Genomic DNA, 129,073 nt, shown 5'->3' with positions numbered 1-129,073 from the left:
TACTCAAGAGGCACTGTTTTGAAGTCCAAGCTGCACATCAAAATGTAACAAAACCACCCTTTTGGGTACCCCAGTATATGACACAGGATCCGGTACATGTGAGCTCATGTGTACGCCGGGCCACTACGATGAAAGGGCGATTTTGCATTGTAAAAAAATTATTCCCTTCCTGTTTATAAAAAATGGCCAAATACTAAACGGGATTTTGTTTTTACTTGGCCTTATCAGTGCACATGCGCTTTAATCAGAAGGCAATGTAAATGTACATGTTTATTACAGTGTAGGCTACTACTAGTACTACTCCCCCGTACTCATGCACTATATACATTGTGTATGCCTGGTCTAAATTTCCCTGTCCCAATATACAATAATCATGATTGCAAGGCGCGGCACACAGGTGCAATATTATCATGATTATGGGCAAGCAATCTTCAAATAATTTGTACAACTTAAATATTTGCAAACTAAAAATAATATTTGCAACTTTGGTCTCAGTAAAACGACCGCAACTAACCAGCCCCCGTTGATATCTAATGATGGGTCCTTAAATGTGGCATGTCCCACCAAAATTAGGTTTAGTATTTGACACCCGTTTATATAATCGTAATCGTGATTTTCCAAACCTTTTGATATCTACAACAAGGAAGAGAGATCCGGGAGAGAGATGGTCCGCATGATCAGCGAGCAGAGAAAAATCATGCGATTTTGTTTCATTTTTAAGCTTTTTTACATTATAGTAATTAGTATTCCAAAGTTGGGATTTAGTGCATATTTCCTTATACATAAAGGAAGCATGTTGTTATTCTTTCGAATCGAAAGAATACAATTAAATTATTTAAAAGATTCATTTTCAGTTATTGAAAGATTTTGTTTTAACAATTAAACCGCGGGGTCTGATTTTAGCTGCAGGAGGAAAACCGGAACACCCGGTGGAAAAAAATGCGAGGAGGAGCATAGATCGGCAACCAAACTCACATGTGGCAACGCGGGGAATTGAACCCGGGTCGCAGTGCAGTGGTGAGAAGCGAGTAGAACGCCACTATAGACTAACCCGTCCTCCCTTCGGTGTACAGTGTGTATGCATTGATTCAGTTCCATGTTAAAGCCATAACATTTCCATAAAAATAGATTAGTATTTTCTTTTCCACAAAATGTTAACTTTTACTGTCAGATGTGTTGCCATTAAATTTTGAGCCAGTCACGTGTAAAGGTGGCACGGGTATGTGTGCGGTGGTCAAGGCCCAGCAAACACAAAAACGTTTTAAAAACGTTTTAAATAAGTTATATTTTGGCTTTTGGTTTAGGTAAAAACGTTTTAATAACATTAAAATGTCGGGTTATATAAAGGTCATGATAACGTTTTAAAACGTTTTGTATGAAAACACACTACAACAATATTTTAAATGTTTTCAAAAATGTTATTGTAAACTATTTTTGCAAACATTTTGCCAAATATTGTGTCAATACTTAAATAACATTATGTTAAAATGTTTGAACCCAGCAAACACAGAGATGTTTTTAAAATGTTTTTTTCAAAACCTTTTAATAACATTTAAATGTCGGGTTATATAAAGGTTATGAAAATGTTTTTAAAACGTTATTGACAATATTTTGGGCAAACATTTTTCACAAAATATTTTTTCAACTCCCAAAATAACATTCTGTTTAGAATGTTTTGTATCAAGTTTTCAAGAATGTTTTTGGAATGTTATTAAAACGTTTTTATACCCTTTATATAACCCGACATTTAAACGTTTTCTGTAGAACATTTTTGTTTGCTGAGCAGTAGATTATCAAAAAATATTTTTTAAGGTTATGAAAACGTTTTATACTCTTAAGGTTATTTATTATTTTTAACTGTTGTGATTTGGTAGTTCACAGCATCTTACGAATGGTAGTGAGCTTTGGCAAAAACTGCATTGCTCAATTCATAGCGAGTGTGTAGAAGAATTAAAATATCACAAATATACTTTTATAGGTGCTGCGGTTCTTGAGTTATGTTGTAAAGAGGGCTGAAACAACAACACTTTTGTAAAACGTACATAACTCATTAACAACAATAAATTAAGGGGGTACTACACCCCTGTGGTAAATTCGTGACTATTTTTCCATTTTTCTCAAAAACTAAAAACACACTGGTAACAAAAGTTATGTATATTATTGGGGCAAGGAATCCAATTACTACACTGACATTTCAGTGACTCAAGACAAGCGGTTCAGTATATATGATAGGAAATGAGGTACATTCTAGCGGTACCTCTTTTCTTATCATAAATATCGAACAGCTTGTCTTGGGTCACTGAAATTCCAGTGTAGTAATTGGATTCCTTGCCCCTATAATACACATAACTTTAGTTACCATTGTGTTATTAGTTTTTGAGAAAAATGCAAAAATAGACACTAATTTATCGAGGGTGTAGTACCCCTTAAGCAAGTTTGCAAAGTATACGATTTGTAGAATGAACTTTTGCAAAACATCAAGGTGTTATTTTACAATAATATATTGACCTAGATAATGAAAATCGATTTTAGGTTGCTTCGACCAACAATACCTCGTCTACCCTTAATATACCTAGTCTTTGTCAAAGACGACTCACAATCCTTGCCGAGGGGGGGGGAGCGGCGAAGCCGCGACAGCTCGCCGCGAAGCGGCGAGCACCAGGTCGCCGCGGGAGCGGCGACCAGCGATGCCGCGAAGCGGCGACCGGTCACTCAATTTTAACCATGCTATACTCCTACACATGTTGGTAGTTCGCTGGTAGTAATCAGTTTTCCAGTCTGTAACACAGACTAAATATACCCTTTATATAACCCGACATTTAAACGTTTTCTGACAACCTTTTATAACCTTTTGCGAATGATGTCGAAAACGTTTTGTGTTTGCTGGGGCCCCTTTTCACCGGCAGTTCCTTAAAGCCATATTGTAACATTTGCTGACGATGACGCCCTTAATATTTTTCAAAATTCTGTTATTTACACGATTATAATGTACTTTATTAAACTAACATACCCTGCAAAAACAAGACTCTATAGGTGCTGTAGTTTTGTTAAAATCCGAGATTTTGAATAAAACGCAGCAACCGTCGTTATTACGATGGAAATATTAGTCGAATGCGTATTCCGTATGCGATGTTCATACAGTACGTACATGGCGTGCGGAACGGTATACACACATCAAAGGATCGTGCCATGCCGTATATAGCACAACCGACGAAGTGACACGCATTGGCGACATCAGCGCTGGTAGTAAATTCAATTTTCTTTGCTTTACCTCAGTTGTTCGGCTCAAAATTAAAAGGGGACATCATGGAAGGACAGAGGATACCTTAAAACATCCACTGAATGAGTAACCCAGGCAAAAGAAGAAATAAAACAAAACAAACAAGACATATATGACAATGAAAGCTATCATTTCATGGAAAAGAAACACTAATCCATATTTTATGGAAATGTTACAATATGGCCCACATTTGGATCTGCTCCAGTTCTTTGAGGCTCAAACTCTGGCAATTGTAGCTCTTTAATCTCAAATCTAAAATAAAGTGCCCCCCTCGAGGGTAAAGCAAAGATAATTGGAATTTACTATGTCGCCAATGTGTGTCTCTCCATCGGCCGTGCTACGTTACGGTCCTTTGACGTGTGTATGACCGGCGCCATGTACGTATGAACATCGCGTACGGCGTTCGACTAATATTTCCGCGTTTTATTCAAAATCTTGGATTTGAGGAGTAAACCCAAGAATGGGCTGGCGAAACCCGGGTAGCGACCGATTTGTGGCTAAACCCAAGAATGGGCAGCAAAACCACAGTTTTGCTCGATAATGATACACTTGTACCGCTAAACCCGGATCCTTTTCAGTATTAAATAAAACAAGCAATAACTAGATGGTACTTGTTCTAATTCTTTATTGCTGTCTTCTTTTCCGACATAATAAATCATTGGAACTAAAATACCCATATTTGGAAAACAATCTGTAAGAATCAAATATGTAAGGCTATCTTATGTTCTAGAGTAGTTCTGCTCGAAACAGCCTCACAAATTATAGCATTGGCAAACTATAATAACCGAAAAGCTTTACAACTTGTATTTGCAACCAATCGTCTTGCATTGCATTCTACACTCCCAGTGCAATAGATATGCTTTACATTTTTTACAATCTTTCATTGTTTACTACGAAGAAATTACATCGAAATGTCCATTATATCATCCCATTACATGCAATTTCACTTTTTTTTTTCGCCGCCGAAGGCGGCAAAGGGTTTTTTTCGCCGCCAAAGACGGCATTTTTTTTAAATTTCATGCATTTATACAGTTAGGTGGGGAAGGTTTTTTTTTAGTGTTGGTGGGGAAAGTTTTTTTTTTTTTTTGATCATATAGTGGGGAATTTTTTTTCAAAACTTCCTACCCCTTGAAGTCTAATGCTGCGTCCCTAATAAGTATTGTGCTCAAGGAACACTGAATGATGTTGGCGATATCTCAAATTTGTTGAATAGTTTTCTAGGCAGATGCTACGCATTATCACTAGGTAAACAAATTGTACTGACCATAGTAACCCTACTTGCTTTTTACCTAGCCGTTACACGGATAGGTCTTGAAATCCAACTTTTTCTTTCTTCTGGTAATACGTCAACGGCTCCTTCATGCTGAGACCGACTTTTCCAAACTTGGTATCAAGCATCACTGTCCATGAGGACACATGATACGTGACCAGTTCAAATGTCACGCAATGGTCACAGGGGTCAAGAACGTGATTTCAATACTACTCCTTCCACAAATTTCATAGCTCAGAATTTGGACTTACACATTATGCATTGAACTTTGCTGGTACACAAAAGTTAAACTCCGATTTGGGATCAAAGGTCATTTTAATAGGGGTCACTTCCGGTAATTTACGAAATACCTTCAAAATGCTACTTCTGGTACAAATGAAGCAGTACAGAGTTAAGACTTGCACACATGTATTGACCTTAGCTGGTGGACAAAGTTAAACGATTTGGGGTCAAAGTACGTTTAGGGTATTTCGTAAATGACCGGAAGGTAACCCTAAAGAGAGGGTTACTTCCGGTCATTTACGAAATATCTTGAAAATGCTACTTCTCGTGTGATCTATAGTGTGCATAGAAAAAAGTTACACAAATGAAGCTGTGTAAGTATTGAGATACCGCAATATCATATTGTATTTATTGCATAATTTGTTTCCAAGATTTTACAGTACAGAGCAGTTGCTGTGTTTTTAGTTTTGCTGCTTTTACCAGTCAAGAATATGCAAATTTATGCAAATTAGGATGTTTTTCTAACAATGAACACCATTTCCTCAGAAAAAGTACGTTTTCAGAATATATAACTTTTTAGCTACAATATGAGACCAAAATCACATACTTGACTTGATCTTTAAATTTTGACAATTTGGGCGAGGTTGCTTGGAATTGACCATAAACAAGAATATGTTCATTTAGTATTATCCCAATTATCTCTACCCTTACATGTATAACCATCTATAATTTATTGCTTTATTTTATTTATAGGTTAAACTAGTTGATCAGTTAAGTCTAGGCATGGGTTGTGTTATGCAGGCTTGGCGTGTCCACAGATGCATGCCATCAAACCACTAACACAGAGCTCTCGGTCTGTCAGTGGGTCTGTGGATATCTCTGTCTTTACTCTAGGGGAGTGAGTTGGCAGAAATATGGCTAAGTGGGTTATAAGGTCAGGGGAGTGAAAACAATTTATGCAGGACCGTAATGTCTACCCAGAATTCATTGCATGCAGGACCGTAATGTCTACCCAGAATTCATTGCTGCAAATAATTTGATTTCAAACTTTGTCCGAATGGTCTGCAAATGGTACAGATTTGTCATTTGTGTTGTTGGTAAGGGTATGGAAGTGGTTGTGTAAGCCTACCCATAATGCAATGTGAAGTGGTTGTTTATCCATAATGCAATTTGTAAAGTTGCTCCAATCAGGTTGTAACTTGGGGATAGACACTCCGGGAGTATAAAACCGCAAAGGTCATCTAAGGTCAAAGATCAGGTCAAATTTAAAGTTGCTCCAATCGGGCTGTAACTCGGGGAAAATAATCCCTACCAAACTGCAAAGGTCATCCGAGGTCAAAGGTCAGGTCAAATTTGAAGTTGTTCCGATCTGCCTTTAAGTCGGGGAAAATGATCCCTGACACTTGGGGAAACCTCAAAGGTCATCCGAGGTCAAAGATCAGGACAAATTAAAAGCTGCTCCTATTGGGCTGTAACTTGCGGAAAATAATCTCTGACTCCCGGAGAATATAAACCTGCAAAGGTCATCCCAGGTCAAAGGTCAGGTCAAGTTTAAAGTTGATCCGATCAACAAAGCTCATCACCAGGGAACAGTTTGGAACATTTTGCAGGAGTCGTGTCAAAGGTCAAGGGTCCACCTCCCCCAACTTAATTTACGGTCTATTATCAGTAGACTATCACCACCATGTGGCTCTAGTACTATAATAATCATAAGCTCTGTCTGTCTGTCTGTGTGTCCGGCTATGCGTTTCGCCGTGCTTCGACGCATCGCGCTGAAATTTCGCATATAGATAGGTATCGGGAAAAGCATGTTGGCCATGTGGTTTTGAAGGTCATCGGAGGTCAAGGTCAAAGGTCAAAATTTCAAACTTTGTCCGATCGGGCCCAAACTTGGTGGGTGGAATCCTTGATAGGAGGGGACTATAATGCGCGAAATATACTTACTAGTTTGAACTTTCTTTTTAAATGAAACAACTTGTGTTTGTGTTTTAACACTTTTTGTTTTCTTTGATAGTTTGATTTGACTATCTGCCAAATTGATCTTCTTTGAGTCACTGAACTAAATATAATCAATGACACATCTTACATGTATATTAAAGTGCAAAAAGCTATAAAAACAAATGCAAGCATATTCCAACTTTCTTCATGTTCAATAGCCTGCTATACTAAGTATATGCAAGTGGATGTTTTGGAAATAGTCATAATTATAAATTAGTGATTAAGTGTAGCTATCAAGATCACCCATTTGGGCTTGAACTATTTAAGGGTAGACGAGGTATTGTTGGTCGAAGCAACCTAAAAATCGATTTTCATTATCTAGATCAATATATTATTGAAAAATATTTCCGTCCCATGTGCATGGTTTTTCTCGGGAGGGGATAACGCCCAAAGTTTTCGTTTTGATATATTATTAACCTTAACTAAAGAACCGCAAATCATAATGGAAATTTAAATTTCCTATAAGATCAATGTATTAATAGAAAGAAGTACACTGAATATCATGAATACATGGCTCCTGATACATCCCACTCGCCTTAATGAAACTCTCATGCCATCGGATATCCGGGACCGAGTTGGTACGGGAATTTCCCCCACACACCCCACTCTTGTAATGATTCTAAAAATTCAATCCTGGGGTCAATGAGGAAATGTTATGACATCAATCGAAACTTGGCAACCAAACACTGCTTTGAGGTAAACTCTGAGGGGTTGACAATAAAAATAGCACTGTTAACACGTTCATTTTTTCTTTTCTTTTGACATGTTTGAACACGGTTCATATATCTCAGCCCATCTGTGATCTAAAACTATGATTATTGTTTGCTAACTGCGGTACCAAAATACTTTTAATAGCCTTTTAGCTGAGTGCTGGCCCGGGGATGTGCGCTAGTCCAAAAAGTTTGCTAGAACACTAACCCTAAACCTTAAAATAACCTAAACCTAACCCCTAATCCAACACCTTACCCTAACCCTAGCCCTACGATATCTTTCGTATACTAAATAACCTTTTTTACCTGAAATGCGACGCTACATTTCAATGACGAGTAATTTGGTATTATCATCAACAAGATTGGGCCAAATACCCGGGCGTGGGATCTTAGATGGCTCGTAAAAAGTAAAGAAAACATACCATAAGGAATTTGATACCGTAGCAACGTTTGTACAGGATTTTTGTGAGACCTGAGAGCACATTCACATGGGACACGCCAAATTGCATTCTGAATACGAAGAATGTCCTTCTGATATCAAATAATTTTGATTTTTTGAAATTTGCTACAAAATACCAATTATATGGCAAATTATTAAAAATGTACATTTTCTAGTTTTTGATATTTAACATTCCTCTAAACATACTAAGTAAACTTTATAAATCTAATGACAATCATGTAGTATGTACTTAAAGTATATAATGTGACTAGGATGAAAAGACCGTCCATAACAAAATGTTGACCTTTCGCATTGAAGATATACTTTTTGGGGAAAAAATGTAATTTGTGGTAGAAGAGGCAAATCCATCAAACAAAAATGGGGGTAGGTGCGGGTGGAAAAAAGAAAAGAAAGTGTACTTTCAAAGAAAAGTACAATTTCAAATAAAAATAAAAAACAAATAAAATAAGTTTAAATTTGGCAATACAGTTGCCCAAGAGGGAAAATGGTAAACTGGGTTATTACTTTTTCAAAAAAATGCTCGCTCCACGAGAAAAATGTCCTTTTTTTATTACTAATTTGGTCTAATATCTTCTACTTTCCTGATAAAGTGCGCTAAAATTTCCAATTTCAGACAATTTTAGCCCAAAATTAAGGTAAATTTTGCGTAACGGCCAGTGCGCGCGAGAAGCGCGCAAAATTTTACAATGTTACCATATTTCGGTCCAAAACATGGTGTTTTGGGGCCTGGACCCGTACCCATCTGGTCTAATGGTAAATCCGGCCATAAGTTTGAAATAGCTCAATGGTAAATGACTAAATCGGCCAATTTTGTGTCGATACTGAAAATTTTCGGTTGGGGCATGCAATACAAGAAACTCTTGACCACATTTTTTCGACTTTTCTTTTTGGGTTGGCCATTTCATTGTTTTATTTGTTTTAGTCAATATACTGCTCCTATAGGTGCTTTTGTGCAATTAGCATTTCAAAAGATTTCTATTTCTTCGTCTTCAAGAAGTCAAGTATATTGTCGACATATCGTAGGCCTGTGGATTCCCTCTTTCTCTATCCCTTCTCTCCCCCATCTTTTCCTCTCTCTCTCCCTCCTTTCTCTTTTTACCTGCACTAGGGGGCGGGGGCCCAAATAGACAATTTTTGCCAGGCTTATTGATAATAATCATATGGTATTGCATATCGTATGGATTCCCCATCTCTTTTCCCCTCCTCTCCCTCTCTCATTTTTCCTCTATCTCTCTCTCTCACTCTCTCTCTCTCTCTCTCCTTTTCCCTCTTTTTTCCTTGTGCTAGGGGGCGGGGGCCCAAATAGGCAATTTTTGCCAGGGGCCCTGCCCCCCGGCAGCTACGCCACTGTATACATGTATAGTATAAGCAAGCTGGCCTCTGTTAAGAGAGAAGAGAGAAACAGAAACAGCAAGGAAAAGAATGTAACTCTCAACAAATCAAGTGTATAATTTTGCTCTCATCCCTTGGGTCGAGAAATAAGCATTGGAGAAAATAGCCAGGTCTTCTTATTGCATCATGTATGACGTGATCCTGGGGACGTGATTAGGGAATTCCCCATCTGGTAAACGGGTTGAATTTCCCAACTTGTAATGAAAGGGCTGCCACGCCTGCGCGATCAGCCCGGCCGAGCAGGTTTTCATGCTACATGAACCATGTTTTAGACATAAAAAAGAGAGTCGAAACTTGTGATGCAGGATTTCGCAACCTTGCGGAAGTACATTGATATATGCCTTATGTATTATTTTAAATCCAGTTGCCTGCCAGGGTGGCATAATTATATCGATTTTTTGGTTGCCCGGCGACGTCAAATTTGTGTTGTAACGGCCGTCAAGCAGGCCCGAAAGCATCTAATTATGCAAGCCCTGATATTTTCTGGTGACATCACTGACAACTAATCTGATTGGACGAGAAAAAGTTTACCACTTCTTGGCTTTATATGGACCTGTAACCTGCATGTACCGAGGAAAATCATCGAAACCATCATATCTTAAAAGAAAACTACAGAGTACTTTCTGCTTTCTTCTGGCTTTAGTTCAATTTATTTGCTCATGTTTGAGTGCGACGATGTAAGTGAGAGACACGATGTGGCAATTTGGAGAGAACACTTAGGGCTATCAACAAGATCTTCAAGAAGGAAACTAGTGAGCAAATAAGGCACATTAATACAGGTAGGTTAACAACCGTTTTTCTTTCCTTCTCTCGCAGCGGCGCGGCGGTCACTGAGTGCCGCCGAGAGCCATTACGGGCCCGGGGGTAAACAGAACGCACGGGCCCCTTTGATCAGCGATAACGGTGCAGGACTTAATAAGTGTGTGTGGGGGAGGGGGACAATTTCTTTGTGACATGCGGGAGGGAGCTTGGTGTAAATTCCTTGAACACATGTTGAAGCGGAGCGAAAATAGCGTGTTCAGCTGCCAATAATCAAATATTTGAATTTGAATGTGGCATTTTGCTCCCAGATTAAGTTTCTCTGAACAACTTCCACGTGAAGTGCAGAAAATTTGCTAATTTGAAGCTAAAATAATCCAGCATGCATCGTTGAATTGGATAAAAATTGCAATTCGAAAGTAGCGACTTTTGCTCACAGATTGAACTTATTGGAACAATTTCCACGCCAAGTGTGGTAAAATTGGCAATTTGAAGCTAAATTATCAAATAATGAACATCAAAGGGCACCAGGGGCTATTTTAACGTGTCTCACTGTCACGTTCGTGCAATGAGATAAAAGTGTTGATGAAGTAGAGTGCGTTTCAAAAATAAAAGAAATTGACATTTTTACCTGAATGTGACCGTAAGAAAGGCTCTACCATTTTCTACTATTAAAGCATAGCCTATCTACAAGGATTGTTAATTGTACCACTGCACGAATATTTTATCTCGTGTCGAACGTGACAGTGAGACACGTTAAAATAGCCCCTGAAAGGCACAATGCTCGCGAAGCGCGCGAAAATTTGCAATTTGTGTTCCCACGATTAAGCTGTACTCGCCTGATTTCTCGAAGTCTTCAGTACACCGAGGATGATCATTGTTGCAAAAGCAGACAGTAACATAATTCAAGTGAAATATTAGAAAGTGAGCGTCAAAGGCTATCTTGTATTGTTAATGCACGTGCTTTGTTTTTTACGGGCCCGCTACTTTTGTTTGCTTTATATGGGCCGCGTAAAAGAGCAAAGAAAACAGACCTTATAATGGACACGTAAAGGCAAATAAAAGAGACCGTAGTGGTCCCTTAAAAAGAAATGAAAAGATACCATTGACCCGTAAAAGGAAGAATAAGCAAAGAAAGATACCTTAATGGACCCGTAAAAAAGACCTCAAAGGGCTCGTAAAAAGCAAAGAAGAGATACCTTAAGGGGGTACTACACCCATTGATTTTTTTTTTTTTTTTTTTTCATTTTGTGAAGAAATTACAAAAAAATATTGGACAAAGTGGTATGCAAAATGAAGGGGCAAATCTTCTCGTTTTATTGGTGGCATCGGTATCAATGTAGCTTACATGCTTTTAAAGATAGAAGCCAAAAGGAGGTACATCACTGATGATTTAAATTCACTTCATTTTGGAAAGCTTACTATCAACGGATTTCGTTAAAATTTTGGATATGTGTTGCTAACACATTAGGGAAATAAAGTTGATATGTAAAATGGGAATAAGTGGTTCCTGATTTCTTTTATGACTTCATGAACTTGGTGCTCCACAACTATCAAAAAGGAACTGGTTAAAATGCTTCTATTTTCAATGTTGAGCTATATTTTGTATTTTTAACTTGCGACATTATTTCACTGAAACTTAATTAAGCCATAGGTAACAGGTTACCACAACCATACTACAGCAATGTTGAAAAATTTAATTTCTTGTCACCTATACCACCATATTGGGTAGTTTTCCGTAAGCTTACCTTTTGTGATTTTGGTAACTATTTTATATTTATTTGTGAAATCCATCTCAACTAGGCATTCTAAATTGTACTCACCATTTACATCCCAAGGTATATTAGTATATCCACCTTGCACTTCTCGATATATATCCATTTAAAGACAGAATATCAAAATTATGCCTCATTATGATATCACAGACTCTCACATGTGTATTCAAAATTGATGCTTAAATTTGACCTGAACCAATTGACCTATAACCTGACATACGGTGACCTAATAGCCTTTTCTTCTCCTAACAACACATTATAGTATTAAATTGACTAATGACTATGCATCCATTGTATAAGTGTTTATTTAATTTATTCAGTGTTATATTTTGCATGCACCACTATATTTTCTATAGAGAGTATAACAAAGGATTTAATGTATTCTATTCTTGAACATGTTGAATAGAATAAATTATGGTTTGTTATGAAACACAGATCTGAGTTACTAGGATACAGTAAACAAAAAATATATAGGGCTAAAATGACTTACTAAAACGGTTTAAAAGCACTTTGTATGTAGATATATTTTATAAGTTCAGGACATGAGGTGATGAACATATTTATGTACTTCATAAATTTGCAAGAAAAAAAAAGAAGAGGGGTACTGATGAAAATCAGGGTATTATTCCCCCTTAATAGTCAAGAAAAGACACCTTAGTTGGTCCGTATGTGAAGCAAAGAAAATATGTCTTAATTACAAGGTATCTTTTTTTACAACTTGTTTACAGGCCCGTCCCTGAGTTCCCATTCCTTTGTTTTTACGGGCCCATAGTAAAGTATGTTTTCTTTACTTTTTACGGACCACCTAGGACCCCGGACCTTGCCCCCCCCCCCCCCCTCTTGTCGGCGGCACTGGCGGCGGCGGAACGATTTTGAAAGGGGCCAGCCAGTGGCGGTCACTGGCGGATATAATGTAAATAATGGCCGCAGAACGGCCATCGCGGCGCGCATGCGCATGGCAGGGGGGTGTCAAAGAGAAACTTTGCAAAATGAAGGCCCAATTGAAGCTATTTGGTGGACAAGTTTGCTACTATTTATTGCGTACAATTTTAGTTTGAAAATGCCGAAAATTGACGAAATGAAGGACGTATTAAAGCCATTCGTGGAAAACTTCTCTCTATTATGAATTGTATAAATTATTGCTTTAAACATTAAGTGTCGGGTGTCCAAAGCAGAAATGAAAAGGTCGAACGCAGGAGGTGTCTGAGGGGATGTGCCCACCTCAGAATTGAGAAACTTGCAAAATGAAGGCCCGATTAACATGATTAAAGCCATTTGGTGGACCATTTTCGCACTATTATCATGATTATTGCGTACAATTTTAGTTTGAAAAATTAGAAAATGTGTTCAAATGAAGGCCCAAATTGAAGCCATTCATGGACAAGTTTGCACTATAGATTATTACTTCAAACATTATAGTGTTGGGTATATAAAGCAGAAGCAAAAAGGGGGTTTATTTATCCATACACAGGGGGTTGGAAATATTTGTAAAATGTAGGTCCAATTGAAGCCATTTAGTGCATAATTTTTACACTTTTTCAGGGTCTAGAATAGAGATTTGACAAACAAACAAGTCCAAAAATCGTGTACCAAAAACAAAGAACAGGGGCATGTATTATACTTAAAAGATATTGATTATGATGGATCTGTTGAATTGTTTTTATTTATTCGTCACAGCAAGAATGCAGAAAATTTAGCCGAAAACGAGCATGCATATTCATAATTATAAAAGATAACGATCAAAAGCTTACCACTTATCGTCAGCCTGCTTACCCTGCTACGCTAATTGCCTAAGTCATTTTTTGTTATTTTGAGAACCAAGACCAAAATGTGGTTCAAACATGTATCAGTTACGTAATCATCTAATTATTTCGGGTTATTCTCTTTCATTTGTATCATTATCATTTGTTCTTGTGCAAAGATTGGTGAAAAAATATGTTTAAATGCATACTTGAACCATATTTTATACATTGTTCTCAAAATTACAAAAAATGACTTAGGCAATTAGCGTAGCAGGCTGACGTTATTCGAATGAACGAAACAATGGTTTAATGGAATACCCCGTTACCAGCTTATTCAAATACGGTATAAGCAATTATCCAAATATGGTAAACAATTTATTAATACATATTCACGAGATTATGCCTGCTTCTAAAAATGAAAGAAAAAAACTAACAACATCACATCAATATAATTAAGAACAGCCAATCAGTGCAGGCTAGGTTACAAGCTGTCACGTCCACGTGGTGCATATTCATACATAATTCATTATTTATACACACCTATTTGGTTCCTAGGTTTCACTGCGAATGAAATGATCGCGGGTACAACGATATAATAATCAAAATATTTGTAAAAATTAAGCACATTTTGAGTTATTTTGTTTCATGCATAATACTAGTAATCATTAAAGATAACCACAATATCACATGCATGTGTGCTACAACCATACAAGGCCGGCATTGAGCCTGAAGCTAACAAATTACACACACACACCTATTTGGTTCCTAGGTTTCACTGCGAATGAAATGATCGCGGGTACAACGATATAATAATCAAAATATTTGTAAAAATTAAGCACATTTTGAGTTATTTTGTTTCATGCATAATACTAGTAATCATTAAAGATAACCACAATATCACATGCATGTGTGCCAACCATACAAGGCCGGCATTGAGCCTGAAGCTAACAAATTACACACACACAGCATTGTCAAAAACAACAAGGGAAGATCGAGTGTTACTTTTTATCGAGTTTCGAGTTTCGAGTATCGAGTTACGAGTTTCGAGTTACAAATTTCGAGTTTCGAGTTTCGAGTTCGAGTTTCGAGTTTGAAGTTCGAGTTTCGAGTTCGAGTTTCAAGTTCGAGTTTCGAGTCGAGTTTCGAGTTTCAAGTTCGAGTTTCGAGTTCGAGTTTCGAGTTTCGAGTTCGAGTTTCGAGTTCGAGTTTCGAGTTCGAGTTTCGAGTTCGAGTTTCGAGCTCGAGTTTCGAGTTCGAGTTTCGAGTTCGAGTTTCGAGTTCGAGTTTCGAGTTCGAGTTTCGAGTTCGAGTTTCGAGTTCGCGTTTCGAGTTCGAGTTTCGAGTTCGAGTTTCGAATTCGAGTTTCGAGTTGCAGCCTCAGTATCAACATTGGATCATAAATATTATCATTATCATCATTCTCATTATCATCATTCTCATTACAAGAAACAAACCTTCTTTTCTAAGCCTTATTGCTTCATAATAACGTTAATGTTTCATAATAATGGTTCATAAAAAGTACGTCTTATGATAGCTTGATTGTTATAATACAATTTTATTTACTGTGTTTATTTGCATTTCAATGTGCCCAGTCCCGCTTTTGTGACGTTCTTTCTTCCTTTCTTGCTTCTTTTCTCTTTGTTTCTTTCTTTCGCCCCTCCTTTTTCTTTCTTTCTTTCTTTCTTTCTTTCTTTCCCCTCCTTTTTCTTTCTTTCTTTCTTTCTTTCTTTCTTTCTTTCTTTCTTTCTTTCTTTCTTTCTTTCTTTCTTTATTTATTTATTTATTTCATTCTTTCTCTATTTATTCATTTAATTCTTTCATTCTGTTTCCTTCCTACTGTTTCTTTCTTTGATGATTCAATCTTTCTTTTTTTTTTTTTCATCCTTTCTTTGATGATCATTTCACACACTTTCTTTCACAATGTTCAAGAAAGAAGGAAAGAATTTCGAGTTTGACATTGTGAAAGAACGAAAGAAAAAGAAAGAAAGAAAGAAAGAACAAAAGAACGAAAAAAATGGAAGAAGATCTCAATCCTTCTCTTCCGGGAGCACAGGCTGAAAGAAGCTCACAGTTAGGGGTACGGCCCTGAGAGCACTTGAAAACATAAAGCAGAAGTTTAAAAAGAATAATTCGGTTCTGGATTGGAAACCAATGCAATTGAATGAGAAGGTTGGAGGTATCAGTTGAGCGAGGGACAGAGAATATCAAACGCACCTTGAGTGATACCACAGAGGATTGCATTACCATAAGATGTAGCAAGGCGAGATGTTAATAAATAAACATTTGTACATAAATTAACATGGAATAAAGCTAAATGAACTTTGAAATATGATTTTCTCAAAATCAATTGATTTTACAAATGATCTACCACAAACGAAAAAATGTCGAATGATACCAACCTCTTTCGTCACGCCTAATAATGAAACTGCTGTTGAAATATTAATTTAACCATTTTTACACTCAAACCGTACTCATCGTAGGCCTATGCATGGTTATGAATAAAAATATGTAGGTCTAGGCCTAGGTATAATCATTTTCAAATAAACGCAATCTACAGCTGCTATAATAAGTTCTCAAGAAAGTTTTTATATTTTTTGCTTACGTTACTTGAATTCAATGTTGTTTATTACTAATTACCCACAAATTTATTTTAACATATATACGTCAAGTATATTCAAATAATTTACCTTTTTTATTTTGATAATTTCATAATAGTTTAAATCATAACAAACTGACAAAAACAGTTATGTTTTATCTTTTCAAACCTATACACCGTAAATAAGGGCCATGTGGGTTCGCTTTGTAGCGCAAGAAGTCAGGATCTTGTGATCATAAATCCCGACTTCTTGCGTTCCTGACTTTAGCCAGTTTGAAATAAAGAGATAGTAAAGATATAAAAATAAAGAAATAGTTAAGACAACTCAGGATCTCAAGAACTCATGAAATCTGTTCACCTTTCACGGCGTTAGTATTTTAATTGTAAGCCCATCCACTTTAGTTATCTCGAGATCCTATTTTCATGACTTAAAGTCAGGAACTCGTGAACTCAAGCCGCGCTTGAGTTCCTGACTTGACTTCAAGTCAGACTTCATGACTTTAAAGAACATGCTGTTCGAAGAAAATCGAAACTTATTTAGGCCTATATATTTGTTGTTGTTTTTATATAAATATTGAGAACATCCAAAAGTACAAAAAGTTACTACTACAAATTTGGGCAATTTGGGCCCTCACCCAGTGTTGCGATTCTCTTATTTCTTCTTCCCCTCAAAAAAAGGCGTACGTGTAACATCTACACAAACAGGCCTGTAGGCAGGATTTTGGATAATTTGAACAGCTCAAATTAGCACGATGAGCAGTCCTTTGTGAAATCTTCTTTTTACTGGGGATCTTCTTTGATATTTTACCCCCCCCCCCCTCCATCATCCCTTTTTGGTGGATTTTCGCCCAGTATAAAATTAAAGATAGTTTGTTGAGTACAAATTTCACTGTGCATGTGTTTGAATATAGTTGGGGTTTTTGAAAATTTTACCCATTCATATTTTGACAACTAACCATGCAATGCACAGTGTAAATTGAATCTGTCATCACTGCTCAGCAGGTAGGCCTTATTCCTAATTATTTTGAACATGGAGTTTTAACTCGAAATTTGAACAAACTGAATATCGAGTTTAAACTCGAAATTTGAACAAATTGAATATCGAGTTTCGAGTTCGAGTTTCGAGTTCGAGTATCGAGTATCGAGTTCGAGTTCGAGTTTTATACAAAAATACAAATATCAACTTTATCATCGAAATCAACTTTAAATGGACGGGTGTGTGCCTACCGGCGTCGAGAAGTAGGGACCTATCGGTATTAAATTATGTTTTTAAAAAAGGGGGTTATATTGGGTACAACAAAAGAATAAAAAATACATTCATACATAAAGATATTTATAAAGCGTCTTTAATATTTATCAAAGTGCTGAACAACGAGAGAAAAGATGTGAAAAAGAAACACAGAAGAAGCTAACTGAAAAGGTGAGTTTTCAGTTTCTTTCTGAAAACTGGCATTGATGGCGACTCACTAATGGCTTTAGGGAGTTTATTCCATTCCCTCGGGCCAGAGACAGAGAAGGTATACCAGCTGCTCTACGTGCCCTAGGCTGACTAAGCAGAGTCTTATCGGAAGAAGATCTCAATCCTTCTCTTCCGGGAGCACAGGCGGAAGGAAGCTCACAATTGGGGGCACGGCCCTGACCTGGGGGGGGTCAAATTTGGAGGTGACGCGTATGTAGGGCTGTTAAGACCCCCTTTTTCAGCGTCGCTGTCACCCAAAGACCCCATATTTTTTACGATTACATGCTCTGTCACCCGAAGACCTCCTATTTTTCCATTTGATCTGTCACCCAAAGACTCTTACTATAGTTAAATTTGAACAGCAACTTTCATTTATCACTGATTTTGTTACTTATTTTGAAAAAACAAAGAAATATGAAGCCATTTAGAACTAGAAATTCGATTTTCAAGGTTTCTGTGGCGCTTTTTCGGCTCTCACCCAAAGATTCCATTTTAAAAAGGTCATGTTCTCACCCAATGACCCCATATTTTTTACAGTTTGCTCTCACCGAATGCCAAAAATCATGCTCTCACCCAATGACCTCATATTTTTTACATTTTGCTCTCACCGAATGCCCTTTAGTGCAAAAGTGCCAGGCCTACACCTATATCCATTTCATATTGAAGTGCCCCCCCCCCCGCGGCCCTGAGAGCACTTGAAAACATAAAGCAGAAGTTTAAAAGAATTCGGTCCTGGATTGGAAGCCAATGCAATTGAATGAGAAGGTTGGAGGTACCAGTTGAGCGAGGGACAGAGAATATCAAACGCACGAGTGATACCATAGAGGATTGCATTGCCATAAGATGTAGCAAAGCGAGATGTTAATAAATAAACATAAACATTTGTACATAAATTAACATGGAATAAAGCTAAATTAACTTTGAAATGTGATTTTCTCAAAATCAATTGATATTGCAATGATCTACGACAAACGAAAAAATGTCGAATGATACCAGCCTCTTTCGTCACGCCTAATAATGAAACTGCTGTTGAAATATTAATTTAACCATTTTTACACTCAAACGGTAGTCATCGTAGGCCTACTCATGGTTATAAATAAAAATATGTAGGTCTAGGCCTAGGTATAATCATTTTCAAATAAACGCAATCTACAGCTGCTATAACTTTTCTCAAGAAAGTTTTATATTTTTTGCTTACGTTACTTGAATTCAATGTTGTTTATTATTAATTTACCCAAACATTTATTTTAACATACGTCAAGTATATTCGAATAATTTACCTTTTTTATTTTGATAATTTCATAGTAGTTTAAATCATAACAAACTGACATAAACAGTTATGTTTTATCTTTTCAAACCTACACGCCGCGCGCCAGGGGCGGCGCCAGGGTATTTTGATAGGGGGGCGCTGCAATTTCAAAATGTTGAAGATTGTTCATGCGGCGCGACAGCGCCGCCCGTTGCGCTTGCGCGAGCAGGGGGGTGTCTTCGGGGGGATGTGCCCCCCTCAGAATTTGGAAAAAATTTCAAAATGAAAGTACAAATGAAGCCATTTGATGCATCATTTTCACCTCATATTGGTTATTAATTTATTTATTTTGAAAAATGTTGAAGATTGTTCATGCGGCGCGACAGCGCTGCCCGTTCTGCTTGCGCGAGCAGGGTGTCTGAGGGGATGTGCCCCCTGAGAATTTGGAAAAATTTCAAATGAAAGTACAAATGAAGCCATTTGATGCATCATTTTCACCTCATATTGGTTATTTATTTATTTTCCAACCGCATATTTTTATGGATTTCATTAACGGGCCCGATATGCGGACCGCAGGTTTTAGGCATGGACCTACTCAATTAGGCCTATACGTTCAATTTTGGAGTCTTACTTTTTCCCCATGCTTTCCCATCCAATTTCACCTTTGTTGAAATAAAATTTCTTTCCTTTGACAATGTTTACCCCCATTCCTTTCAAATTTTTCTTCTCTCATGTCATCCTTAGGCCTATATATACAAATGATCGGGCATTAAGTACAATTCTTTGAGCGTATTTGCAAAGCCCCGGTTAATTAATATGCAAAGTCGCAACGCGGTGTATGTTTTAAAGTTGCACTGTACATTGTACAATGTATATGCCTTATATTAATTACGTAATAAATAGGCACGATAAAAATGATAGTCGCTCCCCAATCATCGAAAGCCCAGTCGAAAGCCAAAACGGTTCAATTTGCGAGCGTAGCGAGCGGGAAAAAACAGTTTTTTTATGCTTTTTCGGTCAAAAAAGTCAAAATTTTGCCCATTAGCGAGCGAAAAAATTAGGTTCTTTATGCTTTCTTGGTCAAAAGAGTCCACAATTTTAGGAAAAGGTCCAAAACAGGTCCACTTTGTCAAAATCAGCCCCCATAAATCCTGGCTATGCCCCCAGCTGTAAATGAAGCCAATTGCTTTGCTAAATAATTTTGATACTATTTCTGAGAGCGGTAGCATATACAAACAATGTGATAAAAGTAAAAATTGTGTGTTACAAATATCCCCAAATATCAGACTGAAAGTAAACTTTATAATGATTAAATATAGCTGGCATGACACAGACTTGCGTATGTTGCCGCGCCAGGACAGTGACGTAGCCAGGATTTTTCCAAAAGCTTCCAAAGTAGTTGGGAGAAAAGGCAGGAGAGGCCAGGTGACTTTCATGGGGGAAAATGTGCGGAAAATCGGCCCAAAATACAAAAACCAACAACTTTAAAACCGCGTCGGTCAGCATTCCACAGGGGCAAGATGTCCGAAGGGGTGGGGCTTCCCCTTCGCCTAACCATGGCAATGGCTCCTTTTCTTCTTCTTCCCCCTCCTCTCTTTCTCTCCCCTTCCCTTTTTCTCTCTCCTCCCTCTTCTCTTTCTCTTTTCCTTCCTTTTACCTCTTTTTTTGCAAATAATAGGGGGCGGCCGCCCCTGCCCCCCCAATGGCGCCGCCGCTGTACGGAAGTAACTAAGGGCCATGTGGGTTCGCTTTGTAACGCAAGAAGTCCGGATCTTGTGATCACAAATCCCGACTTCTTGTGTTCCTGACTTAGCCAGTTTGAAATAAAGAGATAGTAAAGATATAAAAATTTACTTCGAGGACTGTTATATATCAAAAATTGAAAAATATCAAATTTTTATAATTTGTCATAAAATTTGTATTATATTGTGATTTAAAAAAATGAAAATTATTTGATATCAGAAAGACATGCTTCGTATTCAGAATGCAATTCGATAGGTCTGAGGTGCTCTCATGTGCCACAAAAAATACTGTCGAAACGCAATAAACGCTCATTTTGGATCCCTTAAGACAACTCAGGATCTCAAGAACTCATGAAATCTGTTCAACTTTCACGGCGTTAGTATTGTAATTGCAAGCCCATCGAGATCCTAATTTCATGACTTAAGGTCAGGAACTCGTGAACGCAAGCCGCCCTTGAGTTCCTGACTTCAAGTCAGGAACACAGGATCACGAAATCCTGACTTCATGACTTTAAAGAACATGCTGTTCGAAGAAAATCGAAACTTATTTAGGCCTATATATTTGTTGTTGTTTTTATATAAATATTGAGAACATCCAAAAGTAGAAAAAGTTACTACAAATATACTACAAATTTGGGCAATTTCGACCCTAGCCCCTACCCAGTGTTGCGATTCTCTCATTTCTTCTTCCCCTCAAAAACGGCGTACGTGTAACATCTACACAAACAGGCCTGTAGGCAGGATTTTGGATATTTTGAACAGCTCAAATTAGCATGAAAAGCAGTCCTTTGTGAAATCTTCTTTTTACTTGGGATCTTCTTTGATATTTTACCCCCCCCCCATCACCCCTTTTTGGTGGATTTTCTCCCAGTATAAAATTAAAGAAGATAATTTGTTGAGTGCAAATTTCACTGTGCATGTGTTTGAATTTAGTTGGGGTTTTTTGAAAATTTTACCCATACATATTTTGACAACTAACCATGCAATGCACAGTATAAATTGAATCTGTCATCACTGCTCAGCAGGTAGGCCTTATTCCTAATTATTTTGAACATGGAGTTTTAACTCGAAATTTAAAAAAACTGAATATCGAGTTTAAACTCGAAATTTGAACAAATTGAATATCGAGTTTCGAGTTCGAGTTTCGAGTTCGAGTTTCGAGTTCGAGTTTCGAGTTCGAGTTTCGAGTTCGAGTTTCGAGTTCGAGTTTCGAGTTCGAGTTTCGAGTTCGAGTTTCGAGTTCGAGTTTCGAGTTTTAAACAAAAATACAAATATCAACTTTAGATGATAAACAACTTTATCATCTAAATCAACTTTAAATGGACGGGTGTGTGCCTACCGGCGTCGAGAAGTAGGGACCTATCGGTATTAAAATGGGGGGGGTGATATAAGGGTACAACAAATAAAGAAAAAATACATTCACACATAAAGATATTTATAAAGCGTCTTTAATATTTATCAAAGCGCTGAGAGAAAAGATGTGAAAAAGAAACACAGAAGAAGCTAACTGAAAAGGTGAGTTTTCAGTTTCTTTCTGAAAACTGGCATTGATGGCGACTCACTAATGGCCTTAGGGAGTTTATTCCATTCCCTCGGGCCAGACACAGAGAAGGTATACCAGCTGCTCTACGTGCCCTTGGCTGACTAAGCGGGCAATTCCCACTTGGTCCAATCACATTTGGTCCAATCCCAGTTAGTCCAATCCCATTTGGTCCAAATCCCACTTTGTCCAGACCCAGTTAGTCCAATCTCACTTAGTCCATGTCCCACTTGGGCCATATCCCACTTAGTCCATGTCCCACTTAGCCATATCCCACTTAGGTCATTCCCACTAGGGCCATGTCCCACTTAGGCCATGTCCCACTTAGGCCATGTCCCACTAGGTCCATGTCCCACTAGGGCCATGTCCCACTTAGGCCATGTCCCACTAGGTCCATGTCCCATGTCCCACTAGGCCCATGTCCCACTGTGGTTATAATATTTGTGTTTGGTCATTTTCAGTACTTGGTTTAGTATTCATAGTAGGGCCTATATTAGTTGTAACGGGGGGGGCTAAATGGGTCCTAAATATTTTAATCCGTCTGTAGAGGCTCATTAAAAAATCACCAAAATATTTTCTTGCAGAACATGAGTTTACACTATATTTTCTATGGGGTTGACATACTTTTTTCATGGCCAAAAGGTGGCCCTGAAAATAATTTTAGGTCCCCTAACAAGTGTTTGTGAACGGAAAGATAGTCAATGTCTGTCTTAAGTTCTTCTGGTCTTTGGTATAGGATCAAGTCGTCTAAGTACATCCAATAATTGAAAATGTTTTTAAAAGTTGGTATATAATGTAAGATTGGATAAAGTTGCACTGAGAGTGGGTCCCATGACCATGCCATTTTTTTAAAAAGGTGTTGTATTCAAGAACAAGACTTAAAAGATTTTGTAAATTTCTAAAACTGGAGTTTTCATAGGCTTTGCATGCTATACCTATTGCTTCAGATTAATAATGTTTCAGTATAGCTGTGACAACTATTATTTCTAGTGAGATATATTAGGTGAGACTGGTTTATTTTATTAGCCTCTAGTTTGTATTGTTTATAATGTCAGAAGCATCGTTCACATATGTATATAGATTGTTTTGGGGGTATAAGTTTTAAGAAATAGTCATAACATGAGGAGATTTTGTTATGTAGGTCCATTATGACTAATAATAGGATGTGCATGGAAGAGTAAGTTATCTGGAGGTGGTTAAAGCCTCGTATCCATAGGCTGTTCCCTTGTGGCGTGTGCCCTTGTTCCGTGTTTACTTTTTCCCATGTGACCTGCCACACAGACAACGAACCTTTGTTTTGCTTAGTGGCCGTATCCATAGGTTGTCTGTGTGGCAGGTCACATGGGAAAAAGTAAACACGGAACAAGGGCACACGCCACAAGGGAACAGCCTATGGATACGAGGCCTTATGGACTTCTGGTAAAAAGCATGTGTAGTTTGTTCTAAAATCAGAGTTGATATATTTGGAGTTGTACATATCTACGAGTGTGTTATGTATACATGTTGAGCTTTATCGTGCATTTTTGGGGGGTTTTGATGACTATATCGTGGATGTTATAGAGTTTATTGTAAAGAGCATTTTCTTTCTTTTGTTGCAAGATTTGTTTGTGGTCACGTGAATCTTAGATGACAAATTTCATTTTTATGCCTCCACCGCGAGGCATACTGTTTTTGCAATGTCCGTGCTTCCTTCCGTCCTTCCGTCCGGATGCTGTATCTCGGGCATGGATGGGCCGATTGACTTCATATTTTCAGGATAGGTGGGTCATGGTCAAAAACTCTGGCTACTTTTTTTTGGTGGGGTTCAGGGTCATATACTGAGATCAAAGGTCATTTAAGGTCAAATTACTAAATTTGGTCGTATGGGCTTCAAACATTTAGAGCCAAATTTTTGAGAGGTCATTTTGGGGTCATCCAGGGTCATCTAAGGTCAAATTAATAAAATTGGTCGTATAGGCATGAAACTTGATATACAGTCAACATTTAGAGCCAAATTTTTGGAAGGTCATTTCAGGGTCATCAGAGGTCACCATGGGGTCATCTGTGGTCAAACTACTAATATTGTCTTATGGGCATGAAATTTGGTGTGTACAGTCAACATTTAGTAAATGTCTATGGAATTCCCTATACACTATTTCAACCTCATTTATGTGACTCTTATTTTTGCCCATATTTTTTATGTTTGTTTGTTTACCACTTAGTTGACTTTTAGCGTTATAAGATTTGTACACATTTAAATCGCCCCATGGTGGACCCATTTCGTCACCATTCAAGCACTGGTCAATAGTAAGGCCTAAGTATTTGACTGAGGGAGTAGCATGAATTATTTGCCCTTCACACTCAATGGTATAATTTTGTCAATTCTTCAATTTACGTTTTGTTCCAAAAAGAATGAGTTCTGTTTTACCCATGTGGAGAGGAAGTTCATTATCTATGAGCCATTTGTTACAGCTTTCGAGATTTTTGCTAAGCTGCTGCCCAATTTTCAACGGATCTTTATCAGAAACCAAAAGAGCGCTATTAAATTAAAGCTTGTGAATTAGACTTTCAGGTTTTACACATTTCCCGCCCAATTGGGCGACTTTTTTAATTTTTCATTCTTTTCTCCTTTCTTTCTTTCCTTTACTTTCTTCAAGATTCTTTCTTTCTTTATTATATTCTTTCTTTGTCTTTCTTTCTTTCTTTCTTTCACTTCTTTCTTTCTTTCTTTCTTTCTTTCTTTCTTTCTTTCCACCTTTCTTTCTTTCTTTCTTTCCACCTTTCTTTCTTTCCACCTTTCTTTCAACCTTTCTTTCCACCTTTCTTTCTGTCCACCTTTCTTCCTTCTTTATAGCTTTCACTTTTTCTTTCCTTTCTTTAATTTTCCTTGATAATTCATTCTTTTAATTTCTTTCTTTCGTACTTCGTTTAATTCTTTCTTATTTTCTTGTTCATTCTTTCTTTCTTTCTTTCATTTTCATTCGTTTTTTCACAATGTCATGATCTATGATTTCTTTCTCTCTTCCTTTCTCTGATGATTCTTTCTTGCCTTCTCTCCTTATTTCTTTCTTTTTTCATTTAATTCTCTCATTCTTTTCCTTTCTTTCTTTGATAATTTTTGTTCCTTCTTTCTTTCTTTCTTTCTGCCTTTCTTTTACTTTCTTCAAGTTTCTTTCTTTCTTCATTTATGTGCTCAGAAAGAAATTAAAAACTATCATAAGACGTACATTTTATAAAACCATTATTATGAAACATTAAAATGATATAAGAGAGTAAGACTTAGAAAAGAAGGGTTGTTTCTTGTAATGATAATGTCATAATGAGAATGATAATAATGATAAATTATTATGATCCAATGTTGTTAAGATTGCAACTCGAAACTCGAACTCGAAACTCGAACTCGAACTTATTCGTTGCATTATGTGGACGCGCTGTGATTTTCCTATGGAGCATCAGTCTAACATAACACTTTCATATTCGTCCAAATAACGACTTCAGGTTACACAGTGGATTTTTCAAGGCTTGATTCGAATGATACCAGAGCACACCACTCTTCGCCATACATACATTCTCCCAGCCACATTTCCCTAACATAATATGAAATTTAAAAAAAGAAGGAAATTTAATTAGGCAGAGGCGGGGCTCGAACCCACGCTGCCCTGCGCCGCTATCACGTATACCGTATGACCAGCGCCTTAGACCACTAGTAGGTGGGGCGTCTATGGATCATAATTCCACCATAATCCATCGATTGATTGATTATTTTGCCTAATTCCACCATAATCCATCGATTTATCGATTATTTTGCCTATGTCCAGCATAATTCCAGCACAATCCATTGATTTATTGATTAATTAACCTTTGACCTGTAATTGGCATAATTAGCATAGGGGCATGGGCCACTTGGTATAATGGACATGTCTAAACATGCTTATTTATTTAGTTAGTTATTTGGGATTTCCCATTATGACTCATGTATGGGTATTAAATTGTTACATAATCGTGGTACTGGAGTGTTATACGTTTTTGCAAGGAACTACATGTGTACATAGTACAAGGATGTTAACACGCCCCAACATGCCCTCAGGTTTTGGAAAAACCGATCGAGTTATCCCGTGACGTCACAATAGTTCAATAGGCTCTATTGACCAGTCCAGCTTGTTTACAAACAGGTCAAAATGTAGCATAATCGTCCATAATCATGCATTCTAAAATGTGCCTTTGTAATATGATATTATTTCAAAAGTTATTTATGTAGGTTTGTTTTAACTTTGTATTTATGATAACCGGTGTAAAATTATCATAACTTCTTCCTATATCTCCATGACTGGCAATAATGATACAAGAAAAGCACGCTAAAATTTTTAACGAAATTATTATTTTATTAACAACGTTCTTTTATCATGTTTATATACGATATTATACATACAAGGTACAGTATTAGCAGTACTAATATATTATCATACGTATTTACTACGAAGCTTAGAATACAGTAGAGTACAAGTATGATTTAAAAACTTTAATGAAGTTGGAATTCTTTTCAATAGTTTGTAATTCTTTATAAAAATGAAAACAAAACATTGTGTTTCATCGTGGAATGCGTCGTTTACATTGTGGAAGGCGTCATTGAATGCGGCGAGTGCGTCGCGGAATGCGTCATGGAATGCGTTGAATGCGTCGTGGAATGCGTCATGGAATGCGTTGAATGCGTCGTGGAATGCGTCGAGTGCGTAGTGGAATGCGTCGAATGCGTCGTGGAATGCGTCGAATGCGTCGTTGAATGCGTCAAGTGCGGCATGGAATGCGTCGAATGCGTCGTTGAATGCGTCGAGTGCGTCGTGGAATGCGTCATGGAATGCGTTGAATGCGTCGTGGAATGCGTCGAGTGCGTAGTGGAATGCGTTGAATGCGTCGTGGAATGCGTCGAATGCGTCGTGGAATGCGTCGGTGCGGCATGGAATGCGTCGTTGGATGCTCTAAATCATTCACTGTCTTCATGTTCCATCTCCTCATTTTCCTCTTGTTGGAAGAGTCCGTCAAATTTGGCTTGATATTTAGCCAAAACTCTTTTGATTGCTTTGTGTATGTTCATCCCTTTATCTGTCTTCTCTTCAATGTCAGCCGTGATATCGTGATGTGTGTCATCATCTTTCAGATGTATGTTACGTAACAAAAATGTTGTGTAGTGGTCGAAAAAGATACGTTTAACGGCCCATAAGGTCTTGAAATTGGCCTTTTCTTTAGCCAGGTCTTCATTCATACCTTCGTTTATGTACTTTTCATATTTTTCAGTCCACAGCTCTTGAGTTGCTTCTTTGGCTTGTTCATACCATTCTTGGTATGCAGCATTGTCTTCCAACTCATCACTAGTACTAGTAGAGACCTCTGTGTCTGACATTTCTGATGTTTCATCTTCTACTTCCTCTTCTGAATCATCATGGTCAGAATGTTCAGATTCAGAATCGTCCACCTTGGAATCTTCATCTTCGTCTTTTTCAGATTCCTCTTCAGCGTGTACAATTTGTTCGTGCCTCCTTAGGTCATACTTTCGCCCGAATGATTTATCACACAGGAGACAAGCGTGGGGTTTGAATAGATTCATGTTGACTCTTTCGTGGTTTATGTCCAAATGATGAGAAACAGGTAAAACCAGTTGTATTATATAATGTTGTCTATAGCGTCACCGTTTGTGTACATTTTTTTACAACATGATATTCCACGACGCATTCAACGACGCATTCGACGCATTCCACGACGCATTCCACGACGCACTCGACGCATTCCACGACGCATTCAACGCATTCCACTACGCACTCGACGCATTCCACGACGCATTCAACGCATTCCATGACGCATTCCACGACGCACTCGACGCATTCAACGACGCATTCGACGCATTCCATGCCGCACTTGACGCATTCAACGACGCATTCGACGCATTCCACGACGCATTCGACGCATTCCACTACGCACTCGACGCATTCCACGACGCATTCAACGCATTCCATGACGCATTCAACGACGCATTCAACGCATTCCATGACGCATTCCGCGACGCACTCGCCGCATTCAATGACGCCTTCCACAATGTAAACGACGCATTCCACGATGAAACACAATGTTTTGTTTTCATTTTTATAAAGAATTACAAACTATTGAAAAGAATTCCAACTTCATTAAAGTTTTTAAATCATACTTGTACTCTACTGTATTCTAAGCTTCGTAGTAAATACGTATGATAATATATTAGTACTGCTAATACTGTACCTTGTATGTATAATATCGTATATAAACATGATAAAAGAACGTTGTTAATAAAATAATAATTTCGTTAAAAATTTTAGCGTGCTTTTCTTGTATCATTATTGCCAGTCATGGAGATATAGGAAGAAGTTATGATAATTTTACACCGGTTATCATAAATACAAAGTTAAAACAAACCTACATAAATAACTTTTGAAATAATATCATATTACAAAGGCACATTTTAGAATGCATGATTATGGACGATTATGCTACATTTTGACCTGTTTGTAAACAAGCTGGACTGGTCAATAGAGCCTATTGAACTATTGTGACGTCACGGGATAACTCGATCGGTTTTTCCAAAACCTGAGGGCATGTTGGGGCGTGTTAACATCCTTGTACTATGTACACATGTAGTTCCTTGCAAAAACGTATAACACTCCAGTACCACGATTATGTAACAATTTAATACCCATACATGAGTCATAATGGGAAATCCCAAATAACTAACTAAATAAATAAGCATGTTTAGACATGTCCATTATACCAAGTGGCCCATGCCCCTATGCTAATTATGCCAATTACAGGTCAAAGGTTAATTAATCAATAAATCAATGGATTGTGCTGGAATTATGCTGGACATAGGCAAAATAATCGATAAATCGATGGATTATGGTGGAATTAGGCAAAATAATCAATCAATCGATGGATTATGGTGGAATTATGATCCATAGACGCCCCACCTACTACCACTCGACCACGAAGGACTTGATAGTGTCATCGTGAAAATTGAAACATATATAATATTGGAATTTTATCTGCTTAAAGGAGTATTTCGTGATCCTAACATCATCTTTTTATGACATATTTCAGTAGATATCCACGAAAAAAGCTTATTCCCAAAATTTCAGTTGCTTCCGATCGTGCGTTTGCGAGTTATGCATGATTATGTATATTGTACTGCTCCATAGACAATGTGTTGTAATTTCGTTCTGGTGCACCAGAACGAAATTCAAATTTCACGATATCTTTGCTAAACGAATTATTCTGCAAGAAATATTTTGTACATAAACATTATGTAGCAAGAGGTTTCCAGTGATATAAAAAATCTCAACTTTTTTTGAGAAAAGTGGGGAATGATGCTGTGGATCACGAAATGCCCTTTTAAAACATTAATGTGTATTATAACATGAAAGAAAGAGATTCTTCCATGATTATAATAAAGCTACCATTATTTATATTGTTAAATTCTCAAGCGCATAGAGACAATTAATACGAGGGTGCTATGAATAGGCCTACATACACAATACGATTTTGATATGGCGGCCACGTGCTCTGCTGTGCATGTGGTTTCCCGCAAATAGCGGAAGTTGTATTACGAAGTGCATCCGAACTCCATTTTGAAGCAAATGCTTTTGACAAGGCATTGGATTGTTCCAGTTTGCATCCTAAATCCACATTAGACCCCTAATTTTATTTACGAAATCAAAAGATTAGATTATCATAACAACAAAACGGTAATCTTTTGTTAAGTCTAATGTGAAAACTACAAAAAAAAATTACAGTTTTTACAGAATTAATTTTCACTTAATTCCAAAAAAATATGGCGTATATAAGATTGAAATAAATTCTCTACCTTCTATACTAGATCAATTGTGACGCAAGTTGTTATCAAAAATTGTTATGATAGATGTACAATTAATATTCATATATTACATTACATTACATCTGATGGTACAGTTTTTACACAGAAAATATTTATTTGAAAAACCTGCCACTCGGCTTTTTCCGGAAAGGTCACAGGGTTGCCGTGACATGTGCAATAATTACAATTAAAAATTTTCTTATTCTAACAGCAAGCGTTTCTAAAATGCAGTATGGCGAAATGTGGTGTAATTCCAGAGGGGCATAAGTTAATAATAGAAAAGAAAAGAATCCGGGGGGGCACTTCAATTTGAAATGGATATAGGTGTAGGGCTGGCACTTTCGCACTAAGGGGCATTCGGTGAGAGCAAAATGTAAAAATATGGGGGTCATTGGGTGAGAACATGACCTTTTTTTTAAATGGTATCTTTGGGTGAGAGCCGAAACAGCGCAACAGAAACCTCGAAAATTGAATTTCTAGTTCTAAATGGCTTCAAATTTCTTTGTTTTTTCAAAATAAGTAACAAAATCAGTGATAAATGAAAGTTGAACTGTAGTAAGAGTCTTTGGGTGACAGATCAAATGGAAAAATAGGAGGTATTCGGGTGACAGAGCATGTAATCGTAAAAAATATGGGGTCTTTGGGTGACAGCGACGCTGAAAAGGGGGTCTTAACAGCCCTACATACGCGTCACCTCCAAAGTTGGAGTCCCCCGGGTCAGGGCCGTGCCCCTAATTGTGCACCCTGTTGTCACACTTTAGCACGCTTCTGTAGCGATCAAAAAGGTGTTTTGGGATTCGCTTCGTAGCGTCCATTAGGTACCTGTTTGCCTAATGAAACATGCACAGCGCAGCACAGCACATTTAGGGTTAGGGTTTAGGGTTAGGGGTTAGGGTTAGGGTTATGGTTTAGGGTTAGGGTTAGGGTTAGGGTTTAGGGTTAGGGGTTAGGGTTAGGGTTTAGGGTTAGGTCCATTAGGTACCTATTTGCCTAATGAAACATGCACAGCGCAGCACAGCACATTTAGGGTTAGGGTTTAGGGTTAGGGTTAGGGTTAGGGTTAGGGTTAGGGTTTAGGTTAGGTTAGTTAGGTTAGGGTTAGGGTTAGGGTTAGGGTTTAGGGTTAGGTTTAGGGTTTAGGGTTAGGGTTAGGGTTTAGGGTTAGGGTTCATTATTGATCGTAGATTATATACGTATTCATTGGTAATATATTAATAATAGTATATCGTATATATATGCGCTTTATTCCGTAAACAATAAGTATATGATAAATAGACGGCTTTCTGGCAGGACAACTCGTAGCGTAGTGATAGAGCGTCTGACTGTTGGTTCGAACCCCGGTCGCACCTCGGTAGAATTTTAAATCTAACATGTTTCGTTTCTTTTTATTAAGTAAGACGAAATAGCCTAAGTACCAACGCAACGCTAGTAAGCATTTCGTTAGGTGTGAACAGGCACGCTTCGTAACGCTTGTTAGGTACCTAATCGCCTGTCGTGAAAGTGTGACAGGGTTGGACAAAAGGCTGAATTGTGAGCTTCTTTCAGCCTGTGCTCCCGGAAGAGAAGGATTGAGATCTTCTGCCGATAAGACTTTGCTTAGTCAGCCTAGGGCACGTAGAGCAGCTGGTATACCTTCTCTGTCTCTGGCCCGAGGGAATGGAATAAACTCCCTAAAGCCATTAGTGAGTCGCCATCAATGCCAGTTTTCAGAAAGAAACTGAAAACTCACCTTTTCAGTTAGCTTCTTCTGTGTTTCTTTTTCACATCTTTTCTCTCGTTGTTCAGCGCTTTGATAAATATTAAAAACGCTTTATAAATATCTTTATGTATGAATGTATTTTTTATTCTTTTGTTGTACCCAATATAATCCCCTTTTTTAAAAACATAATTTAATACCGATAGATCCCTACTTCTCGACGCCGGTAGGCACACACCCGTTAATTTAAAGTTGATTTAGATGATAAAGTTGTTTATCATCTAAAGTTGATATTTGTATTTTTGTATATTTTTGTATGAAACTCGAACTCGATACTCGAAACTCGAACTCGAAACTCGAACTCGAAACTCGAACTCGAAACTCGAACTCGAAACTCGAACTCGAAACTCGATATTCAATTTGTTCAAATTTCGAGTTTAAACTCGATATTCAGTTTGTTCAAATTTCGAGTTAAAACTCCATGTTCAAAATAATTAGAATAAGGCCTACCTGCTGAGCAGTGATGACAGATTCAATTTACACTGTGCATTGCATGGTTAGTTGTCAAAATATGTATGGGTAAAATTGTCAAAAACCCCAACTATATTCAAACACATGCACAGTGAAATTTGTACTCAACAAACTATCTTTAATTTTATACTGGGCGAAAATCCACCAAAAAGGGGTGATGGAGGGGGGGTAAAATATCAAAGAAGTTCCCAAGTAAAAAGAAGATTTCACAAAGGACTGCTTTTCGTGCTAATTTTAGCTGTTCAAAATATCCAAAATCCTGCCTACAGCCCGGGCCTACAGGCCTGTTTGTGTAGATGTTACACGTATGCTTTTGCTACGAAAGGATTATTTGAATATACTTGAAGTATGTTAAAATAAATTTGTGGGTAATTAGTAATAAACAACATTGAATTCAAGTAACGTAAGCAAAAAATATAAAAACTTTCTTCAGAACTTATTATAGCAGCTGTAGATTGCGTTTATTTGAAAATGATTATACCTAGGCCTAGACCTACATATTTTTATTTATAACCATGCGTAGGCCTACGATGAGTACCGTTTGAGTGTAAAATGGTTAAATTAATATTTCAACAGCAGTTTCATTATTAGGCGTGACGAAAGAGGTTGGTATCATTCGACATTTTTTCGTTTGTGGTAGATCATTTGTAAAATCAATTGATTTTGAGAAAATCATATTTCAAAGTTAATTTAGCTTTATTCCGTGTTAATTTATGTACAAATGTTTATTTATTAACATCTCGCCTTGCTACATCTTATGGTAATGCAATCTTCTATGGTATCACTCAAGGTGCGTTTGATATTCTCTGTCCCTCGCTCAACTGATACCTCCAATCTTCTCATTCAATTGCATTGGTTTCCAATCCAGAACCGAATTATTCTTTTTAAACTTCTGCTTTATGTTTTCAAGTGCTCTCAGGGCCGTGCCCCTAATTATGAGCTTCTTTCAGCCTGTGTTCCCGAAAGAAAGAAAGAAAGAAAGAAAGAAAGAAAGAAAGAAAGAAAGAAAGAAAGAAAGAAAGAAAGAAAGAAAGAAAGAAAGAAAGAAAAGGAGGGGCGAAAGAATGAAACAAAGAGAAAAGAAGCAAGAAAGGAAGAAAGAACGTCACAAAAGCGGGACTGGGCACATTGAAATGCAAATAAACACAGTAAATAAAATTGTATTATAACAATCAAGCTATCATAAGACGTACTTTTTATGAACCATTATTATGAAACATTAACGTTATTATGAAGCAATAAGGCTTAGAAAAGAAGGTTTGTTTCTTGTAATGAGAATGATGATAATGAGAATGATGATAATGATAATATTTATGATCCAATGTTGATACTGAGGTTGCAACTCGAAACTCGAACTCGAAACTCGAACTCGAAACTCGAACTCGAAACTCGAACTCGAAACTCGAACTCGAAACTCGAACTTGAAACTCGAACTCGAAACTCGAACTCGAAACTCGAAACTCGAACTCGAAACTCGAACTCGAAACTCGAACTTGAAACTCGAAACTCGAACTCGAAACTCGAACTTGAAACTCGAAACTCGAACTCGAAACTCGAACTTGAAACTCGAAACTCGAACTCGAAACTCGAAAATTGTAACTCGAAACTCGAAACTCGATACTCGAAACTCGAAACTCGATAAAAAGTAACACTCGGGAAGATCGAACCCAATAAGCCTTTTTGAAGTATGACGGGAACAAAAGGAGAGTGCGTACTTTGATTTGGGTAATCTTTTGATAGCTGAGAAAGCACACAAAAGATTGTCCAAATCAAAGTACGCACTCTCCAAAAACTAATGTTAATTAAAGTACAAAAATCATATATCATTTATTGATTTCTCCCACCCTTTCTGTATAGATGGCCAATAAACACTTTCGACTGCAATCGGCAACTTATTGCTCTTTCAAACTCTTATACTTCTATCACGTCTATCACCAGTGCAAAGCAGATGGTGATTTTTCCGGCAACTCCTGCGAGCACTTATATTTTACTGATTCACCCCAAAAAATTTCCAAACAGAAAAAAATCAAATATGTTAAAAAGCCCCCACCTCTGCTCCCTTTTTGAAACTTGGATTCATTTCAATTACCTCGTATTCAATAAAATAAAAATGTATCAACTTCAACATTTCTTATTCTGTATCCAGAAATGATATAATTTTTATGTAGGTTTCACGTGACCTCTTTTTTTTGGAGTAACAAAGTTTGTGGCAGCACTTGAGTATGATGCTTTTTATACCTGTGAGCCCCATAGTTCTAGTAAAATAACAGTTTAGCTCACCCATTGTCCTAAAAATGTATTGTTATAACTTTACGCACACAGATCGCGGCAACATCCAGAAGCTTCCATAGTCGTGGGGAATTTCCTTTCTGTACAAATGCTACGGATATAAGGCAGAGGACTTCCCACCACGCCACTGTGTTGACTTGCGGTTAGCACAGCTGTGTGAGTGAACATGACACCACTGCTCGTACATTGCATTGACGGGCATGGTTAAATTTGAATTTGGACTGATATATTTACAATAAAAAGGCATTCACAATGCTAGTCGATTTTACATTTTATGTTACCTACAGAAGGTGTGAATTATCCTTCATACATCACTTTAGATCTGAAATCGACCAAGTAATAATGACACACGCACAATTCTTAAACAACATCTTTTGCACAGAATTCAATGGGATTTGAAAAGTAAAGTGGCAGTTGAAACTCTGGTGATAACACGTTTGCAGTGCATGATGGGGCTTCCTTAAATCATCCTCTGGATACAAGGTATATAATTGATCATGTTTTGAGAAATGAATGGTTACACATGATGAAGTAAACAAACAGCACTTTTCATGATTAATCAATCGTACAAAATTTTTGAAAAGAAGGGAACATAGTGTGAGACCATACGTAAATCCGAGGGAATTGAATGTTCTTTTTAGTTTTTATTCAAGAATGTATTCATTATGAGGCGAACGAATATACAAAATAACTTAAGGGCCAATTTTTCCGATGGGCTAACGGTTAATATCCAAGATGGCGGTGGAATTAAATTTGAAAACCTCAACATGATCCGGTCAAATTGTATTACAGTCACGCGGTAGTTGTGATCAACAAGTTTAAGAAAGTTTAATAAACGACTGATAAAGAAGACTAAGAAGGTGCTCCATCAGACTATACTTATCGGTTTACCATGTTTACATGCAAAATGAAAGTACTTGAGTTCTACAATAATTGTTCCATGATATATTTCGCTGGGTACAAAATTCATCTGAAACCATGCTACTATGTTATTTACTGTCCCAAATTTAATATTTTAAAACTCATTGATTCAAGTTTTTTTTTAAATTTTGAGAACAAAGTACAAAATATGGTTCAAGCATGTATCAATTATGTAATCACCCTAATTATTTCTAACTGTAATTGGTCTCATTATCATTTCGTCAGCCTGCTACGCAATTTCCTAAGTCATGTTTTGTAATTTTGAGAACAAAGAATAAAATGTGGTTCAATCATGCAACAGTTACCTACTCATCCTAATTATTAATTAATTATTATTAATGTCTAAATGCATGCTTGAACCATATTTTGTACTTTGTTCTCATAATTTTTCAAATTTTAATAATTATAAACAATACCAATGTATTTCTCTCGTCATAAAGATTCAGAAAAGTATAGTTTGACCCATCAAACTATAGGCCTACAGTTCTTGAGTTCTTGTAGGCCTACAGTTCTTGAGTTATAGGGAAAAGGTCAAATGTCAAAATTTGAATTCCACAGGGGACAAAAATTGAAAAACTCTCCGATTTTGATAAAATTGGTCTCAGATTACTCCACTTGCAAGAACATTTAAAAATATTAGTTTGCCATATCTTAGGTGGCTTATTGACAAAATAATATATTAAATCTTTAAAAGAAGACCAACTTTGACCAATATTTTAACAAGTTGGTTCAGAAACGTAGTCGGACTTTTTACCCTCCCCCAGGGGCGTCGATATGATTCGGGGATGTACAGCATGTTTTGCCGACGGAAATCAATTTTGCCGCCCCTTCCTCAACAGCCCGAAAAGGTTGACCCATATTTTTTTCGGTGGTTTGAAAAAGTGAAGAACAAAAAAAAAAAAAAAAAAAGGATTATAGGCGCTTGTGCCCTAAAACCCTAAAATAGCTATATTACGTAACAACAGCACAATTTCGTAATACATTAATATTATAGATGACTCTTGCATTTTGCCGCCATTCACACATAGCTTTCGCTCCATTTGCCGACAGTCACATGCTTTTGACGACAATCAGTCAATTTTGCCGACAAATTGGCTAGGGCTTGTCACACCCCCCATATCCCCTCTAGCGTCACCCCTGCCTCCCCGAACGTTCGTTTATAACTTAGACGTCATCGAACTTCTAGTTTGTTCCCTTAAAGAGATGTACGACCTATATTTTTATAACGTCATCGAACTTCTAGTTTGTTCCCTTAAAGAGATGTACGACCTATATTTTTATACTAATATCCTTTTCCAATTATTTGCATTTCAAATTACAGAGTCATACCTCGATAGTGTGCTACCGTATCTACAAAATCAAAATGGAGACACAGACACCAACGAAAAGCATTGCCATTGTGGGCATTGGCTGTCGTTTTGCAGGAGGTGTAGATACTGTAGAGAAATTCTGGCAGGTATTGGAAGAAGGCCGTGATTGCTCGTCACCTCATCCCGAGAGCCGCTTTGATGCCTCTTACTTCCTCTCTCCGGGAGAAAAGCTTCCAGGCAAGATGTACAACCTGAGGGGATGTTATCTCACTCAAGATCCGTACACATTTGACAGGAACTTCTTTAAAATGTCACCAGGTACGTACATTTATATGTACTAGCAGCCTCATCCGGGAGGCTCATACGGTAGCACACCACCGAATTACTCTGCGAAAGGTGTAATGTGCATGAATTCTGGCAAATAAAATAAGAAAAAAGATTTTAAATCATAATGTCAATATGAACTTGACTCGCCAACAAGTCACGTTGGATCGCCTTACAAGTTTCAGTATTCATTATTCGGCAAACCCCTTGTAGATCCTGTCCCATGAAGGTAGCAAAACAACACGCTCGTATCATTAAGTGCAAATCTGTGGAGTAACTTGGCTCTACTTGACTAGTGCTTATCCAGTGGTTACGAAACTCTCGTTGTAATATAAATAAAAGGTCCTGGGTTGCATTTTTGTTTATCCGTAGATCACTTTAAAGTGGTAAGATATTTTATGTTCTGTTGTCTATCTTACATTAAACAATGTTTCTAAATCTTGAGTTGTATTGCTCCATCGGTTTTGATACGAGAAGCAAAAACGTGTGTAGCAATTTTATACTTTTCAGCACAATTCATCACGTGTTTGTTCACATCACCATACAAACGAAACATATTCACCGGGGTAATGAACAAAATGTCGGCTTTCTTCTGATACCAAAATATTATTTTGATGACACAATACACCGACACTGCTATATACCGGTAGTCTCATGCTGTACGTCATTATGTTAATATGAATATTAATGAGTAATATCAGGGCCACTTTCGGGACAGCCAGTGGCATATTAAACCACTCCGACCAGGCATTGCAGTACAGGGTTGCCAAACCCGCGATTTCGGCGCCCAATTGGGCGATTTTCAACTTCCGTCCCGCGACAAAGAAAGTGCTCCCGCGATTTCGCGACATTTGGGCTACTTTGAAAATCTCACCCGCGAAATGTATTAAATGTGGGCGATTTGTGACAAAGCCGACTTCAAAACATATTTTTTGATAGTCATGATTGCCAATTCTTTCAATGGTCATTCAACAAAAGCACCAAACAACTAATTCAATAAGCAACTAGTTACAAAACACTCAGTGGTCAGTTCCATAACAATGGCACAATGGCACGCACCAGGGAGGCGGCTGGTTAATCGCATCACATGTTGTTGCTAAAGACCACTTGAGCTGGAGGATTATCCTTAGAATATTCCCATCTAAATACTCACAAGTGGTTTAAGACGACTAAGAAGCACTAAGAAGTTGCTTCTTAGTGTCAGCGGGGTGCCAAGTTTCTACTTCAACATAAGGTTTATTTTCCGTTGGCGGTTCTTTTGAAATAAAAATGTGTAAACATCACCTAGTACCGCACATTTTCTTTTGAAACGGCATGATGATCAAAAGTACCGGCCGTTTTGAATTTGATTAAAAAAAGTACATGCACATGTTGTTATCACTCAGCTGAAGGAAATTTTATAGGCCCAAACCCCCCCATATTGCAATGAATGGCATGTCTATTAATAAATGTGTTCGTTTTCCTGGCATTTTTTAAAAATAATTTTTGTTCGTTTGTTTATATAAATTTGTTTCAGCATTTCCCCAAAATTAAAAAGATAGTGCAGAACCCCGTCAAAAGTCAACATTTTATTTTCCTTGCAATTTATTTTTTTCTTACATTTTTGAAAATGTTTGTTAGTTTTTCATTATTTCAATTTGCAGTTTAAACATTTTTTTTTCAATTTTGTTAGTTTTTTGTAATTTATTTCAATATTTCCACAAAAATTCACAAATAAATTTTCCTCAATACCTGAGACGATTATATTCGTCTCAGCTTAATACAGTAGGCCTAGGCCTATAACAAAAAATCAGTTTTTGTTAGTTTTTTATAATTTATTTCAGCATTAAAAAAATAGAAAGAAAGGGGTGTAGACCCCCTCCCCCAGCCGTCTTTTATTTTTTATTTTTTTAAAAACTTTTTTCATTTTTTATTAGTTTTTTATAATTTATTTCAGCTTTTCCCAAAACTTTCAAAATAAAGGGGGTGTAGAACCCCCTTAAATCGACTTTAAATTTTTATTCCGCTTTTAATTTTTTTTTTTTTTTTTTTTTTTTCAGTTTTTGTTGTTTTTTAGAATTTATTTCAGCATTTTCCAAAAATTTCAAAATAAAACGGGGGTGTAGAACCCCCCTAAATCGACTTTAAAATTTTGGGCGATTTTTTGGCTATTTGGGAGACATTTCACGGCTAATACCCGCGACTTGGGCTGAAAAGTTTTGGCAACCCTGTTGCAGTATGGCGCGCGATGGCTGGGGTGTCTCCGAGTGGGTTTTTTCTGGTTGGGTATTTTGGTTAGAAATAAAATAATAGTTCATAATATTACAAGGTAATTGGTAGAGACAATTAGAAGAGTTGACACGATATTTTTCTCCCTCACTGCTCGCTTGCACAATGAGCAGTTGGCATGAAGTGCCCATGCAATGGTAGGCCTATCGATATCAGGTATCACACGTGGTATACAGTACTAGGCTACGCTACGCAAAACCCTGGTAAAACCCAGTAAATGTGATCGGGAGGGGCCCAGAAATATTCTTGACATTATCTTACTAATTTTAGGTCAACTGACATGTTTGGTGACAATAGGGCTGTAGTAAAATTTTGGGGAAACAATAAAATTGCAACTGTGGCTCAAATTTTTTTCTATCACTGCAACGAATGCAAGAGAAGACCAATAGGCCTAAGGGACGCACCATAAGATATAAAGGGGGGGGGTTGATAGTTTTATGGTGGGAAAAAATTGTCTCGCCATCTGAGCAAAGAAAAGATTTCATCCCGGATTTCATATAGGCCCTAAGGGTAGAAAAAAATCACAGTTTAATTAAGGAAAATTGACGTCCTATTTGATTAGTTTGGCTTAACTTGCAAATTTTCTCGCGCTTTGTGCGAATTTGTTCCAGCATGTCCAGATAATAGACCTAATCAGGCTGCACTTGTGTCATTTAACCTAAAGATCATGCTTTTTACGGCACGTGAGAATTTAGGTGCTAGGCCTATAGGCCTATAAAACGTTAAAATGGTAAAAATATAGACTTAGGCGGCCTATATTAAAAAACATTATCCAACACAAATTGCTGAATAGAGAACTTAACGATGAAAACAAAAAATTGAGTCTCATGTTGAAAAAATTGCTTCACCAAGGTGTTAAAAAAAACCTAAAATTCCTTCACCGAGGTGTTAAAATAATGCTTTACCGATGTGCTAAACAAAATGCAAATCGACCCAACAACCCTACCCAGTCGACAGTCCCCCATTGATATCTATTGGTGCGTCCCTAACTGTAGTGTAACTTGCATTTCGCGTAGACGTTCAAGGCCGTGTCAGTATGTGGGTGTTGCCACATTGAAGTAGTTAAAATAAATGAAACTAGTTTTCCTCTTTGAAATCGAATTGCTATTAACAGTACCCGGTCAGTTTTCTACGAATGTTATATCATAATCACTCATTATTCTATAAAACTGCCTACCTACCACAAGATTAAACAAACAAATATTTATATAATAGGCCTATTAATAAGAGCTCACAGACTCACTGGTAGTCTCGGGTTGTTTGTGAAGAAGACATTGCTAGGCAGAATAAAAAAGACCAATATGATATCGACTGTCTCATGATAATATTTCATAAATATTGTTTATAAAGAAGCCCCCTCACTATATTTAAAGATATATAAAGAAATACCCCTTTATTTTATTGATAATAAAATGTCAAACTCTCCGGTAGTCTCATGTCTAAATGAATCCCTCTATATATCACGGACATGATAGAAATACCCCCTATATCGCCCGGTAGTCTCATGTTTATGACAAAAATAATATTACGGACATGAGAGAAGACCCCCTATATCACCCGGTCCTCATGTTAATGAAAATAAGAGGTCCAGCTCCAGTAGTCTGATGTCGTTTGGAGAGGAAGACAGTATCTATGCTAGGCAGGGTAAAAAGACCCAGATGTCTCATGATAACATTTCATATTGTTTGTAGAAGCCCCCCCTAACCTGTATTTAAAGATATATCACGGACATGTTAAAAAGACCCCCATCCCGGTAGTCTCATCATGAAAAAAATATACTTACGGACAACCAGAACATCGCCCGGTAGTCTCATATTAATGAATAAATAGAAAGACCCTAATATCACCCGGTAGTCTCATGTTAATGAATAAAATATTACGGACATGATAGGAATACCCCCTATATCAACAGGTAGTCTCAGTCATGTTAATGAAGAAAAAAAAATACTCACGGACATGATAGAAATACCCCTATATCGCCCGGTAGTCTCATGTGAATGAAATAAATATCACGAACATGAAAGGAAGATCCCCTATATCTCCCGGTAGTCTCATGTTAATGAAAAAATATACTCACAGATGATAGAAGACCCCTATATCACCCGGTAGTCTCATGTTAATAAACAAAATACTCACTGACGTGACAGAGAGCCCCCTATATCGACCGGTAGTCTCATGTCAATTAAATAAATATCACGGATATCATGGATATGATAGGAAGACCCCCTATATCGACCGGTAGTCTCATGTCTAGGCACGGATATGATAGGAAGACCCCAAAATCGACCGGTAGTCTCATGTCAATGAAAATATATACTCACGGACATGATAGAAGACCCCCTATATCGCCCGGTAGTCTCATGTTAATAAAAAAATACTCACGGACGTGATAGAAGACCCCCTATATCACCCGGTAGTCTCATGTTAATAAAAAAATATACTCATGGACATGATAGAAGACCCCCTATATCGCCCGGTAATCTCATGTTGATGTAAAAAAAATACTCACGGATATGATCAGATGATAGGAAGATCCCCTATATCGACCGGTAGTATCATGTTAATGTAAAAAAAACAAATACTCACGGGCATGATAGAGAGCCCCCTATATCGACCGGTAGTCTCATATGAATGAAAATAATATAACGGACATGATAGGAAGATCGACCGGTAGTCTCATGTTAATTTTAAAAAAATACTCACGGACATGATAGAGAGCCCCCTATAATGCCTATATCGACCGGTAGTCTCATGTCTATGAAATAAATATCACGGATATGATAGGAAGACCCCCTATGTCGACCGGTAGTCTCATGTTAATGAAAACAATATCACGGACATGATAAAGCCCCCCATATATCGACCGGTAGTTTCATGTTAATGAAAAAATTTACTCACGGACATGATAGAAGACCCCCTATATCGCCCGGTAGTCTCATGTTAATTTAAAAAAATACTCACGGACATGATAGAGAGCCCCCTATATCGACCGGTACAGTGGCGTAACTAGACATTTTCATTTGGTGGGGCAAGCGGGGGCAAGCGGGGGCAAACATAATAAATGAGGTCTTTCAATAATGTCCGTGATATTTTTTTCATTAACATGAGACTACCGGGCGATATCGGGGTCTTTCTATCATGTCCGTGATTTTACCTGGCGATATAGAGGGTCTTTCTATCATGTCCGTGATATATTTGTGTGCATAGATTGACTCACTACACACGACATGAGAGATTTGGACCTCTTATTTTCATTAACAAGAGACTACCGGGTGATATAGGGGGTCTTTCCATCATGTCCGTGATATTTTTTCATTAACATGAGACTCCCGGCAAAATCGGGGTCTTTCTTTCATGTCTGTGATATTTTTTTCATTGACGTGAGACTACCGGACGATATAGGGGCCTTTCTATCATGTCCGTGATATTTTTTTCATTAACCATGTTAACATGAGACTACCGGGCCATGTAGGGGGAGGTCTTTCTATCATGTCCGTGATATTTTTTCATTAACATGAGACTACCGGGCGATATAGGGTGTCTTTCCATCATGTCCGTTATATTTTTTTCATTGACATGAGACTACCGGGCGATATCGGGGGTCTTTCTATCATGTCCGTGATATTGTTTTCATTGACATGAGACTACCGGACGATTATAGGGGGTCTTTCTATCACGTCCGTGATATTTTTTTCATTAACCATTTTAACATTAGGGTACCGGGCCATATAGGGGGTCTTTCTATCATGTCCGTGATATTGTTTTCATTGACATGAGACTACCGGGCGATTATAGGGGGTCTTTCTATCACGTCCGTGATATTTTTTCATTAACCATTTTAACATGAGGGTACCGGGCCATATAGGGGGTCTTTCTATCATGTCCGTGATATTTTTTTCATTAACATGAGACTACCGGGTTATATAGGGGGTCTTTCTATTAACATGAGACTACCGGGCGACATGTCATAGGGGGTCTTTCCATCATGTCCGTTATATTTTTTTCATTGACATGAGACTACCGGGCTATGGGGTCTTTCTATCATATCCGTGATATTTTTTTCATTAACCATGTTAACATGAGACTACCGGGCCATATATATATGTGACTACCGGGCGACATAGGGTGTCTTTCCATCATGTCCGTTATATTTTTTCATTGACATGAGACTACCGGGCGATATAGGGGGTCTCTCTATAATGTCCGTGATATTTTTTTCCATTAACCATGTTAACGTGAGACTACTGGGCCATATAGAGGGTCTTTCCATCATGTCCGTGATATATTTTTTCATTGACATCAGACTACCGGGCGATATAGAGGGTCTTTCTATCATGTCCGTTGTATATTTTTTCATTGACATGAGACTACCGGGCGATATCGGGGGTCTTTCTATCATGTCCGTGATATTGTTTTCATTGACATGAGACTACCGGGCGATTATAGGGGGTCTTTCTATCACGTCCGTGATATTTTTTTCATTAACCATTTTAACATGAGGGTACCGGGCCATATAGGGGTCTTTCTATCATGTCCGTGATATTTTTTCATTAACATGAGACTACCGGGTTATACTATAGGGGTCTTTCTATTAGCATGAGACTACCGGGCGACATAGGGGGTCTTTCCATCATCATGATCATGTCCGTTATATTTTTTCATTGACATGAGACTACCGGGCGATTATAGGGGGTCTTTCTATCACGTCCGTGATATTTTTTTCATTAACCATTTTAACATGAGGGTACCGGGCCATATAGGGGTCTTTCTATCATGTCCGTGATATTTTTTTCATTAACATGAGACTACCGGGTTATAGGGGTCTTTCTATTAGCATGAGACTACCGGGCGACATAGGGGGTCTTTCCATCATGTCGATTATTCATTGACATGAGACTACCGGGCGATTATAGGGGTCTTTCTATCACGTCCGTGATATTTTTTCATTAACCATTTTAACATGAGAGTACCGGGCCATATAGGGGGTCTTTCTATCATGTCCGTGATATTTTTTTCATTAACATGAGACTACCGGGTTATACTATAGGGGGTCTTTCTATTAGCATGAGACTACCGGGCGACATAGGGGGTCTTTCCATCATGTCCGATATATTTTTTCATTGACATGAGACTACCGGGCGATTATAGGGGTCTTTCTATCACGTCCGTGATATTTTTTTCTTTAACCATGTTAACATGAGGCTACCGGGCCATCTTTAGGGGGTTTTTTTATCATGTCCGTGATTTTTTTTTCATTAACATGAGACTACCGGGTTATACTATAGGGGTCTTTCTATTAGCATGAGACTACCGGGCGACATAGGGGTCTTTCCATCATGTCCGTTATATTTTTTTCATTGACATGAGACTACCGGGCGATTATAGGGGGTCTTTCTATCACGTCCGTGATATTTTTTTCATTAACCATTTTAACATGAGGGTACCGGGCCATATAGGGGGTCTTTCTATCATGTCCGTGATATTTTTTTCATTAACATGAGACTACCGGGTTATAGGGGTCTTTCTATTAGCATGAGACTACCGGGCGACATAGGGGGTCTTTCCATCGTGTCCGTTATATTTTTTTCATTGACATGAGACTACCGGGTTATGGGGTCTTTCTATCACATCCGTGATATTTTTTTCATTAACCATGTTAACATGAGACTACCGGGCCATATAGGGGGTCTTTCTGTCAGTGATATATTTTTTCATTGACATGAGACTATCGGGCGATATAGAGGGTCTTTCTCTATCATGTCCGTGATATATTTTTCATTGAAATGAGACTACCGGGCGATATCAGGGGTCTTTCTATCATGTCCGTGATATTTTATTCATTAACCATTTTAACATGAGGGTACCGGGCCATGGGGTCTTTCTATCATGTCCGTGATATTTGTTTCATTAACATGAGACTGCCGGGTTATATAGGGGGGTCTTTCTATCATGTCCGTATAATATTTTTTCATTAACATGAGACTACCGGGCGACATAGGGGGTCTTTCCATCATGTCCGTTAAGTTTTTTTCATTGACATGAGACTACCGGGCGATTATAGGGGGTCTTTCTATCACGTCCGTGATATTTTTTTCATTAACCATTTTAACATGAGGGTACCGGGCCATATAGGGGGTCTTTCTATCATGTCCGTGATATTTTTTTCATTAACATGATACTACCGGGTTATATTATAGGGGTCTTTCTATTAGCATGAGACTACCGGGCGACATAGGGGGTCTTTCCATCATGTCCGTTATATTTTTTTCATTGACATGAGACTACCGGGCGATTATAGGGGGTCTTTCTATCACGTCCGTGATATTTTTTTCATTAACCATTTTAACATGAGGGTACCGGGCCATATAGGGGGTCTTTCTATCATGTCCGTGATATTTTTTTTCATTAACATGAGACTACCGGGTTATAGGGGTCTTTCTATTAGCATGAGACTACCGGGCGACATAGGGGGTCTTTCCATCATGTCCGTTATATTTTTTTCATTGACATGAGACTACCGGGTTATGGGGTCTTTCTATCACATCCGTGATATTTTTTTCATTACATGATGCAGTCATGGTCCATGGCAAAGGCGATTCGACCTTTGTGGCATTAAACCCAGTTAACAGGAAATTAATCCAGTAAATCGATTCAGTAAAGCAAATAAGCTCATGCATTCGATCACTAACGGCAACAAGCTTCGGTCGATTACCCCAGCTGCAGCGTGTGTAAACTCTAATTTGCATAGAGGCTGTACGTGAAATTATTGATTGGCTCCAAACAAAGGATTTGAACCGGTGCACGTAATCATGGCGCAGTGCAGTCCATTCAATCAAATGTTGTCATCAACCTATTTGATCGCAGGGCATTGTTATGTGTGTGAGACGAACTGTCGCGGTTGATTGCAATCAAACAAACGATGTCTTATGTATTACTTTGTTCCGTGATGAAAATCGTGATGTTTTATTCAATCACTCTTGAAAATATATTTCTTTTGTAGGCCTATTACTTTGTTTTGTGATGAAAATCGTGATGTTTTATTTCATCACGCTTTAAAACAAACGATTTCTCATGTATTACTTTGTTTCGTGATGACAATGTTGATGTTTTATTTCGAAAAATTGATTTCTTATGTATTACTTTGTTTCGGGATGAAAATCGTGATGTTTTATTTCATCATCACGCTCTAAAACAAACGATTTCTTATGCATTATATTTGTTTTGTGATGAAAATCGTGATGTTTTATTTCATCACGCTCTAAACAATAATTATAGTTACATGCATTTCAAGAAAAAAATCTTATTAAAACGGTAGGCCCTATGTTGTTTAGAAAAAATGTAGAAAGTGATGATGATGATGATGTCAATGATGATGATGATGATGATGATGATGATGATGATGATGATGATGATGATGATGGTGATGATGATGATGTCTCCAAAAGTGTCCCGGTTTGTTTTTCTTGCCCTAAATCGTGCGTATCTATTAATAAGGCACTTCAATAATCAATAATCAGTCCCGTGACGGCCTCCACTAACTAGCTACTAACTTGGGTTTATGGGCGCTGATATTTCATGTTCACTGTCACTTATTTATCAGAAAAGTGCGACCCTTTGTCAATCACCTACAGTACCCAATTTCGGCATACTATATAAAGAAACTCATCATGATGATTGCCAGAGAATACCTAAAATGTAGCTTGTACCGTTTTTTTGTGGCATCCTTCAGAAGTGAGCGGTCCGATACCAATATTTTCGGTCAAATCTCCATTCAATTAACACGGGGAGTTGGCTAGCTATGCCTTGCCCTCACTCATATTTTACAAAAGTGCGACTATTTCTGAACATCTAACCTAGCTGTAATTTTAGGTCATGTTAGAAAAATATATTTGCTAGAAGTTTGGAGAATACCTTAGATATTGACTGGTTATTTTTCACACAGTGATGTTAACCAGGCAAGTGGCCATTCTTACAACGTACATCATTTGTAGGGGTCACGCGTCAATGGTGAGAGCACTGTGTATTGTGTATAGGAAAACGGACAGTAACTGCAGTATGAACCATGTTAACATGAGACTACCGGGCCATATAGGGGGTCTTTCTGTCAGTGATATATTTTTTCATTGACATGAGACTATCGGGCGATATAGAGGTCTTTCTCTATCATGTCCGTGATATATTTTTCATTGAAATGAGACTACCGGGCGATATCAGGGGTCTTTCTATCATGTCCGTGATATTTTATTCATTAACCATTTTAACATGAGGGTACCGGGCCATGGGGTCTTTCTATCATGTCCGTGATATTTGTTTCATTAACATGAGACTGCCGGGTTATATAGGGGGTCTTTCTATCATGTCCGTATAATATTTTTTCATTAACATGAGACTACCGGGCGACATAGGGGGTCTTTCCATCATGTCCGTTAAGTTTTTTTTCATTGACATGAGACTACCTGGCGATATAGCGGATCAATCCTGAGCGTCCGTGATACATTTTTTCCATTAACATGAGACTACCGGGCGATACAAGGGGTCTCTCTATAATGTCCGTGATATTTTTCCATTAACATGAGACTACCGGGCGATCTAGTGGGTCTTCTATAGTCCGTGATATAATTCTTATATTTTTTCATTAATATGAGATTATACCGGGCGATGGTCAGTGGCGCATACTGCAGTTACTGTCCGTTTTCCTATACACAATACACAGTGCTCTCACCATTGACGCGTGACCTCTACAAATGATGTATGGTGGAAGAATGGACACTTGCCTAATTAACATCACTGTGTGAAAAATAACCAGCCAATATTTAATATATTCTCCAAACTTCTAGCAAATATATTTCTCTAACATGACCTAAAATTACAGCTAGGTTAGATGTTCAGAAATGGTCGCACTTTTGTAAAATATGAGTGAGGGCGATGGCATAGCTGGCCAACTCCTCGTGTTAATTGAATGGAGATTTGACCGAAAATATTGGTATCGGACCGCTCACTTCTGAAGGATGCCACAAAAAAACGGTAAAAGCTACATTTTAACTATTCTCTGGCAATCATCATGATGAGTTTCTTATATAGTATGCCGAAATTGGGTACTGTAGGTGATTGACAAAGGGTCGCACTTTTCTGATAAATAAGTGACAGTGAACATGAAATATCAGCGCCCATAAACCCAAGTTAGTAGCTAGTTAGTGGAGGCCGTCACGGACTGATTATTGATTATTGAAGTGCCTTATTATTTTGGTCAGAGCAGCCCATGATGCCCATCACCCAGGCGGAGCGTAATTAAAACAGGGGAGATAATAATTTCTCGCTTTTAAACATTTTAAATAAAAATCCCTTTAGGGACCGCTCATTATTAATGCGGGAGGGGGGCCGGGAGAATGTTGAACTTTATGGGTGAAAAATACCTAACCCCCCTATTGCGATAAATCAATTTCACGTAACCCCCTATTGAATCAAACAAAATCACATACCCCCCCCCTTGAAAATGCCCTTCAAGCAAACTTAAATATTAATTGGGGGTGATGGGTGGATAACAATATCTTGAAGTCATAGGGAATCCAGCTCTTTTTGGCGACAAAATAAGTGTATCAAAAAAACATCAAAGTATTCCAATATCTCTTTAAGTTATGACAAATTGTGTAAAATGTCTATCCTTTGTCGAAAATAATTTCTGTGTAGCATCGAGAATCATTTACATAGGATTTTGGAGATAAAATGTGATAATTTTTTGGAGATACAGAATGCTAGAACAAACAAAATTATATTTTTTCTGGAAAGTGTACAGCGTACGCTTGGTATTCCTACTGATTTCGATACTGAAATAATTCTTAAGATGATGTTCTTTGAAGATTTATGTTGGCATTTCTAGAGTCTGTCATTATATATACTAGCAAACATGTAGGTTCATTTCGCAATCACACCACCTCAATGCCTTCGGCAAAATATTTCCCTAAGTTCAGGTGTGCCATTTGCGCATGCGCGAAAGTAGTTTGATTGACAGATTTCACCTTTGACCTCGATCAGCTGTTTTTGCGACAGTCATAACACTGACAGAAGTATCCAGTTGCGAAAATCGAATTATTTGCCTCATTTTAGCGACGTGCTTGGACTAGTTTGCAATAGTAATATTAGTATTCAATTCACTGAATATTTAGAGAAGCAAATGACATGATGGATAAGGACAGTTAACAGTTTAAGGCCACGGACATCGAATATACCACGAAAACTAGCTCGTTCACGTAGCGTTTTCGTTGTCCCACTGGCCTACTACACGTAGATTGCCTGGTGATCGGAGTGTTATCGTCAGAGCACCTCGGACTACACGAAAACATGACGAGATTTGTCCCATTCACCACTGCATCACACAGATCTGTTGTTCATGCACTGTCATGACTGTACATTCATGATCATTGCAATACAGTGTATGTCGTGTATGTGTATACCGTTCTCCTGGCTGAGTATGTTGGGTGTGTTGTTTGTACCTCGACTCTGCAAGGTGAGTTTCTTTTTATAACTCATTAATTTTTTTAATGCACAAGTAAAACTAAACGACACAACATTAATTTTAACTGGCAGTGAGGATTCGCTATAGTATAGACGAATCCAACGAGCCAAGTCATGGTCAGGATTTGGTCGGCCATTAGGCCAAGTAAAATAAAAAACATGTTTCACGTCCAGGTTTTCGAAAAAAAGGAGGAAGAGGGTCTTTTTATTTTCTATTTTTATCACAAAATTGGTGTAAATAGCCATACTTAGAGCTCAGTGTTTTAGCGTGATACAATAATGCCTGGAAAAAGGAGGAGAGTTACACCCCTCAAATGATCACAAAACCTTCCTAACGTGTTTCTTGTATCTTAACAAGGCTATAGAAAGCATCCTAACTTCCTAGACATATATTTTGAAAAGTTATAACCGAATTTCAAAAATAAAAATATATTTGAAGAAACCTCAAAAAAGGAAGCGGAGGGGACGTGAAACATGTTTATTTTTTTATTTGGCCTTATTAGGGTCCCTGCATGCACCAAACAGGTGTTGTGAGTGCCCAATTGGGTGGATTAAACCCGCTTAAAATTTGATGTGAGATTCTTTTGTGTTGTAAACTGTCATCATTCTTTTGTCTGCGTGTAACACGGGTGGTAGAATGCAGTTTAAAATATCCTTCAAGGGCGCATCATTTCACATTTTAGGTGAGATAGTTTGGTCCGCGTCGCGGCTGTGGCCGCCATTAAGGTGCAGGAATGCGTGAAATTTGATTCGTCTATAGGAAAATATGATTTTGACTTCATCTTCAGTCTCAATCCCAACCCACAGCAAGTGAGCAAACATAAAGTCTTGATTTTTGCAGAGTATGTAGGCCTACTACATGTATATGTTTACAAAGCAATCGTGTAAAAACAGAATTTTGAAAAATATTCAGGGCTTTCCCCTTAGCAAATGTTACAATGGCTTTAATTACAATGTCATACTGTATTGTCTTTCCAGAAACTGGCACACGAAAGGTCCATTCAGCAAGGCATATCTTCCAAAAATCTGAACTATAAACACACGCTGAAGCAAAGCACCTGCAACCCGAACAGCACAGCTTTCCTTATTGAGGAGGATGTAAGTAATTTCATTTACAAAGTTGTAGCCAAGGGGGTGCAGCACACCACACAAAATGCCAATACCTTATTCCTATGTGTTCCTATATTTAATTCTCAGGCACGACAGGTACATATGAAATGAAAGTGCCCTCTGACAAAAAAAATAAAAGAGAAAATCAGAAGGGCAAAAGAAAAAAAAGGGACAAGGAACCCTTTTCTACCGAAATTAACCTGATCATGACCGAAAATAGTGTAAAATACTGAAATTTTTGCGTGCTACGTCCCAATAAAGCCTTTTTAGAAGCTCAAAGACATACAACCTCTCTATGTATAATTGTATGATGCAACTTTTTTTGCAATGCAGAGTTTTTTTGTGTACCACCTAAGTTTTATTTTGCCCTCCTTACTAAAAAAGATGGCTATGCCCATGAAACTATGCACGACTAGTAGACTTAGTAAATTACAGATTAGTGCTTTAAATCTGTCTCCGCTCTCACAGTTCATAAAAAAAAATTAAAATTGCAAAATGATTGCAAGTGACTACTTTTGACTTTATGACCTTTGACCTCACACCTATTGAAATAGCATATCATGACTCTGCTACAATAATTTATCATTTTGGAAGGAAAATCTAAAATTTAAAAGATAGTACATTAAGGCTTTAAGGAGTACTACACCCTGGGCAATTTTGTGCTTATTTTTGCATTTTCGCAAAAATTATAGCACATTGGTGACAAGTAAGATATGTATAGGGGCAAGGACTCCCAACTACTGTACTGAAAATTCAGCAACTCAAAGCAAGTAGTTATTGATTTTTTGATCAAATATTGGTTTTCCCTCATTTTTGACTGTAACTCCACAACTGTTGTCTGTGCTGATATAAAATTTCCAGTGCAGTAGTTGTAGTCCTTGCCCCTATAATATACATATCTTACTTGTCCCCAATGCCCTATAATTTTTGAGAAAAATGCACAAATAGGCACAAAATTGGGCAGGGAATAGTAATCTTAAAACACACAAACAGCCTAGATACCATAATCCTGATAATAATGTGTAATAATTAATCATTGGCTATTATTTTATTTTATTCCAATTTCCAGGTGCAGCAGTACTACTGAGGATACTGGTTTCGTGAAAGACAAAGAGGATGATGGTTTGGAAGTCAACAGCTGGCATCTGTTATCTGTCGCATCACTCGCTAGCCGTACTATAGGGCTTTTTAAACACACTATATCCGAGAACTGCTAAAACCCACTAACCGCTCCACCCAAAATGGGGAAATTAGCAGTCTGGGTTTAGCAGTTCTCTGGATATAGCCAGGTTTTACGATATAGCATGGTTTTGGACCACCACAGTCAAAAGGCCGTAGTAGGGCTATCACTGCATGCATTGAAAACTTTCCCAACATTATGTCAACAATTAAATTTTTTGAAGAAAATCTTTTCTGGAGGGTGAACATTTGATGAGAACTTAAATACTTGCATAGTAATTTATGTGGTGCATAAACTAACTAGTAAATGTTTGCTCCAATTATTAAAATAATAAGGACCTCAACAAATGACTCTGACATCATGTGATGTAATCGTAATGCATAGTTCCTTACAGGCTGTAAAAGTTGCATGGAATTATTGGAAATGTTCTAGGCACTTTTCTTTGGTTTGCCTCAAATTCAGCAGTGACGTCAATGTCTTTTCATGGCTGCGCCACACGAACCACCCTTTTTTGCTACACAATTAACTATACGCACACGATTCAATACGGCGCCCACTAAAATATGCACCTACGTCACTACTGAACTTGAGGGGAACCAATGTATAGCCAAGGTTCCCTAGTCCAAAAATACGGATCGCTAGTCCGAAAAAAATAGGAAATGGTTCACAAGTCCAAAAATAAATAAGGTTTACAAGACCTTAGCAATGGAAAATCTGCAGCCATTAGGACTAGCGACCATTTTTTTCTTGGACTAGTGACATTTATGACTAGCGCACCTTAGGATTAGCGGATGCAGGATAGAGTAATTGTAGACCAAATTGTTTAGTAGCTGCTACTGGTTTACCTTCATCCCCGTAAATATGATGAGTATCCAGTCCACTAATCAAGGGTTTAGGACCAGAAGGCCTAACTGCAATAGCTGCCCCATAGACATTTTGATAATTTATCTAAAATATGACACTTGGCAGCTATTGCAGATAAGGCCTCGTTAATGTCTGTTATTTATTAAATAAATAAAAGAAGACCCTACATGTAAACCCTTAACATAAAACTAAAATAAAAGAAGGTCCTACATGTAAACCCTTGACTTATAAATGCTTTTAAAGGAGTGTAAGTGTTCATAGTTTATTATTGGCAGACACTGTTTCTTTCATGAAAGCTGTGACTGTGCATCAATGCATTCACACCCAAAGCCTTCAGGAAAGACTAGCCGATGTCAGTCAATGCTACAATGTAGTCTTTTGTGAAGGCACCATATTAACACACAAGCTGGACTCGAATTTCAGTCAGGGCCATTGCCTGCAGTTTTTCAGTTTTGGCCTTTGTGCAGTTGATCTTTGTTAACTTCAAGGTGTTCTTCATTCCTCTTGACAAGTGGTGCCAAATGGCCTTGACAAAGGGTCCCCCCAAATGAAGGTCTGAACAAAAGCCTTCTCAAAAGACTAGTGGCTGCCAATAGACTGTAAATAAGTGGTCTGTTTGCACTCATTATCTCATACTTCATTACTAAATGTATTTTTACACCTATTTCTCTGGTACATAATTATTAGAAAGACAAGAGTTCATGAAATAAACAAAATGCATGGTGAATATGTAGCTTTGATCATTGTTTTAATTTATTTTGAGATCTGTAAGGAAGTGAAAAATAAAAGCACTATTTTTTTCATTTTCATTAAAAAGTATGAAGAAGGAAGTCCAACAAACCAAAACAGTTGAACACACCTACTTAATAGATAATAAATGATGGGGATTTTTTACTACATGTATCCTCTATTGTGTGATGGAAGATATCCAATAAAAAGTCTGCACAAAAAGTAACACAGCTGAAATATGCCTATAAGTTCAGAACTAGTAATCGTTTCCACAATATTTCTACATAGAAAGAAGGATGATTTATTTACGCTCATTTTGATACCCCATTTGTGAAATGTCGTTCAATACTGATAACACAGTACATAGTGCTTTTAAAGAAAAACCACAAATTTAAAAGTTGCCATTTACAGCAATCAATGGTTTCAATCAATGACTTCTTATCAATACAAATAACCGCAACTTTCAATTCGGGTATTTTTCTTTAAAAACACTGCTGTGTTGTTATTATTGAACGAGATTGGACTAATGGGGTATCAAAATGCGCGTAAATAAATCATCCTTCTTTCTATGTTGAAATATTGTGAACACAATTATTAGTTCAAACGCTACAGGCATGTTTATAACAGCTGCGTTACTTTTTGTGCTGTCTTTATTTTTATAATACAATTCAGCATATTCCCTCTAAGTGATTGTCATCTGCGACAAATCCAAAATTGGATCTAATCTATTAGAAATATTCAATCTAGAATTCAATCTTATTTGATTTTTAATCTAAAAAACATTTGGATGGATTTTTAAAAATCTAATTTGAATACATCTAATTTGATTTTAATCTAAGGGGTTAAAAATCAATCTAAGCAATTTTAATCCCATATATTAAAATTGAATTAGATTGAATTCTAATCTATTGGATTGAATATTTCTAATAGATCTTAATAAATTTTCACACATTCTGTTACACCTAATTTATGAGTCCTGACTTTCAACACAAGTATTGTTCTTCAATTAGTGAGATTGAAGTGCGTTTCTGAATCCGGTCATTATTTCAGTCCTTTTAATATTTCATTTGTTCCATGACTTCCATCTGCCTCCGCTGCAAAATGTGACATGAAATGGCTCACAGTGGCATTGGTTAATGGTGTCTGGCAGTTGGTTGTTACTTGTACAGTGTAGCTCTGACCTTTTAGTAGGCCTGAAAAAGAAAAAGAAGATTTTAGAAAATTTGTCAGGGTAAAGCTGGGACAGTGGCACAATCCCCCGCATGGGGCTGTTACAGCGGCTTGGTTTGAAATCCTTGCCCACCCACTTCCCCCAAATGAGCACATGCATCTGTATTCCCCAGCCCCCCCCTTGGCGGTGGTGGCAGATTTACCCCAGCTAGCTGTTCCCTTGATTGCAATGAAAGTGTAGTTTTGCCACTGGTGCCCCAATCCCCCTCCACCATCGGTTGCACACCACCGGGTTCATTTATGTGCCATATTAGGGGGCTGTGCAATAATTATCGGGGGTAATAAAATGTCCGAACGACCCACCAAAAATAGCTTGCCCCCCCTCTCAGCCTGCAAAATAATCGCTTTCCTCCCTCTTTTGGCCTGCCAAACATCTTTCCCCCCAACACATGCCAAATTTTTGGGATCCCAATTTGCAAAACCTTAAAAGGTCTAGATATGTTGCGAGCACAGCGAGCATGAAAATTTGCATATTTCAGCGTTTCCATACTGTTTTCCTAAGCCTTTTAGAGCATTTGATTTAAAAGGCACCCCATGAATGTGTGCCAAAATTGCTTGCCCCCCCTAGGATCGCTTGCTTGCCCCCCAATTTTACCCTCCTTCCAGGGCTCATAATTATTGCACAGCTGAGCCCCTTATAGGTATAAGGGGCTATCATTTTCTTCAGAAGGGGGGGTCATGAATATACTGGGGGTCATAGAATTTTAAGACCAAAAATAGGGGTTATAATTTTGTAGCAATCAAAATAGGGGGTTATAGAATTATTAAGGGCTGGCGACTGGTGTAACTTTTCTTACACGTTTTTTGAACAAAATGTGCACACAATCTTTATACAATGCAAGATTTTTGCGCTCTCCGTGCGCCTTCTTTACGCTTATGGTCAAATTTTTTAATTTGTTTCGTGTACTCCGCTCTAAAATTTTGACAGAAGGGGGTCCTAAAATTTTTGACCCACGATAGGGGGTCGTAAAATTTTAGCCCGCGATCCGCGATGGAGGGGGGTCATAAAAATTGACTTCAGTCACCGACATATTCATGACCCCCTGCCGAAGAAAATAACATCCCTCTGAAAGGTGAATTCAGTCAAATTTTGCCATCAAACACTGCATCATTTTATATCAAATTAAACTCCTTGATTATAAAGAAAGCCAAAACTGAAAATCGTTTTGTCATAGCACTTTCCGTAGCAAAATTACATCTTGTCACAGATTGACTTTCATGATATCATCAAAAACATTCAGCCAACATTAGAAGCTTCGATTGGCAAAACAAATCAGGATCTAGGCTCATGATGGAATTTCCGGCTCATGACAGAGCAGCTTTTCTACGGTGCGGGAACTGCTATCAAAATCCCTCTAAAATTCCATGTGCGATTCTCTCATTACAAAAATAAATCATATATTTGGGTCAAGTGAAGTATTGACAACATATTCATATAGGTTTCCTTGACCGATCTTTTTCTTTACGAGGAAAATTTACAAAATATTGTTGTATTTTAGCCTAGTCGTAAGAGATTCCCATTGAGTTTACATGTACGAACCTGTTATTCCCACCTAGACCATGCCAAAAACATGCCCACATTTCAACTCGATTATCTACCAAACTGGTCATAGATCTCCAACAATTTTTGATATGACATAAATGAAAGTGTTACTTACCTAATGTATCCATTTTCAGTCGAGATCTATGACTGGAATTCCTGTAATTCGTTGCCAAATATTGGTATTTTCCTCATTTTGCACCACACAAACCAATGGAAAAAGTTACTTCCGGGTTGCCGAGAAGGCAGGGAAAGTAGGCGGGGCTTGTGAGAACAACTTCTAGAATCGTTTGAGTCGGGACGGTAGAAACACCGAGTGCATTAAAAGTAACGAACCCAATGTGGTGGTGTGTTTCGCAATGTACAAGAAAAGCCAAGCGCAGTGTTGTAACTGTGCTTGGATTCGTACTATTGTCTGTCCAATTAACTTAGACACCCAGTTTTTATTACTTATTTGAAAAAATATCCACTTACAAAGAAAGTCATGAAAGAAAAGTGTTAACATTCGCCGAGACCTAACGGTATTTTTGTGTTTCCAAAGCATTGAGTGAGAGTTTACCAGAAATTCTATTGAAATTGGAAGGTTTTTCTCAACACTTTAAAAATAATCCGGTAGAAGTTGGGTACCATTATTTTGGAAGGTCTCATTATACAGATTTGTAGGTATGGTGATTTTGGATAGTGAATGGATGAATAGTAAATCAATTATACTCCTCACCAAAAACATTTTATAAAAATGAAAAATATAATTCAGTTCATAAAATGCAGACATGTTTCTGATTGGCATATTTATTCTTAGTGTATTAACTCAGCGATCCCAGCTGTCCCTCAACCAATTACAACAATTCGGCGCGGTATTTGAATCTTCTTCTGTGCATGCTTTTGGCTTGGTCCAATTCTAAGAAAATACAAATTGTATACCCTATGAATGTTCTGATGTTATTGGTGAGGAGTATAATTCACAATACACTCCAGACGCATAGTAACTTGCCCTATCATTTGTTATAATGCACCAACTGTGACATCTTTTGAGTTATAGAGGTTATGCATGAAATTATTGATTGGCTCCAAACAAAGGATTTGAACCGGTGTCCTTCACCGAAATCATGGCACAGTGCAGTCCATTCAATCAAATATTGTCATCAACCTATTTGATCGTAGTGTATTTGTTATGCGTGTGAGACGACCTCTTGCGGTAGATTGCAAACATGCTTTTGTTGAATGCATTTAAGTAGACCGCCATTATTGTGAATTAGTAAAAGGATTAAAGAAAAAAGGGTGGAGTCAATGATCAATATGCATGATTACAATGTTCAAACACCCCTTACTGTAAATAGATTATCCCATCAAAAGTTTCAAGTCATTAGGAATATTCGGCTGGACCCAGATATCTTGCTGTAAATCGGTCAAAATTGAATAAAAGTAGATAAGGAAGAATATTTTTTTTCGCTTTACTAATAATTTCTGTTAGGTCTAACCGTGTTTAGCAACTTTTCTTTCATGACTTTTTGCCAAAGTGAAAACTTTTCGAAATATATCCTAAAAACCGGGTGTCTAAGTTATTTTGACAGACAATAGGGTCTATTGATCAACGTATTATTCATGCTTGCTCCCGGTGCTTGCTCAACTGAGGATAATTTGTAAACCAGCAACTCGCATGGTACAATAGAACAATAGACCCTTCAGTGCGTTGGGACTGCCCGTATCTCTGCCTAACATTGGTTACTAAGTATTTGCTACTCGGTTATTTGCTTTACTGAATCGATTTACTGGATTAATTTCCGGTTGACTGGGATTAATGCCACAAAGGTCGAATCGCCTTTGCCATGGACCGTGACTGCATCATGGTAGATTTCTTTGTGACATTGGGGAGCTGAGGGGGGATCATGGAGTTGGAAAGTTTTTCTTGAAGTATTGTGAATCAGCACCTTTTAGCGACAAAATAAGTTTATGGTACAATTATGGTTTGCGCGCGAAAAAAATTGGCATATTAAAGGTAAACTGATGAAATATGGTACAAAAGTTGAACAAATGCGCGCGAGGCGCGCAAAGATTTTTTCAGGATAAAATAGCCAAATATGAGGTTAATTTGTTCAGAAACCCACTTAGGGACTATTGGCGTCAACATGGGGGGGGGGTTGACTGTATGGACCATCCCCACAAGCGAAATATTGGGGATTCCCATCTACGCCTATGATTATTATCAATAACACGAGTGAGACTAGTGGGGACATAGGGGTTCATCATTTCCGTGATATTATAATCTTTTAAAAAACGCGCGAGACTACCTGAGAGTTTTTGCCCTTTTCATTATCAATAACATAGGCCTACTACCTGAGCGTCTAAACATGTCACACTTATGACATGGGTTGTTCAGTTCCCCAGAATGGAGTCTGATTTAGGTGTGTAAGGTGCGGTTTTAGCGTTTTCCCCCGAATGACCAACAAAAGTGGGGGGGGGGGGACGTGCCGCCCCTGCCCCCCCTTTGCGCACGCCACTGTGACGTGAACAACAGTACTTTATATAGGCCCTACTTTAATACCAAGTATCATTTTAAATATATTCCAGCTCCCTTGCTTGAGCACTTTACCGTGGATGATTTACCTTACTTGGATTTATTTACATTTTGAATTATATATTTAGTTAATATTTATTTATTAATATTTAGGCTGTATAATTTGTTTATTTTATGGATCTCGATACAATTTAAGAAAACAAACTTTCTTTATTTCTTCCTTCTTTTCTTTTCTCCTTCTTTATTTCTTTTATATATTTATTTATTTTAAGATTTATTTATTGAAATAATAATAGCATGCTTATCAAATTAATAAACAAGACGACTTTGGCAAGTCTAATTTCCCACTGCCAAAGTTTAAAGATGCGCGCCGCATATCATTGTTATGGTATTATAACACTAAACTCCTTTACGTTTCAAACGAGAAGTATTTTTCAAGGTAAATATACCTGCATTTCAGTGTGAATGATTATTTAGCGGTGTGTGCCTGTATACTGGTGGCCCTATTTGACTAAGTTGCCAGTTTATTACTAGGTCATATAAACACAATCTTGGTAAAATTCTCATTATTATTCATAAGATGACGCACGACATGAGGATACCGGTATATAGCCAAAGCCCACAATACACAGCGATATTTCCCTACGCAAAAAATAGCGCCATCTCTTGATATATCGGAATGTTTGACGGCGATATTTTGAGGCGTTTCCGAAACATTCCGAGTAACTGAACTATGAAAAACTATCCATACCAAAAATTTCAAAACAAAACCCGGCATGTAGAAGATCATTTCACAACTCTCATATTCCCAAGAATACATACCGTATTGTAGAAAATAAATGGGTTGATATTTGAATAGATTCAAGCCATTTCCGAAGGGCTATTTTGATAAATATTTTATCAAAGGCCAATATGATGATGACATTTTGTATTTCAATTTTACAATATTTTTCGAGTTTTGTTGAAAATTTTGGAAGTGTATGCAAGTACAAAGAACAGATACATGCATATGTCATCATCCGCCTTTTGGCGGATTTTTCCGCCTTCAACCATCAATTTGATCATATCTTCGGATTTTATCGGACCTGCCTTTTACTACATATTCAACGCCTCGGCATGCGATCGGATGTATTACAGCACACAGACATACTTAAACAGGTAGAGGTTTATAAAAGCGAGTTTCAGTTTGCAGTTAAGTACCGAATAATAGCATGGAATGTAACTATACCTCATAGTATCAGTTAAACTCTAAAGTTCCTAGAGCAATTTTTATAAACTCATCACAAAAATACTCTTTTAGCAATATGAACAAAAGAGTTTATCCGAGTATTCATGATACCAGCATGGTAGCCCTCATAATAAATGCCTGGTATTGTCTCTTGAACATGCTTTGGCCGTGCTTGGTACATCCTTGACAAAAGGTACAATGCAGTCTTGGGATCGAGTCCAGTAGAGAAATAATAATTTGGTACGTGGTCAGTAGGTGAAATATCGCTGTGCAATAGGGGATAGGCTGTCGGTCGGGTCACGCCTCTTAAAACAGCATAATATAGATGCTATAAAAAGAAATAATAAGTCAACTTTTTATGTCTGTTTCAGATGAAGCACAGCATCTTGATCCAACCATTCGAATACTTCTTGAGGTCACTTGGGAAGCTCTAGAGGACGCCGGTATTGCTGCATCAGCTGTACGAGGCTCACACACCGGTGTGTATGTAGGGGGCATGAACTTATCAGAATATAGAAGTTTAGTTACATCTACTATCCACAATATTGGACAATATACGAACTCGGGAAATACTTCTTGTATGATGGCAAACAGATTGTCTTATGAGTTTGATTTCCGTGGTCCGAGCATTGCGTTAGACACGGCATGTTCTTCATCTCTGTCTGCTATATTCCTTGCATGTGAAGCTCTGAAAAGTAACCAATGTCCCATGGCAGTTGCTGGAGGTGCCAACATCATGCTCTTGCCAGAAGCTATGGTTGGACTTTGTCAAGCAGGAATGGTGTCCCCAGATGGACGATCCAAGAGTTTTGACAAAACAGCGGATGGGTATGGACGGGGTGAAGGATTTGGTATTGTCGTCCTCAAGACTCTGGAAAAAGCACTAAAAGACAAAGATCGAATTTACGCAGTCATAAGAGGCGGTGCACTAAGTAGTGATGGTCGGACGACAGGGATAACGTCACCAAGCGCAGACGCTCAACATGGTTTACTTGAAGCTGCTTGTTTAAACGCAAATGTGGCTCCCAGAGATGTTACTTACGCGGAAGCTCACGGTACAGGGACTGCTGTTGGAGATAAAACTGAAGCGTCAGTTTTAGGAGAATTTTTTGGACAATGCCGCTCACAAAAGAAGCCACCCTTACACGTCGGTTCTATCAAATCCAATTTAGGCCACACAGAAGGGGCAGCAGGTGTTGCTGGGATCATCAAGACTTCTTTATGTTTAAAGAATCAAGTAATCCCAAAAGTTGCCCATTTCAACACGCCAAATTCTGATCTGGATTTTAACAAGCTCAATCTTCGTGTACCTCAAGACGCAACACCGTGGCCAACCGAGGAACCCCGAGTAGCCATCTGTAGCTCATTTGGATTCGGTGGATCCAATGCATGTATGATTTTAGAAGCTAATACGTTCTCACAGAAGAAGTCAACTGCCATATGTTCTCAGATACCTGTACCATTATTAATATCTGCGGCAACTGAACAATCACTTCTACAGCGAATTCGCGATTGGTTAGCCTTCTTGCAATGTCCTGAAACTCGAAGCAGCGAGAGAAGCTTCCGTGACGCCCTTTACACGGCTGCACAGCGTTCTCATCACCACCCATATCGCATTGGGTTTGTGGTGACAACAGTAGACGAAGCCATACAATTGTTGGAGACCAAGTTAAATGAGGATGGCTCAAAGTTGAGATACGTGGAGGGTTTAGCAAGATCTGTTGGCCTCAATGACCGCATAGTATTCGTTTTCTCTGGCATGGGAACACAATGGTGGGGAATGGCTCGAGAATTGATGAACAAGGAACCCGTCTTTGCAGCAATGATCAAGGTAAATGTGATCGCTTAAATTATACAATTAACAGTATTAAAAAATGGTAGCCGCAATGAATATCTAAATATTGTATTATTCAACAAAATTCAATACATTGTACAGCCTGTGACGTTCCAAATCACGAAACGAAAAAAATCTAAGGTTATGTCAGGACAAAACGTTAAATTCTTAATCTTAGGAAATAACCTTTTTATTTGAAAAATCCTTTTTGAATACCGAAAAGTGAACATATTAAAATCTAAATTACTATTTTAAAATCTTAGAAAATGATCCGAAAAATCATTTTCTTAAGCTATTAAAGGAAGACAATATTATTGTCTACCTTAAGGGAACTGGAATGAGCGTTTTGAGCGTTTCGACAGCATTTTTGTGGGACATGAGAGCACATCAGACCTATCGAATTGCATTCTGAATACGAAGAATGTCTTTCTGATATCAAATAATTTTCATTTTATGAAATTCAGGATATAATACAAATTTTATGACAAATTATTAAAATTTGATATTTTTCACATTTTGGAGATATAACAGTCCTCGAAGTAAATTTAATGATATAGTCTTAAAGTGTATGTAGCTGGGAGGAAAAGCCGACGATCAATTGAAAATTTAGACCTTTCATATTGAAGATATGGATTTTTTCCCAAAAGACCTATTTTTTTTGGTGTTTTGGGAAAAATCCATATCTTCAATACGAAAGGTCAAAATTTTCAATTGATCGTCGGTTTTTCATCCCACCTACATACACTTTAGGTAGAAATCATCAGATTTATAAAGTTTACTTCGAGTACTGTTAAATATGAAAAATATCAATTTTTAATGATTTGCCATAAAATGTGTATTACATTGCGAATTTCAAAAAATCAAAATTATTTGATATCAGAAGGCCATTCTTCGTATCCAGAATGCAATTCGATATGTTTGATGTGCTCTAATGTCCCACAATAAATACTGTCCAAACGTTCATACCCCTTCCGTTAATAGCTTTATCAAAATTTATTTTTCGGATAATTTCCTAAGACTTTAAAATACTCATTTTAATATATGTCGGCGCATTATTAAGGTTCAGAAACAAGGCCCACAAAGTATCTGTATCCATGCCGGTAACTTTGTGACATGAACATTGGCGTGCCAAAAGGGGCCAAGGGCCAGCCCCCATCCCTCACTTTCGTTATGCAGCCAGTTGGGGGAACAATAAGTATGTGGCAACCAATTTAGGCTGTCAGGAGCTACCCGTGTGCATCCCCCTATTTTTGAAAAACCTGTGCACATCACTGATGCTTTATTATTATTATTATTATTATTATTATTATTATTATTATTATTATTATTATTATTATTATTATTATTATTATTGTTATTGTTATTATTATTATCATTGTTATTATTATTGTCATCATTATTTCTTTCACTTATTTTCTTGCTGGTTTGCTGTAGATGATTGCGAAACTTCTCAAATCATGTGGTTCCAAGTGGTCTTTGATCGACATGCTGACCAGTGAAACCGACACAGAAAAAATACATGAAACAGGTAGGTTGATGGTACTTCCAGGAATGTATAAACTAACACATAATTATTGTCCCGACCCCGGTCCCGACCATCAGTGCCATAATGTTCTAGGAGGGTCGGTCCCACGATTATGCACTCCCCCGTACTGTAATTACTACTTATGCAAATCGTCTTATGCAAATCGTCTTATTCGGGTAGCTGCTTCCATCCACTTTTACAATTATTTACCGGACGCGTATATATTTTCTACAGCCAATAATTGACCATAATACGCTAACTTGAACTTTAACCCTAACCCTAACCGTAACTCTTAACCCTAACAATAAAGGTTAAGTGTATTGGGCCCATTATGGCTGCAGCGCCCATTATGGCAGCCCGTATGGCAGAAAGAAATTAAGCTTCCGGAACGCTAAAGTTCTCTTTGCAACCATAATGGACCCCAACACCACTAACCCTTACGGTTAGAGTTAGGTTTTAGTGTTAGGTTTAGCGTTTTTTAGTTATGATGGGTGTGGTAAATGCTCTAAATTTGATGCTAAATTTGACCAATAATAACACATAGCATTAATCAAACTATATATCTGAGACGGCAACTGAATAATAACCCTTTTTATAAATAATTTTTCATTTGAATGTTGTACTGCAGAAATAGCACAACCGTGTATCTGTGCCGTGCAAATCGCCTTGGTAGAGCTATGGCGTTCAAGACATGTCGTTCCAGACGTCATTGTGGGACATAGCGTTGGAGAAGTTGCAGCAGCGTACTGTGCCGGACTCCTCTCCTTACAACACGCAATAGGGCTGATTTATCACCGCGGAAGGCAGCTTAGAAAAACCAGTGGTTCGGGAACGATGATGGCAGTGCTACACCCAACTCAAATTGTTCTTGAGCTCATGCAATCAAACGGGTACGATCAAAAGTTGGATGTCGCTTCCATCAACAGTCCCAGCCAGGTGGTTGTGTCAGGTGACTCAAAAAGCATTAATGAACTCATGTCAGAGTTCAAATCTACCAATATACGTTGTGTACAACTGAAGGTAAGAAATGCATTCCATAGCCGCCAACAAGAGTGCTTGGAAAAGAAATTCAAAACCAAAGTGTCAAAATTACTGAGATCAAAACACAGAGCAGATATTGAGGTACAAAAAACAGTCCCTATGATATCCACGGTGACGGGTCGTTATATGACACGAGAAGAAGCCAACTCTCCTCAGTACTGGTGGAAAAATATACGCCAACCTGTCTTATTCAAGACTGCAGTGGAGAATCTTGTCAAAGATGGATTCCAAGTCTTCGTGGAGATAGGATCTCACCCGGCATTAACACCAGCAATAACGGACACCATCAGTAACCTTCGAACGTCTTCATCGGTGAAACCTGTAACTTGTGGATCAATCATTCGACCACGAGATATTAGCAAACCCGCAGAAGACAGAATCAATCTGCTATTGAGCCACCTGCGACTTCATGTTTCAGGTATAAAAGTCAACTTCAAGAGTTACTTCGAAGGAAATGGTACTAGTGTTATTTCAATACCGAAATATCCATGGCAACGTGAGCCCTGTATAGCCATTTTACCTGATGCGATTGAAAGATACAACAATCCAGCCAAGCATCATCCTCTCCTTGGTGAGCCACAAGCACATTATTCAAATCCGTTGTCACCCTCGTCCATGAACTCCTGGAAGTCAAGGCTAACGAAGTCCTCAGTTCCCTGGCTAAAGGACCACGTCATAGGAGGATCCATAATCTTCCCTGCCGCAGCATATATCGAGATGTCCCTGGCTGTTTCGAGAAAACAAAATGAGGTATCATCAATCGCGCTTCGAAATATCCACTTCCAGAAATTCATGTATGTACCAGAAAGTGAAGGGATGTTGGAAACAACAGCTGAAGAGTTACTACAATCAAAAACTCACGTGACCATACAAAATTTCGATCCAGATCTAAACAAATGGACACAGCATATGGAGGCAGACGTCGTACAGCAAGACTCACCCGTTCGTAGCAATTTTCTAGATGTGGAGTCGATTACCAAACGATGTAACATTTCACTTGCAACACACACATTGTCATCTCTTCAGGAGGCATCGGGAGTGATATATGGCCCAAGTTTTCAAACAACAACTCAAGCATTCGTCAATGACGAATGCTCAGAAATTCTGACCTATTGTGAAGCTTCCGACATGATATATCGAGAGTTTGACAAGTACGTCTTTCATCCTGCTTTTCTTGACGGTTGTTTACAGTCGTATGCATTCCTTGCCGGGTTCAAACATCAAAGAGAGGCCGAAATTAAAGGCACGTTAGTTAATCACGTCAAGCAGGTACCAAGTCAACTAAGGTCATTCACATTGTATAGAAATGTGCCCAAAAAAATTATCGTTCATTTGGCATCATTTCAAGAAGACGGTTATAACGACGAAGATGCATCTTTTTGTAACATCGGAGTTGCCGATGCAGATACAAACGAAATCATAGTTGATGTCCAATACTTGCAGTATCAGAAGTTTGAAGCAGATATTGAATTAGGTCCCCGTGTGTGGAGTACACATTGGGTAGATGTGCCTGCAGCAACCCACACTAAGGAAAAAAGAAGATGTTTGATCATCCCTGACAATGCAGGCATTTGTGACACCGTCGTGGAGCATCTCCAAGCGTCTGGTGTTAGCACCATTGTTGCAAAAGACATCCTCAATCGCAAATGCAATATCCGACAGTATTATGATGATGAGCACTCCCAATCGTTTACTGATATTCTGGTGCTCCAGACCCTTGATATGGCGGATACTCTGAGCCGCATACACTCAAACAGCACCATGACACCCGAGGAGTTCCATTCTATCCAGGAGAAATTTCCATTATTTTGCATATCACTGATTTCAGAGGTTACCGATCTGAACCCTGACATGTGGCCACGTGTGATGTTTGTAACGGCTGGTGCGCATGCAGTCTTCCCCGGGGAAAACGTGAATCCGTTCGTGCTTCAAATACAGTCACTACTAATGACGTTCATGCACGAGGAACCACAACTTCAAGCTACATCTGTCGATCTTCCTCTTGGTATGGATAAAGCAGAAGCAAGTGTTACCATTCACAAGGCATTTTTTGATCTTCCAGAAGATGAAAATATGCTGGCATGCCGAGTTAACAATCATTTGACTCTGGCATCAGATATGGTTCTCCTGGCTCCGCGTTTGCACATCGATTCTCTGGCAAACTATAGAGTCAAAAGCTGCAAGAAGTCATGGGTGATTCAACAAAATGGAAAGAAAGCAAAAGTATCTCTTCAGGCAACAACCAATACGACCACACCATCAATCTCTCATGGGTTAGGTGTCGTTCATACAGAAGCATTTTGCACCATACCTTACCTTGCAGTCGAGCCGGTGTGTGAGAATGGAAATTCCTCAGCTCAATCGGGACTTCTCACGATATACGCAGGTGTAAAGCAGATCAACAACTGTCACAAGAATGCCAGTATCTCCCCACAAGCAAAAATCTTAGGGCTAACAAATCACAAAATTACAATTTCTTCCACCATGAAATTCAAACCCGATGGCGATCACGATTTTGTTGACATACCTGATGATATCAAATGCTCTCAAGCAATTAATATCATCAAAAGATATCTTCCGGCTCAGATATTCTTCCACATGGTTTATCCGCTTACTGTCTCTACCAGAATACTATTCTTGGCAGACAACGAAACATCTGAATCAGTTCTTTCCTTTGCTGAACTTGCTTGCTTTTTAGGATCTCACCTGACAGTGGTATCAGTTGGAAACCAAAATGACGGGAGTAAATTGGAAAACTTCCAGCAAAGTAGCAACTGCAATATCATCAGCATGAAAGACGTCCACGACATCGGGGAGATGTCGTTTGACTTGTTGATCGTACCCATGATTGGTTCAAGCTTGCAAAAACAGGTGCCTGATATCTCGGCAAAGCTGCTGAGGTTGAACACGGTATTGTATCTCTTCGATGGTGACATCAGACGTTCAACAATTACATATGGTAACCCATGTACCAAATTCATGATGTTCAGTACATCCCTACCAAGATCACTATTTGGTCAAACACCACAAACACTTCGAGCAGCCGCCTTGCAGATTTTTACTGTCTTCAAAACGGAAGGTCCCAAGCTTACACAAATGTCAAACGAGTCACGACTTTCCGAAGTTCCACTGGTTAATGGAGCATTACCGGCATTCTCAACCATTGCCATCAACGAAGATCAGACAGAGCTACCCGTAGAGCTGTATGGTGATTTGTGGCACGCTGAGGAAGACGAATCGTATCTCGTCACTGGAGGAAAAAGTGGTTTCGGATTAAGCGTTGTCAAATGGCTTGTCTCCCGAGGGGCAACTAACGTTTTCGTTGTTTCAAGACAAGCACCAAGCGAAGAGGTCTTGGGGTATTTTTCTGGACAAGGGAAGACAAAGATCAAGCATATCAGAGCAGACGTATCGAGGGCCACCGATATCGAAACCGTATTAACTACCATCCAAACTTCTTCATCGCCCCCCTTGGCGGGCATATTTCATCTAGCTACTCAGTACCGAGACGGATATTTATACCAAACAACCCAGGGCAGATGGAATGAAGTTATGGAAGGAAAGGCTTATGGGGCGCTTCTTCTTCATCAAATCACGCAGAAGCTCAAGATACCGCTGAAATATTTTGTCGTCAGTTCATCAGTAGTGTCCATGATCGGGAATGCAGGGCAGGGAAACTACTGCGCAGCAAATATCTTTTTGAACAATCTGTGTCTTTTGCGCCATCATATGAAGCTTCCGGCTACTGCTATTTGCATCGGTTTCATCAACAGTGTTGGTTATGCTGCATCCAACAACCTGGTGAAATTCGGAGAGGAACGTGGAATGATGAGTCTTTCCCCAGAAGAAGTTCTCCTGGGTTTTAACATAGCGTTATCGACAGAAGTTCCCCTCATGGGTTTTGGTGGACCTGTTATCACGAGACGATTCGTCAAAAGAAACAAACCATTAATGACACATCATTTTAGCAAAGAACAGGGAAGATTCTCATTGCTCAAAGATCTGTTAGCAGACACGAAAGATGCCATGAATCAGTCAAGTGGATCTTTGGACCAGGTGGTCATGGAGATGTCAGAAGAAGAAGCAAAGAAACTGATTACTGGAACACTTTGCAAGTTGTTAGCTACACAACTCGGAATACCTGAAAACGTTGACACAGAAGTGAGTTTACTGTCTTTAGGCCTGGATTCTTTGATGGCAACGAACCTGAGCGAAGCAGTTGTCGATCAGTTCAAAATCACAATCAACCCCGTGACACTTATCAACGAGAATATGACAATTCGGCTGTTGCAAGCTGAAATATTCAAGCATTTAGCTACAACCATGAAAACAGGAGAAATGGTTGATGAGAAGGTTGACAGCGACGGTAGCAAAAATCAAGCCAAGCAAGTCGCAAAGAAACCATGGGTAGTTGGCAGCTCTAGCATGTCTAAATCAAGCTCAAGCACTCCTCACTTGAAGATGGTATGCTTTCCTCCGACCGGTGGAGGTGCTTCGTTTTTCGCTGCGTGGTCGACACCTGTCAAACAGTTCAAGATTCAGCTCTTGCAAGTTCAGTACCCAGGATCGGAAGGTCGAGAGAGTGAACCACCTCCCCACTCTCTAAAAGAAATTGTTGACAACGTGACGGAAGCTTTGATTGATCAACTTGATGATCGAAACTTCATCTTCTTCGGTCATAGTATAGGAGGCTTGGTAGCTTTTGAAATAGCCCACAGCCTATTGAAATACAACCTACGACCAATGCACATCTTCGTAAGTGGATTTTATGCTCCAACGATTCCATATCCAGAGAAGTCATTTGCCGATTCGAAGTCATTTGCAGGACTTCGGAGAACACTGGAAGCATCATCAGACCTAGACCTCTTCCAATATGCAATAAAACATCATGAAGTTTCTCTACCATTCTTTGAGGATACAGTGTTGAGCAACAGAGTACTTTTGTTGCGCCTGCTACCAGCAATAGAGGCTTCATCCAACATCATTAGGGCATACAAGTGTGAGACTCGTGATCCTCTTCCGTGTGGAATGACCGTATTTGGTGGAAAGCATGATCCCTACGTTAGTCCTCGTCTGCTTGGAGACTGGAAGTACCAAATAGCCCCTGGCTATCGCTTTAAGATAATCATGCTTGAGGGCAAGCATATGTTCATTTTAAGTCACGTACAAACTGTACTTCAGGAAATTGGTCTAGCTCTTCGCAAATGGAAAGAGTGATTATATAACATGATAAAAGATCATCGCTAATAGCAGTACCAGAATAAAGCGATGTAAGCGGTCAATATTGAAACATTGTACTGATGGAACTCTGTGTTTTTATCTCTTTCAAATCATGATTGTTTATTTCCAAACATACGACGTAGTGAAACGGATGAGATGTTGATTTTAAAAAATTAACTAAGCCGCCATCTTGGATTTGACCCCCTTAACCTTATCAGAAAAAAAATAGTTCATTTGATTCAGTAGTCTGTGTAGATTGGATTTCAAAAAACAAAATTAACATGAAATGCACACGTGAGGTGTTGTTGTGATGTAAGGCCCGAACTAAAAGTCATTTTTAGTTAAAAGGTTAGTCTAAATGAGTCTCGTATTATGTTGTTTGAAATGTTCGTAGCTTACGAGGCTGAAGATGCTAATTAGACAAAAGTCCACTGGAGTTACCGCAACGATATAATGACTATTTGAAAAAGTTGACTAGGCCCACTTTTGTAATTTAAATATTTTTGTAAATAGTATATACAATAGCAGCATTTCCCATTATCAAGATACCAAACCTATAAGGCATTATATGGGTATTATATGAAGAATGAATTGTAAATGTTCAAGTTCATGTACACATGTATCATTTACTATTTTAGTGTATTATTAAGTTGTATGTTTTACATTTTTGTTGTCATTTTGTAGAAGTAAGTTTATTCTATATAAGTGTTTACATACGTATATTTTTTGAAGTTGTATAATGATACAACATCTATGTGATATTTCTATATAGTTTTCATGATCCTAGCATCCTCTTTTTATGACATTTTTCAGTAGATATCCACGAAAAAAGTTTATTTCCAAAATTTCAGTTGATTCCGATTTTGCGTTTGCGAGTTATGCATGATTATGTGTATTACACTGCTCCATAGACAATGTGTTGTAATTTCGTTCTGGTGCAACGAAATTCAAATTTAACGATATTTTTGCTAAACGAATTAATCTGCAAGAAATATTTGGTACATAAACATTATGTAGCCAGAGGTATCCAGTGGTGTAAAAATCTCAACTTTTTTTTTGGGAATAGTGGGCCGATCAGGCTGTGGATCACGAAATGCCCCTTTAATAACGGTTACTCGGGTAAGTCCCGGGGGGTCACTCACTACTTGACTTGCTACGTACCCGCGTCCAAGAAAAACGTCTAAAAGGGTCTGTTTTTCACCACACAGCGTCGACGTCTTTTTGAAAAAGGGGTACTTTTTCAGAAGGCATCGCCATTTAAGGGTCCTTTTTCAGCCAAATCCTTAGACTTTTAGGGTTAGTAATATTATTGTTTGAGTGAGTTTGCACTAATATGATAAAAATCACCACTTTTTAATTGATTCTTGTTACCTTTGTGCATGTTTTCTTTAGTATTTATAGGTCTGCAACATCAAAAAGACACCTTGGGTATCAAATTAGCTCATTTTCCTGTTTACCCCACTTAGGGTATAAATTAGATATTTCTCAGTTGATGCCATTTAGGGTATGGGTTTTGCATGTGCTACGCCATTTAGGGTAGGATTTTGCACGTGTTTCGCCATTAAGGGGTGCAATTTGGTTATGTGAAAATTCACAATTAAGGGTGCACTTCAGAGGTGGTCGGACGCGGGTGGGTAGCACTTTTGTGTGAGAGTGACCCCCGAGGGGTAAGTCAGGTTTTGTTGACTTGTTTTGAAACATCATCTTATACATACGTTCTTTTTAGGAGAGTTGGAATGTTATCGTCTCTTTCAATATTTTGTATTTTCACCAGATTGATCGCCGATAAAATTGGGTTATTCCATATGAAACCCATACTTCCCTTGTAGATGATTTAGCTAAGGTCTTCCACAGAGGTAGTATGGGTTTCAAATATAATAGACAGTCGGGTAGCTTCCATTTGAAATACTCCAGTTGCGAAAGATAGCCAGAATTATACAGCAAGGGAAGTAAGAGTTTAAAAATAATTAACCGTGGCTAAGTCCATTGAAAAACATACTCCCTCTGTGAAAGATAATGCTTAAATCTTCCATCACAGGCGTATTGCCAGTGTGGTACTTAATAAACAAACAAAAACAATGACAAAGGGGGCAGGAGGAGGTTGGAGCTTCATATTCGAGGCTCATTTGGTTAATATCCAATTAAAAAGTTTATTGAACAAGTTTATAAACAAAGCATAACACTATACCTTAAACGTCCGCCTAATGGCGCTATGGGCTGCCTTGACATAACTGGAATTTTAGGCACAATCTAAAGGTGCCCTCCCGTAAAAATCCCACCAGCAAATAAGGGCACGTACCCTTGATTCTTGTGGGGATTTTCAGAGGAGGGAGGGCTCTATTTATACATCAGGCAAAGGAGCCCATGTGCGCCATTAGGCGAACGTTTACGGTAGTTGAATAGAGCAAACATATAACATGCATACGCATATGGGATGGTAAAAGCAAAATAAAAATGCCCTATGTGACGTAAGGATTTCTTTAATACTTAGTACATGAAAACAATTACTCATCAGAAACAATTAGGTTTTAATACCAAACAAACGCACCAACCGAACAAATAAAATATACAAAACAAACAAACAATACATAAACGAAAAATCAATGATAAGTACTGGTATCAAGAGATATCAATTGGGCTATTTCATTTGAAATCCACACGCCACCTGTGGAAGATTTAGCTAACGTCTTCCGCAGAGGGAGCATGAATTTCAAATAGAATAGACCATTGGGACGGTAGCTTCCATTTGAAATACTTACTGCCGTTATGCATTATAGGTAAAGTAATATACATGGCAAGTGTGAGTTTCAAAATTATTAATCCTAGTCAATTCAACTGGAAAAACATAATAGCCCATTGTTAAATTTGACAAAGCATAATTATGCTTTCCTATTGGTAAGGAAGAAAAAGGGAAATACAAACAACTAACAAAATATACAAAACAAATATAACGTAGTATTTCTACTGAAAGTAAAAGGTAGTAGGGCCTATATAAGAAAAAAAAGTGTAATATTCTTTCAACTTATATACATGTATGAAATGTGAAAAAGAGAAATGATATGTTGTATTTTCGATCACAAAATGTATTAGTAGTGATACGCATGGTTAGTTATTAAGATTATTGCTGTGTAAGGGTTATAATACGGCATACATGAGCCGTTGCATCGGAGCTTGAAACTGGAATTCCAGTTAAAAAAACCAAAAACAAAACCGGGTCCTAGGTATTTGTATCTAGTTTTTAAACATAAATGAACAAAAAATTGACCCAATTTGGGCAAAAGAAAAACAAAAACAAACGTTAGCTTAAAAAGTTACCTTTTCAGAGTCTGAGTTGAGCAAAGACGTAGCTTGCGACGCCATCACGGCGTCTTCATTCAGCGTAGTGATTACACTCCTCCGGTCACCTGACCACCCGCTGGGTGGTCAAGTGGCAACAGATCGTCATAGATGGCGGGCAGGTCGTATCCGGCATCCCTGTTGAGTGTAGGTCTTTGGGTCTTGATCTCTAAGGCTTCTCTGATCTTTCGGTTCCAGAAGTGGTCCTCCCTACCGATAACTTCAACATTGTCCAAACTGATGTCGTGCTGGTGATTAGATCTAAAAAAACCAAAAAACAATGCGATTCCCATGTTATCCTTGTAAAGACAGGCTAAAATAGTACAAAATGTTGCACCAAATGGCGTCATTTGCACCTCAAATTAAAAAAAATCGATAGCTTCTGACTCCCCCCGCGAATTCGCAGCCATTGAGTGGCGCATTGCAGTTTTTTTTATATTTCATGTGGCGCTTCAATAAATCTATTTGAGGAAGCCTGGTCTACATGCTGCCAAAAACAAACGTTGTTTTCGAAGGCAACGCGTGCCACCAAAAGCTCTCTTCATATTGGCTGGTTTAACATTACGTAATGGGCCAAATGACTTGCTATAATCGTAACCTAACGGTGTTTGTGCTCAAATACATGTATTAAGAGAAGTAAAAATGTCACTTAAGAGGAAAGGTATTGGTTCTATATAATGGAGAAACCGGGCATGATATAAGGGGTGCCATTTTTGCCCAATGTCCATGATTTTTCTTGGGATAGAGGAAACACCCAAAGCTTTTGTGTTTGGTATATCTGTTTATTTTAAATGAACCACAAAACCTATGCAAATATATATACGATTATTGCTTTCCTTGACTCATTTCTGATCAAATCAATGTATTAGGGTTGGCAACTATTTGGTAGTTCACAGTATCTTTCGAGTAATAGTGAGCTTTGGCAAAAATTGTATTGATCATTTCATAGCGAGTGTGTGGAAGAATTGAAATATCACAGATATTCTTTTGTAGGTCCTGTGATTCTTGAGTTATGTTGTAAAGAGGGCTGAAACAACAACACTTTTGAAAAGAAAACGTACATAACTCATTAACAACAATAAATCAAGCAAGTTTTCAAAGTATATGATTTGAAGAATGAACTTTTTCAAAACATCAAAGTGTTATTTTTCAATAATATATTGATTTAGATAATGAAAATTGTTTTTTTTTTTTGGCTGCTTCGACCAACAATACATCGTGTACCCTTAAGAAATACACTGCAGGTTTTTGGTTAGTACACAGCTATAATATTTTAAACAACTCATGTTGTTTAAGTGTCGATCAGGTTTTAACAACACATCAAGTTGATTATGCTTGGCACTTAAACATCCCGAGTTGTTTAAAAGATTTAAACAGTTATTTAAATATCTTTTGCAGTGTATGAATAAAAAATACTAGTAACATACACTGATATAGACTGATACCATTTCATGGTTCAGCAATAAATGCTATTAATGATGTACCTATATGAAATATATTATTTTGATCATATAGTCAGTAATATTATGAAGTAGATTGAAATTGTACGACATTGTATATTGAATAAGCACATTTTCTGTTATTAAAATCGGTACTTAGAATTATATATATAGCCCGGTAATTTGCTTATTTTGTCGACTAATGTATCAAGGAAGGACGACGCTATTTGGCAGCATGATTTCCACATTAGTTCCGTTTTGCACTTTGCCCTTTTTGAAAATTAAAACAATAATGACAATCTCGTGATTGCCATTATTATTTCCAAATATTCAATATTTGGGGTCAAAGGTCCACTTGCATTAGATACTGCATTACATACTGACCGACCCTCGTAATTACAACCGTCAGATGTAGGGAACGCAGGCCCGTACGCAGGTGGGGGGGGTGGTGCGGGGGTGCGACAGGTTTTTATGCTTTTTGGAAGAAAAAGGTCCAAATTTGGTGAAGAAAGTCCACTTTTCACAAAATCGCCCCCCCCTTGGATAAAAGTCCACTTTTTCAAAATCAGCACCCCCCCCCCAAAAAAAAAATCCTGCGTACGGGCCTGAGGGAACGGGTCGGGCTAATTGGGCCAATAAATGCTTGAGAGATGGACTTACACCCTGTTTGAAAAGGCAACATTCATGGGTGTAAACGGCCATTTCCATGGAAACTGCTCCTGTTTGAATTGTCCTAATAGTTTAAAATTAAAAAAGCCTTGTATGTCAATAATATAAAGTGTAATGCAAGAAAATGGTGAAATAAACCAAATCTGTATCCAATAGCTGATTGACTCTGAATGTGTAAAAAGACTTTCTACAATCCCGGAAAAATGTGTTCGAACACCCACTGTAATTCCCATGTTCTTCTTAGTATAGTGCGCACGCTATGAGTCACTGGCAACTAAGGATTATAGTAGTGTTGTCTCAATGTTCATCTTTTAAAGCATGACCCCTCCCCTTTCCCCACCAAACAATGTTGGGAGAAGATATGGCGAAGATGAGCATATTGGGCATGTCAACATTGTATGGGGTAGAAGGGGGACCATTTCCAATAAGGCCTTAAAATGTTCGAACAATACAATTATTTCTAAGATTGTACATCCGCGCTTTTCAGTGACCGTTCATACAACCAGTTTTGCTAGCTCGCCAAGATTTTTTTACTTGAGGTGGCGCGCTCACTAAACTGTTAGATCCAAAAATATGGCAGATGTCAGTAAGTGAAGTGAGTCCTTAAATCTCTGTTTAGATTTGTTGCATTTTGGAACTGTTACTTGTATTGTGCCTGATTAACCTGGCTAAATATTGGGAGATTTATCCCCCCCCACCATCCCCGGGATCTACGCCTATGTTAAAATTAAATCTGGTCAACCAGACACAGCTATTTTTGATGGACGAACCGACGTCTGCAGCTGGGCTGTGATGCAATGAGTACTGGTAACCTCTGGTGTAGAAGACAAACCGCCCAACCTATTCACAATCGCATGCTACAACATCGTAGAGCCAACTCAAGTCGAAACGACTCGGGAGTTTTCTTACATATGAATGCCAGTGGAAACCATTTTGACACCAAGGTTGCCCGAATTTTGGATTGCGAGCATCAATGGTTTGAGCGTCAATTGTCATTATCTATACCGGAAGTTACCTGCACTCAAGCTCATTTGCATCACAATCCAGCTGGAGACTATACATAGCACCTATTAGTATAACCTACAAGATCTAAGCACTTAACAAGCAAAACAAACTACAATGTGCAGCGACAACTAAAGCTACAACTTCATCCTGCATCTTAAAGGAGTATTTCGTGATCCTAGCATCCTCTACATTATTCATGTCATTTTTCATTAAATATCCACGAAAAAAACCTAGTCCCAAAATTTCAGTTGATTCCGATTTTGCGTTCGCGAGTTATGCATGATTATGTGTATTACACTGCTCCATAGACAATGCGTTGTAATTTCGTTCTGGTGCACCAGAACGAAATTCAAATTTCACGATATCTTTGCTAAACGAATTAATTTGCAAGAAATATTTTGTACATAAACATTATGTAGCCGAGGTTTCCAGTGATGTAAAAATCTCAACTTTTTTTGAGAAAAGTGGGGGGATGAGGCTGTGGATCACGAAATGCCCTTTTAAGTAACAAACATCAGAGTTGAAAGAGTAGGATGAGAACAAACAGATCTGTCTCAAGATGATTTAGTTGCTTTATGGAAACACTCTTTCGCATTCAAATTTACTAATGGTTCATTCTTAAAATGCATTAGCAGTCCGTACCACCAAATTAAACACCCCTTTCTGTAAAATCGATTTAGTGTAGAAGCCGATGGGGAGTAACCTGCTTACCTCTATTTTTGACTTTAAAATTCTATTTTGGAGATATTACCACTCTCCGTAGACTTGCAGGTAAACTATGATGTAAATGCACTTTTTTAACTAAAAATGACAACGAATTAAAAACGAGCGTTTTCTTTTTCATAAAAATTACACTTAACGTTTTAGAGGTATGTCATGCAAACCTTGTCATTTTAAATTATAGAATGTGCGCTGCCTTAAAATATCCATTTAAAACAAAAGTGACGGGACTTGAAAGTCGACATTTCACAATACAATTAAATTGCAGGAAAAAATCACCCATGAAAAGAATTAAAAAATTCTGTCAACCATAACAGATTTTACCCTTATTTCACCATGTTTACACGGTTTTGGTCGTTGAGAGCAAAATACAATGTAAAAGCAATCAAAGTACCGCAGTGTGTATTGTTTTATGAAAAGAATAATGGAGTAAATCAATCTCAATTTCATTTACCGACTCCACTTGCAGCATCTCTCTGATCACAAAGTCACAGATTAACATTATGCTCATTTGTTAAACATTGTAGTGTTTTTAGGCTGTATTGGGTTATTAAATACACACCACACCCCATCATGTCTTTTCTAAATAATAAAAAGTGTGATGAAAATGCTAACTGACAAGGTCAATGAAAACGTGTTCAATATTTATAGATGCGTTTATTTATTGTATACGTGTATTTAATAGGAAATATAATCAATCAATTTTCCTTAATTTAGAAATATTGCCTCATCCCGCTAATACCGACCTTTAAGCACACAAAAACACATGCACATGACATAGGAGATCAAGCAGACATTCGGGATGTTGTGCTAATCGACTCCTGGAGATGCGAGACTTGAAAGTAACGAGTGCACAAAAAATCACCGACAATCAGTACGACAGCAACTTTGTGACCTCTTTTGTTCGACAGAAAATTTATACGGGTTGGTGAACACGGGTTACGTAACACAATGTTAAAATTTTAGCCGGCAAACGCTTTTTATCAAAATAGCTCCAGAAATGGAAGACACGGGTCGTATATTGTAGGCCTATCATTCATGTACCCTGACCTCAGATAAGACATCAAACATTTGTGTAAAGCAACAAATAACGTGTAAAAGTTGAATTAAATGAAAAAAAAAAGCTTGAACATGTCCAAAGTAGCTCGGAAAATGAGAAAAATTGCATGTCACGAACACAAAAATTTTCATATCATCAAGCAAGAAAAAGCGCCGGAATCAAAAATGGGTGTCATGTTATAGAATAACTTAAGTTAGCTTGCCTGAAAATTTCGTGAATTTTGGTTGGGGTATATTCGTAGTCGTATATTGAACATGTTGAAATGTTTATCTTTGTGCGTGACTACTGTCACGCCATGTATATTGTACGGCCGATGTTTTTCCTGCAAAGAAACTTTCATTGTCAATTGTCCATTGTTGGTTATTTAACTTGAAAATAATACTCCCAACGTTCAAACAATTTTAAAAGTCAGCATAAAGGTTTGTGTTACATTATTTGGACGGTGTTAATTCATTCCAGAAATAGAATACACGAGTGAGGCACTGAGTGGGAATAACATTGCTATTATTGTCACCGAATTAATCATATCTCTGGTATGGCTTAGTGGTAAATACATGTATTTGGAAGTTCTATCTTGGTTCGGACCCCGCAAGCACCTCTCTTTGATTTTTGATTTGATTTTAACTCATATTTTTAAATCCTAGTTTTCATATTTTTATTAAAGCCATAATATACGATTTCGGGCAAATTTGAAGTTTTGTTATTCCAAAAATTATAAACAATATTTATAATATTAGTAAATAACTGTCAGGAAGGTTTCACGTTATATTTGAAGCAGAAGTAGCGAGATAAAAATGAAAGAAAACACTTAATATCTTGACCGCTTAACTGTGGTGTTCTATGGGGGATTGGTCTAGACAACGAACTTGGCTGAGTCCAATTATATTAGGTGTAATCCGAGGTGTAAGTTGAACATTGTGTAAAAATTACAAATATGCCAAAATATTAGGTTTGAAATTCGTGCATCTCATGATTTGATATGTATGCATAAAAGTTCATAAAATATGTTGCCGATTATATGGGAGGGGTTCTAGTCCAAGTAAAAAATCGGGAAAATCTGTGTTGACGTTCCTTTATTTGATAGGCCTAGGCCTATATATATTCTTGAACTTTTAAAAATTACTTAAGTTTGACATGCTTTATTTGATTATATCATATTGAAAGCTACTGAACTTAAATGCATTTTTTTTAAAGATATGAACTCGAATGTAGAATTAGGCTTAAACATGAACAAGAAATAAATCATGAAAAAAGTGTGCCTTCAAGCCGACATTCATTAGGCCTATATTATTAAAGACAAAGGGAGAGGAAAAAGAAAAGAAAAACGAACTGAAAAATTCCACATCATCGATAAGATAACATGGGAACTCTCAACCTTCGGCACTGCACACCTTCGCTCTGTCCACTAAGCCATCGCAACTTGTTCGGGCAAAGGGTATTCTTTTGCTATCTTATTTCTCGTTCAACGTGTTCAAGGATCTCACTCAACAACAATCTTTTCAAAACTGCTTGTACTTCAGTTAAATGAGACGATACTACCTTCTTTGACGACTACAATATTTTGTTACACAATAGAGTATTTTGCATTTATAAAATATATAACAATAGACGTTTTTAATTGCTATATTAATCAATATAACATGTACCGGGTGTCCCAAAAGTCCCTTAACATTGTGAATTTGCCATAACTTGCGTTGGGTTAATAGTGTTGTTACAAAAATTGCACAGTATGTAGATAATTCTTTTAAAAATGTTATGATACCAAACATGCCTGTGTGGTCATGACCCTTTGGCATGAAATTAATGGATATCTACCGTACCGTAAAACCCACTTTTATAAACGCAAAATAAGTCTCGTCATTTGAGACGTGAACACGATATAACGTGTTATCATTTTAAAATCTGTTTTGTTTAATTTGGCTGTGTTTGTTTGATTGTTTGTTTGTTTGTTTTCAATGCGTAATCTTCATTTTCTGTTTTATCTGGGTTTTATATGGAAACTACTTAAGATCTTTTCTGAGGATTCGATGAACAGTTGTACGCGGTACGTTGTTCTCCATTGAAAGTCGATGTACTGATCGCCTTGGGCTTTTCGCCACCGCTCTTCGTATGACATCAATGTTTGTAGCCGATCTTCCTGTTCTTCCACGCCCTGCCCAAAGTAAATCATGAACAGATCCAGTTGATAGGAATTTCAGCACTAGTTGCTGGATTGTATTTCGGCTGGGTAGTGCATAATTTACATTAAACTGTTCCTTATACATTGCTTCAGTGAGTTTGTCCGACTTTGTCTCGGCAAATGAACCATACGACCTGAATCCGTTGATCTATAGGAAATTCATCTTCACTTCAACTGTTTTAAAGTAAAGTTTAATATTGTCAATATATCCTAATTATAATCTAAAACAGCAGTCACGCTTTAGCTAAGCCATGTAATCCATGAATGTTCATACCTAAATGTAGCGTGCGCAGTGAGTGAACCAACTCTATTGTTCAGAGAAGCACATCATTCATGTTCTTGAACAAAGAACACATGAGCTTGCTTTTGTGGGTTTGATACACACATATGTACAGTCGCACAGTAAGGTCAAAGGGTCATCAATAATGCTGTTTTTGGTATCAGAATAATTCTCAAAGATCAATCTATATGAATATGTTCTCCATTTTGGTATGAAGTAGGAAATATTTGAGATGGCCAATTCACAATGTTAAGTTACTTTTGGGACACGCTGTATAATAGACAGCGCCGGCTGGGATCCATTTCGTGAAGCATCGTGACACTTTCAACGTGCGCTTCCGGCACGAGGACTCAAAGAACGCAACTTTTCAACCTACGACTAGGTTGTTCCACCGCTCATTTTCGCTGAAATTTTAATACAAGCTGTTAATGTTTATCACAACAGAAAAGCATTAGACCGGCGTTTCCTCAAAGCTGCAGATATAACCATTTTAGTGATCGTGACATGCATTTTCTCTCATTTTTTAGGCTACTTCGCGCACCAAAAGCATTCATTTTTCCACAATAATTCAACTTTTACACGTTATTCTTTGCCTTATACTCATGTTTCATATCTTATCTATGGGCTCAATATGGAAATGAAGGGAGAAACGACTCGTGTATTCCATTTTTTGATGTTTTCTAAAAACCGTATTTGCAACCTGATTTTCAACATTGCGTTACGCAACAGCAGAGGTCACGCCGGTAAAAATTACCGGAAGTGAGCTAAGTTGCTGTCGTACTGAATCATGAAAATACAACGGAAACTCTGCAAGCAGCTGTCGTATCGGCGATGCTGACTTTTAGACCCACCCTCACTATATGTGACCCCTCGGCACAACTGAGCCCGGATGTCGCCAGTGCCACTATTGAGATATGCTCCATCGAACTTAACAATAAACAATAGGAAACAAAGGATTTATTGACTGTTTTATTGATTTTTCACTACTTAAATGTCAAGTAATATAGACATGATATACATCATTTTAAAGCTAATTTCAAACAGAATATTTTGGTTGAATATCTCAAAAATGATGATTGGCGACTTCAGGGCTCAGTTGTGCCGAGGGGTCACATATTTTATATATCACTTTCGGAATCCCAGGCTTCCCAGCCTACATTTTTACTTTTGCATCAAGGTTTAGATTTGCTTCATGGTTAAAAAGTTGCCAAACTTTAATGTATTGGATGGAGGGCAGGGCTTCGATAAATGAGGGAATTATGGGGTAAAAAACAAGGTCAAAAAACTTTTTGAAAAGAAGTGAAAATTGCCATTTTTCTAGGGAGTTTTTGTCTCGACAAATAATTTGAAAATAATCGTAAAAGTAAGAAACGTACCTTTATAAAATCAACATCACTTCCGTCACATGAAAAGATGATTAGATGAGTGAAAGGTTACAGGAAGTTTCAGAAATATGGGAATTTTCTCAGAAAAATACATCAGGTTTTTTGAGAAATTCGCCATGAATTAAAAAGATGTCAAACTCGCTTGAAAATGCATGATTCGCTAGCGTAAATTACCGTCAAAACGGGCATACATCGTGCGATTGTGCTACGCGAAAGCTTCAGAGCTGATACAACCGGTTTTGCATCAAGCTCTTTTACGTCAAAAATAGCTAAAAACGTGAATTCTGGAACAAATGAAAGCTTGTTCGACGCAATAAAAGGTATGTTTGTACAGTTGAAAACAAGTTTAACCTTGTTGAGAAAGTTTAATTGGATAAAATGGCAGTTTAACCTTATATAGCTCGGAAGGTCTGAACATGAAAGCTGAGGTTCGAATCCACGATGAATGGCTAGAATGGCTGATTCCTTGTAAAACAAAAGGGTCTTATAAATTGCTACCGTTTAGTTTCCCAGACTCCGAAAATGAACACCTCAAAACAAATCTAGAAATGACACCTTGTCAGAGATTTCTGTTCATGACCATCTTGCACAGCTCTTTCCCTGGGAGGGACAGTAGGGCTCTGTAGACTGTAGTTCGCTGGGTTTAATACCGGTGTTATGAGGCCTTTGCTCCTTTCTTCAGTTTTACCTTCTGACCATCCCAACCAGGCTGCTTTTATGATTTTAAGCAAAACCTGTCTCATCGAAAACGCACCTGCTTTCAAGGTTTCCGCAGCCACTTTGTCCCAACCAAATGCTTTGTTGTTTTCAAAGTCATGATGGCCTCTTCCACCTCGACTATTGTGGAAGGTATATTTTGGGTGTTACTGCAGGATATAGAATGGTGTGAAGCATATTTACATCTCTTGGGAGCTTGCCTCTAAACACTTCCACTATGGTAGGATTGTTAAATCCGCTTACATTGAAGGTTTCGGATAGGTCTTTAGACGTTTTGCCTGGATAAGGACTAGTTAGACCTTTGCCGGCATCAAATATGATCTAAGCCTATGTCCGATGTTATGGGTAGGAAAAACCTAAAGCTAAAATTATCACGCGATTAAGTTCACGCAAATATACGCAACAAATACACTGAACATAATCTACAAGTGATGACAAGTATTATACTAGTATAATAGTATGATAAGACATGTATAATAAACATCTCAAAAAAGTAACTAACCCCCCTTAAACAATGGCCATTATTCAAAAAGGGGTTGTTGTATTGCAAATCTGAAAAATGCGTTGGAAGCAGAATTTATTTCTGCGCATTTTAACACCTCATTTCATACAATAGCTCAGAAAACAATAAAACACCGGTCAATTTAATGTAGTGAGGTCCAGATTTGAAAGTTGCACTTACATACAAATTTTTACAATACAAAACCACTCAGATATCATTACATAGATTTCCTTCCATTACACTGAATGCAAAATCAATAGAATTTACTGCAACTTTCAGATCTTGGGCTACATTGATTTGAATGTACGCTGTGACGTCAATATCTAGTCAAATGCTACAAATGAGGTGTCAAAATGTGCAGAAATAAATTCTGCTTCCAACGCATTTTACAGATTTGTAATACAATCACCCGTTTTTGAATAATGGTCATTATTTAAGGGGGTCAGTTACATTTTTTGAGATGTTTATAATGGAAAACAATCACTGCTTTAGGATTTTAATTATAATAGTGGCTATGCAACCAAAATTATTGTTACTGATCAGATTCTCTGAAGTATTATCCAAACTTGATGTCCCATGAAGACCATTGTTGACTTGCATAATCCTTTGCATATCCTTGCACAGTTCACAAATACCAAAACGCTGCTGCTTTCAGCATTCACCCACTTTCTTCAGGAACAGTTATTCATCTACTATGTTCCATTTACATTCACGTTGTTTTATAAACCAGACTTCAGCATGTCGGCAGAAGAATATATCCCTTTTTTTGGATTGGTAGAGCATCTTATTGGCTATGCAAAAATATATAAAATTGGGCATACACTCAACCATTTAGTAATAATGGCCGTTATTTCAGTGGAGCTATTACTTTTTTTTGGTAGACGTTTATGAGCTGATGTAGACTTATACACAGGGGCGTAGCAAGAGCCTCGGGGGCCCATGGACAAGAATCAGTGTTGGGCCCTTCAATCATTGCCGGATTAACCATTGGGCATGAGGGGCCCCCAAATTGCCTTGTACATGTTCCTTTTAGCCCGACAACACCAAGTTTCGGCCCAAAATATGGTAAAATTGCCAAATGTGGCGCGCTTCCCCGCATATCATATCCCTTCACATAGTAAAATTCACCTTTATTTTGGGCTATAATTGTCTGAAATTAAAATTTCATTTCGCGCGCAAATGTCCTATAGTAATATCTGAACAAAATATGCTTATCCCCCTCTAATTTGTAATGCTTCTGCCACCACTGTCGATCTTATAGTAGCCCCCAATTTGTATACCAAACTTGGCCTCTCGAGTGCACATGCCTTCCTCACGGTGAGTTTGGGGCCTACAAATTTTGGCCTGGCCCAGGAAAATTCGGCCCTGCCTTTGAGAGCCGCCTTAATCAGCCCTTATTTCATTGTCTCTTTTGCTTGGGGCCCCTGAACCCTCGCCCCCCCCCCGCTTGCTACGCCCCTGCTTATACATTTACATTAACAGCAGCCTATACCCTCTTTTATCTTAAAGTTGGCTGCAAGAATTCAGATGAATTCTAGGGGAGTACAGGCAAAAGGGCTTGCTGAGCTCATCCAAGCTTTGCTGCTTTCAATGACGAACAGCTTCGCTAGAGCCTTCGATACTAACAAGCGATACCAGTCTGCTGATATATATCAGAGCCTTCAGCAAAGCTGCAGGATTATAAACACTTTGCGTCGATGACACAATCGTAAACAATTTCCTTTGTGTTAGCTCATAACGACCCATTATCAAATGCTCAAGTGGTCATTAAACAAGCATGTCTAGGGTTGTCGTCTGCTGTCAACAGAAAGTCAATTGGGTGTCAGGGGTTGTCAATTCCAGATTATGGTCGTAAAATAGATTTGATAGATTTGTGGTCAACGGTGGTACTCTGAGCGGTGTGTGTCAAATCAGCGAAGCCTGTCAGTTTTATACAGGACTTTTATGGGTTTGCGCTTTGCTAACAGTCGGGATACACTTCGCTAGAATGCGTTACATAAGGCAGCGAAGTTTGGCTAAGCTCAGTGAACAATTTTGGCTGTCTTCGGAAGTTCCCTAGGTGAAACTGCTACGTAACGTAGCTACTAGGAACTGGAGAATTTGTTGAACTATCATCAAACCTACTCCCTCTCTGCTGGTCAGAGTGTCTAAGAACCAGTCTAGCATATCTAGTCTCTATAAAATATAAGGGAAAACGCCATATTCAATCAAATATTTGCTTTTTTAATTTAGATACTAAACGTGATGCAATTTATGTAATTAAGTCGTATGCCTGACAAGGTCTAGGTACTTAACAAAAGGAAAAGAATAATTTCAATTTATTAATTCTAATTACTTTATTGTGTTTTAAAAATGAACTTGAACTTGCTTTTAATTATAAAAAAAATGTGTGGACGTAACGTCACATAATTCATTGTGACAAGTGGCCTCAAAGTGAGGCTAATCGTTTATCGTATTTTATTCACGCTCTAAGCAAGCAGTCGACTAACATTATCGTCATATGCGAGAGAAAAAAACAGAGCATTTCATATGTAAACAAAACGCACACAAGTTGAGCTCTTTAGTAGTGGCACGAAACTGGCAGGATGACAATGAGCATGGTACATCAAAACATGTTTGCCGTATCTGCCTATGTAGTAGTTGTATCAGTGTTTACTGACAATCTACTATCAATGGCTTTAGACGACCGGGCAACAAATCTTACTGTAAACTCAACTAATACATCATCATCAGCGAGAAAACCTCTTTATCTTGGCGGATATTTCACACTTGGAGGTATTTGGGATGGCAGTGGTATACTTCCTGCTGTAGAAATGGCTTTGGATCATATCAATGACAGAACAGATGTCTTGGCTGAATATGAATTAAGAATGATCTGGAATGACACACAGGTAAACCCACAATGTTGATGTTGATAGTTATACTGTTGTGCTTGTTTTATTATGTATATGGGGTACATTTGTACATGTTTCAGTTGTAGATTATGAAAATATTGGGTTGTTAAAATCGAACGTTGTGCTCCAAAGAAGAGTCAAACTTGGGCAAACTTGCTTGAATAGTCTCTACTGTCACGCAGAATGCTAGTCAGTCGATGGCTTTTGTTAAACAAGACTCACCCAGCCACTTAATTAGGCGTTTGAAACGATCGAATTCGGTGTTGAAATTAGCAAAATTTTTAATCACACCTTTTCACTTCATAATTAATTTTTTCTCGGTCAAATGAAAAGCAATAATTTTCATTTCTTCAGTAATTACTTGAGAGATAAACAAAACATATTTCTACGACAACCATGAAAGGTTTTACATTTGTATTTTCATTTGAGCGATACGATCGACACTACTAAAATGCTTATGATTGCAAAAAGCGAATGTTTTAAATTGTAACGCCGCTTTAAATGTCCCAGCATGAATACTCTATCATTTAAAATCTACAACATGGCAATATTCATCATAGAAATGATACAGTATTGAATGTAAATAGAGTATGGAATTCTCTCTTGTTCCGATTAATTCTCATCTCACAGACCCAAAAATACGTTAATCAAATTTTCAAGTCAATTTAAACTTGAATACAAATCGTGTTTCATTTGTTTATGTACGTAGATCTACACATACCTTCTTCAATGTTATTGTTTTAATATTGAAAAATCATTGTTAATATATAACTAATGATGCGGCATAGATTTTTCTCATTATGCTGCAGATGTTAGCCTATTGCTACAGTGTTGTTGCTATTCATCGACCCTTATTGCTCCGTATAATTTATTGCTGTGGTCTGACCTACAATACTATTAATTATACATCGTAAGAATACTTAAGGGGGTACTACACCCCTGGCCAATTTTGTGCCTATTTTTGCATTTTTCTCAAAAATTATAGCGCATTGGTGACAAGTAAGATATGTATATCATAGGGGCAAAGACTACAACTACTGCATTGAAAATTCAGTAACTCAAGGCAAGTAGTTATTAATTTATTGATCAAATATTGGCTTTCCCTCATTTTTGACTGTAACTCCACAACTGTTGTCTGTGCTGAAATAAAATTTCCAGTGCAATAGTTGTAGTCCTTGCCCCTAGAATATACATATCTTACGGTATAATTTTTGAGAAAAATGCAAAAATAGGCACAAAATTGGGCAGGGGTGTAGTACCCCCTTAAATGGATTAATTGTGTAATGATCATTGATGATCCAATTGTTTTTCCTGCCCAGCTAACTGAAAATTGTACAGGTTAATGATGTAAACCAATCTGATTTGATTGATTGATGACATTATTTTGTAGTGTATTCGGCGCATTAACAGCCTCAATCAAAATAAATAGATATTGATTGTCTGTATACGAACGTTCTCTTTTTTGTAACGTAATGTGACCAAACTTTTAGATTAAATCTATTGATTGTATATCACACAATAAAGCTTATACATTATGAATTTACCATTTTGCGTTCAATGTCGTCATGGCAGAAATCCCTATGACGGGATCCACTGGTTCTTCAATAGCCACGCATACCCATTTTGTTCCGACCTGTTTAATAGCTTTGAAACTATGGGCCGAGGGATCTCCGACTAACGCTATTGACAACAATGACCTCTATAGAGGTCAGTGATTGACAATAGCCTGGTACGTTTCTTTCACATTACGCATGCGCGACAGCCCCTCGTCTGCTTGAAGGACTCATTTTTTGTTCTGCACATATAAAATCCAAATTTTTGTCAGTTTTTGATTTCAAAACGCAGGCTTGAAGATTACCATGTTCTTTCAACACATATATTCAAGTGCAAGCCTTACAATTGGTTTTTATAGAAACCCAAAATAACGGAGATATTCATCATTTTCTACCCAGTATTCAAAGATCTATTGTCTGAACATCAAATAGCAGATATACCACTCTACGCCCTGCACAACTCGGCTAGCCGAATTCCCCTAGCCCACCTAGAAAGGACAAGGGCGCGAGCGGTTACTTCAAATCATCTCATTTACCATGTGGTCTAATCGTCCGGGAATTCTATAGAGACACTGCTTATTGTATTGTCCCCTTAACAATATGGTTTTTATTCTGTTTGGTCGTTACTAACAATAGGGTAGTTATCATTGATTAGGAGCGAATTGGAAAAGCAACTCTATTTTGTTACTGGGGATTAGTGGTGTGATAGCAGATACACGGCGTGATTCCGCCTGTACTAAAATTATTATTTACCTGGCGTTCACGCTGTGTGTTGTGTCTCAACGATAGACATGGATGTTTTTTATTGGACGGGGGTGGCAATAAATCGTGGTTTTTAACAAGACAATGATTACAGTATAATATAAGTAAATGTTCACAAAATGCGAGAACTGTGAATTTCCGTATGGAAAGGTTTCTATTTTCTTATAAACCATATGAATGCGCACAGTTTCCACCTCGATACACCTGAGCACACATTTTTTTTCTTCAAATTTTATGTCATTAAATGAAAAAGCACACTTATATTGTCCATATATTAGCGTCACTAGAAGGAGCAATACCGTAGTCATTTCTCTTTAAATTGCAAATTTTGTGCAAAGAGTTACTATTTTCGCCTGCTTTGTCATACGGTTGTAAATTCAATGAACTATGACTTGTAAAAAAGAGCGCTTACAAGTTGATATGTATAGGACGCCATTTCTTCTAAAGTTTTTGAATGGTATTTTAGGTACAACTAAAGGTAACGAAATAACTTTGATCACTGTCTCATAAAAACCGGAAAACCTTTTATTAGCATACTCTATGGGCATGATCACATCAGGCACTTTTGATGTAGGGACGTGGAGTCGACCCTACATCGAAACCACTTCCACGTGTAGTGTGAACACAAAGTAAGTGGATTCGACCCTACATCAACAATGTGGATCGAAACTACCTGGTTGAGGTAGTTTCGACCCTAGGAGGTGGGTTAAATTTCGTAATGTGAACGCGATAATGTGGAGTCGATCCAGATCGACTCCACTTATACCGGAAGTGGCCGTGGTCGTACTGGCCGAAATGGTGAATGTCAATGGAACAAAACAAAAACAAATACCGCGCCGGCGCGCGCGATCAACTTTGCGCCACGCTAGGCGTCCTGCGCGGAATTGCCAGCTCGCAGTACGCGTTTAGTTCCTCACGGTGTAAAAAGTAAACAAAAATGTGAAACAAAACAAAGATTAATTTTCAAATAGCATGACGGTTTTTCCGTATCTTTTGTATTTTGTGGTATCAAAACAATCTGAAACAAAGGTAAGCAGTAGGCCTATACAGTTCCCTTTAAAAATTATTTTATGGAAGATAATGTGAAAGATGACAAAACAGGGGAGAAAATACGCAGTATTTGGTGTTTTCACACTGGGCATGTGGGAAACGCACGTGTTGGATTTGGTATCTATGCTGCGTGGTAACGGCACTTTACTTCCGAGTTGTTCTAACATCCGGGTATGTGGATTCGCTCCACTTACGTCATAACCCACTTTCGATGTAGATTAGCTTGGTAGTGTGAACGCGAACTCAATGTGGATTCGATGTGGATCGACACCACTTCACTACCTAGGTACGAACCCACATTGTGTAATGTGAACACGCCCTATAACTACCTTTATGAATAAAAACTATAATTTGGTGACGCCAATCTGCCGCTACGATTATAGCGTAAGTAATTTCTACTGAAATGCTATTGGCAGATAAAGAAAGATTTCTAAATATAATCGATATTCTACATATCTTTTGTACATTTAGTGTGAATCTGGTCTTGGAACCCGGATGTTATTCGACCAAATATTTCACGAACCTCAGAAAATTCTAATTTTGGGTCCTCCATGTTCAACTGACGCTCAGGCGGTAGCGGATGCAGCACACTATTGGAATCTGATATCGGTAGGAAATATTTTAATTTAATTTTTTTTAATGATTTATTATCATTTTCATTTAATTTACTAAGTATTTATTGGGAAACTATTTTATTTTGGAAAATATAATAGAGATTTACCCGAGGTTCTTCTAAATAGTAATAGGTAATGCGTAAGGAATGGCAGTTGTTGACATGTCAAGAGAATATATGATTTTCATTACTGATTAGGAGAGCATGGTACAATGATATTCAAGAAGTGGTAGACTCAGCACTACATTGTATAAAATATGAATGGTTAGAATAGAATAGATGAGTATTAATTAAACATTGGTACTGTTGCAAGAAATTATAAAATTACATTGTTCAGATCAGACATAACTGATGTCTAAGTGCTGCGGGATTGCTATAATGCATATTCAAAAGCAACAGGGTAGCGAATGTTTTAGGTATAACTGTATTGTAAAATGTTGTAAAACAACGTTGTTCAAAGATGAAGAAAGGACATTATTATACAAACAATTGTATTGTTAGGAGTGGTAAAACTTCATTGTTCAAGTGAAGCAGTCATAATAGAGAGAAACCGTTGCAATCTGTGATGATGCATGCCAGGTGCAGTGCACTTTTTTGTTGATGTTATACAGCTGTCTCATTTGCTACATTTACTATTTTTATATGACATTGTAAAACGATTTTACGTCTACCTGATAAGTATGACCCTTTTTACTAAAAAAATCCAATTTGCGATCGTAGCGAGCGAAAAAATAGAGGTTTTATGCCTTTTTGGTCCAGAAATGTCCAAATCAGCACCCCCAAAAGAAATCCTGGCTACGGGCCTGTTCATGCCATTTCGTGTTTCAGTAATACTTGACTAAGAATGTGTAATAGGTTTGGTGTAAAACAGTATTAAGAGCAACTAATTCAATTCCATAATCACGGTTTCGAATAATACTCACAAACAGTGAAAAATATCAAATGCGTTAGGGCTCGGTTGTTGAACCTAAGAGCACATCAGATACACTATATTGCAGACTTGTAGTATTGGGATCCGCCATGAGTACGGGTACGGGTACGGGTCCCAAGCCATGAGTACGGGTACGGGTCCCAAGCCATGAGTACGGGTACGGGTCCCTAGCCATGAGTACGGGTACGGGTACGAGTCCGAACCCAAAACAGGAGCGATGGGTACGGGTAGGGGTGTGGGTACGAAAATTGGGACTCGAGTACGGGTACAGGTACAGGTCCCAGTATGGGAACAGGTACAGGTCATGGGTACGGGCACGGAAATTGGGACTCAAATACTTGTATGGGTCCCTTATGGGTATGGGTATAAACAAAGCTATTGTTATTGGAGTAAACATTAATTTATTGGCAATAATATTTTGCTGTAAATACACTATTTGATGTCATTTGTACCGCAACAAATAAATAATTAAATATGCAAATTGGGTAATTTTTTCATTTTTCGCTTTTATTCAACCCAAGTGTCTTTGACACAATGAAGTGTCTAGCAGGTTTAATAAGAAATTATGCCTTATATGTAATGTGATTTGCCCTGAGTAATTTAATTTGATGATTTATCTTTGTTTCCAAGTAAAATCTATGTCATGAGACATTTTAGGGATTCCCCTTTCTTGCATCAACTTGATCAAAAACAAATTGAATCATTTCTAATTTTGGATCATATGGGAATACCTCTAGAGATTGTAAAGTTAAGATGATGTCACGGGATTCCCCTCAGGAAGTGATGTCAGGGATTCCCCTCAGGAAATGATGTCATGTGAAAGGTGAATGTTATAATTAAGACTTGGGAATTTTTCAGACTGCAGAATAGTGTGAAGGAAGTAATTGCCTATTAATAGAATGGGGTTTTTCCCACTGCTTGGTATATAATAAGAAAATGTAAACAATGATTCACACTTGATAGTGTTGATCTGGGCTAGCTAGCTAATATGCTTACAGTCCAATTCCTTCAAAGAAAGGAAATTGCAAACCAGAAATATTTGATGTAGTCAAAGTACTACTATTTGCCAGTGTTGTCGGAGAAGATCTAGAATACGTCAAAGAACGTACTTCTTCCAAGAAAGGAAATATATTCTTCTGTTGACTTGCTGAAGTCTGGAATTTTGATTCAACGCAACTGTCAAAATAAGTGGGGACAACTGCATCGCAGTCCTGCTTCCTGAAGATATTGTGTGAAAGGTGGAAATAGCACCAAGTTTGGAGAAAGCAGCGCAAGGAGTTAAGTTTAGAGGGCAGCGCAAGGAGATAGCGCAAGGAGAAAGCAACGCCATATTTGTGTGAGGATTTTAAGCGCAAGGATATTTATCAATTCAAGTGTACAAAGGACTTCGCTGATTTTCGCAGGACAAGTGATTAAGGATATATACATATAGCTTAACCAAACAGTGTATTTGTGTTGTGCATTCGTGTGAATTTGGGTAAAAGGTGATTTTGGCCTTGAGTCAAGTACGACTCGTAACAGTAAAAAAAATAATTATCATGCACAAATCAAATGGTTTTACTTAAAACAATCTCCTATTCACCATAAAAACAAATAAAAACATCCGTCTCTCAACACGCGATATTCAAATTTCACGGGCGCCGAAATTGCCAGGTGCAATGACGTCACAGTATTCAATGAAGGCTGACGACAATTGAGCACAAATAACCATGATGTCATTGCACCTAGCAACAGTGGAATGAATTCATGTACTTATAATGCTTCTCACTGCCGTTATATTACAGGTGTCTTATTCTGCAGCTTCACCTGCTCTTTCAAACAGACAGAAGTATCGCTATTTCTACCGCACAAACTTTAACGCCCTGTCTTTTAACCCTGTTCGTGTACGACTTGTACGAGAGTTTCGCTGGGAAAGGGTTGCTTTGATACGCGAGAATCGGGAAGTGTTTGCTCTGGTACGTCAACGAATATTAAAATATTCTTATCTAACCATGCTTATGTAGTTCAAATTCCATGATCTAAGTAATGAACGGTTTTTTTTTTTTTTTTAAGCCCGCGCACATGGAATGTACTCCCGTATCACATTCTAGGAATTGTGAAATGGGCATGCTTAAGAAAGGAGATTAACAACTAACTAGGCGTTAACCCGTCAGCATTAACGTAATGATTACAGATGTGAGTGCCTTGATATGTATTTACGCAACTTGTTTCTTGTTTCTTAAATTTCGTGATTATTTCTTTTCTTCATATTAATATAAAAATGGTAATGAGAGTTGTGAAGCGTTATATGATTGGCATCGATACAAAGATACAGATCATTGCAAATAATCAAAAAATTCTTCAAAAAACATTTCACAATTATAGTAATTTCACGTGGGGCTTTCATATTATAAGGAACGTAACAGGTCGTAGAGATCATAAGATTAAAGTGATTTGTAATAATTTGTTATCATGTGTGTTTTTGATTAACAATATTCGATACTTTTCATGATTCTTCTGAAAGACATTTGAAGATTTGTCTGCATCGTTGGACGCAAGCAATATCACCATTATTTCATCAGAAAACTTTGACAAAGATCCAAGGAGCCAAGTAGCTAATTTAAAGGTAAGTGCCCATTCAGTGTTTCTGTATTTACACGTGTTATCAACTTATCATGTTATATTAGATCTCTTCACAAGCTTCCTATCTAGTCATAATAAAGAATGGCCATGTTTTGTATTAGCAACTAGTTTAAAAAGAATTCATTTATAGGTTGATAACTGCATATTACTTGTTGTGAGCGAAATTGGACAAAATAATACACGCGTACTAAGATGTTGATACGTCTAATTCACGAGCTACGAAATTTCAAATTTGAAATTTCACACACGAAAAAATTCCTGCAAATTTTACTATTTTTAAACACAATTTGCACCAGAAATGTTGGAAATTACTAACATATATGAATGCGATTTGAAATTACTTGGTACTCTAGGTCGGTAAACATGAGTAAGATTTAATCTTTCCCTAGAGAAGTCCTTTTCAGAAGGCTGAGCTTTCAGAACTCTAGCGAGTGCCATCTTCAGAGCAACTAAATAAACATGATGATGCACCTATATACACTAGGGGAACTGTCAGTAGGACATGTCTTACTGACAGTTCCCCTAGTGCATTGAAGAATGCTAAGCCCTCAATCTAACATTACCTTTGACGAACAACGAGCTCTGCAAGACTTGAAGAAAGATGAATCTATTCCGATTCTCCCTGCTAACAAGGGACGCGCTACTATGATTCTGACTAAAGGACAATATTCGGATAAAGCCAAGCATCTCCTCAGCTCGATCAGTTACACGCCTCTCAAGCGCGATCCCACAGCTAAACTAGAACGCAAGATCGGACAGTTTATTAGAAGACTTCGCGATTATGACAAGATTATCGATAGTCAAGACTACTGGAGGTTGTTACCCTCCTCTAGTCAAGCTCCTAGGTTTTATGGTTTACCCAAAATTCACAAACCTGACATACCTTTACGACCCATTGTTTCAGCCAATTGGCTCGTCTACTTACAACATAGCCAAGGATTTGACCCGCATACTTCAACCTCTGACTGGCAAGACTAGACATCATGTTAATGACTCACGAGATTTTGCTAGTTTTGTTTCGACTGTGACTCTCAAAGACATTGAGATGCTAGTATCTTTTGATGTAGAATCCTTATTCACATCCATTCCTGTGAATGAAGCTATTGGTAGCACCACGGACCGACTAAAAGACGACCCAACTTTAGTTGACACTCCACGTATCTGACATTTGGCGCATGTTGGAGTTTTGTTTGAACAATGCTTACTTCATGATTTTGATTTAAACCAAATACAAGGAAATAATTCCTACCTCGGAATTTTCAGATGGTACTCCATCTTTCATCAGCGAGTGAGTGACTGTATCAGGTCGTGATTTTCTTGACCTTTGACCTGATAACAGACTCGTAGACTCCTGAAAGCTTGAACCGGCCCCCGTCTTTGTTGAGAGATGGTTGGTTGGCTTTGATGTGAACTGCTTCTTTGACTCCACGTTGGAACCACCTGTTGTCTCTGTCAAGTATGCGGACTTTATCCAAGTCCACAAAATGTCCCGGAGAATCAATGTGAATGTGGTTTGAGACCTCTGATGCTGGGTCTCCTGTGTTCATTGAAATGTGTTTTCAGAGAGCGTTCAGTTTCGCCAATATAGGCTTCTTTGCACTGTCCGGTACCGGTAACAGTTTTGCCCTGGCAAGGGATGTAATATACCGGACCTGTAATGTCCTTCTTATCTGTCTTGTCCGGCGCCTCTTGTCCTTGGGTGACACGAGGATTTGTCTAAGTGTGCGGGTCGGTTTGAAGAAAACGCTAACACCGTAGTTGCTAAAAGTCCTTCTAATGGCTTCAGAAGTGCCTTTGATGTAGGGGAGAACTACGTGACCTTTATTTGGGCGTTTATCGCCCACGTCGCTCGTTTTGTAAGTTTTTGGTTCTGTAGCTTTATCGAGAGTCCATTTGGGGTATCCGCATTTCACTAAAGCATTGTTCACATTGCTTACTTCATGTTTGAAGAGGACCTATACCTTCAAACTGATGGCCTGACGATGGGATCCTCCATCTCCCCACCGGTGACTGACCTGTTTATGGAGTCTTTTGAACGGGAAGCTCTTCTGACCGCTTCTAATCCACCTCGGATTTGGAAACGCTATATTGATGACACATTCTGTGTTATCGAACGCGAACATTTAGCGTCTTTTCTGATCCACCTCAACAATCTTCGTAAGAATGTCATTAAATTCACTTTTGAGGAGGAGACCAGCTTGCTTTCCTTGACATCCTTGTTACGAGAAAGCCTGACCTTTCACTTGATACTACAGTCTACAGAAAGAAAACTCATACTGACCAGTATCTTAACTTTGACTCGCACCATCCAGAATCAGCCAAATGTTCAGTGCTGCGATCACTGTTCCAAAGAGCTGACAACGTTTCGTCGAACGTTGAGGTGAAATGCCATGAGAAGTTTCACATCCGACAAGCTTTGAAACTCAACAAATACCCTTCTAAGTTTGATGCAGTCATATCTACAGTAGAATTCACCACGACGTTTGCAGGACTTAAACCCCATTAAAAGCTATAAAACCAAGATAACACTCATTGAAAACAGCTCAACTGATTAAATCAGATATTCTCTGGTTAAATCCACACTACACATGCTTCTGTTTTACCTGTGCAATGAGCAATGAGCTGGTATTATAGTTTCAGTTGGGTGAACGATTATAAAACAAACGCAAGGTAACAATACTGTGTGGGCTTTTGTTTACGAAATGAGACAATAGTCTGCTTATTGTTAACCAGAATTCTTGAAAATGAGAGGCATAATGGTTGCAGACTTAACACGGTTTGGAAATAATTTCTTCATATTTTTTGGTGTTATCTGTCGTTTACATATCCTTCCTAAAGCACAAAAGTGCGAATATTTCCAAACACCTAAATTAGCTAAAATTTAGGACATGTTACAAAACTATATTTTCTAGAATTTCAGAGAATACTTTAAATATTGGCCGGTTATTTTTCACACAGTGACGTTAACTAGGCAATGTCCTATTACCTATAACATACACTCAAAAACCAAAGTGCGAATATTTCCAAACACCTAAATTAGCTAAAAATTTAGGACATGTTGCAAAACTATATTTTCTAGAATTTCAGAGAATACTTTAAATATTGGCCGGTTATTTTTCACACAGTGACGTTAACTAGGCAATTGCCTATACTTCTAACATACACTATTTGTAGAGGTCACGCGTCAATGGTGAGAGCACTGTGTATTGTGTATAGGAAAACGGACAGTAACTGCAGTATGTATGACTTTACATCTCGACCTGCCAGGACTGACACGACTGACGAACCTAGGCCTAATGCTACTGTCATCTTGCCGTACGTAGCTGGGTCCTCTGAAGCTATACGCAAAGTTCTTCGAAGAAAAACCTTCGTGTATACTTCAAAACGACTAATACTCTAAAACTGCAACTTGTACACCCCTAGATATATTCCCTATGCGCCCTCTAGATAGAATTGCTAAATATAATACCAACCGCTAGACACACCGAGAGGGTTTGACTTTGTCGGAAACTTCATTCCAAATACTGTCCAACTATGTATACAGTGACTTAAAATTTGTTTAAATTCACATTTTACAGCACCATGATGCCAAAGTGATATTTCTTGACATGTTTGAAAATATGGCCAGAAAGGTGTTTTGTGAGAGGTACAGTATCAGTTTTAGAAAATATACGTATAACAGTGGCCTATGCCTAACTGATGTTTGGGAACATAATTGCCGTTTCCTTCGATGAAATACGGTTTACGATAAATAATATGATCTTAACCTTCAAAAATATGCACATCAGTAACATAAAATATGTGTAAGAAAAGAAGCTATTGAAATATGTTTCTCAATTTATAATTAATAAGAAATAAAAATAAAAATTTCCATTATCTTATATACAGGCGTACAAGTTGGGCATGACCAACGAAGGCCACGTATGGTTCATACCAGAATGGTATACCGATTACTTCTGGACAATCCAAGATGGTGATATCACGTGTTCTGTGGAAGAGATGACCAGACTCATGTCTACTTCTACATTTCTTGTGTTATCAGAATTATTTCTAAGTCAAAACGAGCAACCAACGGTGTCCGGCATGGTAAGTGGAACTGAGGCCCGGAACAAAGGAACCCTTTAAATCTGGTATTGGAAAAGACCATCAGACATAATTGGATGTTGGTATAATTTGAAAATACATTTTATTACTGGTCATCTGGCTGTTTGATTAGATATTTCATGTTCTTTCAGTTATAATATGCTAGCATAATCATAATAATGTTTTACGAAAAGGTATCAATATACATTCATATTTGACATTTGTCCTCATCTAGGCGACATTACAAGCGACTGTGACTATGATCTAATCTGCTGTGTTCCAATTAACAAAGTTACTAGGATTGCTGTAACAAGACAAACAATTTGAGACCCATTTAAAAAAAAAATTAATACCGGAGGAAATTGTCTGTCGCGACCGAAATGGAGCCCATTATGTTGACCTCTTCTCTAATGACTGATAAGTCGGAGATAGCTCAAATTATATATTTTCTGAGGAATATGTTAGTTTTCGTTTTAACAAATCGAATTTTGAATTTTGCTACAGTGTGAAATTTAGCAATGGATATCTCGGAATGCCCCAGTGTTCATTGGGCACTAGTTCTTCATCTACACACCTGCAACTATCATGTAAAACAAAAATAATAATAGCCGTGCTCAACTATATGTTTATGGCGATATTTAGGGCTATCTATTATGATAGGAGTAAACATAAACAAAGGAATCTATAATTGACTGTCGATTGACTGACCTATATCCGACCCCGAAATAGCAATAATTGATGAGATTCAGGTCTTTTGCAGAATATTAATAAACAGAACTCATCATTTTTCTTTAACGAGGCTGATTGTTTATGCTTTATTATCGCAATTTGTTTGTTCATTCAATATTAATTTACTCAAATTGTGTGCAAGCTTTGAATGGATTTTATGTAATCTCGACCTACTTTGATGACATTGGTAGTATTTTTAAACCAGATTCAGAAGATGGGGCAAATCTTAGGTTAAAAACTATAATTTGCCCCATCTTCTGAATTTTCTTTAAAAAGTAAGAAACATAATAAAACAAAAAGGCATAAATAACCAAGAAAAAATAAGTTTAATTGCAAGTATAGTAAGAGAAGCCCCATCCCACATCCATTTTGCCGACAAGTTAATGACACTTAACAACACAATCCATAGCCCATATATGCACACCGGTAAAGCCTATTTCCTAAATAAAGTTCGTTATTTTATAAAGTTGTTATTGGGGAATGCTTCATATTCATGCATGGTACGTGTACTCCTTTTCAATCTTTGAAGTAGCCAAACCGCCTGCGAGGATATGGTGAAAAACGGGTACATTTCTTTAAAAGAGCATATCTTCAAAAGTTGTGAGCCGATTAAAATATTTCTTTCGGTTTATTAAAGCTAACGAATAAGGGTTTCTTTACATATGTCAAAATATATTTATATCGAATCATTGTCCAATATGTATACAAGCTGTATCAAAATGATTGGCACCACCAGGTTTGATGTTTATAGTAAAAATGCAGCAATGGATACTCTTTAATTGAGCACAATCAGCAACCGTTGAAAATATTAATCATGTGGATCTTGTGTTGGATTTTAAAGCAAAATTCTTGTTTATCACTGATGATAATACCATTTGTATACAGTCAGCATTTAGTAACCGTTTGTTTCGTGTGCTTAATAAACATACAAACATTAATTGACCTGTGAGTATTCGGTAATTACAATGACTAAAACAATGACATAGCATCCTTGTCACTATTTAAAATCAAATTTATATTGACAAGATTGAGGTGTATCTGTACTTGTATGACATCAATCAATTCAGGCACCATAATCAAATCAATATGATTCGGAGAAAAAAAAATCACAAACGAGCCTTGTTTTGAACATGTGAGTAATTATGTACTACAGCAAATAGCGATACAATTTGATTATAGAATGTAATGCACAGAATATGGGCTTCACCATTCAAATGTGCTTGAATTTAATAAGGTTTGCCAATGTTATTATTGTTTTAGTCTTACAGACAGAAAAATGGTGAACAAATTTACTATTGAAAACTTTATTTATTATTATATTACGCAATTGTATGTCAGAGTGAAGGTCACTTGGTGTCTGACACATTCATGTCACCTATCTATCCTTTTTTCACGATATCTTCATTTAAGACTCCTCAACAATATGTCGCTGAACTCGAAGAACGAATGAACCGGAAGGAAAACATGAACTACACGTGGAGCAAATATTCCTCTTACGGCTATGATGCTACATGGGCAGTTGCCTTAATGCTGAACAAAAGCGTAACTGTTTTGAAAGAAACCAATTTCTCAACCGGTACACTGCATGCACTCGAGGATTTCACATATCAAGATTCGCAAATGGCTGAAATCTTTTTCAGGTTATTAGGAGAAACCGATTTCATTGGAGTTTCTGTAAGTAGAAAAGACAGGCGCGTTAGTTGGTACTTAAGTTATGGGAAAACTGATTTTTTTTTGCTTTATGGAAGGTATTAGTTCAACAAGTGCAAGTTCTAACCATTAATAAAACCAAAATGTTTATTGAAACTTAATAAAGTAAAGCTTTATGAACACAAGCAATTAGAACTTCTGGTAAATGTCTAGGTCTGCCATGGGAAATAAGACAGACTTCAAATCAACCCTAAAAATGTACCTTTAAACATTAAAGATAAAAACAAAAGAGTTAACTTAAATTGATTGTTCACCATACTTCTATTGTTTGTGCCATAGGGACCTGTCAGTTTCAAAGATGGTGATCGAATTGGTATAACAAGTGTGGAACAACTTAGAGGTAAGTTGATATTCCTGTAAATATTTAGGAAAGTTTTCCATGCGCAGGAGTGGAAGCGGTAAATTTTAGGCCGCTCCACAGGAGTTTGCATGCTTCGGTACTGGAGCAATAGAGCAAGAACATGAAGAAAGTCAAATCACTTTGAATTATATTGACCACGACCTATTTTGTGATGTTAGCCCACTGTAACGTAGCATTCTAGAAAGTGCATGCAAACTATTTATTAATTAACCAATTTTTACATGACGTACAATTTGAGACCAGTTTCGTTAAATCTGAGCGGTAAGCAGTTTTATAATATTTAGTGGCTCATATGGAGCTTATTTTCCACATTCACTTCCACTGCGCACGGAAAACTTCATCTGTTTAGGAATTATTGAGTGTTAAGAGGACGTTGTTATGTACCTCCCGATGTCTCTAGGAGGTATGTATATGTTCTAAGTGCATACGCATGCACTGAGAACATGTTACAGAGTGATTGCCCTTCCGTGATTGCCCTTCCGTCGTATGTTTTGTCCTCTGCGCGCCAAGATCTTGCAATTATATAATCTCTAAAAACACACCTTTACTTTATTCAGTGGGATGTGAAGCGGATTGGCATCTTTTCAATGGGCGCTGCTATCAATTTGTGGCGGATATATATAATTACGAAACAGCTGAATTAGCATGTCAAGAAAGTAATGGTCATCTTACTTCAATATTGAATAACGATCAAATGACATTTTAATGAAGCACTGGCAGAATTCAAACACTTCAACGATATCAAGTAAATGGTAAGTTAAAGGCCCATTCAGTGATTTGCCGGACGATCGTAAAAATCATCAAAATTCAGATTTTGGTACCTGTGTCATTGTCATAGATGTGCTAACATAGCCTGCGAGTGGTTCAGCCGAAAGCCGTGTATTTAAGACAAAATAAGACATTTTACACGAATCTGTAATTTAGATACTGACAGTATCTAAATTAGCTACATGTATTTGAATGGGGCTTCGACTTCGTCAGTACGGCTGTTTTCTTCGTTTTTTGCCAAATATTTCATTTTAAAAATACCAAATGACAATGTGAATGACTTATCCGTCACTTTTAAGCAATTTATAAACAATTATTAATTTTTTCACACTGAATGGGTCTTTAATACTTATGATCAAAATAATTATTGCAAAAATTGGCAAATTAGATCAATACTGGGTATCCTGTTTTAGTCACAGATCATGTCACCCAATGCTCGTCCACCTTTTGTCATCAATAAATTCAAGGAAAGCCGAAAATATTTTAATTTTGAATAAATTTCTAATTATATGTAGTGCCCCTCGTAGTAGATTACGTTCATTTTTGAGTAGTTTTGAGAATGCTACATGCAGGTTTCTTACTGTGACTGTACAATAAGTCTGGGTTGCTAACAGCTTTATAACAATAAGTTTTATTCTTGTTTAAGGCTGATTGGTCTTAAATTTGACGAGTCGTCAAATAAATACCTATGGGCGCAGAGCAAACAGTTTTCTTCATGGTTACCAGAAGGAAGCTCACTTCCATTGTCAGGGAGACCTGGTGATTGTGTGTATGTAGACTTTACGGAAGCTTTCAGTAGATGGGTTGCCATAGCCTGCGATATCCAAATACCATCGATATGTGAAAAAGATGGCGGTAGGTAATATCAACATACCGTATATGGACATAAACACATCCCCTCAAGCACCACCCACAACAATATTATACAAAACCAGTACGGTAACAAGTGTAATTGGATGGACATAAACTCGCGACGTTAACATAATACATGTGATTTGCAAAATGCAGTTCAAAACCACAAACTTCAACGTGAAGAAGATTATCTATTCAAAACCATACTATAAAAGCCTCTAATGTCGAAGTGAACTTGTAAATCGATAGTAGCAGTAAATTAGGAATAAAATACGTCAGTTTAAGAATAATAGTTCGCTTTATGTCTAAAATGGGAATATGAAATTAACTAAAAAAAAATAAACTAACGGTAACTTGAGCCTACTTTAAGAATAATTGAAACATATAGATAATTTGAAAATAAGATGAGGTTCTAAAATCATTTAAAATTACAGATTACACAACTGCAATTTGATTTGAAAATATTGTATGCAAAATGCATTTTCAGGCAAAGCACCTTTTGTTTATTTTGCTTTGTTGTTCTTAATTCTTCTTTTGCAAGGAAGTGAAAGAAATAACCGCATTTTATTTAGCAAGTTCACTGACACGTTTCACTTAACCTGTATTCTGGTGTTTTATTTTGTTTTCATGGATCTTAATATGGTACTTATTAAAATAAGAACAAACATTTATATTTAAGATAGAATATCATTTCATTCAAGCATTCTTATAAAGATTATCTTCACATCCATGCGATATTTTATGAATCAAATTTAGCGAATGTAAAGCCACTTAAGTTGACATTCTGCTAATCTCTTTAACTGTCTTTAACAGAATTCTCTAAACATCTAATTGCATCATATGCAGCAAAGGATGATTATCTTGATTGGCATGAAGACATCAGATGGTCAGGTAAAATTGACAGATTTGGCTTGTATAAATGTATCAAGATAACAAGCCGTGTGTGACTATAGTTGTTATTCGCTCCACTCGCTGACATTATCTATCAACTAATATTATTGAATATGTTTATTTTCGAATGAAAAGTACCACATTTCGACCATTTAATTGATGCCCTGCAAGGCGATTGGGATGGCACAGAAACCATATTGCTCTAGTTGTAGCCATTGAACTAAAATAAAGAAGTAGTTTTTTTATATATTAATATATTGTATTTCAGAGGAAATTAATCGAGGAAGCCAATAATCGCATTTATATTTCCGTATGTCTTGCGGTTCTTGAAATAAGGCCAAAAATCATATATCAAAACGAATATTTTGGGCGTTGCTCCCTTCCCAAGAAAAATCATGCACATCTCCTTCATAGAACCCATACCATTCCTCTTGTTGTCATCTTTATTTGTCTCAATATTTGAGTGCAAAATCGCTAGGTAATGATCCGCATGATCATACAATGTGTTATTAACTTATGTGATGTTTTCTGAGAAAAAATTAACAATTAAAGTACTTAACAAATTTTAAGCTGACATATTTTGAGCTGATACTTTTGTTTTCAAAGGTGACAGCATTCCAATGGATCACACACCTCGTATAGTCATTACTACCATCCGTCTTCACAAAGGAATTAGTTTGTATTCATTCCTTGGCATGAGTGTCCTAGCTGGTGTTGGAATTCTTCTGGCTGTGTCCTTTATAGGATTCAATATTTACTACAGACATCAAAGGTATTTTGTTGAAAGCAGTACATACGCTCGTAATTGTCAGTTGCATGTTTATTTTGAAAACATATTACCTAAAGAAATGTCCCTGTAAAATTCAACGTTAACATCTATTTGTTGTGAAAATACAATTAAGCTATTATTGCCTTTCCCATTTATCACGAATACAGTGATTTCACATCAACATAATATTGATCACCGAGTCTATAATTTTTTTAACCCATTATAGGATATTTTACTAAATTTAATGTAATAAACTACAGTTACTATTTATTTCCCGATTTATTTTCAATTTCTAAAAGTTTAAACTGACTTTCAGCACAACAAATTTAACTGACCTTGAATCTTGATCTTGCACTTTGTTGCTTTGTTGACCATTGGCGACGTTTGGTCGAATGAGGTATAACAAAGGTCATGTTCAACACAACATCATAGGACTTCTTCTGCTCAAGATGTGTGTCACACATTGAAAATTCAAGGTTAGTTAAATTTGTTTTGCCGAAAGTTAGTTTAAACGTTTAGAAATTATGTATCACCAGCATGTATGAACATACATTTATTTCTAGTCACTTACCGATAAAATCTTAAATATACTTATTATTCCAGGTTTGTGAAAATGTCCAGTCCAAACTTGAATAATACGATCATATTGGGAAGCATATTAATCTATTTTAGTATAATAGCAGGAGGACTTGATAGTGGAATTGTAGACAGTACAATACAATTAATAGCATGCCAGGTAAGTAAATATCAGGTATGTACAAAAACAATAGGGGAATTAGTATAAGATCTAACCCAATGTTAATTAAAGTACAGATATCATATCTCATTTCATGAAGTACTACCATTTATCCCACCCTTTCTGCATAGATACCAACTAATTGCTCTTTGATACTATGTACATAAATCATTTTAATGATCATGATAACCATGAAAACATTAATATAATAATGTCAAGGTCACCTAGTAGTTTGACAAAGTCTTACTCAGCAAGATGATAAAGCTCTCTTAAAAAGCTCACTTAAGTTAAGTGAACATATTAAATCAAGTCCTACCACTAAGACACCATTTATCCCACCCTTTCTGCATAGATGGTCAATACCAACTGATTGCTCTTTGATGCTATGTACATAAATCATTTTAATGATCATGATAACCATGAAAACATTAATATAATAATGTCAAGGTCACCTAGTAGTTTGACAAAGTCTTACTCAGCAAGATGATAAAGCTCTCTTTAAAAGCTCACTTAAGTTTAAATAAACATATTAAATCAAGTCCTCCCACTAAGACACCCACAGTAATTTGTTTTGTATTTTTCAGGTTCGGGCGTGGCTTCTTTCCATCGGTTTTGTACTAGCATTTGGTTCCATGTTCAGTAAAACATGGCGTGTGTATCGTGTTGCCGCCCTTAAGACTCCCAAAAGACGGGTACATATTAATATTAGATGTCTGTATGTTTTGTGTTCTCCACATGGTATACGTCTTTGGATAAATACTCACACAGTAACCTAAGAATCTATATTGTAAAAATTACACTTTCCCTAAACGTATATAAAATGTATTGTGAAATACACAGAAAAAAGGTGTTTTGCTGTTGTTGTTGGTTTTTTTCGTCGACCACTACAAATCTTTCGAAGGAGCCCGCAATATTGTGAAAATCTAGGTTCAGAATACAAGGTAACCTCTTCATCCATACTGCAGTTACTGTCCGTTTTCCTATACACGATACACAGAGCTCTCACAATTGACGCGTGATCTCTACAAGTAGTGTATGTTAGAAGTATAGGCAATTGCCTAGTTAACGTCACTGTGTGAAAAATAACCGGCCAATATTTAAAGTATTCTCTGAAATTCTAGAAAATATAGTTTTGTAACATGTCCTAAATTGTTAGCTAATTTAGGTGTTTGGAAATATTCGCACTTTGGTGTTTTAGTGTATGTTATAGGTAATAGGACATTGCCTAGTTAACGTCACTGTGTGAAAAATAACCGGCCAATATTTAAAGTATTCTCTGAAATTCTAGAAAATATAGTTTTGTAACATGTCCTAAATTTTTAGCTAATTTAGGTGTTTGGAAATATTCGCACTTTTGTGTTTTAGGAAGGATATGTAAACGACAGAATCAAGAATTCTGGTTAACAATATGCACACTATTGTCTCATTTCGTGAACAAAGGCTCACACATTATTGTTACCTTGCGTTCGCTTTATAATCGTTCACCCAACTGAAACTATAATACCAGCTCATTGCTCATTGCACAGGTAAAACAGAAACATGTGTAGTGTGGATTTAACCAGAGAAGATCTGATTTAATCAGTTGAGCTGTTTTCAATGAGTGTTATCTTGGTTTAATAGCTTTTAATGGGGTTTAAGTCCTGCAAAGGTCGTGGTTGTAGACATGACTGCATCATGCTTTATCTTTTCTTATTTTCAGATTATAACTGATAATCAACTTTATTTGATGGTGCTTATTTTCTTTTGCCTTGACGCATTTGTCTTAACTTTGTGGCAGACACTCGATCCATTATTTTTAAACATTATTGATCTATATGAAAGGGTAAGTAATTAGCAGTGTTATTGAAGTGATTTGAAAAAGTCGAAAACGGTGTAATGAGGTTGATAGCTTTCATGAAAATGCTTTGGATTTATTTGACTAACTAGATGTTTATCGTAGTTAAACTTGGTTTAAACTAAAGCTTAATTGGTGAGGTGATTTGTGTATGACGTTCGGATAATGTTAGCTTGCTTTTGTCGCCACACCCTATAGTTGTCGTTAACTCCTAAGAGAACTCAGGAAGCCGATTCTGGATGCGATATAATAATAAGGTTGATAAAGATACTGCGGTGGCTTTATCATGCCGCTGCACCCCGCATGAAGGCATTAATATGGTTATGTAGGCCCAACAAAGTGTATTTATCAGAATGGCAAATAAAGTTTCCTGATACTTTTGAAACAGGACAATCCTGAAGTCCCTAATCAACGGCTGATACCTTACATTGAGCAATGCACATCAGATTACATCACTTACTGGCTGCTGGCTTTATATAGTTACAAAGGACTTTTGCTTCTCTTTGGAACTTTTTTAGCATGGGAAACAAGAAAGGTAAGATATTCATTAAAACTTAATATTATCTAATGGAATTGTTTTCAAATCATACAGCCAATTTCGGAAATAGGGCATAGTAATTGCTAGGATCGAAAGTTTTGTACTAAACAGGCTTTTTTGTGGGTAAATCAGTTTCCAACACCTCGCAATCAGTTTCCAACACCTCGCAATCCCGTACAGTACGCGTAATAAATTACATTGTTAACTCGTAATGATGTACTTTGGAGTATGAATAACAAGCATGTATAGTCTGATGGTAATTAGGTCTGATGGTAGATAGCATTGCCTTGAACTGGTTCAATTCGTACTTGTCTGGTCGGACGCAGCGTGTCTGCATCAATGGAGCCTTTTCTGACTCTCAGTTGCTCCGCTACGGGGTACCTCAGGGGTCTGTGCTCGGACCTCTGTTGTTCCTGATATACACGCTGCCCATTGGCCCCATAATCCGCAAGTATGATATGGAACTGCATACCTATGCCGATGATACACAAATTTATATATCTGTGTGCCCAACATCTGCTCATGGCGTTGAATGCGCTGTCGTCTCCAAACTTGAACAGTGTGTCAATGAAGTTCAGGAATGGATGTCTATCAATTTCCTGAAGCTAAACGCGGAGAAAACTGAGATTCTAGTTTGTGGTTTCAGAGCCCAACTGGCAAAATTTGACTTACCTTCTGTGCAAATCACTGGTGTCAACATTCCCGCTCAGTCCAACCATGTCAGAAACCTTGGGGTCATGTTTGACCGCGGTATGACCATGAGTGCTCAAGTCGCTAACATTTCCAAAGCTGCCAATTACCAAGTCATCAATATTGGTCGAGCCCGCAAAATGCTCACCACCGAGGCCACTAAACTCGCTGTCCATACCCTCGTTACATCTCGGTTGGACTATTGTAACTGTTTACTAACTGGTATAACTAGCACTCTGCTAAATCGTCTTCAGAACATTCAACGCACCTCGGCTCGCCTTATTACCAGGAAGCGAAAATATGATCCCATCACCTCCGACATCATCGACTTGCATTGGCTTCCCATCAAACAACGTATTGACTTTAAAGTCCTTGTTCTGGTTTTCAAGTCCATCCACCAGCAAACCCCTGAATACATGTCTGCCATGCTGCAAGTTCATACTGGTTCCAGACGGCTCCGTTCCACATCTTCATCTGCACCTCAATTTGTTCAACTTCGCACTCAACACTCAACTTTTGCCGACCGGTCATTTTCATGCCACGCTCCTCGCATTTGGAACCAACTGCCAGATCACATCAAACTTGCTGGATCTTTGGATATATTCAAAAAACTCTTGAAACATCATCTTTTCACTAGTGCTTACAACCAATGACATTTTTGCTCTTAATGATTTTTTGTTTGTTATAGTAGTAGTAGTATATTTTGCTTGTATCACAGGGTATTTCACCTTCATTGTATAATCATTGTTTATTCATTGCTTTTTGTGCCTAGATTATAGCGCCTTAGTGCAAATTCTTTTTGGTTTTTGGCGCTCTATAAATGTCATTGATTGATTGATTGATTGATTGATTGATAATTACCTTGCCATGTTCTACAACATAATATGAGTCGAATCTGGCTAATACTCTGCTAACCTGATATACTTCATATTTTTGAAAAACAAAAACAAGCAAACAAGCAAAAAACATCCAATTGACTCTTCCGAGCATTTTGACATTATGAGTTACCGAGGTCAATCTCATTTTGTCAATTAACATATATTGCTTTAAACTGATTTATATTTGTAACAATTTGAACGTTCAGGTAACATTTGCAGCTCTAAATGACAGCAAGCTAATCGGAATTTGCGTCTACAACACCATCGTACTATGCATTATAGGAGTTTCCGTGAGGTTTATTATTACCAATGATCCGTCGACATTGTTCATCTTTACATCAAGTATTGTGGCATTCTGCGCAACTTTGACACTCATTGTTTTATTTTTACCAAAGGTAAACGAATTTATATCAAACAAAGAAAAATATGAGAGGATATAATATCTCTTCACAGTGGCGTAGCCATTGAGGGGGGGCAGGTGGGCCGGCCGCACGTCATGGCCGTCGGTTCATGTAAGACCGGAAGGTGTTGGTAGACGGAAGGTGTTGGTGAAGAAAAATTGGGTTAACAATAGACTTTTTTTTTTCTCACGGTGACAGAAAAAATGGGAGAATTGTAAAAAAAGATGAAACATTGTGAATTAAATTGAATTATACATAAACATTTTGTGTTTTCATTTTTGTACCGCCTATTATCCTTTTTTTTTTTTTTTGCTCTTCACTTTTTCAAACCATACAAAAATATTTGGGGTCAACAAATCACAACTTCCGTCGGCAAAATTTTTTTCCGTCGGTACATTTATAAGTTGTGCCCCCCCCAGGTTCCACAATCCTGGCTTCGCCACTGGTGTCTCCACATGCTTTTTAACAGTTGAGTAATTTTATCGGTTTAATATTGAAATGCATATTGATTCAAGAGAATCTGATCTGTAGCTTGTATCATTTTAGCATTCGGTTTCCGATTGTCCCCATATCTCAAATTGGAAATTACGCAAGTGAACTACAGAAATGCAAGGTCCTTCGAAGTGGATGTTAAGTCTTTATTCCTTTTGAAAATAACAACAAATGTACATGTACCATACATGGAAATGAGGAAAAATCAAATCCTTGCGCTTGCATATCCGAACAAATTATGGTTTCAGATAAGAAATCCGTGTGGAAAACAATACTTTGATATGTCATTAGGCCAACAGTGACCAAAATGAAGCATTTCTGAAGTGTGACCTTATATTCATTGATGTTACAATTAATTAGACTGAGACTAATTCTTCGCAAATTTACCTTGCAGATTATTTCGGTATACAAGGACCCTACTGGAGAGTCTGCCATGTCAGCGACAGTACAAAGTATACATGAGTCGAAAGATTCAAGAGAAGACGCTGCTAGGGACGAAAATAAGAAGTTACGAAAAAGGATTATTGAGGTAACCTTTAATCAGTACAACGCTTTAATAATATAACTTCAGTATCTGATATTTTTAGAAAATGCCTTTTTAAACATCTAACCAAAGCAGAAGTGAGTTACAAAGTAAAATTACTCAAACATTTTGTCCTGTTCGAGATTCAGAAGGCTACTATTACACAACAATTAAAAATATAAATAATATACCCAAAAGACGTTCTGTATTAAATTGGAGTCATTACGTACTTGAAAAACCCATTACATGATACTCTTGGAATCAGGCAAAAATCAACCAGTAAAATGCTTCACCATTTTAAGAAGTAGTGAAGCCGTCGGTGCCGTTGTTTTCGAAAAGTGTCGATTGTTTAAGTCCATATTTGTTCCATGGCACCAATAATGTGTAATTTATGAATTAGTATCTTTTTAACTTAACACGTGTTTCATTTACTCTATGTCATTTACCAGTTGGAAACAATATTACGAAGGCAGTCTAATCGTGAGATACCGCTTAACATCGCTGTGAATGATGCTGCTGAATATAAGGGCACTAACCATGTCACGGGAGACAGAAGTACCGATAATCTGACCGACGTCACAGATTCCAACAGGTTATAGTAAGGCGACCATGATGATATCGCGTCAATCCGTTCCACTGATTTTTCCGATGAGCCACGGGGAGAGCGGATAAGGTTTTTTTTGGTCCTGCGGAGGAATTCGGAACCCGGGACCTCTCGCACCAAAGGCAAAGACCTTAACCAGTGTGACATGTTGCTAGAGTATTTCAATACTGATCAATGTCATACAAAGGAGTAGTTGAGGCCAAAAGACTGACAAATATGAAACATGAGTGTTCCATAATAACACCCTCTTGTATAATGACTGCACTGATTTAACCAGGCTAGTTATCTCTTCATGTGGTCAGCACTCAGTAGACTGGACCAGGAAATCCAGGAGTACCCGAAGGTGCAATTACAAATATACCCTTGCCCAAGCTGTTGGACCGTTAGTTAGTGTATCACCAAGGCATACGGCCTTTCCTGATTGTGTCGCCCGTCATGTTGGGATGATATCTTGGATTGGTGGCCTATTAATAATATACTAGTATTACACAAACATGACGAAAGAGCACCGATGATTAAATAGCCTCACTTTTGACATTTTGAATTGAAGGCTCCTTTCACGGTTGTCATCAGTAATTCAGTATCCACCGACAAGGTTGCATCTGATTGAATTCGTTAAATATCTGATTGATCCAGAAATTGCACTTACTTGTCTACGTTTCAGCAAACACTGTTGCTTTGATCAACACTTGATGAGGAGTGGTTGCAGCTAAAGACGCTGCAGGGATTTCCAGAGTTGCCGGTTGTTTTTCTTCTGGGGATTTCCTTGATCCCTGTTGCAGAAACTCATCAAAAAATTGAGATAACTGATACTGTCCTTCATGTCTGTTCATAGTTGTACGCCCCCAGGAGTACAGGTGTAGTTATTCTATTATATTAAAGGCGTCACTGAAAGAATATTCAGAGTAATGAAGAACAATTACATTTCCACAGCAATGAGACCGCACAGCACCCTCGGAAAATAACTGGTTCATCCAAAAGACAAGTGCTGCCAGTACAACACCACTCAGGCAGTGTGCAAGATCTCCTGCATGAACTAAATCTATTTTTAAGACTGGAAGGAAATTCGGTACTTGGTCAGAGAACGTCAGCAGCACAGTGGTCACAAGAGCAGGGATAAAGGAGTCGTTAACAACCACGCACAAATCGCCCATAACAGATCATGTTGTTGACAAGAATTACGTCATTGGATGGGGGAGGCTGAGGTCATTGCCACGGAGCAAATTAGATATAAACGCTGGGTAAAGGAGGCTGTTGACAGAATGGTTGACTGCAGATCCGTCGGATAACGCTTTTTCAATAGGAAATGAACTTTGCTGCTTGGATAAATAAATTGGAACATTACGGATTTTGTGGAATTGCATTAGAATGGTTTAAAAGCTATTTATGCAATAGGAAACAGCATGTTTCATAGATCTCATGCGAGTCTAAACATAAAGATATTATCTGCGGTGTTCCCCGAGGGTCGATATTAGGCCCTCTACTCTTTATACTTTATATAAATGATATAACCAACACTTCAAATGTTCTAGATTTTATCCTGTTCGCTGATGATACAACTATTCTGTACTCGCATCCCAACATTAAAAATCAAATCAATCTCATAAACGAAGAACTAAAAGAAGTTAACAATTGGTTCAAAGCTAACAAATTATCAGTTAATGCTAGCAAAACGAACTATATGATTCTTGGAACACCGCATATGGTATCAAATATTGATCAATCTGATATAAATATAACTTTAGACAATACCTGTTTGGAGAGAGTTAAACATACCAAATTCCTATAGGTGTGTTAATTGACGAATACCTTACATGGAAACATCACATTGATTGTGTGTCCAAAACAATTGCTAGAAATATTGGTGTAATAAATAAACTTCAACACTTTGTCCCTAACCGTATATTATTCACTCTTTACTGTACCCTTATCTTGCCGTATTTAAACTATGGTATACTTATCTGGGGAAATACTTGTAAATCCTATTTAGACAACTTGTTAAGCTCCAAAAGTGGGCAATAAGGACAATTTCTAATAGTCACTACAGAAGTCATACTGCACCCATTTTTGCCAAATACAATGCTTTAACCGTCATTGATATGTATACTTTTGAATTGGGTGTTTTTTATGTATAGATACTCCGTGAATGAGCTACCTTCCTCATTTCAATATTACTTTAAGAAACGGTCTGATATCCACAACTATTCGACAAGACACTGTAACAACTACAATCTAACTAAAAATAAGAAAACATTTTCGGATCATTCTGTTCGTACTAGCGATCCCTATCTTTGGAATACACTAGAAAATGAATTTAATTAATATACACCAGTTAAACATTTCCGTAATCAATATAAACAAAAGCTAATTTCAACTTACGTTTGATATTTTTCTCTTTTGAGCACTTAAAACAAATTTAACCTATGGATTATAAATTTCTTTGAGCCCCGTCCTTGTCTTGTTCCGTAGCTGTACTATTTGGCTTTGTTTTTTGTTTTTAAAATATTTTTGTTTGTTTTTGTTTCTACCCCTATAGGGGAAGGCATTTTACAGGCCTATTTGGCCTTCCAGCCTTCTCCTCCATAACATGTCTTGTTAATTGTTGTAATTAAGATATATTTTGATGTATTTTGATAATTTAATAATGTCTGATGTATGTAATTATTTTGATGTATGTAATTATGTATTTATTTGATATGGAAATAAATGATGAATGAATGAATGAATGAATGAATGAATGAATGAATGAATGATGAATGTCACGATGAGGTTAGTTAGGGTTAGGGAGCGTGTTTCGACGGGCACTCGACCGGCCTCTGAAATAAGAAAAATCAACCGATAACCCTCAAATTCGTTCTGGAAATCCTCTAGCGTCAGTTGCCAGTAGCAGCTGCAGTCACTCAGTCTACCAAGTATTGACAAAGGCAACAGTGTTTGATGAAACGTACACAAGTAAGTGCAATTTCTGGATCAGATACAACGAAAATTGTTTACGAAGGTTTTGTATCGTTTTCAATTTGTACACTTTACGTACTATCATTGAAATATATGATATAATATGTTCATTCTTTTTAGTCTGTTCTTAGAGACTCCAACACCGCTGTTTGGTCTACGTAGAGTTGTGACATTATTAACTATGTAAGAACATTGAGGGCACTGTTTAGTTTAGTTTAGATTATTACCGTCATTGCACATAAAAATATCAAAATGCGATGTGTGGTGCAAAAGGGCAACCCCGAACAGGCACGCAGATCCACTAGATGGGGTCCCTTACACACACACCAAATAAAAGAACTAAATTACACAATACCTATTATAAAGACATTTAAAAAACACTTTAAAATACATTAAAAATACAATATAATACTAAAATTGAGTTGCCAAATATAGAGTCAAGATATCGCAGAATTCATAACAGCACTAGTGAAATTTCACAAAGTAGGTATGCTGACAAGTTAATTTGAAATGTAGTGGTTAAGAAGCTTAGATTTGAACATTCCTAACGTCAGCAGAGAGATTATTCCAGGAGTTGTACACACGGTTAAAGGATGACTCCGGCAATCACAACATTATGTCTTATATGTTAGAAAATTAATCACGTAGTTTTATTTCAAATAAAAACTAATAACTAACAGCCGTCTCTCAGCACGCGATGTTCATAATTCCCGGGCGCTGAGATTGTCGAGTGCAATGACGTCCCAGTAATACAATGAAGGCTGACAACAATTGAGAACAAATAACCATGACGTCATTGCACTGGATAATTTCGGCGCGGGAATTTTGAATATCGCGTGTTGGGAGCCGGCTGTTTTTATAAATTATTTCGCCAAACTGCCTAATTTGTAATAGATATAACTCATACAAAATTTCTAGACATTTCATTGATTTATCATTTTTACTACCACTGTGTTTGTGCCATAGTACGCATGGGCCAGGCCATCCGGTTACTCTAAGATTTATGGAATGGACATTTTTATGTATAGAATTTATTATATGAGTGATATAAAACAAATAATAACTGTCTTAAATGTGTGTAATGGTCGAAATACAACTACTCGGTGAAAGATGCATTATTCCATTTCACTCACCGTTCCCGCTCGTGGAATGGAACAACCCATCTTTTACAACGTTTTTAAATTTCGACCATCACTCACAGACAATTAATATCTGTATATCAGCGTTAGTGACCGCAGTGTGGGTTATTTAAGAAACATAACGGGTGCGAGACAGGCACCATGAAGGCTCTTATAGTCTTTGTAAGTTTTTTAGCTACCTTTATTAACTGCGAAAATGAAACATCATTGGCCGATTATCCAGTAACGACATCTGAGGATGGTTCAAGTGTCCATCAATTAAACAGAAAGATACCATTATATCTTGGAGGCTTTTTCAGCTTGGGTGGTGTGACGTGGGATGGCAGTGGCAATCTACCTGCTGTAGAAATGGCTCTGGATCATATCAATGATAGAATGGATATTTTACCAGACTATGACTTACGAATGACCTGGAACGATACACAGGTATGACTACTATAGAATCATGTATAAAATTCACTAATATACGTACAATGGGTGTTTTATTTCTTAATAACGTGAAATAGAATTTTCCGATGGTTCAATTATGCCAATGGGCAATAGGCAAGGCCAATCCTTGCTATATTGAGACATTTGAAAAGGTTGAGCTCCGATTGCCCAACATGATCTCTGATGACAAGTTCAATGCCGAAGATCAATATGAAACAATTTGATTTGGGGGGGGGGGGTGGACGTTGGTGGGTTTGTGTGGGTGAGAGAGAGAGAGAGGGCAGGAGAGGGCATTAATTTTCAGTGTTGTAGTCGAGTCCTCGTCATCCGAGTCCGAGTCCTCAATGTTCGAGTCCGAGTCCGAGTCCTTATGTATCAAATTCAAGCCCAGGGGTTTTGACCAACACTTTATCAACGTAGGCCTATTACTTAACCAGAATTTTAGTTCTATATTTCTTTCTTGTAAATACATAATTTGCTAGTCCCACCTTGCATGTCTAGTATGGTTTTGGGGCTGTGCAATAATTATGCGGAGCCCGGAAGGGGTGAAATTGCAAGCGATATGCTTATCCCCCCTCGGACTGCCAAAAATCGCTTGCCCCCCCCCCCCCCCACTCCGCGGCTTGCTCAATAAAATTTGCACCCCTTTGCCCATGCCATTTTTGGGGATCCAATTTACAAACCTTATGGTTTTGATATAGCGAGCAGGCAAATTTGCATAATATGTAAGCGTTTCCGTATTGTTTAAAGCATTTTTAGAGCGTTTTATTTGAAAGGTGCACCATATGTGCCAAAATTGCTTGTTCCCCTCTCCCGGCTTGCCAAAAATTGCTTCCACCCTCCTTTTCTATCGGCCAAAAAATTCTTGCCTCCAATTTTATCTTCCTCCAATGCTCATAATTTTTGCTAAGCCCCTTAGGTAGCAAAGGGCCTACCTTGGGAACAGAGTATAATCACAGACCCCCACCCCAACTTATTAGGCTTGTGTTTTAAAGAGGCAAAAGATGCAATAATATGATAATCAAAATATGACGTCACTACCAAACTTAAGGTGCCAAACGAAAGCGTGTTGGATCTGGCTGCTACGGCTATGTGCACAACCAGCTGTACAAATCTCTCGTAGACAATACCTTTGTTCGATCCTATTCAATACCATGAATTCTTTCTCTGCTTCACTGCACGTTGGCTATGCTATGCTGAACATGTACGGATGCTTTTGCTCAATTTCCTCTCAGATACTTGTGCGATAATTTCCTTTCAAAACCAAACGGTGTCTTCTCAGAGCCACGCCAGGCCGAATCAGCAGAAGAAGTGGCTATATACCGTGGCCAAAACTAAACATGGTCTTCCGAATACGCCGAAATCTTAGCGTTACCCATCCGACACCACGTGGAGGTTTGGGTTGGGTTGCCCGCGAGCAATCACTGTGCCAGCTCTGCGGGCCTTGCCGGACAAATTTCTGACACGACATGCGTGTTTATTCTAAGAGCCATTATGCGGACGCGATTGTAATCACCTTATTGCATCAAATTATATTTAGGCCTATATAGTCACTTTGAGATCAAGCAATTGCTTAAGTTGACACGTGGCCGGGTGACCATAAATCTCCTCTTATTGATCGTTTTTGTGGTTTCGAGTCCCCGTGTGGTTCAATTTTATTTTATCCCTCTTTTTCTCTTTTTCTCATTTTCTTCCTTTTTTCACTCTTTTTCTTTTTTGTCATTTTCTTCCTTTCTTCCCTCTTTCCCTTTCCCTTTCTTTTTCCTAATTTTCCTAATCCTGCACATTGTGACACCACATTGAATCAAATATGACCTCAAGAATTAAGGTTACAAGCAATTGAATAGACAAAGGTCCAGTTTTAAAAGTGACAAACTGGCCTATACAAGGCGCAAAAAATTTCAACAAGCGCAAAAGAGACGACACAGTTTCTTCATTGAAGCTTTATTTGAAGCAGTTTTTATTTCAGTTTTACTTCTCTGTACTTTTCATAACTTTCATTTTACTTGTCAGTTCTTTTGTTTCAGTTTTCTTTTGTTCCTTTTGTTTTAAATTAAAGGCACGCATAAATTAGCCATTCACCACTCTCAAACCAGATGTCTAGTCCGTGGAGTTTGGAATAGGCTAGTTTGTCACTTTTAAAACTGGACCTTCGTCTAATCAATGCTTGTAACTTTGCTTCTTGAAGTCACATTGGATTAAATGGGGTGTCATAATGTGCCGGATGAGATAGTACATCTATTAAATAAATAAATTTACCCAAATATGGTTTAGTTTTAAAATTATGATTTTTCTTCCAAGTGTAAGGATACGTTTTGGCGCAGTATAGTATAGCGCGGTTCCTGGATTGCCACGGTTTATTCTCAGCATACGTTGTTTGCTCTTAGAACCCATCAAGTCAATAGTTTGTCTTTTCTCATCTTCTCTGGTCAGACTAATATCATGAATAGTGGTAGGGGGGGGGGGAAATTAAATATATTTTGCTTTATATTTATCGGAATTAATTCCAGTTCACTGCACATCTAACAACACAGGTAACTAAGAAATCGAATATGCATTTTACTATTGTTACACTACAGATTATAAAAGCTTTTATGAAAAGCAAATATGGAAATTAAGTCCAGTTCAAAGAACATCTTATGGCGCAATTAAAAAGTAAATACAAAAATTAAATATCTATTTTACTATTGCTACACTACATATAAAAGCTTTTAGAATTTTATTCCGTCTATATTAAAAGCAAGTTTGACCTTACATTATCTGAAATTCAGCTCAGTTCAGGTTACTTTACAGATGACGCTTTTAGAGCTTGGTTCTTTCTTTATTAGTGAAAAACTTGCTGAATTAAATGGGTGCAGAGAGATTTCGCAGGAAAATTGAATGGGAACATTTCACTTTATTTTGATAAAGGGATCCAGAGAAACCTACTGCAGTGGTAATTTCAAGAAAAAAACAGTAAATAGTAAAATAAACGACATTTTGTGAGCCTGCCTGGATCTCGAGTTTTGCACTCGCGTTGCATTATGGGATTGAGCCAAGGCAAATTTCGGTGTCGATTTGACAGCTGTGGTGACAACTCGCGATATATGTAAACAATGACATGTGGACATGTTTACAAACTATGTAAACAGCGAATTACGCCGTACTTATTATATTCAGTTTTTTCTAAAAGGATAAATGATTTCATGTCAATATATTGTCCACTATCGTTTGTCACATATGACCGACTTATTGTGATTTGACACACCATTATATGCCTGGTTAGTATATTTTCGATGGTAGACTATTTTTAAGAGTGACTTTCGTCTAGGCGGGAGTACATACTCAAGCAATTCAAGCCGTGAGATTTTTCGAGAATTTAAGACAGTAAAATGTACTTAATGTTGTCTAGACGAACACGTACCCTTTCACCCCGAGTTTTCATGTTATAAATTTACATAACTCACGAAACCAAAACCGAATATACTTCCTTCAACTTTTCAGCTTTTTTCAGTGAGCTACTACAATTTTTTTCCTTAGGCTGCGATCACATAGAAGTATACTATTCGGGTATACGGTGCACGTTTTGCAGGTGCACGCGTATAGTTTAAATCGAGCAAGGCAATTCCGTAGTACCGGGTCACATAAGGCTATGATCACATAGAAGTATACTATTCGGGTATACGGTGCACATTTTGCAGGTGCACGCGTATAGCTTAAATCGAGCAAGGTAATTTCATAGTACCGGGTCACATAAGGCACTATTCGAAAAGGCCGTATACCTGCGTATAGTATAGTATAGTGGGAATCGTGCGTGCTCGATTTTAGTGCAGCGTATACCGTCCTAATTTTAAAACTAAACCATATGTGGGTAAATTAATTTTTTGTAATAGATGCACTATCTAATTCTGCACATTATGACACCTCATTGAATGCAATGTGACCTCAAGAAGTAAAGTAACAAGCATTTGATTAGACGAAGAAAATTGGTAAACTGACTTAATGTAGACTCGCTATTCGCTATATGAAATACGCTCATTCGACCAGGCTGAGTTCACATAGTATACTCCTATATGAACTCAGCCTGATCGAAGGAGCGTATTTCGTATAGCGAATACCGTATACCGTATACTTCTATGTGAACTCAGCCTTAGGCTGCGATCACATAGAAGTATATTCGGTATACGCTATAGGGCACGGCGGGTCACATAGAGTAGCACGCGTGCCCTACTCGGTCTTTTGGAGCCGATCAAATGGACCGAGGCTGAGTAGGCACATAGACAAAACAAAGAGAAAGAATGGAATGGGTACGACAGCACTTTATAGTGCGACCATTGTTCTTTGGGTCATAGGGCCTGCATTTTGTCTCGACATTTGAAAGGGGCGTGAATTCATTTTTGGATACGCCCCTATTATAATTAGGTAATACTCACACACATTCCCTATATGTATATACATGTACCACATGTAGTAAATCTGTCTGCTTTATCTGTATCGTGCCGTTCTTAAGCAAATAGTTAAACACGATTTCATCAAACATTATAACAATAGCTCTTTTACAGTGTGCAATCATCCCGGGCAATAATTGGGCAATAATAGAGGATGTGCATGAAATTATTGATTGGCTCCATACAAAGGATTTGAACCGGTGTCCTTCACCGTAATCATGGCGCAATGCAGTGCATTCAATCAAACGTTGTCGTCAACCTATTTGATCGTTATAGACGAATCCAACGAGCCAAGTCATGGTCAGGATTTGGTCGGCCATCTTTGGTTTCCCGCTAGCACCAACCTGGGGTTTTGAGCACCCGATTGTGCAAATAAAAGCCGCCTAACACCTGAAAGATGCAAAAGATGCAAAGACGAGGAGGGTTAATAGAATAATAATATACAATAGAGGTAATCCTGTCGCATCTATCCATACATAGTCCTTTTGTTCATCCATTTGTACATCTATGAATAGATGCGACGGGATTACCTGCGGAATTATCTCTATTGTATTATTCTATTAACCCTCCTCGTAAGTGTAAGGCGGCTTTTATTTGCACAACTGTTGGAACTGTATTGTGTTGTAAACTTCTTTTGTCTACCTGTGTTTTCGCGGAAGGTGTAAAACGGGTGATGGAATGCAGTTTAAAATTTCCGCCAAGGCCGAATCATTACACATTTTGGATGCATTGTAGCGGTCGGGGACCCAACTAAAGGCTGCTAGTCAGGTGTAGGAATGCGTGTATTTGGATTCCTCTATAGTGCATTTTGTTATGTGTGTGAGACGAGCTGTCGCGGTAGATTGCAATAGCTTGTAATCATGGTTGTGTTGAATGAATTTGAGTACTTCGCCGTATTTACAGTATGATACGTCATAATCTAGGTGATTATTTGCATCATGGATGCCTTGAATACGCTGGCGAAGTTGTGTAATAATCGGATTAATGCTATAACAGTAGGTGAATACAAGTTTTGAATATATCGCGTTGCAAAGCCCCATTCAGTGATCCCAGCGAAAGTGAAAAAAAATCAAATTGTTACTTTTATAAATTTTTAAATGAAAAAATTGGCAAAAACCCAAGAAAACGGCAGTATCGACGAAGTTGAAGCCCCATTCAAATACATGTAGCTAATTTATATATACTGTCAGTATATAAATTACAGATTCACGTAAATGCATTATTTTTGTCTTAAATAGGCCTGCACGGCTTTCGGCTGAACCACTGGCAGAAGATACCAAATTGATGTTTTATGACCATTGAAATTCTTTTGTTGCGAGTGACATGGTCAGTTCAATTCACGCCGAGTGTCCTTGACAGGTTTGACTCTGCTTCAGTGGTCATGAAAGAATTCAAAAGATAACCTCTGCCCCAACAATCCCAAGCAATTGTCTGAAACTGCTCTTCGGATGATGTATCATAAGAACTCAGTCGTCAAATGATGATAGTCATATAATTAGGGATAACCATCAAAATTTCATGTTGCCCTTATTGCTACAAAAGATTGTTTTCTGGATAGAACTCATCAACAGAAGTATTTTGGTGGTTAAATGGTCAAAATCGGTCAAAAACTTTTCGAATTATGAATTTTCAAAGTTTCCCATTCTGACCGGTCATTGGAACGAAATAAATTGACAAAGTCTAAATATAGCAATGTGAGCAAAATTGGTATAAGCATATATTTACCTTTTTATATTTCTTTATTTTAATATATATGCAAACATGAAACAAGCATATTGTGAAAGTATCAAAGGGTTTCTTATGAAATGGCACTTTACTAGTCAATAGCATTAAGTATTTCTTCAAACCGAGGCACTGAAATCATGCTTTTAGAAAACATTTGCCAAAAATCATCCATAATGGCCAAAGTGGCACAAAATCAAAAGTCCAGGTGAACTTTTTTCCACAACAATATACACTACACATAAGAAAAATACTAATGTACTACAAGGGATTTTCAACATAGGAATCCAAACAATCAAGTACCAACATGCACAGCTTTGTCCTGATATTACTTCTGGGGTTTTAACAAAATGTTTAACCTCTATTGTGATTGGCAGCAGCATAAGGTATCTCTTTGATAGCTGATAATGCCCAGCCATTCAGCAAGTGGCTAATAACAGACCTTGATAGGCTTGAATGAATACTGTCATGTGCTACAAAACCATCACATCCAGGGCCTGGTCCTCCATATGCTACAGGGAGCACAGTACTTTAACAACGGAGTGAAAGACTCATTATTGATTAGGCGCGTATTTTAAAAGTACAGCTCCTGTGCGTGTATAGCAGCAAGTCAGTGCAGATGGTATAAATATAAGAAAATGTTTAGGGTTGAGATCAGGTGAATAATACAACAAATGAGCATGAAACTTCACATTTATGTTCAGAAAGGTGTCTATTTAACATGATTCGAAAGGTGTTTGGAAATTCCAAAGGGAAGCTGGTGATTTAATTTTTAACTCGAGATCTACTTGTCCGTTTTTTTTTCCTTTTTACAGAGGGTATGATAGAGCATGGAAGTAAGAGACATGGAAGCTGGTCGATCCAACACCTATTGAATTATTTACGTAACATTCTATAGAGTGTACGTATCAAGCTATTGTGATAACAATGTAGTCAGCGTGTCTTTGATGTGGATCAGACTTGCCGCCTGTATTGCCAGTTCGTTTATTTACAGGTTTATTATTTTGAGCAAAAATCGTGTTTTTCTTGATTATGTTTCAAGTATGTTGTTTTTATTCGGAAAAAGGTGACAGGGATGTTAGATTTGTAATCCATAATTACAGAAATCCATTCAAAATATCGATTTCTACCCTATACTTACAGATTTTCTTAAACTTCAAAATATTGGAAATCATGCATTTACGTCTAAACCGCTAATTAGCGGTAATAATTGATATGCGCACTTGGCACATGCTTTACATTATAAAATGAATTCCGCATCTATTTGTGTGCCCGGGGCTGCCCGAAATTGCTGTTGACCAGAATGTTCCAGAGTCGGGTATTATCTTTACAGTTTGCGTAAAATAAACTGTATTTCATTTCATTTTCTGTTTTAAAACTGCTATCTGAAAGTCTAGCATATGTATACATTTAATCGGTAGGTTTTCACATAATTACATACTTTTAATAAAATTAAATAAATTAAACTGATAGCATTCTGACCATTACGTAGGGATTTTTATAAAATCTGTTTGTGTTCATAAAACTAGTCATGCACTGCGGTAATATAACACAGCCCATTGTCAGGACTTAGAACACGACCTCGTACTGCTATTGATTTTTAAGCGGGAACTTTGATTTTAGACATGGTACAAGTTGACCATGCGATGACTCAATTGTTCCACTTTCAACTGTACTGCTTTTGTTCAGTATCGCGGCAAGTATGATACTCACTTTGATGTAGTATTTGACCAGCTTCAGTGAGCGTGTTTATAGTGAGCCAGATTATGCGGTATTTAGCTGGACTGCCACGCAGTCTATATTTGTTTATGTTTTACTAACCATTGCAAATCTAGACTACGCGGTAGTTTAGCTAAATAACGGAAAGATTGTCTCACTATAAACACGCTCCATGTGTATTACTTCCATGGATAGAGGTAATAACAACAACTCTGCCAAATTACAGCTCAGTAGGTCAAGGTGTTCACCTGATCTTTTTCATCTGAATATTTTGTGCCATTCTGAGCAGTGCTGCACTGGGCCACTGGCAATTAAGCGCACTGTGGCGATGGACCAATTTTGACTCACACTTACAGAAAAACCAAATAAGTTATGATGCTGTAATTTGCAGGATAGTTACAAAACATAATTGGCATTTACATCTCCAATTTTTACAGAAAAATTATGAAAAATAAAAGAATGAGCTCAATTTAGAAATGTCTGTGCAAGCAGTGCACAGTTGAGCTCCCTGCATGTCTATGGGAGTGTTCTAATCAAGTTGATGGTTCATTGGTCATCCCTAAATAATGACCAAAAGATTATTACTGACTATATCTATGAGCGTGTTTATAGTGAGCCAGATTATGCGGTATTTAGCTGGACTGCCACGCAGTCTATATCTGTTTATGTTTTACTAACCATTGCAAATCTAGACTACGCGGTAGTTTAGCTAAATAACGGAAAGATTGTCTCACTATAAACACGCTCATTGAAGACTGAGTTCCGCAGTCTAGTACAAAATCTGAATTTTGATGATTTTTACGATCGTCCGGATAGATGAAAAAAATCACTGAATGGGCCGTTAGTACCCTCCTCTCCTTACCCTGGCAATATGAATCAAAGAAAAATAAAGAAAAAAATTAAATAAAACAAGAAAAAAAAAAAAGACAAAGAAAAGAAACAATAAAAGAAAAACAAATATGAAAAGTTCGAACAATATTTGGTTTATAAAATTAATGTGACCGTGATGAGGCTCGAACTCACCACCTTCCGATTTAAAGTTCGAAGCGCTCGTGTACCAAATTCTGATGCCTTACCAAGTGAGCTAGATGCTCCTGAGATACGAAATAAAAATAAAATAATACACTGTATACCTGCTTGTGTCGGTAATTGATTTGCTCTAATTCCATAATGGTACAGTGCAACAGAGCAAAAATGCCCAAAATTTAAAAGCTATATAATTTATGAACAATATACACTACACATAAAAATACTAATACAAGGGAATTTCAACATAAGAATCCAAACAATTAAGTACCAACATGCACAGCTTTGTCCTTATATCACATTTGGGTTTTTAACAAAATGTTATCAAACCTCTACTGTGATTGGCAGCTGCACAAGGCATCTCTTTGATAGCTGATAATGGCCATTCCATTCAGCAAGTGGCTATAACTGACCTCGACAGGCTTGAATGAGCACTGTCATCTGCTACAAAACCATCACACTCCAGGACCGGGTCACTCCATAATGCTACAGAGAGCACAGTACTTTGACAATGGAGTGAAATTATTGATTAGGTGCGGATTTTAAAAGTACAGCTCTATGCGTGTATACGCCGTAAAGTGACGTCATAATCGGATTAACTACCATAGCAATAGATGAATACAATTTTTGAATATACCGCGCTGCTCTACAGCAGATTGCACTCATCACCTGTCTTCAATCATATAATTGATTGAATACAATACCGCTCTTTTCAAAGAGACTAATCTTGCAGGTGCAAGTGATTAGCATTTCTTTGACATCTATGGTTCAATGCATCGGTACCGTATGAACGTTGTAGTGCAGGGTGATATAGTCAAAATTGTATTCATCTATTGCTATGGTAGTTAATCCGATTAACTACGTCACTTCTACGGCGTATAGCAAAAAATTGGAATAGAAGTTTGGAATCATGTAACTAAAATACTAAATGCATTCTGCAAAATGTGCTCTGACCAAAATATAAAGCATTTCATTAGCTTTAATTTGACATATTGTTTGACATGTTTGGAATTATGGTAAATCATTAAATAAAATATTTATTAATTAATCAATTATGTCAATTAATTAAAAATTTAATGCAAATATGCGTATTTTCTCTGACAGAATTGTAGGATTTGACAAGAGCCATCTTTCTTGTAAGTTTGATTCTTATAACATACCGGTATCGTATTGCGTCCCGTTATAGTTGCAGAAAAAAATACGCGTGCAGGACACACATACGCACCCCCCTCCACACACACACACCCAGAGGATCGTACCGTTTTACAATCGTATAACATTCATTGGCGCTAGTAGTAAATTCCAATTTTCTTTGCTTTACCTCACTTGTTCGGCTCAAAAATTAAAAGGGACATATCTGACAGTAAAAGCTTACATTTTATGGAAATTATGTTTAACTATTTGCTTAAACAGCACAAAACAGATAAAGCAGACAAATTTACTATATATACATAGGCCTATACATGTATGGTATGCCAGGGACTGTGTTGAAGGGACTGGAAACGGCTTCCACCCATTGTCCCATGCGGGTTGTTGGTTTACAAATTATCCTCAGTTGAGCAAGCACGAATAATACGTTGATCGTAGTCCGAATAATCAGTCCCAGAACCAGTGGCGTAGCGTGGGTCATCTGATTGGGGCACCGACCATGATGGGGGAGCGCAGCGGGTCTGATTGGGGGCACAAGCCGTTTTTGGCCATTTTCCTATGGGATTTTTAAAATTTTGCAATCGATTGGGGGTGCGGGCACGTGCCCTTCCCCATGCCCCTATGACGCCCAGAACAAAATGTGATGATCGTGCTCTGGGTCTGAACTGTTTCCGTTTGAAATCTTGATGGCAAATTGGACAAAAGAAGCACATGGTTCTACGTTACGTGAATCACGCTATTGTGGACCATCCTTCTGATACTTTAATGTTTGGACAATTCTCGCTATTCGCAATAAGGGCGCCGCCAGCGGTTTGCGATGTAATCGTGATGTATCATGGGAAAAGGTTGACATCCAAGTCCGCACAATACGAATATTACCATGCTATTACATAGGAACACGTGACAATATTTTTTTAGTTTGTCAAAATAAAGGTGTTACACGCGAATCGATACTCAATAATAAGATTATGAATGTTTTGAGTCATCCAGTAGTATAAAATAGACAAAAATATGAATCAAATACTGGACTCACCAACGATTTTTTTCAGTAACGTTGCGACCCGTTCACCGGGTCTTCATCAGACTGCGCAGAGACTTGACTGATGGTTTGGTCACGTGATGGTAATCGGCGAGGAAGTATTTATACTTCCTCGCCGGAAGTATTTATACTTCCTATTTTATACTACTGGATGACTCAAAACATTCATAATCTTGTAAGGAACAATTTCGGGCGTGATCGCCTAAAATTATGCAGAGAACTCGAAAATACGGCGAGGAAGATAGCGAATCATCGGAACCACTTGCGTTTTAACTTGCGTTGTCTACATGAAGATGTTATACCTCGCAGTGTTAAACTCAGGAGTACTATAAAGGGACACAAGGCAAGTAACATCCTTAAAAATGCCGAGAGAAAACTTCTCAATGAACGTGTAAGACAAGTAAACTTCACGATTAACGCTCTTAATAACAAATTTCACAGAACTGATGAAAACTACGCACTGAGCTCACAAGAGAGACATATGATCAAGTAAAGAAGTTCACCACAGATACGCAACTAGCGCAACACAAACTTGTTAAAGATCGTCAAATTGATAAATTCTCAAAGTTAAAGCAATCCGGGAAGCAATCTCGTTCTGATTTAGATCTTAATTGGCGGAATAGTAGAAAAAACATCTCCCATGAGGACAAGGAAAAGTGGGTAAAAAACCTTTCTAACAGAGACCTTACAGAAAGTGAAACATCGATCCTTGCTAAAGGTCTTGGTTATTGTGTTGTTGATCGTAAAATTCCAATTGCTGAATACATCACTGCCACTGAATCGGCCATTAAACAAGCGAACCTTGACAACTCAAAAGCTGAAGAACTTAGACACAAAGTTAACACAACCATCCGTAACTCCAAGCCTCCTCTATCTAACATCACTAAAGAGGAAAATAAAGCGCTTATTGATCTCGGTAAGGACAAGACTATTACTATAGTTCCCAGCGACAAGGGCCGTTGCGCAGTGGTACTTAACACAGCGGATTATGATTCCAAGTGCCAAAATTTATTGAACGACCAGCAAACTTACAAACGTGTTGGATACAATCCTACAAGTGGATACAGAAAGAAGGTCACAGATTTTACCAATAAATTATGGACTAAGGGAGCGGTCACTAATGTTGAAAAGCATAGTTTGAATCCCCCCACTGAACCCACTGTTCCCGCGTTCTATGGCTTACCAAAGATTCATAAGCCCGAACCGATCCCGGTACGACCTATAGTAAGCAGCATCGGTTCAGTTACCTACAATTTGGCCAAATACGCCGCCAAGGTTCTTGCTCCATTGGTCGGCAAAACGCCCCACCATATTAAGAACAGCCAAGCTTTCGTGGATACTGTCAAGGACATTAAGTTAAAACGAAATCATAACATCTTACGATGTTAGCGCATTGTTTACATCCATTCCACCGGATGATGTTCTCAAAGCAGTTACCAATTCGCTTATAAATGACCCAAACCTCAGTGAGCGCACAAATCTGAATGTTGAACAATTGTCTGAGTTGGTTGATATTTGTCTGAATACCGCGTATTTCTCGTACAAAGGACAATACTACAAGCAGATCCATGGCTGTGTCATGGGATCCCCCCTTTCACCAATTGGTATTGACATACGTATGGAAGAATTTGAGCAATATGTCCTGAAGAACTTTCCAGGCAAACCTCCAAGACTCTGGCTCAGATACGTGGACGATACATTCGTTGTTATCGATCAGAACGAACAAGACAACTTTTTCAAGTATATCAATCAAGTTGACTCCAACATTAAGTTTACTCAGGAAAGTAGTAAAGACAATCGGCTTGCTTTCCTAGACTGTCTTGTTCAAGTTAACCCTGATAACACCCTTAGTACTACTGTTTACAGGAAACCGACCCATACTGACCAATACCTTCAGTTTGGGTCACACACCCCCTTGTGCACAAATTAGGGGTGATCCGTACCTTATATCATCGCGCGGATACCATTATTTCTGAAGAAAGTGACGTTCAGAAAGAAAAAGATCACGTCCGCAGTGCCCTTCAACAGTGTGGCTACCCAGACTGGGCTTTCGAGAAAGCCGCCACAACCAAAGACACCCCACAACAAAATAACACGGGAGATGTCATTGCTAGCAAAGCCAGAGTTACTATACCTTACTCCACAGGCCTTTCAGAGAGAATCAAAACACTTTCAAGGCATTCGGCATTGCTACCTCCTACAAGCCCTCTAATAATTTACGGAGCAAACTGGTGCACGTAAAAGACAAAATTCCAAAAGACAAACAGTCTAACCTAGTTTATGGACTCACATGCTCTGAAACTAGCTGTGCCCAGTCTTATGTAGGAGAGACAAAACAGTCCATTAAAGCTCGCTTCAATCAACACCGGAGAGGAAGTTCCAACGAAAACCAGGACTCCGCAGTCTTCACCCATTCAAAATTCTCTGGCCACCAATTCAATGCCGACGACATCATAATCTTCGACAAGGAGGAGAGGTGGTTTGAGAGGGGAGTGAAAGAATCCATCCGGGAAAGAGCTGAGCAGCCAGCACTCAACAAGAAGGGGGGCCTCCGTTTCCTGCTATCACACGCCTGGGACCCCACCGTGAAACTACTTCCTCGCCGATTACCATCACGTGACCAAACCATCAGTCAAGTCTCTGCGCAGTCTGATGAAGACCCGGTGAACGGGTCGCAACGTTACTGAAAAAAATCGTTGGTGAGTCCAGTATTTGATTCATATTTTTGTCTACGATACTCAATAATACTTAATGTGATTTGAAATGTGCACAATTAATTTTTTCTCTATCGATTTGCGTGTAATACCGTTATATTGACAAACTAAAAAATATTGTCACGTGTTCCTATGTAATAGCATGGTAATATTCGTATTGCGCGGACTTGGATGTCGACCTTTTCCCATGATACATCACGATTTTCCCATGATACATCACGATTTTCCCATGATACATCACGATTAC

The 129,073-nt window shown here is 37.7% G+C and overlaps 2 protein-coding genes and 1 long non-coding RNA gene across 3 annotated transcripts; all 3 read left to right on the top strand.

Annotated features, from left to right (window-relative positions):
• Positions 1-9,649: 9,649 nt before the first annotated feature.
• Positions 9,650-74,871, top strand: LOC140153425 (mycocerosic acid synthase-like polyketide synthase). Its single transcript, XM_072176179.1, has 5 exons — positions 9,650-10,111; positions 36,823-37,129; positions 60,683-62,142; positions 63,580-63,673; positions 64,299-74,871. Exons 2-5 carry the CDS (start codon positions 36,865-36,867, stop codon positions 69,926-69,928), a joined length of 7,449 nt encoding a protein of 2,482 aa, XP_072032280.1. The 5' UTR covers positions 9,650-10,111; positions 36,823-36,864; the 3' UTR covers positions 69,929-74,871.
• Positions 49,432-53,667, top strand: LOC140153424 (uncharacterized). Its single transcript, XR_011859108.1, has 3 exons — positions 49,432-49,907; positions 50,894-51,013; positions 52,095-53,667. It is a non-coding gene; the product is annotated as an uncharacterized lncRNA (long non-coding RNA).
• Positions 74,872-85,808: 10,937 nt separating the features above from the next.
• Positions 85,809-113,106, top strand: LOC140152299 (gamma-aminobutyric acid type B receptor subunit 1-like). The gene is made up of 17 exons (XM_072174603.1): positions 85,809-86,114; positions 89,954-90,091; positions 92,811-92,981; positions 93,530-93,631; positions 97,227-97,349; positions 97,537-97,734; positions 100,450-100,526; positions 101,946-102,154; positions 102,965-103,042; positions 103,649-103,814; positions 104,415-104,547; positions 105,132-105,239; positions 106,247-106,369; positions 106,770-106,916; positions 108,694-108,882; positions 109,775-109,909; positions 110,353-113,106. The coding sequence occupies exons 1-17, from the start codon at positions 85,809-85,811 to the stop codon at positions 110,500-110,502; spliced, it is 2,553 nt and encodes an 850-aa protein (XP_072030704.1). The 3' UTR covers positions 110,503-113,106.
• Positions 113,107-129,073: the final 15,967 nt, after the last annotated feature.

The sequence above is a fragment of the Amphiura filiformis genome, chromosome 5, assembly GCF_039555335.1.
Source record: "Amphiura filiformis chromosome 5, Afil_fr2py, whole genome shotgun sequence".
Taxonomy (NCBI): Eukaryota; Metazoa; Echinodermata; class Ophiuroidea; order Amphilepidida; family Amphiuridae; genus Amphiura; species Amphiura filiformis.
This window is presented reverse-complemented; position numbering and strand designations above follow the sequence as displayed.

Coding starts and splice junctions, on each gene's coding strand:
- LOC140153425 (XM_072176179.1), top strand. CDS start 36,865: ATGGAGACACAGACACCAACGAAAAGCATTGCCATTGTGGGCATTGGC. Junction 37,130..60,682: donor CTTCTTTAAAATGTCACCAG/GTACGTACATTT, acceptor TGTCTGTTTCAG/ATGAAGCACAGCATCTTGAT. Junction 62,143..63,579: donor TCTTTGCAGCAATGATCAAG/GTAAATGTGATC, acceptor GGTTTGCTGTAG/ATGATTGCGAAACTTCTCAA.
- LOC140152299 (XM_072174603.1), top strand. CDS start 85,809: ATGACAATGAGCATGGTACATCAAAACATGTTTGCCGTATCTGCCTAT. Junction 97,735..100,449: donor AACCAACGGTGTCCGGCATG/GTAAGTGGAACT, acceptor TTTGTGCCATAG/GGACCTGTCAGTTTCAAAGA. Junction 103,815..104,414: donor ATTTACTACAGACATCAAAG/GTATTTTGTTGA, acceptor TTATTATTCCAG/GTTTGTGAAAATGTCCAGTC.